Here is a 144,179-nt window from a genome sequence, read left to right as displayed (position 1 = left end):
CTTTCTAAGATCTGAAAAAAATAAATATGAACTCATGAGATTATGAACTATTGTAATTGTCAAGAGAATGAATGCTATTTATTTATTTATTTATTTATTTATTTATGTATTTATTTATTTATTTTTTTGCTGGTGATAAGAGGTACTTCAGCTAAAACTTTTCATCTCAGATCCAAATATAGCAGTCAAGAAATTAATATAAATCACATGATCCTGGTGTTAGAAAGAAAGGCCCAGTGAATATGATAAATGGGTATTTTGAAAGCTTTATGTTTACACTTCTAGTGAACTCCCTGCATCATAGTGTGCAGTCTATTTAAAATACTCCTTTCAACTATAGAAACGAATATTCTCCTTTGCTGCTTTAAAAACATTTTTTTAAAAATGTCTCAATAAAGTTTCAATGGGTCATAAAACTTCAATCTCAACCAGCATGACATGTGAGGCCATAATATTAGGATTCTATGTGATAAATGTTCAGGTGTTATCATGGTACAATTTCAAGTAGAGGACTGTATTTGAACCATATGGGAGAAACCTATACTTCTGGACATCATTTTCTACAAGCAAATGTGAACTAAAGCATTTTTTTCACATTAAAACAGTTTAAATATTTGGGTGATGTGGGGGAGATTACATGAATATATTTTCACAGAAATTTGTAAACATAAATTTAGACATGTGTTTAAGCATGTTACCCTTATTGACTTGCCAAACTATTAGGGTTTCTGAACACTTGATAGCTTCCCTTTACACTGATAAAAAATAAATGTGCCTATTCCTATGAAATTTCAGCACACATGTTAATTGTGTATATACAAATTGTGTATAAACTTTTTAAAAGTTTATTATATAAAGTAGAACTGAACATCTATAATGTGGTTTTAGGTCTACTGTAACTTTTGGTATAAATTTAAATTTTAAAATCCAGTCAAATCTAATGATTCCGATGTTCCATTCCTGCAGTGATGTACAGGAATTTCTCATTACACACCACTTCTCTGTATGTTTGAATAATTGATCCCAACTTTTCACTCTTCTTTCTCATATCCTTTGTCATGGGACTTTGTATTCCTTTCAGGAAATGGGGCAGAGTATATGTTCCTCCTGCTTGTCTTTAGGACCAGACATGCATTTTGTATTGGCCAATATTAGGAAACAGAAGTGACAAGTGTCAATTCCCTTAAGAGACCATGTGTATTTGCACTTGCTCCCCTGCATCCCTGTCACCACCATAAGGGGAGTTCTCCCTGATAGCGACTATTTCCTCAAGCTTGACCCTAGAAAAATTAGATAGAAGAGACATGACACTAAATCTCAGTGAGGAGAGAAGCCATGCTCAGAGAAATACATTGCTTGAAGCAAAGCTGTCCCCAGTTGAATGCAACCAAGATCAGCTTGCATCCACCAGTGAACTAATTAAATACTTATTGTTGTATGCCACTGAAAGTGTGTGGCAATACTATATGCAATATTACTCCTCTATGTACAAGTGATTATGTTTCATGATCTGAAATTATATGTATCCATCTATTCCACACTGGAACTATAACATTTGATTTGTATCTCATCAATTGAATCAGAAAATAGAACTTGTGGTAGCCGGTAAAACTGACACTGTTTCCTTTCTTCAAGCTGTACTGATGTTAAGACAATCTGGGTTTTAATAAAAAGGAAGTCTTTTGCCTATGTAACATCAAAGGAGCTTTGCACACAGCTCCTAGATGAGGGATGACTTTATAGCTGAAGGTGTGAAGTAATGGTAAATAAGTCATCTATTACTTGAAAGAGAAATTATGGTACCACCACAAATTAAATGTTTATATTTTAATTCAGGGCAACATTCTCTGTAAAATGTAACGTAAAACAGAATTCAGAATGACTAAAAAGTTCAAGTGATTTGTTTGTGTATGTGTGTGTACTGTTGTGGGGTAGGGAAGAAGATGAAAAATTGGGAAATAGCTTCTTTTGAATCTGAGCTTGCCCTTGAAATTCTATTCTTCTAGTACCACTCCAGTGCCAAAATCTGTATTAGGGTTCTCTGGAGAAATAAAACTAATAAAGTATATAAATAGATATATTGAAAGAGATTATGAGGGATTGGCTCACATGATTATGAAGGCTAAGAAGTACCACTATGTGCCTTCTGTAACCTGGAGGCTCAGGAAAGCCAGTGGTATAATTCTTGTCCAAAACTGAAAGGCCTGAGAACCAGGGAAGCCAATGCCTGAGGACAGGAGAAGACAGATGCCCAACTCAAGCAGAGAAAGCACATTTTCCCTTTCTGTGCTTTTTTGTTCTCTCCCCTGTCCTAGCTTTATCAAGATATAATTGACATATAAAATTGTATAACTTTAAGGCATATAATGTGAGAAAATTCAACATCTACTCTCTTAGCAAGCTTCATTAGTTTCCTTTGGTAGTGTCCTTCATTAATCACGATTCTTGTGGCTCTGTATTGGTGTGTATGCATTTGGGGAAGTAGGCACCTCTTCTAGTCTTTACAGATTGGATTTAGCAGCAAGAATCATTTAGCCACCAGCAGAAAGTGCTTACATTGCACACGGCCACTGACAACATTCTCTAATCAAATGGAAACATAGGCATAAAATAATGGAAAGAATCATATTTAGCAATCAAGATTTTCAGTAACAATTCAACTGAAAAAAGTCACATTTTGTACACTGAAAACAAGGATGAAGGTGACTAGGTTAGCAAATAACCCAAAAGATAAGAAGAAAGCTATTGCCAGGATATTCATGGGATTGTCATGGTTATTTTTCTCTTTCTAAGAAAGAATTAAATTTATGCGGTGGGGAATTTTGTCTCTAGAAAAGAACAATACTCTAAAATCATCACACTGATTTCAGAAAAATAGTCTTGGGACATATTTACTTAGACATATGTGCATTCTTCAGTAAATGATTTCAATTGTTTTATAGGAAAAACAATATCTACTTTATATATGCTAAGGCATGTAAATCTAAGACATGCAGTAAGCATTCAGTAAATAGTAATTGAATAAAACTATTAGTATTAATTGTGACAAATATAAAGGATATTAGTATGTGCGATGTTGAGTATGTGTTTCCAAACTGTGCTAGACTTGTGAAATGGTAATATAATGTGTGTATAAGGATTAATTGTTTTAAGCTCTAAAATAACATTTTTCATGCAATTAGAAATTACATGGTTTCAACAGTTTTAGCTACAGGAGTGAAGAGACTGTCTTTCAAAGAGCATTTATTAGCAATAAAGGAAAAAGCTTGTAAGATTGCATGAACAGCAAATTCTAGTATCAAAAGAATATCAACGTAATGGATGAATTTCTTTATTTTTGTACTTTGTATTTAAAATAGGGCTCCTTTTCACTTTCCTTTCTAACTCACACATGATTTCTGAAGAAGGGACCAGTAATCTTTTAGTCACAAGATAGAAACTGAGCTGGATACCCAGGGGTCTGGTGAAATAGAGAAAATTAGCTAGCTTCAAACTGACTGTTTTCTGATAGATTTCTGGATGGGAGAGGGTGTTGGGAATTGTGATACCATTTAGATAGGAGAAAATATGTTTACTGACTTGAAAATATTTTTTCAAAAAATGTAAGTATGTTTTCTGCCCAGATTTGGTCAAAATTTAACCTTAAGTGTACAAAACTATTGTGTTTGGGGGATTGTATTAAAGATAGAATAAAATAGCTATTAGATGCAGTTGTATTCTTGGAAATTATGGGTTGGGATTTATATCATTTTTGTTTTGATACATTTTAAATAAAGATCTAGTTAAGTTAGGAACTTTAATCATTAAACTGGAGAGAAAATTGAAAACTAAAAATTAAGTCTAATCAGATATATTCCAGAATAAAAGGAGTTATTTACTGGTGATGCTAATTTGAATGAAGAAAATGTTTTTCATAACTAAAATAATTATTGAAATTGAAATTTTCAAAATAATAATATTTGCACTTAAATAGTATAAGGAAATTTAAACAAGATGGTTACAATTAAAAGATTTATTTTTATCTAATCATCTTTTTCTACGAAAAAGTGTGATTTTGCTAAAGGCAATTAAATATTTATCGGAAAGATATTGTTGGGTATCTGATATGCTAAAATTTAAGTTGGCTGTGTTTTCTTTATTCAATCAGTAAAGAGGGTAATATAATATCTGTATCTCTGATGTTCTTATATAACGGTTTTTGTTTTTGTTTTTGTTTTTTTGTAGCTTGACTTTAGCTATCATTTGTGATCTGACTTTCAGTTCTGATGTGTAGTCTGAAGGATATACGGACTTGAAGAAAATAAGTTTTAGCTGTTTGGGTAAAAAAGATCCAACTTCAATTATCTTAATTGTTTCTTTTAAAATTTTAAATTATCTATCTACAAAATTAAGTTCAGAGATAGGACATTGATTAATGGAAATTTTATTATAAATTTGCTAAACATGCTAGACCTCTATTACTGGCTTTATCTAGGCTGCTTTATCATCTCACAAAAACAAGAACTCTGTTCTGAGGCTGTCATGACTGAGGGCATGCTTTTTGTACTACAGAACTACTGGGAAAAACCCTTTTTAATACAGGGGTAGGACCACAGGCTGAAATAGCCACAGCTAAACCCAGATTTGAAAAGGGGATTTTGAATGAGGCATGTTTAGAAGATGCTAGGATAAATGGAAATGAGAAAGAGGATAAATAGTGGGATTTCAATGAAGCAGTGGAACATTTTGGCTTATGTGGAAAGAGAAGTGCTGGTACAGAATTTTCAATATCCTAAAACAATTATCCCTGGTTTCCTCTTAAAAAATGATCTATACTAAATATATGGGGGCTTCAAGATACGATTATGTTGGGAGCTTTGTACGTGTTCCACAACAGCATTCCTCCACATTAAAAAAAAAAAAAAAAGATGTGTTTTCACTTGCTTTGTTAATTTTATTTTTCCTTTCTAGCCATCTATGTTTTTACATCTGTATAATGCTGTAGGCAGGATCACCAACCTTGAATACAATGCAGTCAATTTTTAAAATATATGTGCCAGGGTTAAAAGAAAAAAAAGAATATAAAATCACCATTCTATTCCAGTGCTTTTGAAATATTGTATACTTAATTTTTAGATAATTGTGAATCATTTTAGTCTTCTCTGAAGCCTACAATAGGCTGGTAAAAAAACATACAAGTTGGGAATTTTGTAGGTTTCTGATATAAAAAATATCAGACTTATGAGAGAAAAGAAGTATTTTTATATATGAAACCAAAATACTGAATCTCTTTCATGTGGCAGTTACCTCATTAATAAAAGTTACTAACTGAGTGAATGAATAAAGAATGAGGAATTGTTAAAGGAGAAAACCCAGAAGAATTGAAGGTGAATGACTCAAATATAAAACAACACAATGGATGACCATAAAACTCCTAGAAGAAAGCATAGGTGTAAGCTCCTTGACATTGGCCTTGGCAATGATTTTTTAGGTTTGATATCAAAAGCAAAGGTAACAGGGGCACCTGGGTGGCTCAGTCCATTGAGCTTCAGACTCTTGATGTCAGCTCAGGTCATGATCTCACCATTCATGAAATCGAGCCCCTGTCCCCCACTTGGGATTCTCTCTCCCTCTGTCTCTGCCCATCCTCTGCTCTCTCTCTCTCTCTCTCTCTCTTTCTCTCAATAAATAAACATTTTTAAAAAAGCAAAAATAAAAAAGTGGGATACATAAAACTAAAAAGCTTCTATATGGAAAAGGAAACCATAAACAAAATGAAAAGGCAACCTATGGAATGGGAGAAAATATTTACACAATGTAGATCTGATAAGGGGTTAATATCCAAAATATATAAGAATTCATAAAACCCAATAACAAACAAAAAAAACCTACACAAATCTGATTTAAAAATGGGCAGAAGATCTAAATAGATACTTTCCAAAGAAGATATTCAGATGGCTAATAGGTACAAGAAAAGCTTCTCAATATCACTAATTATCAGAGAAATGTAAATCAAAACCACAATGAGATATCACCTCCCACTTGTTTTAATGACTTTTATCAAAAAGACGAAAAATAGCAAGTGTTGGAGAGGATGTAGAAAAAAGGGAACCCTCGTGCACAGCTGGTGGGAATATGAATTGGTGCAGGTACTATGGAAAACAATATGAAGGTTTTTCAAAAAATTAAAAATAACTACCATATGATCCAGGAATTCCACTTCTGGTTATTTATACAAAGAAGTCAAAAATACTAATTTTAAAAAACATATGCACCTCATATTCTTTGCAGCAGTATTTACAATAGTCAAGACATAGAAACAAGCTAAGCGTCCACTGAATAAATGGACAAGGAAAATGTGGTATACACACAATGGAAAATTATTCTGCCATAAAAACAGAATGAAATCTTGTCACTTGCTATAATCTGGATAGACCTGAGGGCATTATGTTAAATGAAATAAGCCAGACAAAGACACAAACTGTATGATTTCACTTATATAGAGAGTTAAAAAAAAAAAAAAAGCCAAGGTCGCAGTTACAGAGAACAGATTGGTGGTTGCCAGAAGCAGTGTAGTGAGGGTGCGCATGGGGGGCAAAATGGGTGACAGGAGTCAAAAGGTACAAACTTCAAGTTATAAAATAAATAATAGGGATGCAAGGCACAGCATGGCGGTTATAGTTAATAATACTGTATTGCATATTTGAAAGTTGTTGAGAGTAAATCATAAAAGTTCTTACAATATGAAAAAAATTCTGTAACTATGTATGATGATGGATATTAACTAGGCATGCTGTGGTGATCCTTTCATAATATATACAAGTTTTGAATCATTACATATTATGCCTGAAATTAATATAATGTTGTATGTCAATTATACCTCAATTAAAAAAAAATAGGACAACGATTCAAAACAAACACAGTGAATTTTTTTTATTTTACCCCCCAGTTTTAGAAGAGGCGAATCCAATTTTCAGCTAAGGGCAAAATACTAAGTAATGAAATTGTTAAGCTGTATATTTACTAAAATAATTCTTTTTTAAAAGTTTGCTTATTTTGAGAGAGAGAGAAAGAAAGAGAACCCCAAGCAGGGTACACACTGTCAGTGCAGAGCCTGACAAAGGGCTTGACCCACAAACTGTGAGAGCATGACCTGAGCTGAAATCAAGAGTTGGATCCTTAACTGACTGAGATGCCCAGGCATCCCTTTACTAAAGTAATTCTAAATATATGACTTGGTTCTAACTTTATGTATGGTACAAGATGTTGAATAATGGTATTATTAAATTATAACTTTACCCTCAAAATCTAACTAGATGGTTTAGGTTTTTTACTTTTTTTGTGAATTTTCTATCATGACTAAAACATCAGGTCAAATACTGTCTGAACATGTTAGATATTGCTGTCTTCATTTTACACTGAGATTTACAAGTTACACCAAGTAACTTGTCTAAGATAATATCTCAGGTGAGTTTTAGGGCAAAAATTATGGATTACAGGAATCCAAAATTGGTGTTCCTCCTACTCTACAAACGTTTCAGTCAGGGAGGAGAGCTACACTTGAAATATGCACAGCACATTTATCTTATTAATGAACATGAGAATGGGGGGTATAGAAGTGAAATGGTTGGGTATTGTATTTGAGTGTGATAAGGGAGAGTCCTCTTGGATGATGTGATAATGTAAAGAGATATAAGGTAAGCAAACCTTCCCTGAATATGAAGAGAGTAAGAAGTGGAGCATTACAGGCAGAGAGAAGAAATATACGTGTCCTAAGGTGGAAGCTTGCATGGTATGCTCAAATACATCCAAGGAGCTCAATGTGGCTGGAGCTCAATTATCAAGTATCACTGCCTGTTTAAAAACCAAGTGGCAGTAGTTCAGGGCAAGGTTGGGACTGGGAAAATATTGCAAGATATCAACATATAAATAATATTCAAAGACAGTGGACAGGAGTAGATTACTAACAAAGTAAGGTAATTGACAAATGAGAACTTCCAAAAACTGCACTTTGGAGTGTTCCAAACTTTAAAAGTACACAATAAGAATAGGATCTGGAAAAAAGAGCCTGAATGGGAGTAAATGTAAAAAGTTACAAAGAAAAAAAAAATGCAGGAAGTGGGTTGTCCTGGAGGCCAAGAGGGAAAAATTTCAAAAAGGAGTGTGATAAGCTCTGTGAAATGCTGGTGTTCTAAGATGTTGAAAAATTATTGACCATTGAGTTTGGCAATACAGATCTCATGGTGATAGAATGAAATTTGAATAGATTAGTGGAGAGGAAAATCTGTTTAGAGTGGATTTAGAAGCAAAATGAGACGGTAGTAATACAGAGCAAAGGAAAGTCATTTTAGGTGATTTGTAGAAAAGGAGAGCAGGGGAAAATGTCATAGTTGCAGGAGAAATGTATCACCATGTCTGTATGATATAAATATATGTCATATATTTATACAAATATAATATAAATAAAATATATAAAATAAATAAAATATATATACAAATATATAAATATATAAATATATTTATATAAATATATGGCATGTATATTGGTACATAGTTATATATACTTAAATCCATAAGAGAAAAATTCTGATGAAATAAAAGGGGAAGATTCAGAAATATTCTGAGCAAAATCCTTAGGCAGGTTGAGAGGGCTGATAATCAATGCATGTGCATAGTTCTTTTAATTTGCTTTCTCCTTAAAGCAGAGCATGAGACAAAAACTTGGCTCTGTATAGTTTATTTAGATGTTTCTTGTAAGCAGGAGTAAGTCAGTAAACAGAACAGAGTGGGGAAAAAGGAAAAGCATTATGTCTGCATTACTGCAGACATGATCTCCAAAAAGGTGTCACAGAATATAGAATCCATGTATAATTTTCTATTTACTTTTGTCCACTGATTCCCAAATCCCACTATCTGAGGGTTGGATCCCCAGGGGCATTCATGATGATGTTGGTAATAATATTTTTATGCACAGGGTTGGACACAACCTAGGGACTCATAACTGACGGATTAATTTAATCACTGATATAAAATGAATTTTCCTTCCAAATGTCCTATACAATTACCGTGAAATTGGCAACTCCATCCAGTTGCTGAAAACATTGATCAGGGTAGAAGAAGAAGCATTTTTGTTTGGATGGAGGAGCCCACAGGGACTCTATATGTTTACTAAGAGAAACTTTTACCTCTGAGAAACTCTGTTGAAAATGACTTGGCAATAGGCTAGCCTGTCTCTAGGTATACTTTACAGGAAAGATAAAACGTATATATTTCTATATCTAATAGGAATCATTTCAAACTGTTAGTATAAGAAGGGTATTTATGGCCCTCTGTGGGACTCTTTAATAATGCCTATTATCTTTGGTAGATGCACACAGATATTGACTCATTCTGAATTAGTTAGCACCATTAGTCATAGAATCTCACATTATGTCTGTGGATTTGCTTTTGTCCTCACTTTTACTGAAGTACAAGAAGGTTAAGTGACTTGCCAATGAACATCAAACATGTTGGTAAAGAAGACAAGAATAGATCCTTAAGATCCTGACTCCAAGTTATTTATGTCACTGTATTTATTGACTTTACCTTCTGCTTAGTCATTTGTTGGGCACATTTACGATAAATATAATGAAAAGTGACACTCCAATGCTTTAAATAGAGGCTGTACTTTATACCCATGACAGGATGGAAACAGAGTAAGTCTGTGAGGCACATGCAGTGGATTTTTGATTGAAGTCTCATAATAGCCAATTAAGTCGTTCATGTAATTTTGTAGTGTCTCAGTTTCCACAGCTCTATATTGATGCAGTAGCTTGTTAAGTCCCTTTTAGTCTCACATTTTATTTTTCCAGGAAATGATAATTGAAGATTTGGTCATTTTAACTTCCTCTGTATGGTGAGTGACTTTACCACGTAGGGTTTCTTAGTTCCCCTGATCCATTATCAGGAATCCTTAAGTACAATTCTTAGAGATTTTGTTATCAGAAGGCTCCACTGAGAAATCCATAGTTAGCCATGTCTCTTTTCTTTAGAATGTTAGCCAATTTTGCTTCCTTAATGTAGAATAAAAATAGTACCTTCCCATTACTCCTGAAAAAAAAAACAAGAAAAAAAAAACATGCCTACTAGTTGACATATGCCTACCTAAACATCACATACTCTCTGAGAATTAAATCACATGAAAGATCCTATCTGTTTTGTTCCCTAATCTTTTTATCTCTAGTGACTGGAATAGTGTCTAGCACAGAGTAACTCAATAAAGACTTGTTTTATAAGTGAATGTATTAGATTTAAAAAGCTAGAAATCTGCTTCATACAGTCGTATGAAGCATGGGCATAATGCCCATGATAAAAGTACAAAAAAATAAAGTTATTAGATAACAACAATATTTCTTATCATCCCTCTTTCATGTCAATTCTCAATCCTCAGAAGTTATCTCCTTCGATTTTTTTCTTCTTTAGTTCCTATGGATGTTACAACAATTCTTTTTTCTTTTTTTTAATTTTTGTAATCTTTATTTATTTTTGAGCAAGAGACTGAGTATGAGCAGGAGAGGGGCAGAGAGAGAGGGAGACACAGAATCCGAAGCAGGCTCCAGGCCCTGAGCTGTCAGCACAGAGCCTGACGCGGGGCGCGAACCCACCAACCATGAGATCATGACCTGAGCCGAAGTCTGACGCTCAACCGACTGAGCCACCCAGGCTCCCCTGTTACAACAATTCTAATTAAAATGTATTCACTTCTATTTTTGATGTCAGTTTCTATGCTTTGAAAGATTGGAAAATCGGTTCACCTACACTAGTTTGTACACCTGTATACTTTTCAAAGTTTTGTTTTTTATGATACCAAAATTTTAATTTTTTTTTTCTGCTTATTTCCATTTATTCTTAAATCTTCATTTCTTGTTATTCCAAATTTAAAGTTTTTTTTTCCTTATCTTTGTTTCATAACATGAGGAAATTACTGCCCTTTGCCACTTCCTGTTCTGTACACTCAGACTTTTCTTTGCTATGTCACTCATTATACAATATAAGGGTATGCTGGTTTTTGGTTGTGACTCAGCTCCACTTCCACCTTCTGAATGTTTCTTTTTATTGCAATGAGATTCTCATTACTTTCTGCAAATGGAGGCAATTAATGGGAGGGGGAAGGGATAAGATCTACTTTTCTGCTTTTGGTGGTCTACAAGGTACATCACGTTTCAAACTTTTCCTTTTAATCCACCTGTGTTCTTATATTTAAAGCATATTTTCTAGTAGACAGCATGTGTTTGGCTCTTGTTTTTTATGAAGTCTGTTTTTGTCCTGTATTATATCATCTATTTTTATTTAATATAGTTGACATAATTGATATGTAATCTACCTACCACTTTCCCATTTATTTAATTTTTGTCCCATATATACTTGTTCCTCTTTTATTTGGATTAATTAATACTTTTTGGAATTTCATTCAGAATGTGTCACTTAATTTTTAGATATTTGGGGACTTCCCCATATCTTTTAGGTTCATTTTTTTTCAAATTTATTCCTACAAAGAACATATTTTGAATGATTTGAGTTTTTCTTTTTAACTGTTTGAAAACAGCAAATTCAATTGTTAGTGGATGACATGTCTTGTAAATATCAATCAGATCTATTTTCTTTTTATTATGCTTTAAGTCTTGTATAGCTTTATCAATTTTCTGTTTACTTGATCAATCAAAAATCAAGAGGAGTGTTGAAAACTCAAACTATGACTGCCCCTTCTATTTTCCTTCTAATATACCAAGTAACATATGCATTAGACCACTGATACTGTTGTAGTGGTCACGGGGGCCCTGTTCATTTTTATCCAGTCTTTTTTTCACTGTGCTTCATTGTGGATATTTTCTATTTCTACATCTTCATGTCTAGTGAGCTTCCATTCTTTGTTATCTAATCTCTGCCAAGTCCATTCAGTGAATTTTCACATGAAATATTGTAATTTCCATGTTTAGAAAGTCCATTTAGGTCTCTTTATACCTTTTGATTTTTACTCTGCTTGTTCATGTTTTTCTTCAAATACTTGTATGTAGCAATAGATATTTTAATGTCTTTGGGTGTCAGTTCTATTATCCTTCTCCTTTCTAGGTTTGTTTTTATTGACAGTTTTTTCCTTGTCATATTTTTCTGCTTCTTGTTATAGCTAGCATTCTTTTAAATTATATGCTGGAGATTGTGACTCTGGGAGTCTGGACTTTGTTTTCTTTTTTTAAAGAATTTTGGGCTTTAAATTTGTAAGCAATTAAATTACTAGTGACTCCACTTGCTACTTTTGAGACTTGCTTTTAATATTTATTTGGTAGCTCTTGGGTACCCTTTAATATGTAAACAATTTAGTCCTACTACTAAGGTGTGGTCTTTCTGTCTTCTCTAACTGAATATATCTAGTGGTCAATAAGGACTCTCATGTTGATTAGAATTTGAGTACTTACTTGTGTGGGCTCTGGTTCAGTTCCACAGCTCTCTGGTTGATCAACCTTATGGAGTTTCACCCCATGCATGTACATGTAAACAGTTGTGATGACTAGTTTGATATGTCAACAGGTTAAGCTATTGTTATCTAAGCAGACACCAATTTAAATTTTTCTCTGAAAGAATTTTGTAGATGTAGGTAATATCTACAAGCAGTTGACTTTAAGTAAAAGAAAGTGTAACTGGTAATGTGGGTGGGCCTCATCCATTTACTTATTTTTTTATTTTTTTAAAAAAATTTTTTTTTCAATGTTTTTTATTTATTTTTGGGACAGAGAGAGACAGAGCATGAACGGGGGAGGGGCAGAGAGAGAGGGAGACACAGAATCGGAAACAGGCTCCAGGCTCCGAGCCATCAGCCCAGAGCCCGACGCGGGGCTCGAACTCACGGACCGCGAGATCGTGACCTGGCTGAAGTCGGAGGCTTAACCGACTGCACCACCCAGGCGCCCCGAGCCTCATCCATTTAATTGGAGGCCTTAACAGCAAAAACTAAAGTCTTCTGGAAAAGAAGAAACTCTGCCTGAAGACTATAGCATCAATTTCTGCCATAGTTTCCAGCCCACAGCTTACACTATGGTTTTCAGACTTGCCAACCCCAAGAATCACATGAGCTAATTCCTTAAAATATCTATCTATCATCTATCTATCTATCTATCTATCTATCTATCTAATCTATCATCATTATCTATCATCATCATCTATCTATCCATCCATCCATCTATCATCATCTATTTCCTATTGGTTCCCCTTCTTTGGATACCCATGACTGAAAAGTAATAAAGACTCAAAGGAATGAGGCATGGGAATTTCTGGAACTTTTTTCCTATACATCTCTCTCTTTTCTGGAGTTCAGCACTGAAATTTACGGCTGCCTCAGCATCCATGAAATCCAACTTCTGGCTTTTCAATTAAACAACATAGCATGGTCTGCTGAGACACTCTCTGTTCCTCAGTGCATTCAGACAGAATTCTGGGGCAATCATAAAGTTCGTTTCATTTATTTCTCTTCTTTCAGTGATCATGGTCCTGCTCCACCAATATTCCAGTGACTGAAAGAAGATGTTTCACACATTTTGTCCATTTTTCAGGTTGTTTACAATAAGGAGGTTAAATCCAGTCCATGGTGGCCAGAGCTTCTCTCTTGATCTTCAATATTAGTAAGGCAAGAACTCAATTAATTAGGAATCTCCATTTAAAAATTATATTGGAAGAAATTTATATTCATAAGGAAATATATATTCATTGTTCTGTTTTCAGTAAACTAGAAATATAAAAGTTTCAGATATAGGCACTCTTCTTAGACCTTTGCAATTGCAATTTGTTATCACACTGAAGTGGTCTTCCATTTTGATCTCAGCAAGTGTATAATCAATCTTTTCCTTGTTTGAATACTGTCTTCATAGGGAGTCTGAATAAATCATGGGTCCACTGAAACGTCACAATTGGTTATTTGTTTAATATGTTACTTTATATTTGTCCAGAACCATGATCTTTGGGCATTCTTGACAGATGAAATAGACCTCTTTGCACTATGACTATGACTGGTCAGCTACCTCTTTTACAGATTTCTTTTATTGCTTGAGGGCATCAGATTGCCATACAAATGAAAAAAAAAATCCCTCTCTGAGCCTAACTCTGTAATTCCCATTCCTTCCTCTTCTTACCACTTTTCTGGGTTAATGAGTTTATTCATAACTTTTCCTCCTGTGTTCACATACTGCTGCTCCGTTTCTTCCTTTATTGATTCATTTCAGGTCTAGTATAACTGGAAAATTACTCCTTTCACAGCATTAAATTTTTGTATTATTTTTTCCATTTCAGCAAGAATATGATGGATATAAGACTTAGTTTCCTTTCTTATGTAATAATGATTGAGTTGCATATAATGGACAAATAGAAAATGTTTTATATAAAATGGCCTAGTGGAAGCACTTTTCCTTGTTTAAAAAACATAGTATCTTCCATTTTTATGTCTATTTGAAGCTATTTCTCAACTCTCAATTTAGCTTTCCCTGGTGGGAGTCATCATTACTTGCTCTTGGCAAGCAGAAAGATTGCAACAAAGTCATTTAGTTTTTCCCATTTCCTTTATCCTATATTTTTAAGTCGCCCCTATAATGAGATGGTTGTAAAGCTATTTCGTTTGCATTCTCCAGTGCTATTTTTTCCCCATTTTCTGAAGTGTTATCCTATGTACCTTGTACTCCTTTTGAATCTGAGGTTAAAACTGTGTGTGTGTGTGTGTGTGTGTGTGTGTGTGTGTGTGTTAGCCATATGTACTCTCTGTCAGTCATGACTAGAATAGTTATATTTTGACTAATATTTATGAATCTTGAATAATGTGTATATGACCCTAATCTGTATGACATTAACAACTTTGATTATGTTAATTATGTTTATATTCCTAAAATGTAAATAAATTAATCCATGGGATTGGATGTCATTACTGTCTAATATACTGTTTACTTTTAGTTTTGTGGTTATCTTATTTGAGAAAATAAATTAGCTGAGAAAACTCAAAGAACATTACTCAGAAAATGTTTACTTCATTTTGTTCCCTCAGCACCAAGGTCAGTGAAAGATAGTGACTATTCAGTAGGTAGTATTTTCAATCAATGAGATCATTTAAAGCATTTTAATAGTATGTTGGAAATTGTTGTAATTTTAGCATATCATCACATTAAGTAATAAATATTTTATAGTTAGAATTGTGCCATCCCCATATTTTTTGTCCTTTATAACAAAATATTTCACTTGGCTGACATTCTTTTTAATACAAAATCTGGGACCATTTCTCTCTGAAACTCATCAACATTAAATCTAGGACTTTTATATATATTGCCTAAAATAAATACCTCACTCTTACAGGTGAGTTCATTTTAAATAAGTGAGTTTCATTTTGGATGTTTTTGGTTTAAATCTTGCAGTCACTGTATCATTTCAATAATATTTCAAATTACTTGAATAAATAATTTATTTTGATATTATTTACATGTCATTATCTGAAGATACTGTTTAAACAGGCAAAATTCCATTTTTCTTCTTATTGCCGCTTTTATAAGCATTTTTATTCTGTGTTAAAAGAAAAACTTTCCTATAACCCATTCTTTGCTTGTTTCCCAAAGATAAAGAAAGCAAAGGTAGGTAACGAAATAAAATCTGAAGATAAAATATCTAAGAGAATGTTACATTAGTCAAAGTTTTAAATTTGCATATCATATTCCCCAACTTTTAAATATACAGAAATAAGGAAACTCCATTAGCTGTTGACATGCTATGATTTTTCCATACCTGTTGTCTCATTTCTTACTTCCCTAGTTTCCTATAAATCATACGTACTAAATATCAAGAGCAAATGCAGGTACCTATGGGCCTTTGGTATTGATTTTTTCATGACTGCTTTACAGTTAGATACCTAAGGTCATTACCTCCTTTTGCACATTCTTTTTTCCACACTTTCTGATCTACTTCTCTCTGAGGTTATTTCCATAGTTACATATATTGATCTTATTCCTAAGAGCTTGACAATGAAGTGTCACAATGTCTACATTTTCTAATGATGCTACTTATAGGGAAAAGTGTGCCTTCTTATAAATATCACATGTCTTTATTTAGAGGCAGGGTACTGTTGTTACTGTTAAATTTGTTTTTCACTTGTTAAGTCATTTGGGATGGAAACATGACAAGCACAATAAAAGAACTGGTTTACCCTGATTCTGCTACTATTTCTGTGAATATAAACAAGCCTTTAAACATTCCTGGTCTCTTTCATTGATAAAATAAATTGGTAGACTAGATTTCTTCTAAGATTTTCAGTTTTCAATTTCTAAGAATCTTGTTTTCTGTTTCATAAATCTAACTAAGTAGAAACTGTATGTAAGCAACTTTGGTCAGATGGAAAAGGATTCAATTAAGTTAGACAGATGATCACTAACATAGGGATAAAATGGAGCTCAATGTTGTAAACTAACTATAGAGCATGACTCTTCCATAATGGGTGGTTGTTATTATTCAATCCACCTGTGATTACACTTCATTTATATCCCAAGTTTGTTCATCATTTATGCTACATGATAGACATTGTCCAGCATGCTGGTCTTCTAGTTCTTTGGGACACTTTATTCAGATAGATTAGTTTTCCATTTCATCAACTTCTCCTATTGCTGTAGTCACACCACAGTTCTTAGAACTCTGGATCATGACAAACATTACTCTTCCCCCAACACCATCTCCAATATTTTGATTTTCCCTCTCAGTTATTACTACGCCAACAGTTCTCTTTATATTTTCTTTTCTACCATATTCTCTCATCAGGACTTTTCCCCTCCCATCTATATGGCTTTCTCTAGTGAAATCCAAACCCAGGAAGAATGTAATGTTGGCTTTCTGAATGCCTGTACTCAAATTGCTGAGCCTCAATGGATAAGCATCAGAATATCAGACAGAAAGATGAAATTAATCATTTAAAATCAGCAGCATCAATGACCCTTTTCACCACTTGTACAATCAATTAAATTACTTAAGGCATTTTTTCAGCTTGTGAAACTTCCCATTTCTCTAATCACTTGCTGTCCTCAGCAACTCAAACTTTCTCTTCAGAGAGAAAAGAGGAACTATCAGTAATGAACTATTTCAAATTCCTACTACAAATCTACAAACCAGTAGAAATACCACCCCTGCCTTTTCTATTCTTTCCTCCTTATCACAATATTGGAGAATTGTCACCTTTCCATTGTAAAACCCATTTTTAAATTGTCCTTTAGGTGATTTCATTCTTCTTCCTTTTACACCTAGAATCCTCAACTTTTCAACTGCACTATCCAAACCCATGGGCATTTATACATATCAAAAAAATTCCACTCCTATGGAAGTGCTGAGTACCCTGGGGAAGCCATTCCCTGCTGCCCAGGTATCCTCGAGGTTGACCTTGGTCACTGATGGGAGAGCTTCTTTATCAGAAAGTCTACTTTCCCATTCAGGGACATAGTTTTGGAGGCTTCAGAATACTTGGAATCTCCCCCGGCCTTCAGAAGAATGTTCATTTGTGATCTGGCTCATGAAACCATGAGGAAGCAGCTTGGGGGCCATCCCAGCAAAGTCAATGCTGGCTCCCTGTCTTGAATGGCTATCACCAGCAGCCAAGCTTTTGAATGCTCTGAATTCCTCAGAGTCCCTCCATGCCTCACCCCATCATAGACTAGGCAAGCTGAAGCAAGCAGAAGCAGTTAGGTTCTTTTAAATCAAAACAGCAAAATTCCGGGGCACCTGGATGGCACAATCGATTAAGCCTCTGACTTTAGCTCAGGTCATGATCTCACAGTTTATGAGTTTGAGCCCCACATCAGGATCTCTGCTGTCAGCACAGAGCCTGCTTCAGATCCTCTGTCCTCCTAACTCTCTTCCCCTCCCCCACTCATTCTCTCTCTCTCTCTCTCTCTCTCTCTCTCTCTCTCTCTCTCTTTCTCTCTGTCTGTCTTTCTCTCTCTCTCTCAAAATAAATAGTGGCACCTGAGTGGCTCAGTTGGTTGAGCGTCTGACTTTGGCTCAGGTCATGATCTCACAGCTTGTGAGTTCGAGCCCCATGTCAGGCTCTGTGCTGACAGCTCAGAGCCTGGAGCCTGCTTTGGATTCTGTGTCCCTCTCTCACTCTGCCCCTCCCTCGTTCATGTTCTCTCTCAGGAATAAATTTAAAAAAAGTTAAAAAAATTAAAAAAAAATATTTGTTTCTATTTCAGCATCTCTCATTTGCACACTTACAGTAAGGCTGAAACAACCCTGGCAGATGGTACCAATGACATCTAGATCACTCAAATCAGTGACCACTTTCTGCACAAGTGAAACTCATTAAAACAGTATCTTCTTTTCAAATTTCATCCTATTTCTCTAAGTATTTTTCCTCCTTTTTCAATTCCTTCCAATGATCTCTACAATTTTTAAATATTGGATTTCCTCATGCCTTCTTCCTCAACTCTACTTTCAACTTCTTGTCTCCATAGGTATTGCCATGGCTTGCCAGAAACTGAAAATAGATATTTCTAATACTCTTTTTTGAGCTTCAAATGTGTCTGTCTATGTAAGTATGTATGTATGTATGTATGTATGTATGTATGTATGTATGTATGTGTTATCTATCTATCTATCTATCTATCTATCTATCATCTATCATCTATCACACAATTTAAACTCAAAAAGGAAAATGTCTATCAAGCTGGGGCTACTTTCCTTTCCCTCAAGCTCCCAGATGCATGAAGTTCTTCAAAAATAGTACTCTTAATCTCCTTTTAACCTATCAATCACTCTTTGCCATAAAGAGAAGAAATTATCTGATGGATTTTTGGAAAAAGAGCAGAACATGGTTAGCTCAGTTTTTTCTTTCTTACATTGAGCCTATTCCTCCAGTATGCTGTCTTTGTATTTATTGTTTTGATACACTCAATAGTTTCAACAAGAAAGACAGAATTTGATGTTATCTTCTTTTTCTTCACACCTTTCATCCCCAACTAACTCTACTTCTCCAAACCATTTCTATTTCTGCCTTCCCATCTCTCTCTTTTGTCTACTATAATGGCATTCTGATTCACATTCCTCCATCACTTCTTGCATCCCATATAGCTCCAATTAATATTCGTAAAGGTATAGTAATTTATGTCACCACATCACTTTAAAAATCTTTCAATATGTATAGCTTTCTATAGAAAAAAAGTCCAAACTTCTTAATCTGGCTCAAAATTTATGTATGATTGGGTACCCTGTACTTATTGCCTACCCACAAGCTTGTTCTTGGAGAATTAGTAATAGGATCCTTCTATGAATTCTTCAACGTTACGCATTTTTACCAACTGTGGATTTTTATGTATCCTGTTCCTTCTCTTTGGAACAGTATCCATCTTGTCTATTTGTACCTATTCACCTAGATAATGTCCACTATTCTTTCAGATTTCATTGCTCAGGTTAACAGCCAATTCCTATGAAAGTTCTTTATCGATCACCAAAATAGGTTAGGTAAAACTGCTATATGCTCTACTGCGTTCTGTGTTTTTGATAGTACATAATGGAAATTATAACTCTAAATTACTTATTTGTTATAACTTGTGCAATGGTTGTCTTTCTAAATAGACCATAAGTCCATTAGGGTAGGGATTATTTTTTTCTGTTTTTCAGGGCCATATTCCAAGTCATACTCTCCAAGTCATTAGGTATTTGCTTCACAAATGAGTTGCCAACAAAGAAGCACAAATTTCTCAAAAAACCATGGCATAAGAAAGATGAGGGAGGAGACTATGGCAATAATATGGCTACTCTGCATTTGGTAGACAGTAAAACAGTAATTATGAATATCAAGGAGTCTTGATATCATCATGTTATTTCCTTTTTAGACTACTGAAATTATGAAATTGAATGTAACAAATAATATACTGTCCTACTGTATAGGACATCTGAAGTCCCATCTTTGACTCAACAGGATAACTATTACGTATGTAATATAAAGGTAAGTATTTGTAGTTGGGTCTGAAAATTACCTGAAACCTAAAGACGAACAAAATACAAATTAATGTACTCATTTTGTGTTTATTTTTGAAGCATTTATAATCTCAGTGTAAATATCAATTTCTGCCTTAGTTTGTATTGTTAATATATAAAAACATTGGTATATACCACTGTTGTGAAATGCAAGAGTGGAAATGCCTTTTACTTTGTTAATTCACTCAGGCAAAATATCTCAAAACAGATTAAAGTGGAACATTATGGCTATTTTCTCCACCTCGTTTTAGATTTATTTCTTTCCTTATATGTTCCTAATGTTTTCTTACCTTATGAATAACCATTTCTACTACTACTACTATTGCTACTGTTACTAATATTACATACCATTATTGAGCACTTATATCTCAGTGCATTTTTACAGAAACTTTAGGAAGTAAGTCGTGGGGTACTATTATCAATACCTTTTATATATGAGGGAAGTGAAAAAGAGGAGAGAGTATGTGATTTGACCAAAATCCTGCAGCCAGGAGAGGCAGTACTTGTTTACAAACAATAATATGGTTTACAAACAGTAATATGCTCTTTAGCACCATTTTGTAATTCTCATACCACTATAATTCTAACTATACTATCATCTGTTCCAGTCCCACTACCAGAGTCAGTCCTAATAAAGCTATCACAATGACTGTACTCTGTGCAAAAGCAAAAGCACTTGACTTGTATTCTAACAGGTCTAAGAGCAAAGTATATACCCGTCCTCCCCTCTATGTCTTCGGGAGACCAGTGGTGTTCTCTGATGCTTACTCTGCCCATCTGAGAAAATGAAACAATATCAGATCTACCTAGCTCATATCTTTACATTAAAGGAAGAATGAGATAATGAATATAAAATATAAAATTAATATAAAATCCCCATACAAATTTAAGTAATATTAAGGTATCTCATTTCCACTAGCATTTGCTGTTAAAAGTGCAGAGTAAGATCTGAGCTATCTGCTAGAGGCATAATTTGTAACCTTATGACTGCTAATTACCCCCTCAACCTCAATTTCATCACGTGTAAAATGGAAATAAAAATTACTAACTTTATAATTTAAAGTATTTTAGGTTTTTGTAAGATGGCATATGAATGGTGGGAGGCATGTGTTAATTCCTTAATAAATGTGAGTTCTCTAATGACTTTTCTCATTGCCTTAGGTAGAATTCAGTGACCCAAGACATGAATTTTGGCTTCCTTTTTCTGTTTGTTTAGTTTTTCCAATTATTTTCTATCCCTTAGTCCCTGGATCCTGGATACTTTTGGCCAAATTACAGTGTTGTCTTTTCCAATTTTGCCATAACTAAACTGGAGTGATCTTTTTAAATGGCCTTACTACTTTGGTCTTTCTGATTACATAGCCCTGCTTCATCAATTGTCTTTTGGGTTATGATTCAACCCTGAATCTTTTTGCCCACTTGCTAGGGGCTGTGCATTGTTCTTTTGTTTGAGTACATATGCCAATTTTAAACACATGTGTTTTTTTCTTTTTTTTTAGGACAAGAAGTTTATCTTATTTTTAACTTGTGCATAGTGCTGATGGAGAGCAATTATGCCATTACTCCCCCCTTACATGGTTTAAATATTTAAAGTACTCCCAAATCTCATTTGCCAAAACTACTACTGATCTGGCTTGTTTACTAATTTAGGTCTTTCAAATATGGCAAGAATTGGGATTCTTCCTTTTCCATTTATTCTTAAATCATTGCAACATTAGTTCCAGAAGAAGCAAACTTGGATGAAGATGTAACACTTCCTGGGAAAGAACAGCATGTTCCTCTTTGCACGCCCTTTTCACTCTGGGATAGCTTTATGATATTGATGTTGCAGAGCTTCTCCAGTACTTTACTGATGAAAACATTTTCTTTTTAGAGGAATACAATTTGTCATGTACCCAATTAATTATTTTGTTGTACTTGCCATAACATTTTTTTGTCCTCTTTGTTGACCAAGACTTGAAGTTTCTCATATTCCTTTGTACACTTTGTTAGGATGGCATAGGGTTTTAGGCAAGGGCAATTTGTGACTCTTTGCATGTTCCTGTTTGTCTCTCCAATTTGGGGGTGGGCAGCAATTTGCCCTATGATTTGAATCCTCTGATGGAACTAATAAGGCTTGTTGATTTTCACCTTGTTAAGCATTTTTTTCTTGTTGTGAGGATGGGCATAATGACTTCCAAGCTCCAAGCATTCCAGAAAGAGTTTGTTCCATTTTGTTGGTAACTAGAATTCTATGGCCTGGATATACCACATTTTGTTTAGCCATTCACCTGTTGAAGGACATCTGGGCTGTTTCTAGTTTGGGGATATTACAAAGGAACAGGCTATAAACATTTGTGCACAGGTTTTTGTGATTATAAATTTTCATTTCTCTTGGGTAAATGTCCAAGGAATGGGATTAAGGTATTCACATATTTAATATAAACAAAGACAACAACAACAAAAAAGCTGTAAATGTTTTTAAGAACAGCTGTGCCATTATACATTCTCATCAGCCGTGTATGAATGATCCAGTTTCTCCCCATCCTCACCAGTATTTGGTGTTTTCACCAATTTTCTTTTTAGCCATTGTGCAAGATGCTTCATGATAGCATAGTGTGGTTCTGATTTGCATTTTTCCTAATGGCTAATGATATAACATCTTTTAATCTGTTTATTTTCCATCTGCATAACTTCATCAGTGAAATGTTTCTTCATGTTTTTAGCCCATTTAGTCATTGTATTGTTTGTTTTTATATATATTTTTTATAAAGTATAAGAGAGTTCTTTATATGTTGTGGATATTTGTTCTTTGTTGAATATGTGTTTGCAAGTGTCCCAGTTTGAACCTGGTCTTTTCATCCTCTTGACAGAGTCTTTGCAGAGCAAAAACTTTTAATTTTAAGGAAGTCTAATTCATCAATTTTCTTCCAATGGAAGGTGTTTTTGGTGTCAGGTCTCCAAACTCTTTGCCTAGACATACATCCCCTAAATTTTCTATTTTTAAGTTCTCAATTTTTATATACTGATATGTATCTATTCCTCTGCTTCACTACAGTGACTTGATTACTTGAGCTATATAGTAAGACTTGGTATCAGGTAGAGTCATTCCTTCTACTTTATTCTTCTTTTGTAAAGATTGCTTATAATCTTTTTTTAAGTTATAAAAGTAATATATGAAGGCACACTTGTAAAATGTTTCAAATGACAGCAGATTTTAGTGTTTCTCAGGAGTATATTTTGGTAATTTTGGAGAAAACTCTTCCTTTTCTTTTTTTTTTTTTTTTTTTTTTTTTTTCAACATTTTTTATTTATTTTTGGGACAGAGAGAGACAGAGCATGAACGGGGGAGGGGCAGAGAGAGATGGAGACACAGAATTGGAAACAGGCTCCAGGCTCCGTGCCATCAGCTCAGAGCCTGACGCGGGGCTCGAACTCACGGACCGCGAGATCGTGACCTGGCTGAAGTCGGACGCTTAACCGACTGCGCCACCCAGGCGCCCCAAACTCTTCCTTTTCAATCACAGAGGAGGGTGTTGGTTTCTCAAATGTGCATCCTTCTGGATGGGCTTAAGACTAATGCTTTTAGCTATACATATGGCTCAAAGGTCTAATGCTTTACATCTTTTAGCAAAATATGGCCCTGGGTGGAATTCTTCTCATAGTGTAGTGGTAGCTATAGATAGCATCATGTTGCTTTGCTTTCATCACAGCAATTCAAGATGGCTGGAAGCCTAATCTTTTGTGTGGTATGATAGGGAGAAGCTTAGTGCAATTCTGAAAGAGCAGCCTTGTGTGCAGTGTTATTCCCAGATAGTTAGAGAGAGGATTAGCCTTATCCCCACATGTTTAGTTTCCCTGGTGTCAGAAAGGCTCATCTTAAGCTGATGTTGTCCACACAAATTTGGAGATAAAGTGATTAAGCAGAAATGTCCATGAGCTATTACGTCCACAACGACATCAAATTATTCTACTCAGGAAATTCCTGGTGCTAGGAAATACGGTGTCTGTCTTGAGCTGATTTCAAGCTGGAAGTGTGCCTTACTGCCTAAGGGGGATTAAAATGACCCTCTACTGATCCATATTAGGAACTCTTTGGCAAGAAGATTGTTTCATCAAGGGGTATTGCATCCTAGAGTAGGCAGCATTTTATATAGTGGATGTTGGAGGAAAGCGGCACCTTCTATGACAGTAATTTGGGAAGATTTTATGGACAAATATGGTTTCAATAAAAATCCAAATATATATTCTCTGCTACATCATTTGGCTTTACCAACAGCATATGCAAAGACAGGATGATATTTATTAGAGCAGAAAGTGATATAAAGGTAACATCAAGAGACTTAAATCTTAATTATTTCTGCTAAGTAGCTTGTAGACAGGAAGATGCTTGAGGAAGTTATGTTTGATCCACATTACTCAAAATGGATTAGTGGAAAAGATGCCACTAGAATATAATTCACTTTATCATTTTGTCACCCCAAATCCTGCTTTCTGTGCCTCTTGGACTTGAATACCTGTTTCCTTCCTCCAGATTTGGGAAGTTCTCCATGATAATTTGTTCAAATGAACCTACTGCCCCTTGTCCCTGCTCTTGTTCTTCTGGAACTCCTATGATATGGATATTATTGTACTTTATGGAATTACTGAGATCCCTATGTCTATACTCATCATATAGTTTTATTTCCCTCTTCTTTTTCACCTTCATTATTTTCCATAATTTTATCTTCTATATCACCTATACATTCCTCTGCTTCTTCCATCCTCATTGTGATTATGTTCAGTAGCTTTTGCATCTCAGTTATAGCATTTTTTTTTAATTTCAGCCTGACTAATTTTTAGGTATTTTATCTCTGCAGTAAGGGTTTCTCTGGCATTTTATATGCTTTTCTTTTTTTTCAAGCCAAGCTAGAATTCTTATGACTGTTCTAAATTCTTGTTCAGATATATTGCTTATATCTCTTCTAAGCAAAATCCTGGATGTGGTTTCTTGATCTTTCTTTTGGGGAGAATTCCTTCGTCTTGTAATTTTTACTAGGTTTCTGTCTTTTGTGTATAATGAAAGCTTGTAATGTTTCCTGCTCCTGAGAGTAATGCTATATTAAGAAGGGGTCATAGATTGTCCAAGGTCTGGCATTCAGGAAGTGTTTCTGGTGTGTGCTGTACACATTGTGCTGTTGTGGTTTGGCTACTCTTTTCCACAGGTCAGTCCTCTGCAGTTCTTCCTTGCTTTCAGGAGGACCTTTCAGGACCTTTAACTAAGTGTGCTTTGATTTGTTAGAATAAGCTTGATTAAAAAAATAAAAATAAAAATAAAAGCTTGATCCAAAAAAAGAGAAAAGGAACAAAACAAAAAAACTAAAAAGCTATAAACCTTACTCTAAAAGGAGAGAGAGAGAGAGAGAGAGAGAGAGAATTAAACAAAGCCTGGTCCTATTTCCACTAGAACTGAAGCTAACACTTCGGAGCACTCAATGATCAACAGACTTGGTGCATTCCAGGTAACTGTGTTGGTCCTTTGGGGGAGAGGCCCACTGTTTGCTATTCAGCTAGGCTCACAGCCAAACCTGCTCTGGTAAAGATGCCCCTAGAGGGTGCAGGGCAGGGGCAGGCGGGGTTTGGTGTATGTGGCTCCAGCCTCCTAGAGGGGTGGGGGAGGGGGAGGGTTCTTTGTTGCTCACTGAAGTACCACTGTGTTGGGCAGGAGGCTGGGGTGGGAATGGTTCATCCAGCTCTCTTATCTCTGGACAGGGAAGCTTGCCACAGTTCCTCTTCAGGAAAGCCTCAAAGCCAAGCAAACAGATTTCTCTCCTATGTCTCAGACTTTGTTCAGATCCTGCCCTCAACCTGTCTGTGCCCAGACTATCCACACACTGAGTGCCACAGCTCTCCTGTGTTTGATCTCTGGCATGCAGCTGGGATTCAAACCTCCAAATCTTAAAGGACAAGGCAAGGCACAGAGCTGCTCCCTCCTGCAGAGGAGAGCCTCACAGCACTGTGCCTGGCACCTTTCTGTCACATAAAAGCAGTTCAAAAGGCTGCAGGTGCATGGAGTTTATGGGGAAGCACGGAGAAAAGCTGCAACCAGGTTATGTGCCCTCTCTGTGAACTACTCTGCCCTGCTGTTGAACAGCTGCTCAAAGGTGACTGCCGGGTCTTTTATCCTTAGAGAGGCCATATACCTTCTTCCAAATGCACTTCAGGAAAGGGAACAGTTACTCTCAGTGAGACCCAAGGAATCCCCACACCACTCCCCTGTCTACTCCCGGGCTTCCCCTCCTCCCCAGGAACATTGCCACCTGCCTGTATTTACTCCAGAAAATGGTGTGGACTTCCAAAAACTCAGAATTTCAGCTCACTGTTTGCAAAAACTTGCAATAGTCAGTTCCTCCTGATTCCCCAGCCAATGGTTTTGGGGGAGAGTTTTCTTGCAGGAATCCAAGGTGCTGCTCTCTCTTCCCCTCTCTCTTTCTCTCTATGAAAGGGCTCCCTACCCTCAGTGGCACCTTGGCTTTCCTCTCCTCCAGTTCATGTCTCTGCACTTCATACCTTCCATGTTCCCTACCTTAAATTATGTAGATTGTTCTCTTAATCCTCAGTTTGATTTCCTAGGTGTTCAAAATGATTTGATATTTATCCAAGTGTATTCGAGGAAGGGGCCAACCCAGGGTCCCCCTACTACTCTGCCATCTTAACTCCTCTGAATTCCAGTTTATCAATTATTTCTTTCATGCATCATGTCTTTGGTGCTGTATCTAATAAGGTATCACCATATCCAAGGTCTTCCAAGTTTTCTCCTATATTATCTTCTAGTTTCATAGTTTTGCATTTTATATTTAGATCTATTATTTATTTTTAGTTAATTTCTGTGAAGAGTATAAAGTCTATGTCCATATCTTGGTAAGAAAAAAAAAAGTTGGGGCACCTGGGTAGCTCAGTCGGTTAAGCATCTGACTTTGGCTCAGGTCATGATCTCCCAGTTTGTGAGTTTGAGCCCAGTGTCAGGCTCTGTGCTGACAGCTCAGAGCCTGGAGCCTGCTTCAGATTCTGTGTCTCCCTCTCTCTCTGCCCCTCCCCCACCCATGAGCGCTCTCTCTCTCTCAATAATAAATAAACGTTAAAAATTTTTTTAAAAAAGTCTGTGTCCAGAATAATTTTTTGCATGTGGATATTCAGTTGTTCCAGCACCATTTTTTAAAGAAACTGTCTTTCCTCCATTACATTGCCTTTGCTTCTTTGTCAAAGAACAGTGAATTGATTATATTTATGGAGGTCAATATTTCTTGGATCTTTATTCTGTTCCATTAATCTGTTTCTCCATTCTTTCACCAACACTCCTGTGTCTTGATTACTGTAGCTTTATAGTCTTACACATTTTTTGGAATTGATTTGCTAATATTTTGTTGAGGATTTTAGCATCTATGTTCATAAGAGATATTGGTCTATAGTTTTCTTATAATGTCTGTTTAATTTTGGTATTAGGGTACTGCTGACCTCACAGAATGAGATAGGAAGTGCCCTCTGCTTATATCCTGTGAAAGAGACTGTAGAGAATTGGTATAATTTCCTCCTTAAATGTTTGGTAGAATTCACCATCGAACACATCTGAGCCTGATGTTTTCTGTTAGAAATAATTGATTCAATTTCTTTAGTAGATATAGGCTTATTTCGGACTATTTCTTCTCCTGTGAGTTCTGGAAGGTTATGTCTTTCAAGAAATTGGCCCATTTCATTTAGGTTATCAAATTTGTAGGCATAGAGTTATTCATAGTATTTCTTTTTACACTGTTAATTTCTATGGCATCTGTAGTGATGCCCTCTCTTTCATTTTTTATATTGGTAATTTATGTCCATTCTCTTTTTTTCTTAGTTAGCTTGACTAGAGGTTTATAAATTGTATTGATCTTTCAAAGATCAAGCTTTTGGTTTTATTGATTTTCTGTTTTTAATTCCATTGGTTTCTGTTAATTCCTATTATATCTTTTTTTAAATGTTTCATTGAATTTAATTTGCTGTTCCATTTCTAGTTTCCTAAAGTAGCTAAATTTTTTTTAATGTTTTTATTTATTTTTGAGACAGAGAGAGACAGAGCATGAGCAGGGGAGAGGTAGAGAGAGAGGGAGACACAGAATCTGGAGCAGGCTCCAGGCTCTGAGCTGTCAGCACAGAGCCCAATGCAGCGCTCGAACTCACAGAGTGTGAGATCATGACATGAGCTGAAGTCGGACATTTAACTGACTGAGCCACCCAGGTGCCCCTTCCTAAAGTAATCAGAGCAAACCAATTCATTGTGCCTGACATATTTTTTGGACTAAGATGAGGTAAGCATTAAAAGGGCAAGAAATTATTACAAAAGTAAAGGACAAGAGAGATGGCATACATGTATGTCCATATGTGTGTGTGTGTGTGTGTGTGTGTGTATATATATATATATATATATATATATATATATATATATATATACACACATTTAGCGAATATTGAAAAAACAAATTTCCATTTTGAAAACCTAACTATTATCACTTCTTGGCCTTTGGCTAAGATCCAGTGAAAACCAAACTATTTTCTGTTCTCCTTTGAAATGAGAATACTGGAAATTCATGGAAGCATTTTCAAAAAAGAAAAGAGCAGTGGGGATTTCTGGTTGCTTTCTTCAGTCCAGTCATCCTTGCTTCAAATTCCATCAAACCATACACTCTATTCTCTAGTTCTGGTTCTCTTCTAATAGATACATGTGGGAATTTTCAGATCTGTTCACCAAGTGCCACTTTCATCATTTTATACCTTAGTATTTAGCACTGTGCTTAAAAATAATGCCTACATTGGATCTCACAGCCATTTAATTCACTACTCAGGAGAGTAGTGTATGAAATTCACTTGATCTATCAGGATGATGATGATGATGAATAGTTTTGTTTTACTTTTCAAATTCTATAGGTTTCGCTTGATTATTTATATACTCTACATATCTTTAAAAATATCAATCAGGGGCGCCTGGGTGGCTCAGTTGGTTGAGCGTCCGACTTCAGCTCAGGTCACGATCTTGCGGTCCGTGAGTTCGAGCCCCGCGTCGGGCTCTGGGCTGACGGCTCAGAGCCTGGAGCCTGCTTCCGATTCTGTGTCTCCCTCTCTCTCTCTGCCCCTCCCCCGTTCATGCTCTGTCTCTCTCTGTCTCAAAAATAAATAAACGTTAAAAAAAAATTAAAAAAAATATCAATCATGCTTGCTCATTATACTGACTTTCCCCACATATTTGGTCATTTCTGTGAGTATACTTGCATTATTTACTCCAGTTCTGGTGTTTGAAAGAGCCAATCTCCACAAAGTACACTCTCATAGGCTTTAATTTAAAAACAAAAGATGTAGTAAAGTGAGTTAAAGAGAATGGCAGGTAGGTATAAGAGATCAAAGAGAAATTCCACAATGAGTCCCTTTCTTATACATGCTGCATGGACAATGCTGAGTCTCTGGCTTGAACTGCAAAGTCTTAGTTTAGGGAGTATTTCTCAAAAAGCTCTCAAAATCCCTTTAAATAATCAAACCACACTTGTCAAACAGGTTGGGCTTGTTGCAAACCAGCTGTCAAGAAACTGATCTTGTGGGCCACCAGGAAAGTTTCAGGCTTAAACATCACATCATAAATCTCACTGCTCTCATCTTTCCACAAGTCAAAATCTAGACATCCAGGAGTCCAATATATGAAGACTGAATTTTTTTCAGTCCAGTTGTTAATCAGCTGTAGTTACACATGACTAATATTTTATTTTGAAAGGCTTTATCCAGTGTATGCCTGCCATATAATTTTATGATAGACTGTCTCTAGATCGTGTGGAGGAAATGTGGAATGGACTACTGGACAGTGGGTTTCAGAGACTGTGTTCTGGATATAAGACTTCTAATTTGTTTTCTGTTCCTTGACATTCAGAGCACTGTTCAGCATCTTGTATCTACTAATCCACCTATATTATCTTGTTTGGAAGTAGACACCTCTGTGGTCAATATTTGTCTCAAGACACAGGGATGCAGGCTAGAGATGAGAGTAGCAGAGGTTGGGATGAAGTTTATCTACCTGGAAGATACTAGTGTGGTAACTTTATTGCTATGTTGTTCCTTTTGCTCCTGATGTACAGCACATCAATGTTCATCAACTTTATAACTTGAAGTTTTCCAACTTTGCATGAGCTCTTTGATGAAGAGATTTTACAATATATTTTTGGTCTCCAGATTTGTATGTGTCCACATCAAGAATTCCTTAGAATTTTGGTCCACCTAGAGTAACATTTTTGTTTGCCATTCTTTTTCCTACTTTCTTTTTTTTTACACAAATGTATATTTGGATTTCAAGAAGAAAAAAATGAAGGGAGAAAAAAAATAATTCAGGAATTTGCAACTGAAATTTTTCTGGAATTGTCTTTTTTTATTGGAGTATATTTGACATACAATGTTATATTAGGTTTAGGTGTGCAACAACATTTCTCTATACTCACCATAAGTGCAGTTACCATCTGTCACGATTACATGATTACATGATAGCATGATTACAATATTAGCATGATTACAATAGCATATTGTAGCTATTACATGATACATAGCATGATTACAATATTATTCATTATGTTCCATATGCTGCACTTTTCATTCCTATGACTTACTTATTTTATAATTGTAAATTTGTACCTCTTAATCCCCTTCACCAATTTTGCCTTTCCCTCTGATAATAACCAGTTCATTCTCTGTATTTACAGTTTTGTTTCTGTTTGCTGTTTCTTTTTAGATTCCACATATAAGTGAAATCATACAGTATTTGTCTTTCTGTGTTTTCCTTATTTCACTTAGCATAATACTGTCTAGGTCCATCCATGTTGTGACTGGCAAGATCTCATTTTTTTTTTTTTTTTTTTACTGCTGAGTAATATTCCATTGTATATATACTACATCTTCTTTATCCATTCATGGATACTTAAGTTGCTTCTGTATCTTGGCTATTGTAAGTAATGCTGCAATAAGCAAGGGTGCATATAGCTTTTTGAATTCATGTTCTAATTTTCTCTGGATAAATACCCAATAGTGGAATTATGGATTCATATGGTATTTCTATTTTTAAAATTTTTCTCTACCTCTTTTCCATCACTTGTTATTTCTTGTCTTTTTGATACTGACCATTCTGACAGGTGTGAGGTGTAATATATCCTTGTCATTTTGATTTGCATTTCCCTCATGATTAGTGACATTGAACAATTTTTTTCATGTGTCTGTTGGCCATCTGTATGTGTTCTTTGAAATACATATTTTGGAAAAAAGTCTATTCAAGGTTTTCTGCCCCTGTTAAAATCGAATTATTTATTGTTTTCATGTTGAATTGTGTATTGTAGAGGTTCTTCATATATTTTGGATATTATCCCCTTACAAATATACCATTTGCACATATCTTCTCCCATTCAGTAGTTGCCTTTTCATTTTGTTGATCATTTCCTTTGCTGTGCAAAGACTTTTTATTTTAGTGTAGTTCTTGCTTTGGAATTTTATATTTCTTATTATCTTTACTGTGAATACTTTCTCTACTTATCTTTTTAACCTAGCTACAGCCTTGTAATTATTTACATTCAAGGAAACATTCCCTCACTCATCACTCTATGTTAGCTTATCCTTGTATATTATTATACAGAACTTGAATTTGGCTTTCAGGGAGTTAATTTTATTATTATTATTCCTCTATAGGATTTGTAGAGGAATCTGTAATTCAATGTATTTTATCTGTTTTGGTAAATTCTCAAGTTATTACCTCAAATATAGCTTCTGTCCCTCTTTCATTTTGGAGAGATTCCAGTGGCACATATCATTTCACAGTTTTTCCAGTTGCCTCTTTCATTCTTTTTCTCTATTTTTCATCCCTTTTCTAATCTTCACTTCAATATTAATATTTCATACTTGCTTAAATTCCTGATTATCAATCTGTTTTTTCACTCTGTCCAGTATGCCATTGAGTTCACCTGTTAGATTCTTATTTTCAGCTATTGTATTATTTTAATAAATTTTATTTTATAATAGTTTCAGATTTACAAAGAAACTGCAAAAAAAAACCAGCTCTGAGAATTTGCATATATTCCATACTTAGTTTCTCCTTTTATTACCATCTAACTTAGTACACAGTACTTTTGCTAAAATTAATAAACCAGTATTGATAAATTAAAGTCTATAATTTAATCAAATTTATTTAGCTTTTATCTAATATCCTTTTTCTGTTCCAAGATCCCAATCATGACAGAACTTCACATTTAGTTGTCATATCTCCTTAGGCTATTCTTAACTGACAGCTTCTCAGACTTCCCTTGTTATTGATGATCTTGACAGTTTTGGGAAGTACTCATCAGATGTTTTCCAAATATCCTTTAATTGAGATATATCTGAGGATTTTCTTATGATTAGACTAAAGTTATGTGTTCTTAGGAATCAGACACAGAGTTAAAATGCCATTCTTATCACATTGTACCAAAGATACATACTATCAATATGACTTAGCACTGTTGATGATCTGGCTACAGTAGAGTTTGTCAGGTTCCTCTACTGTAAACTTAATCTCTTTTCCTCCTTTTCCATACTATATTCTTTGAAAGTAAATGGAGAGTTATGCATTACATCAGTGAGGGTATTTACATGAGTTATTTGGAATTCTTCTACATGACATATTTTTTCTGTTCTCCCCATTGATTTATATATTCATTTGTTTATGCATTCTAGTATTAACTCATGGATATTTATTTCATACATAGAGTCAAAACTCGGTAGTACATTATTTTGTTACTCAAAATGTCCTAGCAGTGGTTATCGTGAGCTCTTTCATTTGGTTCATGTATCTTAATGATTTACCCCATCACTGTATGTGTTTTTTTAAATGTTTCCTTACATTCTAGTATTCCATAATGCTCTAGACTCATCTTGTGTATATCCCGTATGAGTCCTACAAATGGCCATTTCTTCGAGTGTCCTTGTTCCTTTTACCGGATAATTGTTGTGTTAATCTTCAGTTCAATTTCCTATGTGTTCAAAATGACTTGGTGCCAATCATGCTGCGTTTCAGGGACAACACAAGCTCATGGAGTCTATGCTGCTCCGCCATCTTAACTCCAAACTCCTCCCATTGCTTATTTAAACCTTTAAAGTCAACAGTAAGAATTCTAGCTACCAACATATGCAACAATTTACTTAATTGTTCAATTCCAGTGTTCACGCATCCTGATTTCAGAATTGTTAACCACACCCCTGTGAAAAGTACTTTATCAACAATAGTATGGTGTTTATGCACCGTTTCTTTTGCTGTTATTCTTAAAATTCCACTCAAATTCAGATTTAGTCAGGACCTCATTTCCCCATCCCTTGAGAAAGTTTCTTTCATGAATTTATAGTGCACTTACATTCTTTATCACTTCCTGGATTTCATCTCCTGAGTCTTAAACATTGGATACATTTTCATACCTTAAGTTAACTCTTTTTGTTGTAAGCTTCTACGAGTTTTGACAAATGCTTAATTTGTAATTAACATTACATTATCATATACAATAGTTTGACCTTCCTAAAAACGTCTCCTGTGTTTCAGCTACTCAACATCACCCTCCCTGAACCCTTGCTTTGTTTTCTGTCGTTATATAACTTTGTCTTTTCCGGAATGTCATATAATTGCAACCATATAGTATGCAGTTATTTCTGACTGGCTTATTTCAATTAGCAATAGGCATTTAAGATTCATCTGTGTCTTTTTGTGGTTTGACATAGCTCATCTTTTTTTGTTCTTGCATTGTTGTGACTTTCAGTATAATGATGAATAAGATTGGTGAGAGAGAGCATCCTTGCCTTGTTCCTGACTTAAGGGGGAAGACATCTACTTTCTCACTATTAAGTATGATGCTTACTAAAGTTTTTTCATAGATGTTTTCATTCAAGTTGACAAAGTTTCTTTCTGTGCTTAGTTTTCTGAAAGTTTTTATCATCAATGAAGGTTTGATTTTGTCAAATGCTTTTTCCCCATCCGTTGATATCATCACATAATTTTTCCTTAGACTTTTGATATAGTTGATTGCATTTATTGGTTTTCAAGTGTTGAACCAGATTTGAATAACTGGAATAAACCCACTTGAACATGGAATCAGGGAATATAATTCTTTTTCTACATTGCTGAATTCAATTTGTTAATATTTTTGTTTTAAGATTTTTGCTACATCTTTATGAAAGATATGGGTCTGTAATTTTATTTTCCTATAAGGTCTTTATGTGGTTTTGATGTTAAGGTAATTCTGGACTCATAATAATTTAGGAAGTGTTCTGTCTGCTTCTATTTTTTGGATGCAATTGTGGAGCGCTGTGGCCATTTCTTTCTTACATGTCTGTCACAATTTACTAGTTAACTCATCTGGGCCTAGTAAGTTTTACTTGAAGTTTATTACTCAAATTCTTAAATATATGAACATTCTTTCCTATGATCTCATTCTCCTTATATGAGATTTGACAGTTTGTTTCTTTTAAGGAATCAGTCAATTTCATCTAAATTATCATATGGTGGGCATGTGGTGGACATGTGGCTGGTGATAGTGTTCTTTTATTATTATTTAATGCCCATGGTTTCGTAAGTAATGAACCTTTCTTCAATTCTGACATTTGCAATTTGTATTGTCTTTCCTGTTAGAAAGTTAGACTGGTAGAGTTTTATTAATTTGTTGATCTTTTCAAAGAACCAGGATTTGTTTCATTGATTTTTCTCTATTTTTCTTCAACTGGTTAACTTGTGCTATATATATTTTTAAAGTTTTATTTATTTAAGTAATCTCTACACTTAATGTGGGGCTGAAACTCACAACCTTGAGATCAACAGTCACATGCTTTTCTGACTGAGCCAACCAGGCAGCTCTCGTGCTGTAGTTTTATTTCTTTTCTTTTGTTTCTTTTAGGATAAAATTGTTCCTCTTTATATAGTTTCCTTAAGATATTGATTTCAGGATTTTTTTTCCTCTAATAGATGCATTTCAAGTTTACATTTCCCTCAAGTACTGTTTTTGCTGCATCCCCAAATTTTTGATAATTTGTATTTTCTTCCATCGAATTCACTACACACACACGCACACGCACACGCACGCGCACACACACACACACACACACACACACTTTACCATGGGATTTCTTTGATTCTAATGTTATTTAATGTTTGTTATTTTATTTCCACAATTTATGACTTTCCAGCTATCTTTTGTTGTCTGGTTTAATTGCATGTTGATCTAAGAACATATTTTGTATGATTTCTATTCTAAATTTAGTGAGATATGTTTCCTGGTTATAATGCAGTTGTCTGGGAGAATATTCCATGTGAGCTTGAGAAGAATGTTAATTCTGCTGTTGTGCGATAGAGTATTCTAAAAATGTCAATAACCCAGTTGATGGATAGTGCTGTTAAGGTCATGCATATTCTTACTGAGTTTTATTCTTGCTTGATCAATCAATTACTAAAGAAGGGAGTTAAATGTTCAACTGTATTATAGACTTGTTTACTTCTCAGTTATATCAGTTTTTACCTCATATATTTTGATGCTCAGTTGTGAAGTACATACATGTTTAGTATTATTATGTCTTACTGGAGAATTTTCATTTTAATAGTATGTAATGTCCTTCTATATCCCTGATAATTTTCCTGGCTTAGAAGTCTGTTTTGTTTGAAATTATTATAACTACTCACCTTTCTTGTGACTAATGTTAGAATGGGTGTCTTTCTACACCCTTTTACTTTTAATCTATTTGTCTTTATACATAAAATAAGCTTCTTAAAGACAACATATGTTGGGGTCTTTTTTTAAATCAACTCTGACAGTCTCACTTTGATTTGGTGCATTTAGACCATTCATATTTAATCATTATTGATACAGCTGGATTGAGATCTACAATGCTTGTAATTGTTGTCAATTCTTTGCATTCATTCTTTGAATATTTTCGTCTCTCTTTTTCTTCAGTCTATAGTTTTAACTGAGCATTTTATGATTCCATTTCCTTTCCTCTCTTAGTATCACAATTGTACTTCTGTTTTAAACATTTAAAAAAATTTTTATGTTTATTTATTTTTGAGAAAGAGAGAGACAGAGTGCGAGTGAGGGAGGGGCCAAGAGAGAGGGAGACACAGAATCTGAAGCAGGCTCCAGGCTCTGAGCTATCAGCACAGAGCAGACACGGGGCTCGAACTTGTGAACTGTGAGATCATAATCTGAGCCAAAGTCTGATGCTTAACCAACTGAGCAACCCAGGCACCCCTCTCTTAAAATTTATAATTGTTGCCCTAGAGTTTGCAATATACATTTACAACTAGTCCAAATACACCTTCAAATAACACTGCACTGCTGCATGCATAGTATAGTTACCTTTATAGCAGAGTATTCCCAATCTTATAAAATGTCTTTCTTTTTACTTACCTCTGTGCTGTAACAACTCAACACATCCTTTCTACTATTACTTTGAACAGCTATCTTTTATATTAAATAAGAGTAATAGCAATAAAATATTTTATTTAACCTTCATTTATTCCTAAAGGTGCTCCTTCTTTCCTTAAGTGGATCCACATTCTGGCCTATATCATTTTTCTTCTTCCTTTAAAATGTTTAAGATTTCTTGCATGGCAGGTGTTGATGACAATGAATTCATCAGTTATTGCTCATCTGAAAAGGTCTTTGTTCACTTTGGAAGTAAATTTTGGTGGGTATTTAATTCTAGTTTGATGTTTATTTTTTCCTTTCAACATTTTAGGTATCCACTATCTTCTTACATGAATGATTTCTCACAAGAAGTCTACTGTAATTCTTATTCTACTTCCCCTTATAGGTAAGATGATTACTTCCTTTGACTTCTTTCAAGATTTTGTCTTAATCTGTGTTTGTACATGACATGGCTAGATATATTTTTTTTTGTTGTTTTATGTTGTTTGAATATTTTCTTAACATTTGCTATTAACTTGGAAAGCTTTCAGTCATTATTGTTTCAAATATTTCTTCTGCTCTATTTTCTCATTGTTCTTCTTCAGGTATTCCAGTTACATTGAATTGTATCTTTTGTAATTATTCCACAGTTCTTGAAGGCCCTGTAGCTGTTGTTTGTTGTTGTTTCTTCTTTGTCATTGTATTTCATTTGGGAAGTTTCTACTGATCAATATTCAAGCTCAATCATTTCTTCCCCCCAGCATGTCCAGTCTATTAATGGGTCCATTTACTGCATTCTTTAATTAAAATGTTTTTGATTTCTAGCATTTCCATAGTTCCACTTACATCACCTCTTTTTTGCCTGTTGCCTACTTTCCCACTAGAGCCCTTAACATCTTAATCACAATTCCCTGCCTAAATTCCTAAATCTGTGGCATCATCTCAGTCTGGTTCTGAGGTTTGCTTTGTGTCTTCAGTCTTTTTTTTTTTTTTTTTCATTTTGTAAGTCTTGTCATTTTTTTGTTGAAAGCTGGACATGTTTTTCAGGTGATAAAATTGAAGTAAATAGGCCTTGTTGTGAGATTTTGCTAATGTGGCTAGGAGTTGGTCTGTGTTTAATATTTTCATAGCTGTTATTAATCAGCGGCTTCAGATTACTTTTGTGTCTTTGTTTCTGTATCCCCTTTGACTTTTGGTTTCTTTAAGTACTCCCCCTAGGAGAAAGTCTAAATTTTGTGAGTCTTTCAGCAGTAATCTGCTAATCTGTGGTTACTATAATGAAGCCCTACTGGTGTGGTAGGAAGTTGTGGAAAGGGGGAAGTATTCTATAATCTTTTGATTAAATCTCTGTATTTTCCTGAGCTTGTGACTCTGGGTTGTGACCTTAATAAGTGTTTCTCTAGTGGTATAGCTTTTTTATCTCCCTTAGATGAGATAGGAAAGTTAGAGGAGACTGGAGCCCGAGTAAATCACTTCCCCTAGCTAGAACAAGAGTCTGGTAAAAAAATTTTTTTTTCCTTTGGAGAATAGGCAGTACTTATAAAGAAAATTCTTGGTGTGTTTGACAATAATTACCCTTCCCCTTAAGAGGCACAACAGGATCTTTCGAAAATATTCACCTTGAAAACATAGTGGACTTGAAAAACATGGGACTCTTTCTAAGACTATAGTCACCAGGGTTTTCTTTTTGTCATGCTAGTCTACACTGAGCTTCCAGGGATTCATTCAAACCACCACATAAGTATTCCTACACATTTATGGTTCCTGTGGCTCCTGCTGTAAGCAAGCAGCTCTTGACTGTGACTTTCTTGATTTGCTTGTCTCTCTGAATTTCAGGGTAGCAATTTGCCCTGTAATCTCAGTTATCTGATGGATTCAATAAAAGCCATTGATTTTCTTTTTGTTCTGCTTTTTCTCGTTTTAAGGATGAGAATGGCAACTTTAAAGCTCTTCTATACATGTGACAGTTGAAACCAGAGGGTTGAGCCATTAGGTTTTTAACATCTAGAATGTTAAGTTGACTTCTTTTAAGAATTTGAGGTTTATACTAATATTCTCCATTTTTTTCTATTCTTTATTTTTAATTTTTGTAATGTTTATTTTTGAGAGAGAGAGAAAGAGAGAGTGAGAGCAGGGAAAGGGCAGAGAAAGAGGGAGACAGAATCTAAAACAGGGTCCAGTCTCCGAGCTGTCAGCACACAGCTCATCACTGGGCTTGAACCCACAAACCACAAAATCATGACCTGAGCTGAAGTCGGACACTTAACTGACTGAGCCACCCAGGCACCCTCATTTTTTTTCTATTCTTAACAACACATTAATCATATTCAGTGTAAAGTTACTATCTGATAATTGTGGTATCTAAATAATTTATTTTTGTCTTGGTTTTTGGTCATTGTTTTTGTGAAAGCATACCTCTTAATTTTTAATTCTATGCTAGATACTGTATATGAAAAATCAGAGAAGCTCTGAACGATGTTTTCTTCCTAGAAGGGGGTTAAACATTTTTCTGGAGGGCAAATAGAAGATAAGGTGATTTGCTTGCTCCCCTGGCAAATTCATTTTAGGCTGTTGTTTTCCTTCTTTTTCTTTTTTCTTTTTTTCTTTCAGGCAGAACATGTTCAACTTTGGCTTTACTTCTAGATCATAGCCCTTACCCCTAGGCTGCGCTCCTGTGAGGTCTTAACTATAACATAGCAATGTTTGCCAGTATCCTTCATCTTGGCAGGTCTTGAACTCCCACCTCTGTTTCCAGTATTGCACTGCTGATGAAATCTCTGAGCAGTTCTTTACCTTCTCAGCTGTTAATTTCTGTACAAATTGTTGCAGTATTTCTCTGAGCATGTCCATCTCAGAGGCTTACAAATATCTGAAGGGAATCTGCACACAGATACTTGGGTTCACTTCTTGTGGTTCTCTCTTCTCTGAGATTTTGTCCTACAAGCCCAAATACTGAAATTTACAGAATCTTATCTCTGAGTTATCATAAATGTCAAGTATATTAACTGGAGTCTTAAATATTCCCATTAGTTTTCATTATCCTAAACTATATATATCAGTATACATTTCTATTTGAAAATATATTCAATCAAACTGAATAATATTTGGGGGTCTTAAAAAAGCCTCATATGCAAGATACTGAAAGTATAAATCAGTCTACACAATAGTAATCAAGAGAAATGCTTGCTAATTTTAGTTTTTAACATTTTTACATTTAAAAATGAAATAATGGGTATGTTATCACTTAAAAATAAATCTAATATAAATAAATCCAATTATCTTGTATACTAATATTATATATTAATCTAATTAATATATAATTATATTAATTATGGTATACTTACATCCCTTGTTATTTTAGGAATTCTGCTTGTAAACTGAGAAAGTTATTATAAAAATGTTACATAGTAGCTATGAAATATAGATTATAAATAGAAAAATTTTAAAAGCTATTTTTGCTTTACCATTTTTCATGGAGATTATATCATTAAGTGTAGTGAAATGGCACACTTTATGAAGGAATACTTATAGTGCAACATTACTGATAATTGTGTAGTTACGTATTAAATGCATTTTCTTCCATTTAATTCCCTCAAGGAAAAAAAAAGCAGATCACATGACTCTATCTGTTTTATATTTGGTTAATATTACATATTAAGCTTCATTTAGAACCCAAATTAGATTGTTATAGTAGTAAGACAGATTTATTTTAGAATGAATACACTTATTATAATGGTTATGTAATTTATTGTAAAGATATGTGTAGAGAGGAACAGAGAGAAGGAGAGAGAGAGAGGGAAGGAGAAATAATGAATTGAGAAAACGTGACTTAGCCACAATGACATGGTTAAAAAAATTCTGTTTTGCTTAAAATAAATTCTTAGATTATATTTCCTCATGGAAAAAGTAAATTAAATCTCTTAGAATTCAGTGCTTGGCCCTTACTTTTCCTTAGTTTCAAGATTTTATCTGCAAAGGGTGTAATATTGTTTATACACCTTATGTCAGCATGAAAGTTTAACCAAATGACTCATTTAAAGCAAAGGAGTCTAGTAATCACACAGAAAAATGGTCTTATCTTATTATCTTATCTTATCTCACAATCCTGAGATCAAGACCTGAGCTGAGATTAAGAGTTGGATGCTTAAATGACTGAGCCACCCAGGCGCCCCCAGATACCTATTTTAAATGTCAGTCTAAATTTCTCATTTTACAGTTCTAAAATGATTAGCTATTCCAAAAACTGCTATAATTTATAATTGCATATTTACACACACACACACACGTACACACACATGCACAGACTTGAATTATTGCTTTTTTTGGGTAACTGGGACATTTTCTGAAACAAAGGCTAGTATTTTGCCATAATTAGACTTTGTGCACAGAAGTATTAGATTTTTTTTTTTGCAATTTTTCAGGAATTTTTTTTTTCTTCCCAAATGGTTAACTGGAGGTAACTGAAGAAAAAAAGAAGTGTCCTTTGTCAGTGTTAGGTGGATTACTACTTTATGGGAATGAAGCTATAATTAGGGCAACATAAAACCTGCAAAAGAACAATGGTAAAAAAACTAAAGAACATTCTTTAGGAGTTCAAAGTGTAGACTAAAATGGCTAGATATTAACATTATCTGCTGTGTTGTCAGAAAATATTCCTTATTCACTTTGACAATAACAAACTTAAAAAGAAGCTTAATTAAGGGCTTATCAGAGGTATTACCTCTCTTTTTTCATATAATTATTATTTTCCAAGTCTATTTTAATTACTAGATTTCAAACAATAAAATTTAGGAATAGAAAATTGATCTGAGGATAAGGGATTTTCACATAGACCTAAACTCACACACACATACACACAAAAAACCCATTTTTAGTCACTGACAAGAATCAATCATTTTATAATTATCATATTTGGTTTTTGTGATTTTTGCCTTGTTTTGTTTAAAAATATAAAACGTTCTATATGGTTAACTCTATTTAATAATATTTCCATTGAATATAATCTTAGGTACTATTATGACTCCTTACAGGCAATAGATATTATGAATTTAGCATATATGTTTTCAATCTATTTTTGTTACTTTTTTAATATGATAGATTAGGTTTGCATGTTACATTTGTGTAAATGTTATCAGAGTATATCATTCTTCAATTTATTATGTTATTAAACAATATGTGTTTGGGGTCTACATGTATTGAGAGAGAGAGTGAGAGAAGGAAAGAAAGAGATAGACGGATAGATAGAGGTATATCTAATCTATTCTTTTCTATGATCATATAGTTTCTACTCTTAGATGTATAACCTATATATATTATACTGTGTCCTATGGATACTGCTTTAACAGAATACAGATGGAATTTATTTAATTTTTTTTTTTTATTTTGGTTAGTGAGTGTATTCAGTTCATATGATTACTTATACCTTTTTTTAAAATTTCCTTGTTCTCTGAGTTTTGTTTACAACATATTTCCTTCTGTTCATTTTCTTATTCTAAGTATTTTTTAGTTTCTCTCTGTAGGTTAAGAGCTTATTTATTCTATGCTTTCTCATTAGAGGCCTAGGATGAAATATTTGATGTATATTTTATACTTGTGTATATGCATCTGTTTAAAATTAAATTAATTTATATTTTAGCCTCTTTCTGGACACTTCAGGGGTTTTACTGTTGCCTGAATTTCCTAAAAACTGCCTTCTACATTTTTATTAATCTCTTTTAGCCCTGTTAATTTCTAAATGCATTAAAAATGTTATTATTATGTGTAATCCTCTGGCTAAAATTATTTACCTACCTTTTTGCTCACTATTACAATCTTGTAATAGTGTAATTACACTATTACAAGAGTGTATTTACACTCTTTACATAATACATATTTACATATTTACATAATACATACTTTACATAATACATAATTACATATTTACATAATATTGTAATCAATATTACAAGAGTAACTATTGTAATCTCACTATTACAAGAATCCCAATTCTTTCCCTTAGTTACTTTTGTTTTTCCTGCCAAGGTCTTTATTTTTCCTGCATACTTAGAGTTTAGCTTGGTGGTGAATACTTGATTGGCAGTATTTTTAATATGTACTTTGAAGATATTGTTTTTTTTTTCTGTATTTTATGCTAAGAAATCTGCTTAATTTTGAATGGTGTAACTTTGGACACACTTAGATTTCTAATCTTATAGCTTTTAAATTCTCTTCTTAAATTTTGAGATTACAGTTTCATAAAAATATACTTAATATTTATTTTTAAATCTTTTTATTATCTCTTTAGTTCTGGGAAATTATCAGCTATCATTTCATGAAATATCTCCTCTTCCACATTCTTCCATTCCATTATTCTGCTATTCTTCTATTCACTATTCTGTGAATACAAATAGATTTATATTGGATTTTCTAAATCTATCGTGTAACATACCTCTGAAACTTTATCAAATCAATTTACTTATTTAGACTCATTCTATTATAATTTGAATTGTTTTGCACCTTTTCATTCATTTGGTTCTCTTAAAATCTGCTTTACTTGTTTCAAAATCTTTATCCTTTTCTGGATTCCATCTCTTATTTTATTTGTTTGAACATTTGGAACACACTACATACTTAATTTAAGTTTCTTTAAAATTTTTCCATTGTCTTTAGTGCCTTGGCTTATAATTTTCCTACTGTGGACCTGTCAACAGTCTCCCTTTCTTGGACCTCATTGTGTATCTTATATTCTAATTTCTTTTCTTAAAATTTTTTTTAACGTTTATTTATTTTTGAGACAGAAAGAGACAGACCATGAACGGGGGAGGGTCAGAGAGAGGGAGACACAGAATCTGAAACAGGCTCCAGGCTCTGAGCTGTCAGCACAGAGCCCGACGCGGGGCTCGAACTCACGGACGGACCGCGAGATCATGACCTGAGCCAGAGTTGGCGGCTCAACCGACTAAGCCACCCAGGCGCCCCTCTGATTTCTTAGACCACCCTCAATGAGATAAATCTGGACTCCTAAAAGTTCCAGGAATTTTAGACCATGCCATGAGACAGGTTTTTTGTACTTCTGCCTTGTACTTAAGAGATTTCATCAGTTTTGGACAAATCTTACAACAGGTTACAAGCTCAGGGTCCTTGCCCTGAATAGCTTGTGTAAATATAGCCTCAAAACTTTACCATATGCAACCTTGAATAAATTTCTGTCTGTTTCTGCTCAAAGTCTGGTGCAGACAGTTTAAGTCTTACAGTAATGCTAAGCAAGCAGGTGACTTTTAGATCTATACATGGGGTCCAGGGAGTTTGTCCTTGATTTTCAACCTTTTGTAGACAGCTCCTTTACACGAGGTACAAATTCTTCCAACATCAGTCCCATGATTTTACATGCCTTCAACATCCTTTTGGCACCAAAATTTATGGTTTGTTATCTTATCCAATAATTAATAACATATGTCAGAACTGAAAGGAAGAATCACCCATCAACTCAACCTGACAAACAGAAGTAAGGTTCATAAAAATTTACTTTTTATATTTTCATTCGAAATAAATCTTTACAGTCAAATAATTACTTGGGAAATATTCCTATTCACAATAAACATATGAATTTCAGTTATATTTCCAGTCTTTGTATATACTGCAGATGCAATTTCAGAAGGTATGTTGGTAAAGAAAACTTATTTCTCCTAGAAATTAATATAGTATGAAAATAAATGTGGAAAGGAACGCAATAAGAGGACCTATATTGAAAAACAAATTTACTTGTATTTACTTATGGCTTAGTATCTTAGATTTACTTCTAGAATAGATGAGATAAAAATGTTACTGTTATTTGAAAACTGTTCTTGAATTAATAAGCTCACTTAAACCATAAAGACTAAGTCTACTTGCTTCAAGGTCAGCTACATACATTATCTATCTTTTGAACCAAAAGAAATGCTGATTTTCCCATAGTAGTTATGAGAAAGAGCATAGTAATTTCATCCTTATCATGGAGCAGAGGTGAAATCAGAGAAATCTATTCATTATAGCTGTCCATAAATTAAATTTAGTTAATTTCCAACATACAAAAGTATATACGTATGTATATATATGTATATATATATACATACATATATACATATATATATGTATATATATATACATACATATATACATATATATATGTATATATATATACATACATATATACATATATATATGTTTATATATATACATACATATATATATATATGTATATATGTATGTATATATATAAACATATATATATGTTTATATGTATGTATATATATATTTGTGTGTGTGCCATGTGTTCATGCCACTTCTCAATGTAAATTTAACCAATAGATTTATAAGGTAAATTTAGTTAATTTTGTCTGTTCAACATCATATTGAAAACAGGATGAAATCAAATTTGGAACATAGTTTTGTTGTTAATATAGCTCACTTTGAACAGAGGCATTTTTGGATTTTCAAATATTAGTTTCATGATTCATGGCAATGACCTTAAGGCATTGGTTCTGAAATGAACTACATATCATTTCTCTTTTGTAATAGTTGGGCAATTAGCATGGCTTAAAGGTAAAAATAATCATGAAACATAATTCACACAGTAAGAATACAGAAAAGAAATGCATGAACTATATCCAAAACTTTAAATTTAACACTTCTAAAGAATGTGTGGTTTTATACTATGTAAACCTTATGCATTTAAAACTTTATATTTCCTCTTATGCATATTAAATAAGTGACAAGATACTAATTAGTTATTGTGAATTCCCTCAAATATTTAAGGATTGAACTAAAATTGCTAAACCAATCAATGTAGTTGACAATATTATTTGAGGAACTAGGATGTATGAGGCATGTATTATTTATTTTTTAAAATTTACTTATTTATTTTGACAGAGAGAGAGAGAGCACAAGTGGGAGAGGGACAGAGAGAGGGAGAGAGAGAGAGAGAGAGAGAGAGAATCCCAAGCAAGAGAGAGAGAGAGAGAGAGAGAGAGAGAATCCCAAGCAGGCCCAGCACTGTCAGCACAGAGCCCAATGCGGGGCTCAGTGTCATGAAATGTGAGATCATGACCTGAGCCAACAAGAGTCAGACACTGAACTGACTGAGCCACCCAGGCATCCAAAGGTATGTGTTATTAATTGGACATAAAAAGTTTTATCAGACATAATTTCTACCCTCAATGAGATTAAATCTGGAAAGGAGCTCTCTGAGGAAGTATTAATAAATACCTACACACAGTTAAAATAATTAATTGCTAGAATAAAATGAAGATATAAGAAAACAAATAATAATATGATATGGGAAAGGAGAATGAAATAATTTGGGAAATGAGAGTGTACAGGCCATATGGATTGAAAAGGGATGAAGAAAAGGGAGAGAAATGTTATGTAATTAAAAAAATGGGAAATGAAACTAAATAAATGAGAATTGAGACAAAGTAAGTATAGGAAAAAAATGAGCGAAATGTGAGCTGGGCTTCTGGAAAAGTGATTTATTCATTGAAATTTTTTATTTTATTTATAATCTGAGGATTTATTCCAACACGAAGATATCCTTGGCAAATTCATAAAGTACATTTTACTATTTTGGGACAAATAAATCATTATTATTTTGCAATGCAACAGTGTATTTAGCATTGACAATCTTTGATGTACTAAACTTTTATAGATGTAGAGCTCTTGACAAATAGTAGTATTTCCTTTATCTTTTATAATGATTTTAAATCCATAGTAACCTTGGCTCTTGTAAGTTGCAAGTAACCTAGGTATATCAAATAAAGCAATCCTTATATAAAAGCAGGAAAAAAATCCCAAAAAGTTAAGATATCTCAACAATCTGATATAGCTATGGGCTGCTTTATGTTTTTGTTTTTTTGAATCTGATAAAAATTATTAGTCATAATCTTTTATTTCCTTTGACAAAATAATATAGAACAATTTTCTCAATTCTCTCCCTGAAGACAATTTAACAAAAAGGAATGAAATATGTGATAGAAAGAGTTTAAAAAAAAATCTTAAAATATCCAAGAGTTATCAAGATAGTGAAAAAACTGAGCCAAAATTTAAGAGAGTATATACAAGACCACCGAGAAGTAGGCCCAGAACTCAAAATGCTTTCTATAAGGCATTAAGATTTCTGATTTTTTTTTACATACCATGTAAAACAAATAGTAAAAAATAAAAGCAAATAAAGAAAGGACTAAGATAGCAAACCAGGAGAGAATTAGAAATAGATCTACAACGACTTCAGTTTTAGATTTATTAGCTACAAAGTAAACACACACATATACACACACACATTTTACCAGTCTTGGAGATTAAAAAAAGACTTGAAGATTTAACAGGAAATGAGAAACTATAAAATGTGACATGGTAGATTTGTGTAAGAGCCAAATAGAAATCCTTGAAGAAAAAAAAAAAATATCTATACATTAACCAACGGTAGCAGCAAAAAAGAAGATATTGCTAAGTAGTTTTCAAAAGCAGATTTTCTATCTAAGAGCAGGTTAGAAATACCTGGAGAACTAGCCAACTGGAAAATAGATCTGAAAAAGCACTTAAAATACAGTACTGAGAGATAAGAAGACTCAAATTAGAGAGTAGGGGATAAGAAAACAGTAAATACAGTGAGACATTCTAAAATCCATATCACTGGAGTCTCAGAGGAAGTGGATAGAAGGAATAGTTCAAAAGCAATATTTGAAGATAATAGTTGAGCGTTTTTCAGAACTAATAAAGTCAAAAGTCCAGAGTGTCAAGAAGTCCAGTACGTTATTAGCATGAAAAATAAGATAAATACACTTGGAAAACTGTTTGGTATCTTCTCAAACTGAACATAAGCATATTCTATGGCCTAGTGATCTTGTTTCCAGTTTATACCATAAACATAAATGCATATGTACATAAAAATATGTGTAAAAAGACTCATAGCAGCTTTATTTATATTATCCCCAAGTTAGAAGCAACCCAAATGTCTATCACAGAATAGGATATGTACTGTGTATTTTTCAGTGAATGCAAAGTAGAAAATTACGCAGCAATGAAAAGGAACAAAAGATTATATCTTTCATATATATTCTTCTGTAAGAGAGGACAATCATAAGGGGTTCTACACTGCATGATTCCATTTCTATAAATTTAAAAAAAACAGGGGAAAGTAAAAACTGTCTTACAAGTCAGAATAATAATTATGTTTTTGGAGGGGGTTTGAGAGAGTATAAGAGAAGTTTCTAATGGGTGTAAAGTTTTGATCTGGCTTGTGATTAAATAGACAAACTGTACAAAATTTTATAGAGCTATATACTAAAGATTTGTGAATTTTATTACAAGTATGCCATATTACATAAAATAAAATCTTGTTATTAAAATTGGTAAAGCTATTGAAAAGAGGAAAAAGATAATACATAACATTTTCACAAAGAATGTGGATAGGGAAAGCTTTCTTAAGTAAGAAACATAGAGGGGTGTCTGAATGGCTCTGTTGGTTGAGCATCCAACTGGTTTTGGCTCCGGTCATGATCCCAGGGTACTGGGATTGAGCCCCATGTCAGGCTCTGTGCTGAGCATGGAGCCTACTTAATTTCTCTCTCATGCACGCTCATGCTGTCTCCCTAAAAAAATCAATAAAATAGAAAAATAGAAAACTTATGATACAGAAAGAAATTGACAAATTAATCTATGTCTAAGTCAGGAGCTTCTTTTTACCTGAAGTGATTCATGAGTAATCCATATCTAGAATATAGAAAACTTCTCCTTAATGAGGAAAAAAAAACTCCTGAAAACTCATGTCTTTAAAAAAATTTTAATGTTTTTATTTATTTTTGAGACAGAGAGACAGCATGAGCTGGGGAGGGGCAGAGAGAGATGGAGACACAGAGTACGAAGCAGGCTCCAGGCTCTGATCTGTTAGAACAAAATCCTAAGTGGGGTCTGAACTCAGAAATGAGATCATGACCTGAGCCAAAGTCAGCCAAACCAACTGAGCCACCCAGGCTCCCCTGAAAACTCATTTTAAAAATTGGCAAAATTCATGAATAAGGACTTCAGGGAAAAAATATAAATGGCAACAACAGCATCATATGGAAAGCTGGGCAACACCTTTAATAATCGTAGAGAAAATCTGGCAACTCCATGTGTTGGAAAACTTGTGGCATAATGGCAATTTTCATACACTACTGTTTTTTGTATACATTTTGATACCATTTTGAAAACCTGTTTTGAATTATCTGCTGCACCTAAAGATGTGCACATCCAATGAACAATTTCACTTTTGGAAGAAATGGCAAGAAGAGGCACATCAGGACTCATGCATAGAGATGCTGACAACAGCATTGTTCCTAATTGTCCTACACTAGAAGTGACTGGTCATCTCTATTAGACTAGATAAACTAATTGTGTTGTATTTATAAAATGTAACATTATCTAGCAAAGAAGCTAAACTAACTAAGCTAAATCCAACACCATTAGTGAATCTTAGAAAAAATTGAGCAAAATAAACACACTAAATAATATGTTCACTATGATTTTATTGCTGTAAAGTACATAAATAGGACAAACTCTGTTCCATTGTGATGCACACGTAGGAGGTAAAACTAGAAAGAAAATCATGGAGTTGATTACCATAAAAGTCAAGATAATATTAACCTCAAGTGGGGAGAGAGGAAATGTAATTGTCCAGAGACACATGGAGTTGACAGGAATGTTCTCTATATTAACCTAAATTCTGGTTACATTTATGGTCACTTTATAATTATTCATTCATTCATACTGTATATTTATGTTGTCTTGGCATATATGACATGTTTATATTTTATAATGAAATACAAAGACCATTGATGCATATATATAAGTTGAGTGCAAATAATATCTGATGAACATTAGCACTAATTAATAAACTAAATTCAATGGGCAAAAAGCTCAGTTCTGTGTCATTATAACAACTGTCTCAACTTGACTAAAGCAGTAAATCTGATTGTTGTTAAGCCAGAAACTTTCCCATTCTAAAATCATTTGACAAAAACACAAGCTGATTCAAATTTTTTTTTGGTAAGGTTTCAAAGGACAGGCATAAAGAGCCAGAAATCCTTTTAATGTAATTAGGTAAAGATTGCAATTCTTGTGCTAAATATAAATGCATACATCATATTTGAAAAAAAAAAGCGAGACACATAGAGAAGAATTAATTCAGAGGGAAAATACTTATTTCAGTCCCAAGTTTTCCCTAAATTAATTTATTTCTTTGAAACTCTGTTTCTAATTTTTTTAAAATTACCCAAATGCAATCACTAGGGTTACATTAGAAAAACATTCATCATTTGAAATATCAAGTATATCCTCAGTATACACTCTACCCTGAATATGTCCACTATGAACACATAGTGTTGACACTGTCAGTCTTCTGAAGGAGTTTGGGGGAAAACCTGAGGGTCAGTCATTCAACCACATTTTGATAACCACCATAGTATAGTAATAGCTATCTTTAATATCTTCAATCTCCTCTCATATTTATATTCCTCGAGCAATAAAGAAGGTTCAAAATGGGGAAATATGAGGGAAATTTTTAGAATGATAGGAATGTTCTAAAACTGAATTATGGTGATGATTCCACAATCGTAAATTTACTAAAATTCACTGAATTAAAAACATACTTGGTGAATGTTACAGAATGTAGATTATGCCTTAATGAACCTATAAAAATGGTGGAATATAATCTCATCTTTCCTTTGTAAAATCTTCATGTAGTGTTCCTGCTTTGCGATTTTACATTTATTATAACTTGTGACTTATTTGAAACTTTGATTTTAGAAGAGGTGGAACAGTGTAAGAAACCCAGACTCTTGCTTGACCTTGAATTCATGGATTTAATTCCAAATACCTCTCTAGCTACTGTATAAGACTGTGTTTATTAAAAAAAAAAAAAAAAAAAAAAAAAAAAAAAAAAAAAAAAAAAAAAAAAAGCGGAGGGACAACTGGGTGGCTCAGTCAGTCAAGTCTCTGACTTCGGCTCAGGTCATGATCTCACGGTTCATGAGTTCAAGCCCCACTTTGTGCTCTGTGCTGACAGCTCAGAGCCTGGAGCCTGTTTCAGATTCATCTCCTTCTCTCTCTGCCCCTTCCCTGCTCACGTTCTGCCTCGCTCCCTCTGAAAAAAAAAAAAAAAAAGATTGTGTTTGCTTCCTCTTCTGTAAAAAGGAGAAAATTATAGCACCTAACCTAATGACTTACTCTAAGTATTAACTGAGTTAATGTGTCTAGATGTGCTTAGAGTAGTGTCATTTCTTGGTAAGCACTATGTAAGCGTTAGCTATTTCCATATGCTGAATTAAAGAGTCAGTTAAATGTTGAAATTGAAGATACAAAAGCAAAATAATTTATAGAGAAAGATATGAGAGAAGGGAAATAAAAGGGAATGTGTTAATCTTCTTACAGTTAATAAATCTTATCCTTGAGGTAAGACATCAATAAGCAATAACTAAAATTAATTCAGGTTTATTTGTAAGTGATGCATTGATGAATGATAATGTTAGTAATTAGCAAGAAGAAGGAAATTCAATTATTTTGGCTATTTCTGTTACTGTTCTACAATAGGTAAAATCATTTGAAAAAAACAAAAATATCACCTGAAGTAATAAGGGTTGGAGAGTTGAGATTATTAATGACTTGCCATGGCAGTTGATGAGAAGTGAAGAGAGATGCTAAATAGGAATACATAACAGGAAAACCAAATGGTAACTGGAATCCAGCTGAAGTTGTAGACTATAATTTGTTTTCAAAAATTTTTAAGATTTTATTTTTAAGTAAGATCTACACCCAATGTGAGGCTTGAACTTATAACCTCAATATCAAGAGTCATATGTTCTGCCAGCCAGGTGCCCCTAATTATTTTTCAGTGTTAATGGAAGTATATTCCTTTGACAATCTCAATAGGCAATATGACATATTTTACTAAAATTGATCCTCTTACTAATTATTAAAACAAGTTTTAACAGTGTACAACAGCCATTATGATTGTCTGTCATCTATTCCTTGTGAAATAATTATTCTAAGTCATTCATGATAATTTCCTCAACTTTGCCAGTGTTTAACTTAGAGATAGCCGAGTTTAATGTTAGGCAATGAAATGCAACCGAATGTTCGCTTTGGACTTTTAAGGAAGTGAATTCAGCCTTTGACAGCGGATGTGAAAAAAGATGCTTATTATTCCAGTTTCTGTTAGCAGACACTTCATGTTTATGAGAGACTCATCCTCAGGATGAATCTAGTTTGTGGTAGTAGAAATAACCTTGGGTTTTCATAAAATCCTATAAAAACCAAATCAAACATTACAGAAGATTGGCCTAAATCTAGACTGCTTATTATGTAAGTTCATATATTTTCTCATTTCTAAATACAATTTAAGTTGTGGTTTCCATTACAGTGAAATAATTCAACCCCATACAAAATAGGTATCTGGAAATATTCTTCAGACATTCATTATAAAGAAAAAAATAAATAAAGAAGAAAAATATTTTATTTAAGATAGGATTAATATTATAATTACATATGTAGTTGAATTTACATTTAATCATCATTATGTAATCACTTTATCTGCAAAGTATGGGTTCCTCCCTAGGAATATCCTAAAGTAGCTACAAGAATGATTGGAATTCAAAGCATCTGAGCAAAATTTAATTGTGCAAATTCACGTTTGACTAAAAGTAGTTTTTAGTGTGCATATAGATCATAAAAATGATGTCATTGAAACAATCTTATAAATAAAAGAATAAAAATTTCAGAAAATATATCCAATAATGTGGTAAGAAACTAGTATTTGCTTCTGTCCTATTTCTGGCATTGCTATCTAATAGAAATTCACCAAATAAAGTGTTTGATGTGACTGTATTCATTTGAATCATTGCAATGACTCTGGATTATAAATGGCTTACAAATTACAGGAGAAGGTTTACATTCTCCTAACTGCATTTTACTTTTTTTTTGTCTTGACTTATAGGCAATCTTCTTAGCATACCTCATTACATTATTCTCAGCGTACATTAATCTCACCACTTTTAAAAATAAACACATGCCAGACCTTTCACATTGATTGTACCTGAAGCAACTCTTCTGAAATTGTCCCTTTAAACATCTTTTATTCTTGGGTATAATTAGAAGAAAGAAAAAGTGAACATAAAGCTAAATTCAGTTCTTATATTTTAATACAACAACATCCAAGTACTCTAACAGAAATGTCCTATAATTTCTTCTTAAATAAATGATAAGAAGTATACTAGAACATGTCATTTGTGAGCCTAATCTTTCATACACTCTAAATATGTGCATGGGCTAGAAACACATTGAGTTCAGAACTCATCATAGTGTTATTCCCTCAGAGAATGGAAAGGTGAAGTCTCACTCAGCACAGTTTTACCAAGCCAAAAAAAAAAAAAAAAAAAAAAAAAAAAAATCAGCATTAAATGCAATTTCTTCCAAAATCATATGAGGCTCTTTCATTCTAGGAAATCACTCAGGCTTGACAGCAAGAAAACACTTTTAAATTGGAAAAGCCTTTAGTTTTCAAACTTTTCCTCTGGTTCTTATTTCCCTTTTACATTCTGAGGTCAGTAATGTTCCACTCAACTACACTCCTCAGAGGTTTTGCGCACCGTATTTCCCACTTGAGTGCCATCTAGAAGGAAATGTTAATCTATCTCTACTTTAAGAAAATTATCGCTCTCTGATTGATGTAAATTATTAGATGGAACTACAGGCAATTATCAACATTCGGCCGTTTTACTTCACAAAATCAGTATTTTCGGATGGATCAAACTAACATCAAAATGTTGAGAATTTTTTTTCATCTCAGAAAAAGGTGATCTAATACAGTCAACAATAGAAGTTCATTTTCTTCTTAATTTGTAATGTTTCTGAGATTTTAACTTCCCTAGCTTTAGCCTTCTCTGCTATGTAGTATGGATAGTCATTACTTTGCCCTAATATTATTTTCCTCTTTGCTAATCTCAGGGACTATTTTAAATCTCAGTTTGGTTATGAAAATAGTATTATTGGAATAAGCAGTTTTAATAAGGGGATTTAAGCTTATATATTTCTGGCAGAAACTGGGGAAGTAAAAAGGTAAATTTAGAGCCGAAGGACTGGAAAAAGAGTTATCAATGATGTTGGCTGAAGCATAGGCTGAAGAGGATGGGAAAGAAGCCACAGACCATAGGGACTTTTGACAAGCTTTCTTCTGTTTTCCCCAGAACTGCAAGTCAGAAAGGTGCTAAGACATTATGTCTGAGTACCTAAGTGACTATCCCTCCACTTCTACTTTCCTAATTTCACTCAATTTCCTTTTAATGAGAAACACTGACTTGTGTTAATACAGGGAAGGAGATTCCACTGAAAGCATGTCTTAGTCTTAGAAAGCAGTCATGGTAATTCCAAGAGGACTAATTCTAAGGTGACTAATGACAATTTGCCACAGACACAGAAGCCTCAGATTCATGTAAGCATAAGCAACCACTCAGAGATTTTCATCTCCAGGGGACTAATGCTTTTCCCAGAAAACTTAATAAAGTAAATTTATCACTGAGATACACCATACCCAATCTCTCTCTCTCTTTTCCTCCGTCTCTCTCTCTCTCTCTCTCTCTCTCTCTCTCTGTCTCTCTCTCACACACACACACACACACACACAGGACTCAAAGATCTTGCCAATAAACTAAGTGGAAATGATTTCCTTAGATCTTTAGAACATATTGACCCCTTTTGGCCCACAGCCATAATTAGTAAAGTAATCGATAGGAATTAAAGTGTATGGCAGGCTTAATGACAGAACATCTCTCTTTGCGCTCTGAAAGAAAGTTGGTCTACCTTATCAGTCTTTATATGAATAATAATACATCTGTTCATTTCTGAGCCCCTCTATTCCTTTTTCTTTCTTAGAATTTATTTAAATTCAAGTGAGTTAACATATAGTGTACTACTGTTCAGAAGCAGAATTTAGTGATTCATCACGTAAGTATAACACTCAGTGCTCACCACAGCAAGTGCCCTCCTTAATATCTGTCACCTATTTAGCCCAGCCCCCCCTCCCTTCTAGCAACCCACAGTTTGTTCTCTAGAGTTAAGACTCTATGGTTTGTGAGGCCCAATATTCTTATTAGAGGATTAGTTATGTATCCATGCATTAAAGCCACACCCCATTAGGTCTCCAAGTCACCTAGTAACTAATAATGTAATCAAATACAAATGACTATGGAATTACAAAAAAAAAAAAAAAAAAATTCCCATGTAAGAGTTCTTTCCAAAGAGACAAGATCTTGTTTACAAAATATTGGGTTATAATTATTACACCAAATAGTTCTTTTTTTTTTTTTTTTTTAAATTTTTTTTTCAACGTTTTTTATTTATTTTTGGGACAGAGAGAGACAGAGCATGAATGGGGGAGGGGCAGAGAGAGAGGGAGACACAGAATCGGAAACAGGCTCCAGGCTCCGAGCCATCAGCCCAGAGCCTGACGCGGGGCTCGAACTCACGGGCCGCGAGATCGTGACCTGGCTGAAGTCGGACGCTTAACCGACTGCGCCACCCAGGCGCCCCAGCACCAAATAGTTCTTATCATTTGGAGAAAACTGGTTCTTTGGGAAATGCATGAGAAATATGTGAAAATAAGGTGTTCCTTATTGTGACTTTATTTTAAAGTAATTTAATACATTATTTCTTTAGAATTTTATTTAAAAATAAGTTTGTCACCAATTTTTACATACCGAATTATCATTTTCCTAGAGGATATCTTTTTCTTTCTTTCTTTTTTTTTTTTTAACAACCTTCAGAAATAAATGTATCTGACTGTAATCTAAGTTAAAGTGAAAGGACATCTTGTGAATCTTGTAAATGTATTGTCATTTAAAAAACAGGAAGCCACAAAACAGTGGAGACCTAACAGTGTCCATGAATGTAGTACTCATCTTAAGATTACTGCAATATTACATAAAGAGCATGAGAAGTGGGATTCCAAAGAAGAGCAATTATCACTAGACTGGGAGGCCTGAGAATGATATTCAGACAGACAACAGAGATAGGGAAGATAGGAACATCGTGTCAGAGGTGAAGGAAAGATCTTAGAGCTTAGAAAATTGGCAAAATAAAATACAACGTTCTAGCTACTGAAGAATGAAATGAGTTGATGGTTTTGAGGAAAAGAGAGTCAAAGGAAAAGATGAAAGCTTACTTTTGCAATTGTACCCCAAAGACATTTTCATGTTTTTCCTGGCAACCTTTATTTGCTAACTATGGGAAAAGCATAAAGACAATAATACTTTGTCTATTTTTTTTCTCATGTGAGACAGCTTGTTGGCTTCCTTGAAATGTAAATTAATAAAATTTATTACTTAATTACTAGTTTTGATTTTATAACTTTAACCAGAGATCAGTGTCCTTACAATATGGAATTTCATCAGTTCCTAATATGAGAATATAAAATTTTTCATTTTTGAAGAGTCTTACTTTAAAATGTCTCAAGGCGTTTCGATTGAAATGTTGGTGATTTCTATTAGTATTGAAATACAGAATTAGGTAGGTTACACTGTATTTAATTGAAGTTAGAAATATCTGTACTTGAATATTTTCATTTTAGAATAGATTTAGATTTACAGAAAAGTTGCAGAGACAGTAACAAGTTACTGTATTTTCCACACAAAGCTTCTTTTATTATACATTCATATGTTATATTTGTCAAAATTGATAAACTGATGTTGATACATTATTTAACTGAAGTCTAGACTTTATATGTACTTTATTTCTATAGTGTTGACCTAATCTCCTTTTTCTTTTCAAGGATCCCATCTAAAATACTATATGATGTTGAGTTGTCATGCCTACTTAGGCCCTCGCCTGTCACAGTTTCTTAGATGTTGTTTTTGAAGACCTTGATAGTTTTAAAGATTACTGAACAGGTATTTTGTAGAATTCCTTCATTTGGATTTGTCTGATGTTTTTCTCATGGTAAGACTTGGGTAATATATACTTAAATATTATTGATCAAGAAATTTTAATTTATTTTATTTTTTTAATGTTTATTTTAATTTTTGAGTGAGAGAGAGAGAGAGAGAGAGAGAGAAAGAGAAAGAGAGTCAGGGAGGGGCAGAGAGGGAGACAGAATCTGAAGCAGGCTCCAGGCTCCAAGCTGACTGTCAGCCCAGAGCCCAATGCAGGGTTTGAACCCATGAGCCATGAGATCATGACCTGAGCCAAAGTCAGACGCTCTACAGACTGAGCCACCCAGACACCCCTAGATTAAGACAATTTTACAATTATCACTCAAAAATTATAATCTAGGAAACAAATGCACATTTGTAGAGAATGGAATGGAAATATATATATTTATATATTATATAATACATATCTCATATCAATATATAGAATCCAAAGGGCAGATTTTCAACCTTTTTGAAACTTCAATACATATGCATATACTTTCCATTGTGCCTCAGTAAACATACACACGTACAAAACTAAAAAAAATCATATAGTCTATTTTAAAAAATTGTAATCCAGTAAATTCATTTTACAATCCATTAATATAGCATGATTTGCAGTTTTAATAGACTGAGGAAACCAAATACAGCCTTGTCTTCCTTCTCTCTCCTTCATAGCTTTGGAGAGCACGTGACTGAATAAAGACAGAAGGAAAAAAAGGAGAAAAAAATATTGGAGAGATGATATACTATCCAATAATATAAAGTTCCCTAAAGAATTTCTTTACATATGTTGGAAACACAAAAGACTAAGTGAGAAGAAAATAAATACATGTTTTGGTGATTTTCATAATGGTCATTACAGTTAAATTAGGTGAATCAAGAATAAAGAAGTTAATTGCATGGATAAAGGTTGTACAGTAAGTCAGCAGTAAAGAGGGATATAAAAACCAGGCATCTGTCCCCTGCAGTCACTATGACACACTTCCTACAAATAGTTGATTTAACAGTAAATTGCATTGTCTTTAATACTTATTACATAGGTCCGCATTTTCACTATAAAAAAAGAAAATGAGTATAGGGAATTCACAGCTATGTACAAATGATTTTGGTTCTCAATTTCATTTCTCTATTGTATATGAAAAAATTGCAAGAATCATGTAAAAATGCCCTTTGTTTCAAGTGACTTGCACTATAGCAGTCCCCACGGCACATTCCCACACTTGAGCTAAAAGGTAATATTACAGGGATCATTTCCAAATGGAGAGAAAAATAAGAGAAGACTCTTCCATCCTGAGTCCCATTAGGAAGTGAGGCTCAGAAGCATGTTTTCTTAACACTTCGTTTGCATAAAGAGGTGGACACACACCTAGGGAACATTTTCAAAATGGGCGAAGGTGGCAGGGGTGTATCAAGTGAATGGAGTATGGTCTAGGCATGTGAGGAGTTCTAATACAGGCACTTGGGGAATCTTATGAATTCAGTTCTTGTTTAGGAGTCAAAAGAGTAGCTCATTAGTAACATTTTTGAATGCCAGAAGAGAGATGTGGGTTCGGTTCCCAGTGTCAGTAGCTACTTCTTCAGGCTATTTGGCACACATTATGCAGCAGGAGTTGTCTGGGAAAAAAAAAAAGCTGGAGGCCAGGAAGTATGACATGTTGCTCATCGACAATTCTGTTAGCCAAGAAATGATCTGCATGTTGATGGGCCCTCTGATTAGCTATTCATGATGAGATACACTGTTAACAGTGCATGTATATGCATAAAGCAAGAGGGGTAAAGTTAAATGTAGGAAATAGATGGCACAAATGCCCTTTGTACTTGGCCATTTCAAGGTAAAACTAAGGGTGATTTATCTTGTCTAAGTGCAGGTAAGAAACAATTACAGCTATTCAAGCCACTAAATTATCTATTCTTTATTCATATAAATAAAATAAAGTCCTAATAAAAAAACAAACTGGTATATTGACTTCTTCTTGGCTAATTTTTAAAAGTGTTCTTTGGATTAGTTACTATATTATAAATTTTCAGTGTCGGTAGCTTTATATGTGACTTAGTATTCCTTCTAATGCTGATGACTTCAAATTTTTAAAAACATTTTGATGGTGTTTTTCCATATTAAAACAAGCTTGCTAGAACAAAGTACTAGAATCTTTAAACGAGCCTTTATTATATTTATAAACAACATAACCGCAAAGAGAGAAAATGGAACAAAAGAATAAAAGGAAATTTTCAATAAGGCATGACAGCATTCTGACCCATGACTAAAAGTGTGCTGAAGTCAGTTGTTTATGATCTTTATTTAATTAATCCTTAAAGGAGACCTAAAGTTAAGTGCAAAACTTTGAGTAAATATGTCTTTGTGCTTTTTTTTTCATGAAGTAAAGGTGCATACTTTTCATAGCATTTTTAAAGCAATGTTAAGTGGATCCATGGCCAAATGTTGCCAAAATTCCCTTATCCCTCCGAAAATATCAAGTTCATATGAGTTTTGCCAAACATTTTTTTTTAATTTATTTTGAGAGACAGAGAGAGAGAGAGCGAGAGAGAGAGCATAAGTAAGGTAGGGGGAGAGAGAGAGAGAGAGAGAGAGAGAGAGAGAGAGAGAGAGACAAAGAATCCCAAGCAGGTTTCACACTGTTAATGCAGAGCCTGAGGAGGGGCTCAAACTCACAAATCATGAGATCATGACCTGAGCTGAAGTCAGATGATTAACAGACTGAGCTGAAGTCAGATGCTTAACAGACTGCTTAACACCCAGGTGCCCCAAGTTTTGCCAAGTTTTTTAAAAACTAGATCCTCTATACCTTATGCAAATTGTTTCAGAAAATGAAAGTGAAGGAAATATATCTGACTTATTTAGGGTGCCAGTTTAAACATGAGCCTATAAGTAAATAAAGGGAGTGTAAAAAAAGATAATTACAGACTAGTATTTCTTCAGATTCAATATCTAAAACAAAACATTTCTGCCTACATTTCAATAGTATAAAATTAATGTAAGACTAGCTTCTGTAATAGATAAAACTCCAAATCGCTGTTGTTTAATACATGGAGTTTTATTTATTTTTACTCAGATAAAGGTAGTGGTAGGGATAGATGGTGAGGTACTCTGCATAAGCAGTCATTAAAGAACCCAGATTCTGCCATCTTCAACAGGTAGCTTCTTCTAAAGTCCTGGTGGGTATGATTGACTTCCAGCCAACAGATGGTGAAAAAGAGAGATTATAACTCAGGGGGCAGAGAAGGGAGAAATTATTCAATGAATGATGTTGCAAAAATTGTTTATCAATATCAAAAAATGAAGTTAAATCCTTACATAATACCTAAAGCAAAATCAATTACTATGAGAATATTGGATTACTTTATTTATTAAAAAAAATTTTTTTTACATTTATTTTTTTGAGAGACATAGAAAGACAGAGCACAAGTTGGGTAGGGGCAGAGAGAAGGAGACACAGAATCCGAAGCAGGCTCCAGGCTCCAAGCTGTCAGCACAGAGCCCGATGCAGGGCGTGAACTCACAAACTGAGATCATGACCTGAGCTGAAGTCGGACATTCAACCAACTGAGCCACCCAGACGCCCCGGATTACTTTTAAATTAGATCCCAGTTGCTTAAGACCCAGGTCAGGAAACTGAATGCAAACCAATTCCACTGTATTCTACTGGTCAAGCGATCACAGACACCAGGTTCAAAAGGAAGGAACATAGACCACTCACCTAGATGAGAAAAATGCCAAAGAATTTTGGTCCATATTTGAAAACTGCTACAAGTGTTTCCTGATTTGGGGGCCTACATTTTACTGTTTACAAGGAGGAACAGTGCTTAAATGAGAGGAGATAGAAGAAAGCAACAAATGAGTAAAGACAAGGGTGCAATATATAAAACATGCATATCTCATAATAATGACTGTCTTTATCAAAATGTTTTTTAAAACTGTTTCCATATTTTACCTTTGAGAAAAATCTGAAATATTAGTCATATATAAAACACAGTTATTAGCAAAACAGTCTAATGTACTTTGATAGAATAATTTCTCACTTCTAATTGCTATTTGTTGTTTTAAATAAGTCACTTTGGCAAAATTTCCACCAGGATGCATCCATAACAATATTTTTACCATTATAAATTAAATAAACAGATAACAAATTATTTTACATTTCAAACATAAAGTATATTAAACAGAGGAGAATGTACATTTTGTTACCCTGGGCAACATATACCCTTTGCTTGATTATTTATTTAAGTTTGACAGCTACTTCAAATCAGAAATTTGAGGATACACATAGAAGACAAAATATAGAGGAAAGCTATTTCCTTGTTTACCATTCTATGCATGCTAGAATAAGCATTAAAAAATTTTAAAAAATAATAAAAAAAAAGAACCAAACAAGAGAGCAGGCCTCCCTTTGGTAAAACCTTCTGAGCTGAAGAGATTGTCAATTTCATGCTTTATCATAATGTACTATAAAAATCCAAGGAATATGTACACTGTAGCTTGCATATAAAAAATAAACAATATGTTCTATTTTCTAATAGAAAAGGGCATCAAAAGACATTTCTTTTCAAAAAAAATTTTTTTAACGTTTATTTATTTTTGAGACAGAGAGAGACAGAGCATGAACAGGGGAGGAGCAGAGAGAGAGGGAGACACAGAATCTGAAACAGGCTCCAGGCTCTGAGCTGTCAGCACAGAGCCCGACGCAGGGCTCGAACCCACGGACCGTGAGATCATGACCTGAGCCGAAGTCGGACGCTTAACCGACCAAGCCATCCAGGCGCCCCCGAGAGACATTTCATTAATGACAATATTAAAAGAGACTTAGGCACTATTTTCCCCCCTCTGAGAGGTCATCTGAATTTTGTCTGTGTTACATAGGTACTATTTTTATTTGGTTTTATCATCTATTCTATAACTTATATAATCATTTATTAGATTTATAAGTTATTTGTTGAAAGTTTATGTGAGCTACATAAATGATCTCCCAATCATTTTGCTATATGTTGGAATAGTTTGTGTAACGGTGGCATTTTTTTTGTTTAAATTTTGGTGAAATTTTCCAGTGATGCCATCTGGTCATAAAGTGAACATTGTGGAGATTGTTTTAATTATTGATTAAGATACTTTAATAATATAAATGTTTTGAAATGTTGAAGTTTTCTATGAATTTGCCCATTTCACTTCGATCTTCAGATTTATTGAAATAAAGTTGGTGTAATACCCTCTTAGTTAGTTTTTTAATGCTTATAAAGAGGAATGTCTAAATGCAGCATTCATTTATGATATTGAATATCTGTGCTTTATATCTCTTTTTATTTCTTAATCAACCTCAACAGATGTTTACCACGATTCATCAGAGAACCACCTTCTGACAATTTTTACACTCTCAATCTTAAATTTCTCAGTCACAAAGCAGAGAAAAGGGGTCAAGATAAGTGTCTCTTTCAAGACTCAAAGTCTCTAAAAAGTATGTTAAATTTGGGGTAGGTTTATGTTAATCGAGTTCCATATTTTGTAGTTAGATGAAATTTCTTCAAGAGTTTTGTCCTCAATTGTTTTCTGCACATCTATTTTATTGCACATTATTGTAGGAGATTTTCACGATTTTGTTGGTTTCATTTTTCCAGAGCTGCGTGAATCTGCCTTCTAACTGTTTTCCAAATGCCTTTTTAAGACAAAGCTTAAGCATTTTTTTTCTCACACGAGTAATACGGGTTGAGTGGCAGAATATGGTATCCAGAGAATATGTGACAAAAGATAGGTACAGGTAAGTAGTTGATATCGGGGACTTTACAAGAGGGGTATCAGTATATCACCGAAAGTCAGGACAGTGGAGCATGGCAAGGAACAATTTAGGAGCTGTCACTACTTAGAGATCCAGATAAATAAGCTAAAACAAAAACAAACAAACAAACAAACAGCAGGAAATGGCAGGGTGACAAACATTAGGTGACTAATTGCAGTCTCCAGAAGATGGGACTATAGGAATTGACAAGGGAGAAAAGCAGGGTTCAGACTTGAGGGACTGGAGAAGTTCTAAGACAGGCAATTTAAGGCGGAACATTGGCACAGGAAACCGGGTACAATTACCTATTAAAGACCCATTTCCAGAAACAAAGCAGAAGCATAATTTCTTGGTTTGGCTTGTATGGTCAAAGCCAGACTGGTAGCAATGACAACTTGTTGCTGACCATCTGGCAGTGAATTAAGTCCTTGCTGGCAAGGGAGAGTTATGGGTTTAGAAGCAAGGGCAGGGTTGAGCTTAATGCCAGAAAGTCTGGCAAAAGGGAGGTAGCCAGATCCTGATGCTGTGGACATTGGGCCCCTTTCATATGCATTTCTTTTATTTGTTTTTAATTATGTTTTAAATTAGGGACATTGGAAATTTCTCGTAATAGATCTTCTATTATTAAGAAGAACATATTATATGTAAAATACTCTGTTCCTTACCAAGCATTATTAACAGTAAATTAAACCTAAGACAATTTTTTTTAAGAAATGTTAATGTTTATTCATTTTTGAGAGGGAGAGGCACAGAGCATCAACAGAGGAGGGGCAGAGAGAGAAGGAGACACAGAATCCGAAGTAAGGTCCCGGCTCTGAGCTGTCAGCACAGAGCCCAATGGGGGCTTGAACTCATAAGCTGTGAGATCATTACCTGAGCCAAAGTGGGACACTCAACCATCTCAGCCACCCAGGTTCCCCAAACTTAAGACAATTTGATTTTTCAAAGCTTACAATGTCTACTTCACAGGAAGTTAACTCTTAAAATGTTTATCCCATCCATTTCAAATTGAGGGTCACATCTTCCAAATCAAGAAATACAATCTTTAAACTTGAAATATTGCCGTTACTCAAACGTCATATTTAAAATGCTCATTTTAAAGGGGAAAAAACCTGTCAAAAATTGTTCAATAATACTTTCAAGAAATATATTTTTTCACTCTTTTACAGAGACTTTATTATTAAATCAGTCTGCCAAAGCATATTTTTACCTATTTTATTGTCTATTCACAAATTGGTACCGATATTGATGTCAACCCTTTCTTATACAACACTACTTTTTGGAAAATTTTGGTAGATTATTTTATAAATTTTTTTTTACAATCTAGAATGCAAAGCAGAGTGTTGGATAGGGTGGGGTAGTGACTAGAATATCATTTTTATTTCTATTCCTCAAAGCTCCTATTCCAAATAAGATGCTGTTAGTCTCTTTCAGTTTTTGCACGAGCCTGTTGACTCTGCAATCTGAAAGCTCTTGATCTTTAATGATCTGTAACACATTTGTATGCATAATACTGTCTTCCAAACTCCTCAACAATACAAAAACATTAGGCACGTATCATGGAGCTCTTTTAATACATTTTCCATGCAACAGTGCTTTTCCAAAATGCAACCCATTTTTGCATAAAAAATAAGATTTTACTGTGTGAGAATAATCACGTAGTTATGCTGAACTAATGAGCTTTTTCTCTTTCTGACAGTCTTCAGACACAGTAATTGGGGAATTTAGCCATTCCTTAGATGCAGGAATGATGAGTTTTCTACCTTTAGTCATCATGAAAGATTTCCTTACAGTAGAATATGCTGGCCAGGCAAGCTCATTAACAAGCAACACTCCAATTCATTGATTGCATTATATGAAATAATAGGTTGTCTGCCTATTCATTCATATAAAATCATTCGTTAAGACTGAGCCACTCTGCATGTAATGTAAATGGATTGTGCCTACTTGCCACTGTTATTTTTATTACATAATGAATCTGAAAAGATACATTATTTTTCTTCTTTTTATAGGAAGCAAAATTTAAAAATTAAAAAAAAAAGATCACAGGGAAGTGATAATATACTAGGCTGGGAAAACTTGGTTTTATTTCTTTAGAGGAAATATGTTTACTATAATTTGGAACCTGGTTTTAAGAATCCTATTGTCATAATTTTTAGACATTCCATCTCTCTGTTTATCTCACGTCCTGTGTTCCAGAATTTCATCTTGATGCTTCATAATCATACAAATCCCTTTTCTGCATTCTGAAAGGAATATTCAATTCAAAAAGGGAGAGGAAGGATTTGTGAAATTCATTTAAACTAAGAGCATATTTATTTAGCACCAAAGGGCAACATTCTTATTATGAAAATATGTTTTATTTTTTCCCCCAATACGACAAACAAGCTAGTGAGAAGGTGGCAAATCTTCCACCTTTGGCTATTTTTCTCTGAAGCTCTGGCTTATTTCTTACACTACTGTGGAAACAGCCATCGGTTTCCCATTTCTTTCCCTCTGTCAATTTTGCTTCTTTCCATAGTTCTCTATATTCATGATCAAAGAAATGAAAGCTTGAGGGTTTCCTGTGTGTACCCAACATCAGAAATGCAAGTAAATGACTAATTTTTAAGGAGACTCTAAGCCTTACCATCCAAACTATGTTTATGAGATTTAAAACTAATTATTTTTAAGTAATTCTGATTCTTATAGAGGTATACTTGGACAATAAAACAAAAACAAAAAACAAACAAACACAAAAACGAAAACAACCACAGCAAAAAAACAAAACAAAAACCCAGCTGTGCCTTGTTTTTTTTTTTCTCTTCATTGTCTGGCTTGTTTGGAGCTCCCAGAAAATAAGATTAAATTGATAAAAAGCTTGAGAGGAAGCATAATTAACGGAAAAAATTAACAAATGAAAACAATGATGTGCCTGTTTAGCAACAGCCAACAAAACAACTGCAATAACAAGAAAGAGGAAAGAAAGAGAGAAAGAAAGAAAGGAAGAAAGAAAGAAAGAAAGAAAGGAAGGAAGGAAGGAAGAGAAGGAGGGAGGAAGGAAGAAAGAAAGGAAGAGGTGTATCGAAAACATGTTTTCTGCAAGCTAAGTGTGCAAAAGGTTGGCTTTTTAACAGCTATTGAATTCACTCTGGGACTGAAGCATTAAATCATTCTAACCCCATCTGTCAGACAATCAGGAAATCTTTACATTTTAGCTGGGTCTTTAACACAGGGACCTAGGTACTCACAAGTTGCTTTCTTATAGTATAAAGTTTAACGCACTGTATAGCACATCGGTGAAAACTGGCCACGACTGACATGGAATTGGCAGACACTTTCTGGGGCTCCCGGTGCCAACAAGATGTCTTTGCTAGGTGAAAACAAATAAGAACCAATTCTTTTTCCAGCCTGCAGAGATAAAAGTTTCCTGGGAATTGCTGAGTGTTACATTGCTGTCCTAAAACCCTTCATTTTGTGCTCTTGTTCTGAGTTGTGTTTTTGTTGTAATTGGCTCCCTGCCTAGGAACTTGCTGTGTGCTGCTGGGTTAACCATGATGGGCAAGTGGTGTGAGGAACCACCAGTTGATTTGGCAGTAGCCCAGTGGAGCTGGGGATTACCTTTACCACAAAAGGGTGGTACACATATTTGGAAGGCAAGGTGGTATTTTATCCCCGGCCCCTCTCACCACTTCACTCCCCTGTTAAATTGGTCTCTGTTTTCTCAGCCTTCCACTTCTCACCTTTCTCTAGATACACATCCAACTGCCATTCCGTAAGCTTACGCTTTATCAGCTCCAACCGTGTAAAAAACAATCAATGCAACCATCTTGGGGAGAGGGGGTATTCAACAGAATCAAAGTCTTTATTGACCGTCTGGCACACATTTAGAAAATGTCTCCTTAAATCCCATAGATAAGACTATGGAATGTTTTAGCATTAGCATTCAAGACCTATGAAATAAAAGGAAAAGGGGTTAGCTGAAGGTTTCTATTCATTCACAAATATATGTCATTAACACTGTCAGAATACTCTTATTTTATTCATAAATATTTCATTGAGGAGATTTTTATTGAACCTCCACTGTATTCCAAGCACTAAGGATATAGGAGTGGACCAGAGACAAAGACTTGTTCTCATGGAGCTTATCGATGAGTGGGAAAGGCAAAAAGGCAAAAAAAAAAAAAAAAACAACGATGAGTGGGAAAGGCAGATATATATGTCATGTAATGATAAGTGTTAAGAAGGAATATAAATCTGGTTAAAGAGATATTCAGGGAAAAGGGTGGTGCTATTTAGACCAAGGTGGTTAAGTAATGCTCATCTGAATCAAATACAGAAGTGAGTTTGTGCAAATTGAATGGTATTTATCCATTCATTCAGCATGTATTTATTGACTGCCTAGAATAATGCAGAGCAAGTATTGTATTTAGTGTTTAAGCTATGCTATGTACATTCTTCAGGCATTAGTTGTTGCCACTCTGGCATAACATAGAGATTAAGATCTTAGGTTTTGATATCACGCATCCATGTTTGCAGCTCACTGTAGTATGATGTGTAATTTAATGAGAAATTAATTTCTTTAAATCTGTTCTCTCAAGGGCACCTGGGTGGCTCAGTCAGTTAAGCGTCCGACTTTGGCACAGGTCATGATATCACAGTTTGTGAGTTTGAGCCCTGCGTCGGGCTCTGTGCTGACAGCTAGAAGCCTGGGGCCTGTCTTCGAATTCTGTGTCTCCCTCCCTCTCTCTCTCTCTGCCCCTCCCTGCTTGTGCTGTCTCTCTCTCTTTCTCTCAAAAATAAATAAAACATTAAAAAAATTAAAAAAATCTGTTCTCTCATATATAAAATAACATCTATCCCATTGACTTGTATAATTGAAACAACAAATGAGAAGCACGTAGCATAATTCTTAGAGCACAGCTTATAATTATTGAATATTAGTTATTCAAAGTGTTAAAATCAATGTACACCCAAATCTGTCAAATCAAAAATATCAGTCACATAACCATGGGAGCACTGTTTTTAATGTTATTAAAGCCTTCTGCTTATTTTACTGGTAGCATTTTTAAAGTGAATAGTTACAAAGTATGATATGAAAAAAATGACAGAAGCTGTTACTTTCCTACAAATGAAAACAAGTTAATTATAAGGCCTCATTTTCAAGATATTAGTTCAAAGTAACTCAACTACTTTCAGAATTCTCTATACCTTTTTCTCTGGGTGTTCTATGTTTAAGAGCAGGGGCAGAATGTCCTAGATCATCCTGCCACAAGGAAGGAGAATAGAGTCTATATTTTTTTGCTGAAATATCTACACATTCTGCCAATCTTTGGTCATCAAGGTCTTCAGACTGAGTCCTTGTCACAACCTCAGATCCTGTTGACACTTTTGACCCCATCTTAAGGTAGATAGAGCCCTCAACTGCTTTCCTTGCACTACCCAGGACACTTAACCTGCTGTTAGCCCCTGACTTCATGCTGGACAGAACATGGGTAAAAGGTTTACACTCTTCCTAGATTACAGACTCAGAAGGGAGACCGAAGTCCATACCCAGGGCTTTTCCTATACTCTCAGGGTGTTTATATTGAGTACTTCCAGACTTATGCAGGATTTGGGCCTCTAGATAGGGCAGGTGTGATGACTCCTTCTCAAACAACTCTCTCTAAATCATTCCTATCCTAAAATCACTTTTAACTTAGGCCAGTGGTTCTCAAGCATGCATTAGCCATAGATTGCAGAGCTCTACCCCTGGAGTTTCTGATTGAGAAGGTCCTGACAGAGCCTGATAACTTGAATTTCTAGTAAGTTTCCAGGTGATGTTGATACTGCTGGTCCAGGACTGTACTTGGGAAACCAGTGACCCAGATGAATCCCTACCTTCTTTTGGGCTGGAACATCATTATCATGTTGAATTTGCCATTCTTTATATTTTATAATATAAACTGTATTTCTCAGTCTTTCAAAATTGACTTTTAACATTTGAAGCTGAACTCTTGGAATTCTAGAAAAACATTTTCTCTCTCACCAAAGTACAGTTCTTACAAATCAAAAGTACTTTGTCTTTCAGGACAATGGTTTCCTCTTTTCCCCTTACTATATTTTGTATCTATTTCAAACTAAGATTAATGAAATGAAATACCAGGAGGAAGATGAGGTGTTTTTTTTTTTTCTAATTTCAAATGTACTTTTTGGTTTAGAAAAAAACAATACATCTGCATGTATTTTAAAAAGTATCTACTGTTTAAGTATTCTTTATTTTAGCCTTCTGATTGCTAAATATGACTGAGTCACATAACAGTCTTCCAAACTCTGGAGGTATCATACTGTTACACAATTATGTTCTGTTAAATAACGCTTATGCAGATTACAAGTACTTAGCTAAGTTAATATGAGCAACCATTTACAATCTGTTATATTTTGCTTATGGTAATTTTTAAGAGATTATGTTGGATGCACAAATAAGCTAGCTGAACCTGCTAAATGAAAGTGCATGCACTTAATCCTTTTTCTCTTACTGCATTTAAATTAGACCATAAGAACTGCTTTCTTTTTAAAGCATATCCCTGAGTTGAAATGAACACCTTGGCCATTGCATGCCTAATATATGCATACAAATATATACATATGTATACACCCACATATTTCGGTAAAGTGTGATGAGACAAAACTAGATATAGCACACATGCACAAGAACTAGGTAATATAATCTTAATAAAACAATGTATTATTCAAACTTTCAATTTTTATGGCTTCAAGCAGACTAGACAATTTACTTGCTCTAAATTTTTAATCATCTTCTTTTGAGTAAATTAACTGGGTTTTAATTATAAAGTCTCTATTTCAATTATTTGTATTAGGTATGGGATTAGGTGTGTGGGATTAGGTGTGTTGTGTGTGTGTGTGTGTGTCTCTGTGTGTGTGTGTGTTTGGTTGTTTTTCAGACAGGCTCACTATTCAAAATCCATGGGGTGTGTATCCTACATGGATATGCTCCTCAACCTGTAACGGCCCTGGGTTTTAATATGGCATTTACACCTTATATGGTATATAAACATAGTTAACACACTTTAATATATGAAACTGACTATGGTAGTGGAATATGAAGCTAAAAGGGCCAATACATTTTCTGAGGAAGACATTTTGAAAGCTGTCCTTTGCTTAGCAGGTGAGGTTGCTACTTTCAAGCATGCCTTTGTGTTTGGAGCTCTACCTTTGTTTATTAGTCTCTATAATATAGATCTGTAGAGACTTTTTTTTTCTCAAAATGGTATCAGTCTGTATCTGATTCCTCCCTGCCAGCTGCCTGTTCCTATTTTTGTTTATTTCAAGCAATCAACAACTCTCTTACATTTCTACAGGCTGTGTTTCTGTGGTCCAGTCTTTCTTTTGGCTGGAAAATATACTAGCTTCATTTGACAGCAGGTCTAGCAAGCATGCTTATAATACCAATTGATGCATTCTGGTCCAGGATTTTGATAATTTCGACTCCATTTTGCTAATTGAAGACAACATTAACATAATGCTTGCCAATAAATCCTAGCCAAATACTGAATAAAGGGAGTGATAGTGTTCAAGGACTCTCTAAGCTTTGTGCATACATTATTATTCTTAGACTCTCTGTTAAACTTCATTGTTTCCCATGGGTACCATTTATGCTGGAGAGCTATTATTTTGCCTGCCCAACAAACACTGCCTTTTCATTTGGTAAAGGCACCTTGCCTTTGTTTTAGAAGATAAGTCTTTTCACAATCTTAATCCATTGATTTGAGGGAGGCTGATTCAATCTTGAACTTCAGCAATATATGTGACCCATATGTGGCCATTTATGGCACTTTAATTTCTTCGCTAAACTCAATATCTCAGCTGGAACAGTGAGACCCTTACATGTGGATTTTACTGTCAATAGAAAAAGGAAGTATATTTATTTGTTTTCAAATAGGTATCTAAAGTGATACAATATCATCTTAGTGTCACCGGTTATCACTTGGCATTATTTGTGACTGAGTATAGCTGCCTAGAATAAACTCAACAAATATAAAAGCAAAACAGTAGTGAAGAGTTACCTTTACAGAACTCTTTTCGAATAGCACATTTGAACATCTATCAACCCATACCTAAAACTGCTTCTACTCTTAGACTTCTCTGTTATGTCAGCCAAACACTCCATTTTTTGCTTGCATCAACTTGTACTGGGTTTGGCCACCCACAACTAAACCATATCATAAAGTTAACTGATGAAAACATTAACCCTAATTCCAAACACTGGCATTGATAACAAAAACAAAAAAACATTATAGAACCATAAAATTTAGGATAAAGCCAATGAATTACCTTATGAAAATTAGTAAATATTTGCCTTATTAGCATTAACACCTAACATTTCATTTGTAGGACTACTAAGAAGCCATTAGATGTGATATGCATGTGCACGCAAATATGAGCTTATTTTTCCCCATTTTCTTTTCATTTTTGGTTGTCTCCTTCATTTGATATCTAAGTATCATGAGGTTACTTTGGTTTTATAATATTTAGTGATACTTCCTCTTGTATTAAGCCAGCCTCTTTAAAAGGGATGTGGTATATAAAGATAAGACACTGTAGTGGAGGCTGATGATGAGCTATGGAGGGAACAGAATACAATGACAGCTCTGAGTCCTGTAGATCAGGAGGGAGTTGCTGTCAGGTGTAGGATTTATCCAGCAACTCCTTGGTTTTCAGGATGGTTATCATTTCATTGTATTACATTAAGCCCTTATACAATCCATAATTTAAAAAAAATAGTGTTTGTTTATTTTGAGAGAGGAAAAGAGAGAGAGAGAGAGAGAGAGAGAGAGAGAGAGAGAGAGCATGCAAGCGGGGAAGGGGCAGAGAAAGAATCCCAAGCAGGCTCCATGCGTCAGTCCAGAGCCTGATGAGGGGCTCAAACTAAATAACGTTGAGATCATGACCTGAACCAAAATCAAGAGTTGGAGGTTTAACCAACTGAGCCACCCAGGAGCCCCAAACAATCCGTAAGTTACTGCATGTCTTCTTGAATGTGTGCTTCCAGTAGAGAGTTAGAGATGTAGAGACTTTCCCAAACAACTTTATAAAGGTCTTCTGTGTATGCCTGTGAAGCCCAAGAGAAGAGTTTCCTTTAATGTACAAACTCCAGATCCCAGGCTTTTGTTTCATAACTGATCGGTGTGGAAGATGAGGGATGGAAAGAGTCATGTTTACCTCCATGCCTTTGGCTTGGTTAATGAACTCCAGAATGGATACTTTTGCTGACTAGAATATTTTCCCAATATGTGGAGAAAGTTTTTAAGATCTCAGAGTCCTCCGAATGATGATAAACATAATTCTAACTCTGGCTCCTGTGCTTACTATCTGGGAGTCCTTGGGATTTAGGTTCCTCTCATGTATGCCAGAATAATCTTAATAGACTATTTTATTGGGTAGTAGTCATTATTAAATTAGATGATGATTAGTCTGCAAAATGTGATTTATTAGTATTGGTGTAAGTGTTACAGTCCAATGTAAAAATAATAAAAAATTAGTCCATTTCTCAAGCAAATTATTTTAGTAGTAATTTCTAAGATGTGTGATTCATTAAAAAAAAAGTGTTCTCTGACTCAAACATTCTATATCATGAAATTATTTGCCTGAAGTTGCCACTTGATTTATATGTTCTATCTGACCTCCCCACTATTTTTCCTATGTGAATACATCACAAGCAAATTACTGGCCATATGTTTCTACTTGTACTCAGTGCCCAGAGTGTGCACATACATAAAATGGTTCCCACGAGGGAAGGAAAATAAAGACCCTTGAGATGAATGAATCTCCTAGAGCAAAGGAAAGATGCTCTTCTCTGGAATTCAACATAGTCATGGAATCAGAGCACACAAGAAGTGATCTATCAGTACAGCCTCAAGGTCACAATTTCCAATTCAGAGAATCACCCAAGGGAGAGTTTCAGAATTAGTAAGTGCTTCTGGGACTGCGGCAGAAAGCAGTGCGGGAAGAAATACCATTTATAAAAGTGAAGAAGCTACAGTGAATACTAAATTTTTTTTCTCCTTTCTGGGCAAATGACAGCACAGACTACCACAGAAAATGAGAAGTGATAGTAATTATGACTTAGTGGAAGTGTTTAAAATCATTACTGTTGGTGATGATGATAATCAAACAGAGTTGTCCAGGACAGGAGGGATAAAGGGACAGTTAAACAAAAGAAAAATTCTAAAAGAACATAAAAAAAAGAGATCCAAGGCAATAGAATTTTTTCTTAAAGAAAAAGAAGGAGAAAAATTAATGAGACCTGGATGAGATAAAAGATTAAAATTTTAGTATTCAAGAGTTTGGAAGATCAAACCAGTCAACTTCAATAAAAACATATTTAGGCATTCTTTCTAAAACAAACATTTCTATTTATTTGGAACATAAATTTTGTTTATAAATAAATAACATTAAACTTACAATAATGTAATTAATGATCTATTGCCTTTATATATGGTTTCTATTTTTTTTTAATAAACTCTTAATGCCATGGTATTAGTCAGTCTGAGAGAGAATAAGAGGCTTGTTAAGACAACAAAGTAAATGGGTTAGAATTGGGGCAAGAATTTCTATTTTCTAAATGCTTAATCAAAGCTTCTCCTGTTATATTACATACTCTCAAATAGGTTTTTACCAATTTCACAAACATTTAATATGGAGACTTAAGTAGGCCTTATTGATAAATGTAGTTCTAGCAATTTCCTAAATTCAGGGTATATTCCATGAAATCCAACTAGCAATAATGTTGGTTACTAATTATCTCCTTAGGGACAAACTGATATGGAATGTGTTCTAAGAATACTTTCTTTTTCTTTCTTTCTTTCTTTCTTTCTTTCTTTCTTTCTTTCTTTCTTTCAATAATTGTTTATTTATTTATTTATTTAAGTTTATTTTTGAGAGAGAGAGAAAGAGACAGAGCATGAGTGGGGGAGGGGCACAGAGAGAGGGAGACACGGAATCCTAAGCAGGCTCCGGGCTCTGGCTGCCAGCAAAAAGCCTGACACGGGCTTGAACTCATGAACTGGGAGATTGTGACCTGAGCCAAAGTCCCGGTACTTAACCAACTGAGCCACCCACGTGCCCCAAAGACATGTTTTTGTTTTTGTTTTTAATGTTTATTTATTTTGAGAGAGAGTGTGAGCAGGGGAGAGGGGCAGAGGGAGAGAGAGAGACTCCAAAACACACCCTGTGCTGAGCCCAACATGGTGCTTGATTTCAAGATCATGACCTGAGCTGAAATCAAGAGTCAAACCCAACTAACTGAACCACCCAGTGGCCTGTAAGAATACTTCTTTATTACTGTTACTTAGCAATGAAAAAATTTATATGATTAGAAATAGCATGGCTTAATTTATGGTAACAGTGTGTGATATACCTGGGATATTAAAACTCTGTTTTGGGGTGCCTGGGTGGCTCAGTTGGTTAAGAGTCTGACTCTTGATTTTGGCTCAGGTCATGATCTTACAACTCACAAGATAGAGCCCCACATCGGCTCTGAGCAAATAGTGCCAAGCCTGCTTGGGATTCTCTTTGTCTCCCTCTCTCTCTTTGCCCATGCCCCACTTGTGCACACATGTACACCCTCTCTTTGTCAAAAATAAATAAACTTATGGGCACCTGGGTGGCTCAGTCAGTTGGGTGTCTGACTTCAGCTCAGGTCATGATCTCACAGTTTGTGAGTTTGGGCCCCATGTCGGGCTCTGTGCTAACAGCTCAGAGCCTGGAGCCTGCTTCAGATGATGTGTCTCCTCCTCTCTTTGCTCTGTCTCTGTCTCTCAATAAGAAAAAAATGTTAAAAAAATTAAAATAAATAAATAAATAAATAAACTTAAAAAAATAAAATTCTGTTTCATTTAGTCAAAAGTCAGCTGTGGATCTTTGGTTTGATAAGGTTCACTGAATCTTAGGTGCAAAGCAAGAGTTGCCATGTTGCTTGGTGGTTGAGACTTAGAAAAGTTCTAAGAGTGTGATCAGGTAGGCAACTTTGAGATGGACAATTGAAATTGATCTGTGCAAGGAATTCAATATTTTAAACACAAAACTAACAGCTACCTCCATGCTAGTTAAACTTGCCAGCTTTTAGTACTCTGACCTGAAAGGGGCTAACTTTATAAATCCCCATTATACTTATAGATAGAATTTTATTGTCTGGCTAAGTGGTATTATAACTTTTCTCTACTTTTCAGTTGTTCAACTTGGGAAACTTAAAATACAATTACCCTTCACCATTGTACCACTGTTCTGTTTATCAACAAATACACTAAAGTAGGGTTCTCCATAATTACTTCATATGTATCTTATTAGTTTATTTTTTATACCGTGTATTATTCTTCAAATGCATTATTATACCAGTCTTTCCATTAAAACTCATCTCTTTCTCATTTGAATAATTTCCCCAGCTGTCCAGATCCATCTGTATTTTTGATCAAGCTGATTTATTATCTCTAGCTTCTAGCATTTTATTATTACAGATTTGGATGTGTGCTCATTTACATTTTCCACTGACTGCTTAATGAATACGTTGAATAATACCAATGCATATTTTGATCCCCAGGGACCTTCCTTGATACTTCTATCCTTCAATGAGGCATAAAATGAGTAAAGTTTTCTATATGCTGAGCTAATTTGTATATTGTTATTGTACCATTATTTGCATGCAATAAAACCTTAAGTAATGAAACTCTCAATTAACTAGATTTTTTTTTCAAGTTAACTTTAAAAAATATTTTTTAATGTTTATTTATTTTTGAGAGAGACAGAGAGCGCGCGCGCATGAGTGGGGGAGGGGCAGAGAGAGAGGGAGACACAGAATGTGAAGCAGGCTCCAAGCTCCGAGCTGTCAGCACAGAGCCCAACCTGGGGCTCGAACTCACAAACCGTGAGATCATGACTTGAGCGGAAGCCCGGCGCTTAACTGGCAGAGCCACCCAGGAGCCTCATCAAGTTAACTTTTAGAATAAAGAAAAATAAATAATGGCGAAATAGTAGCTAGCAGGTATTGAGTTTACAAAATTACCACTTTGCAGAGTCCTGGCTCAATTTTGCTTTAGTTCAGTTCCCTCTATCTTCCACAGCTAAAATGAGAAAGTTTTAAATAATTAAGACTTGGGTACAGCAATATCCTCAGGCAATTTGTTAGGAAAATATGCCACAGACCCTACAGTAAACTGAAGAGAATTGGACTTTCTGGCTTCACGTGGAGAATGCTATCTCAGATAATATCCCACCCTCCACACACATGATCAGATAAGGTGAGCTTTCTTGCTTAAGATAAGCTGACTATCTCTGGCTCATAAATTTCAAGTTTTGAATACAAATTTGTGCACTCATTTCTGCCTGTGTATCACAATATACACGGATACACAGTCCCTTTTATCCTACATTTTAACATTAATTTTTTAAATGTTTACTTACTTTTGAAAAAGAGAGAGAGACAGAGAGACAGAGAGACAGAGCATGAGTGGGGGAGGGGCAGAGAGAGAGGGAGGCACAGAATCCGAAACAGGCTCCAGGCTCCCAGCTGTTAGCACAGAGTTCAACATGGGGCTTGAACTCACAAACTGTTGAGATCATCACCTGAGCCAAAGTTTGAGGCTTAACCGACTGAGCCACCCAGGCGCCCCTTATCTTATATTTTAAAAAGTTCTACCTCAGTCAACTTCATGACAGTATAGGCGTGAATAATTCTAAAGCTATCTTTTCTTGAGAATATAGGACTTAGGTAAAAATCAGTCTTTAACATTGTCATGGTCAAACTCAGTATTACACTGGGGTCTTCCCTTCTCTCCTGTGGTATAGTAGTTGCTGCTTCCTATGTACCACTTTACTCTGCTAAGAAAACATCAAGGCAGTACCCCTAATTCGCAGACTCTGATCTTGGGCCTTCACTTTACTGCCTATTCCCACACAAGCTTTAAATCCTAGCTGTGATTAAGAAACTTGGTCAATCAGATTCTCAAGGAACTTTATCAAGCAGGACGTGTTTGGAATGATCCTAGAATAAGTCCAGGGTAAGATATATGTATGTATGTATGTATGTATATATATATACATATAAAACCTAATATAAAACATCAAGTGTGATTTTCATTGTAATAAGCATAAACATGAGATGGTAGTGATGATGATTTCCTAAATGGAGAAAACAGCATGAAAAAATAAAAGGAAACTAATACATATTGGCCAACTTATATGGAATTAAAAGTTAGAATAAGAAGGGGAGATGTTAAAAAGATACCTAAAATTTCAATTATAACATACCAGCTCTACTATAGATTATCTTGGTTGAATCATATAACAAAATCAATTTCCTGCTGCATCATTTTAAAAATGGCAATATGGGGCGCCTGGGTGGCTCCGTCGGTTGAGCATCCAACTTTGGCTCAGGTCATAACCTCGCGGTTCGTGGGTTCAAGTCCCATATCAGGCTCTGTGATGACAGCTTGGAGCCTGGAGCCTGATTCAGATTCTGTGTCTTTCTTTCTCTGCCTCTCCTCTGCTCTCTTTCTCTTTCAAAAATAAATAAACGTTAAAAAATTTTTAAAAATGGCAATATAAATCTTGATTGTTCCTAGGGTTTAAATGCTAAAGTAGATATAATGTCCCTATCAAAGTGGCTTGTTCATAATAGATTAGTGCCCATAAATTTTAGCTACATACTCCTTTCTGTTTCAGGGCAGTACTTAGTGGCTATTTACCCAAATATTTAAATAAATTGAAGCATGTTATGAGGAAAGCATGATGAGGGGACAAAGTGACATAGATTCCAAAGAAATAGGAACACAATGGTTAAGTCCAAAATCACCAGAGAGAAAATCTATAGTATGCTAATTAATTGCATCAGTGAACCTTGCATTAGTGTAGTAGAAATATGGTAACAGATATCCAACAAAACCATTTTTGCCACTAATAGCTATAATACTAGCCAATATAGGTTGCTACAGGGTTACCTCACTTTATTTGAGAAGCAGCTATTTATTTATTTATTTATTTATTTATTTATTTATAATGTAAGTTCTTTGAAATGTTGATATATCTTAAAATTGTCATAGGCCAAGCAGTAGAAGATTGCCTGGAATTGGGGAATCCTGACTGTTATTTCTGGTGCCATGACTGGACAACCATTGTCCCTCCATTTTCAAATCAACAGGGTATTTCAGAACCTCTTGTTAAGAAAATATGATTTCTCATTGTTACCTAAAAAATATTCTGTGCATTCTTCTGGAAAGTTCAATAGAGAAACAAAATCAGTCTGCAGACCTTAAATAAGTGGTATGGAAAAATATCTCGGAGATAAAAGTTAAGAACTTTTTAGAGGAATCTAAAAGTGTATCACTGATACTTCTGATGTCACAGGGGATGTTATTCTGAGGCAAAATACAGAGACTGACAATTCTGAGGTTCAAAAGAGCCAGACTCTGAAAGGAAATTTTTTAGGAATATCCTATTCAAGTTATTTACCCCAAATTTTTCTCTTGTATTTACTTTTTAATGTATACACAAGTGATATATGAAATAAAAGTCTAAATTAAGTCAAAAAGATATTTTCCATAAGGACAAAATTTAAAAAATTTTAATCGGCCATGTTCTTTTATAGTTCTTTTTTTTTTAAATTTTTTAAAATGTTTATTTATTTTTGAGACAGAGAGAGACAGAGCATGAACGGGGGAGGGTCAGAGAGAGAGGGAGACACAGAATCCGAAACAGGCTCCAGGCTCTGAGCTGTCAGCACAGGGCCTGACGCGGGGCTCGAACTCACGGACCGCAAGATCATGACCTGAGCTGAAGTCGACCGCTTAACTGACTGAGCCACCCAGGCACCCCTATAGTTCTTTCTTTCTTTTTTTTTTTTTTATTTTTTTTTTTTAACGTTTATTCATTTTTGAGACAGAGAGAGAGCATGAACAGGGGAGGAGCAGAGAGAGAGGGAGACACAGAATCTGAAACAGGCTCCAGGCTCTGAGCTGTCAGCACAGAGCCCGACGCGGGGCTCGAACTCCCGGACCGTGAGATCATGACCTGAGCCGAAGTCGGACGCTCAACCGACCAAGCCACCCAGGCGCCCCCCTATAGTTCTTTCTTAATGGTAATTAATGTAATAGTATATCATACAATTGACTATGTCTTAGATTTAATAAAATACAGTAGCTGCTCAGATACTATAAAGTACTGACCTAAAATGTATCATCAAATGAGCGTATTTATGGAAATATCAGAGTGTTTCCTCACTAGTTTAGGTATAGCAGCCAAAAGAATCACCACCCTGAATGCAAGAGAGTAACAAGTTTTACATTTTTGACCATGATAGCATAGGAGAGTAAACAGAGAACACATTAAAAAAAATAAGAGGTGATGTAAAGGGACTCATCTCTTTCAATTGGGATTTAGATTATTTAGATTATCATAGAAGAGTAATTGTGGGATTATACAGATTCATTTGCTTGTATGCTTGTGATATTTGATGGCCAAATCCCATGTAGTGTTCTGCTCGGTGGAAAGCAAGCCTGGTTTAGCTTTACTTGTACAAATAAAAATGTACAAGGGTACTCTTTTTGTAGTCTGGGGAAATGCAAAGTAACCTCAAAGATGAGGATATTTTTATTCTATAAAATACAATGTAGTAATCTCACTTCTAAAAACTTTTAAAGTAATACAAAAGAAGCCTGCTAGGCAAAGAGAAAGCTGAAAAAAATCAGAAGAAAATGATTTATATGGCCAAGCATATAAATTAAATGAAAATACAGAGATACTTAAGTCCAAATTTTCTCAATTGCGGCCTCCATTTTGCACCTGCAGTGTGTGGGCACAATTCAAACCAGATAACATCTGGCATAGTGTAAATGCAGTAATCAACAATTGCAGAAGCATTTAAATTGTGGCTGCACTTATAGGGAAGAGAGAAAAGGCAATTAAGAAGATGTGAGTCTAAGATAGGTTTAAACTCACAATTTCCACATAACTCATTCTTCAGACGAAAGACCAGAACCAAGGCTGTACAAGATCTCAGAGGGAACATGAGGTCATGCAGCTACAAGGTTCAGTCGTGGAGGAGTGGAGGGAGGGTGGGCTTGGAGATGATCAGATGTGTTTCCACATTCTGACCTCAGCACTTCCCAGGTCAGGGAGCTGAAACAATTACTTAAACTCTGCATCACATGTCTCTCAGACGTAAAGTGAAAATAATAGAATGGCAAGAGTGTGGGGTTTATAGTGAGAATTATAGTAGAAGGTTGTAAAGTAGGAGGCATCATGAATGGTAGTTTCCTTTCTCAGCCTTCTTTCACTTATTTCTGTCCCTGTATTTGACATATGAGAATAATTTTTACGTATTTAACTTGACTGTGTTTCAATTTGACTTATAAATTCACCTACTTCATACCCTGAAGAATCGCGAAACATTTATTTATTCTAAACCATGTATCAATAGCCTCTTATGTGCAAATTAATACACTAGGTGCTGGAATTGCAATTATGAGCATGAAGGGGAAGGGCCATTGTTTCATAGAATCTACTGAGATGGACATTAATCAGATGTACATAAAAAATAAAGTGACATTATAAATGTGATAATCGCCATGTAACATGGTGATTCCTTGTAACATGAAAGGGTACAGAAGTCAAGAGAGGTAAATACTTAGTGAACTGAAGGAGGAAGAGAAAATATCTAAGCAAGTGAATAACATGCCAGCATCAACAACAAAACAGCAACAACAACAACATGAGAAAGGCTTTTTTTGGCAAAAAGGAGTACTGTATATGAAGATGAGAGAATGTGTTTGGTATTCAATTGACAATGTGAATGAAATATTAAAGACATGAAAAATTTATAGAGGTCTTTAACGGGTTATGTGGAAAGAATAGTAGTAGGGTTTTCTACATAGGGTTCAAGCCAGGAGTTATGCTCAAAATGTGTTTGCAATATTATAGCAATAGAAATATTCCTTAAAATGAGCAAACTGTGCCAATAAGGGACTTTTTGAGGGCAATCGCATAAATTTAATTCATAATGACATCTCTTTGAAGTCCAAGGTCTAAATTTGGGAGAGATATAAAACACAAAGCAGGGTGGGATCACTAGAATTTGGTACAACAGATGTTCACACATATACTCTTCACCCTCTTGATCATTCCTACTTTTCTCTGTTTTTAGCTCCATTGCTGCCAGAGAGCAGGAAAAAAGAAGAGTTCCATTTCTAAGCTGGATTGAACTATCATTTCTGAGGGACTGTGCACAAAGACAGTAGTACACTTTACGTGTGTGTGTGTGTGTGTGTGTGTGTGTGTGTGTGTGTGTGTGTATGTTTGTGTATGTGTGTGTATAAAGTACGGATGTAGGAGAAATAACAGCTATTGAGAAGCAGTCCAAACTCTGAGTTACAGTATGGATATCTCACAAGGTTACAAATTGTAAGGGAAGTATAAAATGCGGTTATACCTTATGGATGAATACCATAAATTTGTATCCTTCATTTAATCACATATATTTATCCTTTCACTTATCTGTTCATTCTATTTGCCATAAAATTGTTGATAGCATATCATGCATGAGGAAGTTTGTCAGGCATGGAGATGCATTAATACACAAAGTAATCATGACCTCAGACCTCATAAAGTATATAGTTTTTCAGGGAATATAGACAATTACACACATAATTACCACAGTTAATGTAGGAGACACAGAATGCAAGGAGATCACAAAGTAGGGCGAAATAATCTAGGGCTGTGGGGAGAAAGGCAGTGAAAAAAACATCTCAGAAGAAATAATTTTAAGCCAACTAGTTATCTAGGAATGTGAAAGAGCCAAAATTTGGAGGATAGGTAGAACATTGCATGCAAAGGAATGGCATGTAGAGAGGCAGCCTGTAGGCTAGAAGAAGAAGCTCAATATGGATGGAATATAAAAGTACAAGATGGAGTGTAAAAAGGTGTGAGGATAGTGAGGAAAGTAACAGCTAGAAGGTGGAGATTTTCATGCAGCATGTTAAGAAGTCGGAATTCTTATAAAAGCAAAAGTTTGTTTTGTAATTGAGAAATGGTTAAGCAAGGGAGTATCATGAACAGAGTTGCATTTTTGTTTGTATATTTTAAAGCTCCTTTTACAGAGATTTTATATGGATACAATTTTAGGAAAAAAAAAGAAACACTGGGCATAGAGATATCAATCAGATTTGGTGGTATTGGAGAAAACAAAATAATTAGGCGATATGTTTAAGCCATTGTCTGCAAGTCATCTTCATTGACTTGGTATGGAGTAGGAAAGGATGATTCCAGAGTTTTTGACTGTAGTAACCAGGGGCATTGTGGTAACAATTATGGAGTAAGGGAACAATTATAGAAGAGATAATTAGGAGAGGACATAATAGGCTCTGCTCAGGTCGAGTTTGATGTGTCTACCAGACATCAAATAGAAATTTCTAGTGAATATTTAAGTACAGGGATCTGGAACTGAGGATAAAAATCTAGTATGGAGTTAAAATATAAGAGAAAAAAAGTCGTTTTTGAGATAGTGTTCCTCTGCAAGATGCAGCTTTAACATGGCTTCTTAATTCTGAATCGCAGAATTAGATCAATCCTGCCTATGGAAAGCGTTGTAGATTGGCTCAGTGAGCTTCTCTTCCTCTAACCTAGAGGATGGAAATGTAAAATTTCATTTTTCACATTCTTGAAGCTACGTTTCTAAAACTGAAAATATTCCACCAAGTAGGTTCCCACATAATACTTGGAAGGCAGAACTAAAATTATAGGGCAGAAGCCATGTGGCCTCTCTGGCAAGCAAAATCAGAAAAAAACAATTCCCTTTTCCTTCTCTCTTTCCAATTTTCCTTTCTCCTTTCTGCTCCTCCTCCTCCCTTTCCTTCTCCTTTTCTTTCTCTTTGCCTTCATCTTCTTCTTGTTTAATAGAAACTATATAAGGATCTGTGCTCTCCACCTATGCTGGATTTCCAATGGGACATCTCTGTTGTGTGGCTGGATAGGTTTCCTACTTACATTGCCCCTGGAAGTTCAGCATATAAATTTAGTGTCTAAATAACAATATCTTTAAATATATTATTATTTTCTTTTATTCTAGTTAGGAGTAGATGGTATTGTCATCCATTAGTTCCTAATTAGAATTAGTTTTTGCTGGATTCATTATTGGTTACACATTTTGTAGAGCCCAGTGCAAAGTAAAAAGGTGGGACACTTTGTTCAAAAAATATTAATGTCAAGATGGCAACCACAGAGCACTAAATCAAACAGTCTGAGTTTCTAAGCCCATAACCTTGTGCACCTGCATAGTTCACACACCTGTGAGGTCAATCCCAGCTAGAGTGTTAAAAAAACAGATGGGTTGATTTGGGCAGAAGGCTTGTTCGAGATGTGTCTGGGTGGCTCAGTTGGTTAAGTGTCTGACCTCGACTCAGGTCATGATCTCACAGTTTGTGGGTTCAAGCCCCGCATCTGGCTCTGTGCTGACAGTGTGCGGCCTGCTTGGGATTCTCTTCCTCTCCCTCTCTCTCTGCCCCTTCTCCACTTGTGCTTTCTCTCTAAATAAATAAATAAATAAATAAATAAATAAATAAATAAAACTTAGAAAGAAAAAAAAAAGAAGGTTCCTGGATGCAGGTATTTTCAGGTTCCACCGCCCTATAGCTTTACTATCTAACAGTTGTTAATTGCTGGGTCAACAAAAAAGAGCTAAGATAATCATTCATAGCTCATGACTGGAAAATCTATATGTGTTACATGCTATCCACCTTATAGGCCATTGGTCTAAACTGGCACAGGCTCCCTCCTACCTCAAAGAGTGCTGGAAAATATCAGGCAGCAATTTTAAGGTCACTATGGTAAGCTTTATAGTATTTGCTACAAATCCCAATGTACATCTGCACAAGACACAGGAAGTCCTGGAAAGGACTCTTAATGCCAGACTAGAGGCTTCACTATTAAGATATCACAAGAATATGCTTTCTGCAGTCAGAAAAATACAAAAGATGAAGACAGGCAGAAAAGAGGTAAGCCAAGTAAGCCTTGCTCTCCTTCCCTAACTCAACAATCTAATCATTCATTCCTTCTTTAAAGGACTGAGGCCTGGCGTATTATTCAATGGGAAACCCATTCATTCGGAAATTAAATGCCATTGGAAATGAGAATGATTGCCAACATCTCCTTCTCCTCCCTGATCCTTATATTCACACTAGTCACGGAGGTATCAAGTACAACATGGATGATAAGGATATCATATTGTCTTAAAGCAGTAACATTTGTAGGTGAATCTGATGTCCAGCTTTCTTCAGTAAAATACCTTGTGCTTAGACCCTGAACTTTCCCGAAGAGGAAGAGAAGGGGGCTACCTAATATGTATTGGTATCTTAAATACTTTTATTTCCGAATCCCCTTTCCATAAGAAGCCTTGCAAAACTGGTTTTTGTTTGCTTGTTTTCTGTAAAGAGTTGCTGGCAGGGAGAGGGCTGGAATTTATCAAGTACTGTTGATTTTAATTTTGCAGCTATTTTACATCCTGCTTATATAATCTAAACTCATTCTAACAGTAGTTAAAATAAGTTTAATAACATAAAACTTGCAATGTGTATTGCAATGTGTAACAATACCACAGAAAATTCACTTACTATTTTTTGATGTTTTGGAACACCAAATCCCTCTCTTCATTTAAGCCCCCCAAATGCTGTCTTTTATGAAAACACAAGTATTAGAATGTGACATAGCTCCACATCTGGGTGGTATCTTAGGGTGGTAGTAATAGCACTTGACATGATTTCAGGAGATTTATTGGGTTTATTTATTGGGAGATTCAGGGTTTATTTGGTTCAGTCTCTAGATGTGTAACCTTTAAAAGTCACATAACGTCCCATCAAATTGTTCTAATATTTTATACAGGATCACTTTATTCATGACTTGATTTACTTTACGTGGTTGGTTGTGCCAGCACAGATTATAGACTTGCAAAGATTTTGTCTTTCTCTCTTTTACTCCCACTCTTAGTTACATGTAGAGATTTCACTGCAAACTCCTTGAAAAGTTTTGAATTCCCTAATACTGTTTCATGCTAATATGCTATCTAAATTAAAAAAAAAATGGGTGGAGGGGATGGGCGAAATGGGTGATGGGCATTCAGGAGGGCACTTCTTGGGATGAGCACTGGGCGTCATATGTGATTGATCAATCACTAAGCTCTACTCCTGAAACCACTATTACACTGTTTGCTAAATAACTTGCATTTGAATAAAATTAAAACAAATTGTAAAACTAAGTGTTGTGTATTAGATTACCTATTATACTTGCCATAAATTGGATTTAATTCTTATTTATCCAGGTTTCTTTTAAGAATATTAATATAAATATATTTTAATAGAGGGAGTAGGAAAGCAGGAATTCAACACAAGGAACAGATAAAGAGCGTACTGTACGATTCAGTTGCTACTAGAAGAAGCTGGAACATTTTACTTACAAGATATCCAACCATGGAGTAATAACTTTTTGTCTCAGTATGCTATATATTTAAAAACATTATTAATTGAAACTGCTAAAATAGGCTTTACTTTAAAATTATGATAGAAAAATCCAATATAAACATATACCTGGAAATATTAGAAAAATAAAAAGTATTACTTGGTTATCATATTATCTTACATATAGTGAATTATTCATATTACCGATTATGTCTAAAGTTTAAAAAGTTTCTGTAATTTTAATTTTGCTAATTTTACTAACAACACAGTTGGTAATTCTCTAACTGAAAGTTTTTTTTTCCTTTAAATATTTTGTGCTTTAAGAAATGGTAAATTATTTTTTTCAATTTTCTTTTTTGTACCGATTCACAGAAGTCAAAATAGAAGATGCTTTTACCCAGAAAGAGATCAGGTAACTGATATATCAAAAGTCATGTCAGAGCACTTACCAGTGTAAGTTAAACACTCAAAACACAAACACTAAAAATTCAGCTAGTAAGAACCATGTCCATAGTCATTCTGTTTATGTAAAATTACAACAAAGAGAATAGGAGGACTAAATCAACAGATCCAAAATACAGAATGCTGAACAGTTGTTATAGTTCAAAAACACTTTTTAAAATAACAATCCTGTTTACATATAATTATCTCATCATCCAGCTCTATACAGTTTTAACAAATGAGCATAGGAGGAATAAGATCTATCAGCAAAATATTAAAATTAAAAAAAAAACCCTAATGATGGAAATGCAATATCCTTATTCTATCAGTACCATCAAAGAATATATAGTGTTAGCCTGAGATCCTTATAGACAGGAATCTAAGCCCCAGAAAAGATGCACCCCAAACGTAGATGTCTTTTGTTGAAAGTAGCAAAGCAGCAGTGTGCAAATGAGAGAAAAAGTAGAAATATATAAAATTATCCAAATGAAGCTTACTTATTTCACACTGACTAATCCACAAATGTTTACACTTGTAATAGTTGCCAGTATATGATTAAAGTCTTGATTCCTGGGGCACCAGGGTGGCTCTGTCGGTTGAGTGCCCAACTTAGGCTCAGGTCATGACTGCTCCTGGGTTGGAGCCCCGCGTGGGGCTCTGTGCTGACAGCTCAGAGCCTGGAGCCTGCTTCAGATTCTGTGTCTCCCTCTCTCTGCTCCTCCCCCCCTCACACTCTGTCTCTCAAAAATAAATAAACATAAAAAAATAAAAAGTCTTGATTCCTAGGATATCCAAGAAAGTGCAGAAAGGGCTATTCTGTTCTCCCTTCCTGCTGCAGTGACAACAGACTATTTCTACATGACTCAGTTTTTGGAAGTAGTTATAATAACTTTAAAAGCTAGTAGTTTCTCTGATATTTTAATCCTAAAAATATATTCACCGACCAAGCACACTTTGTGATAAACTACCATTTAAATACATATATTTTGTAGTGTGGCAACTTCTTAGATGTATATTCTTCCAAACTGTCATTAAAACTTGGATGACTTTTTACCTCTATCAAATATTTCTTTGTATACTTTAATATTACTGCATTTTTAATGAACCATAAAGCTTAAACTCTGTCTTTTTTGAGGTTTTGTCAATTTTTTCCCACTAAAGTGAATTTATTTTGACTGGATTTCTTGTGATAATATATGTTTATAATGTTGGTTCTAAATAACATTTCTGCCTCCTATATTTAGGGTCAGTTTGGGGTTGATATTTTCATTCATTTGAGAAATATTGACTTGATATGCTTATCTTTAAAACAAATTAGGTGAATGGGCAGGATAGCAATATTAAGGGATTCCTTCTTCAATCAGCTGCTTGCCTTGTCTAGATAATGTGTTATGTCATTTCAAACTGACCAGTGACCTGTCTAAAACTTGAGCAGCTGTTAATCATTCATAGTTACCTTCCAGGGGTGGCTACTGTCACCATTCCCCTAATAGTTCTGGAATATGTGATACTTAGTAAGGTGACAGAACTTTATTCCAAGTAGATTGCTTGCCATAAGGAATAATAGTCGGGTTCTATAACATCAACATGGAAAATGTCTGTACGAGAAAGAAGGCCTACTGTGTGTTTTCTAAGGCTCCCATTCAAAGCTCTTACCAGCTGTTAAGAGAGATTATTAACCTCATCTTACAGATGTGAAAACTGAAGTTGAGAGGTTGAGAAAATCATTGCCTATCAAAGACAAACCAATAGTCAGGCACTCTCATCTGCCTGATTCCGGGTCAAAATCAAAGGCGATGGGGAGATGTAGAGTCTTTTAAGTAAACATTGGGAAGAGAGAACAACAACAACAAAAAGTGTCATCTTCACATTTCCGGGTAATAAAAATCAAACCAATGCTTTCTCAACTTATCCTTAAGTATTTTAGTAAAAGATTTACTCATGATTCTCAAGCAATTTCAATGAAAGCCCAACTGGGGCTTTTGAAAATTTTTATCTCAGCACTAAATAACAAAAGTCCTAAAAAACAATTTTAGAATCACTTTGATATGTAATGGCATCATTATGTTTACAGGCTGATAGGGTCTGAAACTAGGTATTTTTATAGATAGCAATACTTTCACCAATAGCATGAAACTAATCATCAGGTGTTAAGTTAATCTGAAAACCCATCCAGACATCTGCCATGTAAAAAGAAAAAAGGCACAAATCAAGGGAAAATTGGGGATGAGTTAGTAACAGATTTATCTTTGAATTGTCTAATTTGGTTGAGTTACACCTTCACCATACTTTTCAGCAATATAGCTTTTTGAAGTGAATTTCTTCTTTGGCCCAGAAGAAATAAATGAGTAGATGAATAAACGAAAAATGAGGTACGGGAAATAAATGAAAACTTTCTCATATATCTTCCATCTACCAGGAATTGCATAGTTACTTATGTAGTTAACTATTCTCCCAATCCTTAAAGCCATGGCAGGATTTATTGTTGAACACTGAGTATGAAATAATACTTGGCGTCACGCAAAGTATCATATATTGCAGGTATCAAATTACTGTCATTTAAATAAATTGTAAATCAGCCTTCTTGTTCCTCAGACAGAGATTTAACTGCTGTAAATCACTAGGATCTTCCGGCTTTTCCACTGAACCATTATTGTCTTTTATATTCTAACAATTATCATGTGACTCCTCTTCAAAATAATAAAGAACAGGGAATCACTGTTGCAGAGAAAGTCCTTCGGGGAGTTCTCACAGGAGCAGTATTTCTACTTTTCCTTTCTAAGGCCACCTAATGATTCCTCATAGCACAAGTCAGCAAACTTTCCTTAAACAGCTAGGTAGTGAATATTTTAGGATTTTGCCAGCCATAGGGGCTCTGTCACAACCATAAAACTTTACTATTGTAGCTGGATTGCAGCTACAAACAATAACTAAACAAATGGTGTGGCTGGAATCCAATAAAATTTTATATGCAAAAACAGAATGGAACTTACCCGTTGATTCCAGTTTGCTGACTTCTGTCACATAGAGTAGCCACATCATACCTTCCACTTGGTCAGAGTACCCCGCTGGAGGTTTTTGTTACTAACTTCAAATTTGCCGGCTGCCAATAATCTGCCTATGTCCTTCCTTGCCTTTTGGTATGAAATTCTCTTCATACTTATATCCCAGCCATTCTTCAAATCCCATCTCAAATCTACCTCATCAGAGGCCTCCAGTAAGTATGATATTATGTGTATTAGAATATCATCAACTATCCATCCATTAGGCAATCTTTTCTCTTGGTGACATAATAGCATTCATTATTTTTGCACATGGAATCCTTTTTTCTTTTTGAAGAATTAAAGAAAAAAACAACAGTCTGAATTTTAAAAATGGGCAAAGATATTTTTCCAAAGAAGATATACAAATAGCCAATAGGTACATGAAAAGATGCTCACTATCACTAATAATCAGGGAAATGCAAATCAAAGCCACAATAAGATATCACCTCACCCCTGTTAGCATGGCTATTATCAAAAAGATAAAAACAAGTGTTGGTGGGTCTTTGGGAAAAAAGAGAACCCTTGTGCACTGTTGACAGAAATGTAAATTGGTGCAGCCATTATGGAAAACAGTATGGAGGGGCCTCAAAAACAAAACAAAAACCCAAAAAACTACCATATTACCCAGTAATTCCATTTCTGTGTATATATCCAAAGAAAATGAAATCACTGTCTCAGAGAGCTATCTGCACTCATGTTCATTACAGCATTATTCACAATAGCCAAGAGGTGGAAACAACCTAAGTGCCTGTCAATAGATTAATGGATAAAGATAATATTGTGTATATATATAATATATATATTTATTATATATATATTTATATATTATATATATTTATAAATATTTTAGAAGGAAAATAATAATAAAAGAAGGAAATTCAGACATAATAAAAGAAGGAAATTCTGCCTTTTGTGACAACATAGGTGAACTTTGAGGGAATTATGCTAAGTGAAATAAGTCAGATAGAGAAAGGCAAATACTGTATGTTCTCACTTATCTGGGGAATCTAAAAAACGAAACTCATAGGAATAGTAAAATGAGACCGAGGGGGTGGAAGAAATGGGAAGATGTTGGTCAAAAGGATATAAACTCGTGGCCACAGGATAAATAAGATCTAAGGATCTAACACACAGCATGGTTACTATAATTAACAGTACTATCTTATATACTTGAAAGCTGTTAAGGGAGTATATCTTATCATCGTCATACATAGACAAAAATTTTAATTATGCGAGGGGATCAGGTGTTAACTAATCTTATTGTCATAATCATTTTGCAATATATACATATCTAATAATCATATTGTATACCTTCAACTTATATATGTTACATGTTATATATAAAGAATAATATTTTCACATAAATAAAGTTTGGGGAGGTAAAAAATTAAAAGAAACCCAATCACATGGTATGATTTCTTCTTTGGGAAACATAAAACAAGAAAGGCTAATAATTTTCCATGATCAAATGAGGAAAAGGAAAGGCAATAGTAAAGCACTGCCCTCTTAAATCCTACTTTAATGATCCTTATTAAGGCTGTAAAAATCTTACTATTACATTAGAATTCCTAAGATGATATAACTCAACATTCCATCAAGTACAAAAATTCCCTCCATCAGTTCACTAGCAATTAATATCAATTTTCAATATTTCCAATCATAGGGAAATAACTACTGACATGCTTCTACTTAAAAATAACTTAGTTATTTTTGTGAGTATATTTCTTATTAAACCAAAACGATACACTTAAATTCTTTGCTAATGTATGCTGAGTTGATGAAATGGTGATCTGGTGAGAGTCTTTGTTCTTATTAATAAAAATTGTGAGTAGAAAGTCAAATGAGAAGCTTCATTACTTCCTATGGAGATATGTCTATAGCTGAGCAGGTCAAATTGTGATTTCTCATGTTGAGAAAAACCATCCTCACTGTAATATTTACTCATTTGCTTTTGCTCTACAGATTTAGTTTCATGGAATCTTATTTCATTTTTACATGACAAATATTTATATATTTGAGAAATGTTGTCATGCATCCTCTAAGAATATTTTTTCAGATAAAACAGCACCCAAAACACCATTATTTATCCATAGGATACAACGGACACTTCTAACAACTCACATGAATGCATGTCATTCTTAAAACTTGCCACTGTGGAAAGCACAGAGGCAAGTGGTCTGACCAGCACAGAATACAGTAAGCCTCTTTTCTTCCATGATTTGTAAACTGGAATTCTCACAACACAGATTGGCTGCATTACAGATACACTCTTTTGTGTAATCTGTTAGTAGTTTGCATATATTGTCTACCCTTTAGGTAGATTTCAGTAAGTTAAAATCAGAAATAGCTCAGTTATATTTCAACAAATTCCCACATAAACGATTTCATCTATTTCCTGGTCAGTTGTGCATTCAACAGATCCTTGCAATTCATACTATAAGGTGGAAGTCTAAGTTGTAGGATTTAACCCCACATGCTGTCACTGGTAATGCCACAAGGTTGGAGGTCTTTGGCTTAATTTCTTAGATCAGTGGACTGCTCTTCAATAAAGCAGAAATTATTTTATGAGTATTAACGTCCCTGGAAAAGAAAGTTCAACGACAAATGTTCTTTTTGAAGGCTTAACAGTAATGTCAAAAACATGACAAGGCACTGTGCATTTAGATTTATATTTCATGTGCTTTTGCTAAGATAAGCATTCTCTGGAAGGAACTCTAAGAGTGCTTAAGGTCGAAGCTGCTCTGTGCTTGTTTTTACACAGTCATTGGCTACATCTCACCATTTGTGATCTAAAGTCCTGAGAACCAGTCTCCAAGGCTGATGATCAGCAACGAAAGACAGTTTAAATATATCAGTATTCTCTGAGCTCCATCTAATTTATTACATATAAAGTCAGTATTTTTTTGAGTTTAGTCTATTTCATCTATTTTAGCTAGATTCCTCTTTATAAATATTATCTTAAAAATATCATTTTGAGAGAACAAAAGAGGAAAATTATGTGTGACAGGTAGATGTTTAGGCAAAACCTAAACAATACAAAAAAAAAAAAAAACAACAACACAAAAAACCAGAAGAACATGGGAAAAGTATCTGATTCTATCAATGCCACAAGACTTTCTTACCAAGCTATTTTGCTGGTGATCTGAAAATGAGCATGGAGTTTTCTAAGCCTTCTAAATTAGTGTGATGTAGCCTAGAGCTGCCACATCAAGACTCTTATCTTTGGGACAAGCAGATTAAACTCATTTGCATGTGTCAACTCTGCTTTCTATTCTCATCTTGAGTGGTTTATTAACTTGTTTTGAGTAGTAGAACCCAGGTATCAATGAGCTGGCTAAAGTCTCCCAGCATGAACTTAGATTTCAAAATGGGTGTGACTAAAGGAGTGGTTGTCATTTTCATACAGCAGAAATTCCATAATTTGGAATTCTGAAATTGGATTATACTTTAGTCGTCTACCTCTTTACAACAGAGACTGCAGGCTGGCCTATCCAGTGAAAAGTGGGGAGAGGAGGAGTGAGACCTCACAAGAAGTGGCAGGAGGTGATCATGTAAGGGACACATTCTCACTCCATGGTGGCTTAAGAAAATATCCTCAGTTTGGGTTTGAGGGACAAAAGTTTATATACTATTATGTAAATATGGCTGTTTGAAGTATTATATATTTCAATGGACAATTGTTTGGAGTCCAGAAAAAAAAAAAGATGTTAATAATCTACATGGTATCACTGAAAACACACACACACACACACACACACACACACACACACACACACACTCTCACTCCAACTATAGAAAGACCTGTAAATAAAAATTTAATAAAAAATATTGAAACATAAATCTAAGACCTAAACCTTGTCTTTTTCTGTGTATATAGAGACAGTATATTAAAGATATTATAAGGTATCTATATATATGTATGTGTGTGTGCACACGCACATATGTAGACATACACATTTTAATGTTAACTGAAATAACCAACTATCTTTTTAGATTTAAATAAAATTTTATTGAAACCCAGGGTGTGTTGATTTTAAACAACTCTACAAATTCTTTGACATTGCTCTTTGCCTTGAATATTGGCTGGTCTTAATAACTCATTATGATCAATTTTATGTGTCAATTTGGGCAGGTTCCCTGTGCAAACACTAATATAGGTATTTTGCAAATTAGATTAAAGTCCAAATGTAGTTTACTTTAAGAAAAGGAGATTATCCTAGATAAACTGGGCAAATCTGACTCAATCCTTTGAAAAGTCTAAGAGCACACAGCTGAGGATTCTTAAAGAAGTTCTGCCTGTATACAACCGCTTCAGTAATGTCCAAGAGTTTCAGCTTGTTTTTGCTGATGGCCTGCCTTTTCATTTTCAAACTTGCCTATCTAGTCCCTAAAATTATGTAAGGCAATTTCTTTCAAAAAATCGTTCAATATGTATCTCCTACTCTTGGTTTCTCTGGTTGAACACCGACTAATACATTCACTTTGTGGTAGAAGTGGCTGTGCATGATTTTCAAGGTTATGTCCCAAAAGGTTAAAGCTTCTGTCTGACTTTCTTCCAGATACTAGCCTTAAAAACCAATGATGTGGCTTGATGAAATCCAGGTAAAAGTTGTGTTCCACCCCACAGTAACGGATGAGAATCAGATGACTGACATTCTCTGCCAGTCATTTAAGGAAGAAAGCCTTTGAAATGACTCTAGACCTACCACTCATTGACCACAACCACATGAGAAACTAAGAACGAGAACAACACAGCCAAGCCCAGTCAACCTACAGAATTGTGAAAAATAATAATAATTGAACGGTGTTGTTTTACACTACTGTTTGGGATGGCTATATATATATATATATATATATATATATATATATATATATAGTAGATAATAGGTACAGACCTTGGTGGCTTTGCATTGTGTTAAAACTCTAAATTAGAACCTTTTCAAGCCTGGCTAGAGGCTTATATATTTTCTTGATCTTTTCGAAGAAGTGGCCTTTGGTTTTGTTGATTTTCTGTTGATTTCCTGTTTTCAATGTCATCAAGATCATCGATTTCTGCCTTGATTGTTATTTCTTATGCTTCCTTTTGGATTAAATGATTTTCTCTAGTTTCATAAGATGGAAGCTTACATTATTAAGTTAGAAAGACTTCAGATATTCTTTATTTTTAAATATATATGTATTTCATATTATAAATTTGCCGCTAAGCACTGTTATTACTGCACCTCAAATTTTTTGATACTGTCATTTTTAGTTCGATATATTTTAAAATTTATCTAGAGATATCTTCTTGACCTACGTGTAACTTAGAAGTGTGTTGTTTAATCTGCAAGTGAATTTACCAGCCATTTCCACCCAGTTATTCATTTTTAGTTTAATTCCATTATAGTCTAAGAACATACTTTGCATGATTTCTATTCTCTATATTTGCGCAAGTGTACTGATCTTGGTGAATACTCCATATAAGCTTGAGAAGAATGTGTACTTTGCAGTTGTTGAATGAAGTATTCTATAAATGTCAATTAGATCCGATTGATGAATGGTGCTGCTGTTCAGTTTAACTCTATCCTTGCTGATTTTCTACCTGAAGAATCTATCAATTTCTAAAAGAGGTGTGTTGAGTTCTCCAACTATAAAGTCACAGAGCATTTTTACATTAAACTTGATAGGAGCTGGGATATGTTCACTGTTTACTGTAGATGTAGGAGCCACAGGTTTACAACTGATTTAGTGTCATTATTTTTCATCTCCCCTGTTTTCCTTGGGTCTAAGAACTCCTTAAAGTCAGTCTTATCTTGTCAGTCTTGTCAGCAATTCTAGTTATAATTCACTGCTGATGTAGTGGTAAGGTGTTGAGTGTCACATTATTAATTATTAATCAGTCTTTTAGAGGGCCTGAGTCCCTGGGCTTTTACCTCCACAAATGTTTCTTACCTCTTTTTTCACCACTTGGATAAAACAGGAAGGTTACAGAGGGCTGAAGTTGAGTAATTTCTTCTTACCCAGATCAAGCAATGATCTGGTTAAGGCTTTATCCTTTGGAGAAAGAATTTGCTCCAAGCAAATTTCGAAATACCTCCTTTTGCCAAACCCATGGAAGGGGGGTTTTCTCCTCACTGTGAGAAACACTCAGGGTTCCTAGAGGTAAGGCCACAAAAGTTTAGGGACCCTCCTAAAACTGTATCTCCCAGAGAATTCTCACTTCTATGCTAACCCCTCCTCAGCTTCCAATAATTTGTCAAAATTGTGCCTCAGGTAAGCAAGTGTCTACTGCGATTCTCTATATTTGCCTACTTGTCTTTCAAAATTTCAGTATAGTGATTTGCCTTATGACCACAATACACTGATAGGTCCGTGAAAATCTTTGATTTTCTGTTTGTTCATTTTTGTTTGCTTGTTTTTTAATCCTTCTCATAAGGATGAGAATGATGACTTCCAAGCTCTTTACATTTTGGAAGTGAAATTAGAAGGTCCCAAGTGCTACATCCACGTGAAAGTCAGTTGGAGACAGTGGCACAGTGTTCAGTTATCATTAAAACAACCAGCATAAATTTATTATTATTTGCACCTTTACATAAAACTATGAAAACTTAAGTGGGATATGTACAAATGTTTTGATCAGAGTTCTATTATTTTTAATGAGTTACCAGATTCTAAATATTTGATTATATAAAGCTAAAAAAATGGATACTTCTTGCAATTTCTACCTAGGCTTTACACTATGAACAGGAAATGCAAACGGATCGTGAAATAGGTAATCTGACCATATTTGGAATTTTTGCAGGATGCTCCATGTATTCTTAGAGTCAGATAACAGGATGAATGCTTGCCATGAACACCATAGTGACTGACCCAGACTCTCATTTTGTGTCCCTGCTTCTATTCTTGCCAACCTAAAAAAAGAATTATGAACCAGTAAATGACAAAGAAGACCATTGTAATGATTTTTTTGTCCTGAAAGGCCTTACCTTTCTTCCTATACTCATTGCAGTGTGGCCTAAAAAAATAGCTGAATTGTTTTGGGCATCTGTTTGAAAGTTAGGTTTAAAAGTATAGTGTGCCTTTTCTTAACAATAACAATTAGAGTTTTCTTTCTCAACTAACCTTCCAAACACGATGGTTCACAACTGGCATGCTGTGACCTAGTTTCAGTTGGTTTTATAAGAATATTCACTATAATAATGTAGTCACCAAAACTCAGCATGCTGAGCAGCTAGAAACCAATCTCTGGGTCTTCAACAATCCCATCTATCTATTTGAGGGATTTGTTGTTCTGCAGGTACTCAAATATGTGTAGATATTCTTAAACTCTATTATAATTATATTTTTCTTTGTTCCCCTGCTCCTTATGAAGAGAGAGTTCCAAAATAAAGTCTGGTGTAAAATTCAAGTGCTTATTAGCTGAGAATATATTTTCCAAACTAGTCTTTTCTAGGGACATGGGGAAAAATCCTAAAGAAATAACAATTTATTTTCCATGTATTTTCAATCACTGATAATGTTAAAATTCTGTGGTTCTCTAAAGGGTGGATAAGTAAAAAGAATACTTCCCAGACAGTCAAGGATTGCGTATCATAAATTCAATGTAATACTAGTTTTGTTATCAGAAATATTTTACCCTAGTTTATGCTTTCTTAATTTGTTTTTTTTCAAGTTTTTAAATGTTTTATTTATTTTTAAGACAGAGAGAGACAGAGCATGAGTGGGGATGGGGCAGAGAGAGAGGGAGACACAGAATCTGAAGCAGGCTCCAGGCTCTGAGCTGTCAGCACAGAGCCCAACACGGGGCTCAAACTCACGAACTGTGAGATCATGACCTGAGCCGAAGTTGGATGCTTAACCAACTTAGCCACCCAGGTGCCTCTCTTAATTTGTTAAAGAAGCAAATAGTGCAGACTTCTTTGGGACAAGATATTAAAATATAGGTTATTATATGCAACATTTCAATATCCTTGTTGCATTGTTTCTATATCCTGAAATTTCATCAAAGTTATCTGAAACTATATGCCTGCTTTCTCTCCCTACCCCCTGCCAACACAAACACACATCCTGTTCATTTAGCTTTGTTTTTCCAATTCTCTAATTACAAAATGAGCTTCTCTATACCTAACTGGACACCAAAATGTCTATTTTTGCTGTTTTAATAATGCAGAACTTTCAACTAGAAAGAGGTTATGCTTTTTCCTGCTCTCTTAATAAATGAAAAAGTCTATTTCCTATAAACTGAGATGTTTCTCATGACTAATACAGACACCATGTAACCAAGAACTATTTTTGAACTGAATAAAGAATACTAGATGCCAACCATTCTGAGAAATGCTGTGGTGATCAATGAGCTTGAAGGATTACTGAGTAAGGTGGCTGTTTTTGTTTTTGTTTTTAACAAATACACTGGAACATTTCTTTTTACAGATAGTGTTTTATTTCAGTATATCATCGAAACATTTATTCTGAAGGTACTTACACTGATGGCAAAAGTGATGGAATGCTTCTTTTGAAATTGTCCTTGGAAACAATGTTTTGTTCATTAATGTTATGGCTTCATTCAGTGCTAGACACCATTGTGAGGTTCAGGAGAATAATTCTAGAAGATATGTAGCTTACATTTTCCTTTTCTTGGCTTTTGAGTCTTGATATAAGTCAGTTTTGACCCAGGCAGCATGGCCTCCTTTAATGTATCATATAGTTATTCTAAAGAATCTATGACATAAAACTACAGAGAGAATTAAAGCTATGAGGAATAGTCTCCTGATGAAGCAGTTAAACGTTTTTGAAGACCAACAGAAATATATTTCTTCCTTTTTTTAAAAAAACACCTTTTTAAAATTTTAAATCATCTCATACTACTCTAGATAAACTGGTTACATGCTAGAATGCTCTAGAAAACAGAAAAAAATCAATGTGGATGGTATCGTTTTTTTTTTTTTAGCTTTAACTTAACATTCATACATATATGGAAAAATTGCTATGTAATTATTCAAGCATTCAACAAATATTCAGTGAAAGCCTACAATGCACTAGTCACAGAGACTTACGCTAGATTATCTAGACAGAATAGTAGTTCCATAAGGGTAGCCTGTTTTTTTTTTATGAAGTCTATTCAGTACTTCTATGACGCATAACATTTTTCTCAGTGTTGTAGATAAAGAGGGGTCAAAATAGATAGTTGCAGAAAATGTAAATATCATAGTAAGATCAGTAAGGAATAACCAGAAATATCATACAGGTGTGACCAGGTGGAAAGAGGACCCGGCACTGGTTTCAAGATAACATAGGGGTCATAGCACCATAATTGAATTAATATCCTAGACCTGATACTACCAAGCCTACCATGGGGGAAAAGAATGATATATGTGGAATTAGAATAATTTTAATATGATACATTAAGTATTATCACACTCCTGAAATGAATGGTAAAACTGAGATCATGCCCTGGACTTGACAGATGTGGCAGAAAAGAAGGCAGATAGCAGGAGAGGAAGAGGTAGAGGCCTTTATGCCAGATGTGCCCTTGTATCTTTGACTGTCAACCAGAATAAGAACAGCCTTGGGAGGAAAGAAGTCTCCCAGAAAGAAGTCTCTGGTACATGTTTTCTGAACTGTTACTGAAAACAGCCCCTTCCTTGCTTCCTTTACCAAATATCCGTTAAGCATTTCCCATATGACAAGATATTAGCCCATGTTCTGGGATATAGCAGACCATCCTCACAGAACTTAAATTCTATTGGGCAGAATTTGATTAGGACCTATTAATTTGGAATGGGAATCTTATACATATTTGGTTTGTGATTACTGACTCAGTTGCAAGTCTGAGAGTCTATAATGAACTATTCTAAAACTAAAGTTATTTATTTTTATAATTTGTACTGCAGACTGCAATGCATCAGAACAAGTTAACTCATTTTGTTTACCATGTATATAATGGGAACAAATGATTTAAATTGGTTCTGCAGGAAGTTACTTTGCTCAAGGATGAACATTTTCTCTTTTTTTGGCAAAAGTCAATTAGATAATACTGACTATAAAAATATTACTCAATAAAAACAATATTTATATAGGGTAGAGCTCTGTTGTTTTAATTTTTATGTACATTTAAAAGTATATATATATTCATTAAAAGTATATTTAGTAAAAGTATATTCTATTAAAAGTATATATATGTATATATATGTGTGTGTGTATATATATGTGTATACACACACACACACACACACACACACATATATATACATACACACACACACACACACACACATATATTTCTGATGCACCTGAGTGGCTCAGTCAGTTGAGCATTCGACTCTTGATTTTGGCTTAGGTCATGATCCCAGGGTCGTGGGATCTAGCCCCCTCCTGTCCAGCTCTGCGTGGAGTGTGCTTGAGATTCTGTCCTTTCTCTCTCTCTTTCCCTCTTCTCCTTTTCCCTACTCACACACACACACTCTCTCTCTCTCTCTCTCAAAGAAAGTATAACATTTCTTTAAAACATTCATATGTGTATAATGCATATATGAATGTAATAAAATGTGGTGTAACTTAATACATGATAAAATGCCACTAGGTCATTATACTAAAACTGAGTTCATGAAAGCATAGCAAATTTGGTACATAAAATACAAAAAAGATTTAGATGACTCTAGCTCAAATATTTTAAAAAGGCATTTATTTTTTAAAAATCATTGTTTTGTGAATCTAGACAAAAATGTGTTATTTATCTTGATATTTCCCCTCCACTCTGTGTAAAAGCAAAATTTAGGCTAATGTCTGATATAAATAGTGAGTGAACCTGGGTTTGAAATGGACTGAGTATATCTGATGCTATAAGTATCTCTAATCCTGATGGAAATATGCTGTTGATAAATTCTATAATATATGTAAGGTGAAACTTCTTTCTCAGCAGGGAAAAAATAAATATGAAATAAGGTTATGTAAGCTGGTCTAATTTTCCACTCTGCGCCACATGTTGATGGCCCTCATAATTCATACCAGAGGGAAAGTACAAGCAAGGCAGAAGATGTCTGGAACCAGATAAGCCTTACTGTATTAGGAAAAGTGGCAATTAGAGAACATATTATCAACAAGAAATCATGAGTGCATTAGTGCAGAGTTGAGAAGGAAAATAATTTGGCTTAAGAGGATTAGAAATCCCCAGTTCCTAGTTACAAGTAATTCAACCACAGAGCAAAATAAACAAATTCAATAATATCTGAAGTTCATGAACAAAGATAGTCAGAAGGGGAGAAATGACAACATGATGATACATGCAAGGCTTTGTTCTTATTGCTTCTCAAAAATTCGTTTCAGAAAAGTCTCACTGGGAGGAGAAAAACAAAGCTTTTTGTTAAATCTTTGGGGCAAAACTGCTGTTTTTCAGTGACTTTTCTATGTGTTCCTTTTCGCTAATGGCACATTATTTATTAAAATTGTGACATCCCAATAATTGATACACAGTTAAAATGTTCTAAGAAATAAACTTTGCAAGAATTGCAACTCATATCTCTCGAATTTCACTGGTTTTATGTGGGGTATTTATGCATTGATGTTAATACAGCTTAATTTACTTTATGTCCATGTGTTATTCATAAAGTGTGTTAAGTTTCACCAATGACAACAAATCTATTAAGACAAAAATAGAAAGTTACTTTTCCTTTCCTGATGATGTGGCCTTTCCCAATTTCCCCCATGCAAAAATAGAGAAAATAATTTATCTATATTTCAAAGAAATGTTCTGAAAGTGAATAATTTAGAAACAATTCAAGTGAAAATGCTTTAACATTATTAAGCACTATGCAAAAATCCATTAGATTGTTATTAATATAATATTTATCAATAATAATGCCTTTTTTGTACATCTAAAAATGAAATAGGGCAATTATAGGTAATTATGAGAAATGTTGGAGAAAAGGTTAAAGCAATCACATGAAAGTAAATTAAACCTGTGTCAAATTTCAGTCTCAAAAAAATATATAGATTTTGCTCAAGGGTCATTACTAGCCTTTAATACACACAAAGCAGCAAAGAGTAGGACGACATTCTCAATTAAACCCCCACCCTTCTATTCCCTCACTGTAACTTTCATTTCTCAGGACTGTGGAATGTGACTTTGACTCATATATTAATTGATGTTGCTGCCACAAACCTGCAAATACGGATGCACTCTAACATTTCTCTGCCCCTCCCCAACTCCAACAGAGGAAAAAGGAACTAGCATGCAGGTGTGAGGCAGTAGAGAAGATAAAGAACAGTTTCAAAATTCAGTGTTTTTCTGACCAGTAAGCAATAAAATTCAGAGTTAAGAATCAGATGATCCTCATAGTTGCATAGGATGTTCCCAGGTGGATTCTAAGTAGAAAAGGACAGAGAATAGACATTTGGTTTGGATAAACAAACCAAAATTTCACCATTTTAAGTTAATTGTCTATTTTGAGAAAGAGAGAGATAGAGGGAGAGAGAGAAAGAATCCTAAGAAGGCTCTGTGCTGTCAGTGCATAGCTGGACTTGGGGCTCCATCAATTCCATGAACGGTGAGATCATGACCTGAATCATAATCAGTAATCAGATGCTTAACCAACTGTGCCACCCAGGTGCCCCATCATTTTAAAATTATTGGATATCAAATGAGCTTCTCAAACACATTGGCCCTGAAAATAGGCAAAATATTTCATATACTGCAGGTATAAAGTTGATAGCAAGTAATCATAGTAGGGATGATGATGATGATAGACATCAAATATATCCCAAAAGTCAGTATCACAGTTATCTATAATTTGGAATTATTTATCCTCCAACATAAGTCTTTTGAATTGATAGAATATCTTTCCTTCATTTTGAAAAACTTGGGAGTTTATGGGGTGCCTGGGTGGCTCAGTTAGAGCCATGACTTTGGCTCTGGTCATGATCTCACGGTTCGTGGGTTCGAACCCCGCATTGGGCTCTGTACTGACACCTGAGAGCCTGGAGCCTGCTTCGAATTCTATGTCTCCCTCTCTCTCTGCTCCTCCCCCGTTCATGTTGTCTCTGTCTCTCTGCCTCTCTCTCTCTCTCCTTCAAAAACAAAAACACATTGAAAAACTTGGGAGTTTATCAGAGTGAAGATCCTGATAGTAGACTTACTGAGAAAAAGTAAAACAGCACCTTCAAACCAGAGTTTAATAAATCAAGCATTTTCTTTCTTCTGTGAATTAGTGAATATTTGCATACTGCATGTTTACCAGTTTGAATATTGACTATTCACATAAATGCAGTAGAAATGAATGAACATGCACTTAATTGTGTCAATTAATTTTGTACTAAGACCAGATTATATTCAGGATGTTTAAAATAAATTTCTGCTAATAGCTTATTTTTGCTATTTGCAAATTACTCCTAACATTAAAATGTACGAAAATTGTTATGAATATAATTGATTATTCTGACCATTACTTGCTCATTATTTCATTAATCTGATAATAATATTATCATCAATAATACTCTTGCTTCAGTGTTTTTTTTCTATAATTACTTATTAAATCTTAAAATTATAACGTGGCAACATGTAGTATTTTTCTGTTGGCCCCTGGAAAGTGAAAAAATAAAAAAAAAACTATTTTGGCTAAATTTTCAATTTTTTTCACATTTCTCATACACTTAATAGTTACTTACATATATGGGTGAGCTGGGTTAACACAGAAATATTTACATCTGTAATATAATATAAATCTTTTGTGGCTGTCCTTTATTGATGCATCTTTCTAGTTCATGAAGAATGTGTTGCATTTTATGACTTTAACACTGCAAAACAATGACTTTCTCAAAGTCAGAAATTTAAATATATCATTTTTTAATTTTAATATATATCATTTAAAAATATATCATTTTTTAATATGTTGTAATAGCATTGGCTAAACAAAACTTGGGGTCTCTCTCACCTTGACTTAATTTACTTAATTCAATCAGAAGTACGGAATTTAACAGAGTTTCTGCTACATTTATACTGTTCAATGAAGATGATTTTTATTCTATCTCTGTCCTAGGCTGCCTTGCTTTAACTTTTTAGACCCTTTCTTCAATTAGACATTCTCTTTACCTCATGTTAAAAATCATGCTTACATGGCAGGTTTTCTAAGTCCCTCTCTAACTGAATAATCTTATTTGGATTAATACTTTTCTATGATTTATCCTAGCTCTATGTAGTTAATGTATACTTTAAACATTCATACATTCTCTCATGGTTTGGCACAGTTCATGTTGTTTACTTACCCCATTGATGTTGCTCTATTATTCAGATGCCCTAAAGGTAAAAATACAACCCTACACTATAAATATTGCTCATTATATATTAGTTTAGTAGTTGAAATTTGCATTAAGTGTGCATTTACTTTTTAGACTAAATAAAATTGACATTTTCATTATGTTATTAGTAATGTTGATGTTAGCCAGTCATTTCAGCTAAAATTGTTTTCAGATAAAAAAAAAAAGCAATGGCATGTCATTTTAAATTGTTTATATTTGTAAAGCAGATATCTTGACATAATTATTATACTCTAATGAGGGATTAAAATCAGATAAGTACTTAAGCTCCATGGGTTAATCCACTGATACAAATTTATGTAAACCAAAGTACTCAGAATTTATGCTACTTAAAGATATTATAATGTGAAGAGCTAAAATTTCTGATAAAAAGGGGGGGCGGGGGGAGTTTCTCTCAGTCCTGCCAATTGGCTTATCTATATTTGCTCCTCTCTCTGCTCAATGTTTTTATCTGTGATCCGTGACAGACACTTCCCTTGCTGTCTTGAAAGTGCCATTTTTCATGAGTAATCTATTTGAGAAGCTCTTTGGTCTTCTTGTTTTGCAAGTGGAGGGAGGACAAGTGGGATATGACTGAAGGAAAGAAAGTGCAAGTAGATAGGGCCTGAATTCAACAAAAAGAGTTAAAGTCTTAGATAGCTCCAGAAAAACAGCTTCTGTTAAGTAATAAAAAATAAAAGTAAAAAAAAAAAACCCACCACAACAAACAACAACAATAAAAAAGCAGCCAGAAAAAAGCATATTGTGCAAAATGGATATTTAATTTAATTTAATTTTAGAGAGAGAGCACCTATAAGCAGGGGGAGGGGCAGAGAGTGACAGAGACACACACACACACACACACACACACACACAGAGAGAGAGAGAGAGAGAGAGAGAGAGAGAGAGAGAGAGGGAGAGGGAGAGGGAGAATCTTAAGCAGGTCCCATGACCCTGGGATCATGACCCAAGCTGAACTCAAGAATCTGGCTCTCAACCTACTAAGCCACCCAAGCCACCTTGGACTTTTAATTTACCACTATATTAAATATTTAAAAATAGCCTTATTATCAAATTATTTCATTTTATACAATATATCTTTTGGCTACCAAATCCCATAAACTTTGTGTCAGGTGAACAGTGCCATTAGAGTACCAATTACTTTTTATGTGGTTTCAGATTTTATTTGGTATAAGTCCCTCACCAAGAATACCTGGGAGAATTAACTCAATGCTTTTATTCTCTAAGAATTAGATATGAGACAATTAAAATGGTGCCTTGATTCCTCCTCTTTCCCCCATCTCTCAAAATCTTAACCGACTTTCACAGTCTAGTGTAGGTTCCACTTCCATCATGAATATTTATCTAAACATTTCAACACATATGATCTATTTCTCCAAATCCATAAGGCATTTATTTCTTGCATTATACAGTTTGGTATTAATCACTACTTCATAACAGTTATGCAATGTTTTAAGATTATGTATTGATATTTCCCATCCCTAATCCCTCAAAGTATTATATGTTCTTATAGTTCAAAGACTGTGATTCACACTGCACTGTTATGTGCCTGAGTACTAGTATAACTATAAACATGACAGGACTTATTTTTTGAGCTGTGACTTTTAGCGTCAGAAATTTGACTTCATTGCTTACTAGCTACATGACCTTGAGCAAGTCAATTTATATTTCCAAACCGTATTTTTATTATGCATAAGATATTCTAATAATTTTGAATTCATAGGGTTATAAGAATAAAATGAAATACTGCATGGAAAATAGTACTAGAACCATAAAATCAAAAAAAGAAATCTGTTACTGTAACAAAAATTATGTCTAAATGGACAAAAGAGTGCTTATCTCTGAGGTAACTTACTTAGGAATGGGTACGAGGGAATTCTAAGGAGACAGAGTATACTTTAATAAATAACATCCATCTCAATTGTTTTCCACACCTAAATTTTAAAAAGTCATCAATTCTGTAGCCTCCAGCACCTTTCTTGTTAAAGGTGTTCTGTTTCTGTTTCCCATAGAGACATGACAGTTTAGTCTTTCTCCATTTTTCAGGAAAAGATGTAAAACCAGGATACTACATTTAACCTGGAATACAAATGTGCTAATTTCTTACACTTTTAAGAATCTAGACTTCATGCCCAACAACTCATAATCCAAGCTTCTCTCAGTAATGCTTTTACTATTATTACTTTAGTAAATTATCTAGTGAATTGCAGCTTATTTATTGTATTACATATTTATCATAGTTGATATACAATAAACTGAAGATTGCTGGGAAAGATAGCTGCATACAAGGTCCAAGGCAATTCTGCTAGAGAAGAACTTGTAACATAGTGAAATTTCCTTTTATTTAATTTAGGGAAGGGAGATGGCAGCTTCTCTCTCTCCACACCTTAGATGTCTCCTTGGTAACATAATAGGCCCAAACTTTTGATTTTAAAATATAAGGTTGTGGGCTTTCTATTTCTTGGAACTTGAAACACATACCTCTAAAAGTTCACTCAGGAGTCTCTCACAAGGGGTCCAGGAGATTAATACAAGGTGCAATCATTTGTTTCTCATGGAGATAACTGAAGTTTTAGTTGTTCTTTATTCTATTTTCTTTATAAACTTATGTGGATTTTTGTCTATACTTTGCACTTTCCTGGAGTGCATATAATGATATACATACAAAATAATCAATAAAGATACAATTTTTTTTGTTTCCTCTTTGGGGAGAGGGACATGGTTTTCTATTTCTCCAACAGAACTAATAGAGTTTCAAAGTTTTTGCAGTCAAGAAAATTCTAATCAAGATTCTAATCAAGAAAGAAGGAACAAGGACAACCTGTAAGTAGGAAGAAATGGGTAGGAATAAGTTGGTTCTACACTATTTCTGGGTGTTTCCAAGCTACTGTACCTAAAAAATTATTGCTAGTTTCAAGATGAATACTTTTTGAGATGGAGAGTGTGCACTTGACCAGGCAGATCTGCACAGGTATATACAAAAAACAAACAAATCTTAATATTGATATTAAAGTTCAAGTTTAGCCAATAACCATCTTAAGCTTAGAATTAACTGCCTGAAACAGCTTCGCTGTTGCTGACAGCCTGACCTTGACACATCACAATCTGTGAGAAGCAGAGATCCTTCATGGTAATAAGAGAGAGCTTAGTAGCCTGACCTTAAGCCGAGCCCCAGTGACTGGTCAGTAATCTGGAGAGCAAAGTCTAGTATTTCAGCTATGTGCTGAAATCTAGATCAGCTAATGTGCTTTCTGATCATCGGACATGGTGGAGGACCAGAATTGGAATACTAAATATAGGACTTTTGCCAAAATAGGAAGCCCTATTTCATATACTTTTTATCAAATTCTAATCAATTAAATATAACAATTCAGTTGAAAATTTCCTATTTTTAAAGAAAATTTTTTTAAATTTGTTAATTAAAATGTTAGAGAATATGTATTCTTCATGTTAATTCATAACTTAACTAAATAATGAGGTAATGAAGAATTTGCTACTATAAAACTCAATTAAATATAAATTTCTTTAAAGCTATAAAGTGAATTATCACTTAATATCTTCTTTTTTTGTAGAAAGCATATCATTTAATTAATTAATTTATTTTTAATGTTTATTTATTTATTTTGAGGGGGAGAGAGAATCCACAGCAGCCCAGAGCCCTATGCAGGCAGGGTTCAATGTCACTAACCATGAGATCGTGACCTGAGCTGAAACCAAGAGTCGGACCCTTAACCGACTGAACGACCCACACACCCCAACCATGACATTTTAGTGTATGGAATAAGTACAGAGAAGAGAAAAATATTGTGAATTATTAAAATATAATTTAAATATTAACAAATTGCATAGTAACAGACGCACATTTATAAACAAATTTCTCTAGCACATTATTTTCACGGATTTTTTTTTGTTCCTTATAACGGTACAAGGGGATATTGAAAATGAGTTCTGAAATGGAGTCCAGCTTGCAAAAGCAAGAATCACTAGGTGAGTTTTCATTCACTAACAGATGTATTTGAAGCTGGATTTTAAAATAAAGCCTTAAACTCACAAGCTCCGTCATGAATAAAATTAAAAGGCTTTATTGCCTTCATTAGTTTTCTTCAACCCAAATCTCAAGAATTTGCTTTCGATATCATCCATCAGAATCATCTGTGGAGGAAAGGTCACAGATCTAATTCTTCATTCAGGCACAGAGGACATTAACATCTAATACACAATGTGAGATATCATATATAATAATTAGGATGTAATTATGTTCATATATTTCCTCATAGATGTCTTTAGGCACTAGCTGTTCTTCCACTTCAAGAAATCACAGTGGACGCTGTTCCTATGGTTACCAGGAGGGGTGCATTTATGAAGATAGCTCAAGACTATTAAAACGAGTGAGAAACTAGGCTGGAATTGCTGGCCAGTCTGATGAAGTCACTCTGCCCATCACTATTTCTCAGTCATTGTGATGCTAAGATTGTGTTCTTTACTAGGAACAAAGCAAAAAATGAATCATTGTACATGAATAAGCCAACTTAATTAATTTTGGTCTACTTTAATCCATTCATTGCTGCAGCTCTAGATTCCTGACACAATTTATAAAAAAACAAATTTTTTTTTTGCTTTCAAAATGTCATTTTGAAGGAACGGTTTCCTCAAATGTTGCCGAAGTGATCACTGGAATAGTCAACTAGTATTGAAAATAACAATCCATGGGAAATAACCATGTTCTGTGTACAATTGTAGGTTTATTTAACTGAATATGAGCCTAATCTTTCTTGTTATTTTTGTTTTGTTCTTATAATGATTGGTCTGAAATAAAACTTCTCTATTTTGACAAGATATTTGCTGAAAGAGAAAGAGATATAAGTAAATTATAGCATCACATGCTCTAAAGGGGAAGTCAAGTAGAATTAGAGTGAAATGAAGGTGGTAGTAAATTATTAATCTTCTTCAGAGGAAACTATTTTTAGTGAGAAATCTTTGATCCATCCATTTGCATAACAAAGATATGATTAGGTAAGGCATCTAAATATTCTTACTAATTTTAAGAAAAATTTATTGTGCTAAAGTTTGCAGAATATAGATATTTATACCTATGCATATACACTTATAAAAACTTAGCATTCTATCCCTTATCTAACCAAAGGTAAAATATTTAATCGTTTTTATTTAGTTCATGACACTATTTGTTTTTAAAATCCAGGTTGCAAAAAAAAAAAAAAAATTTAGGTTGAAGCCCATGAAAAGTGCTAAAGTTTTTCCAACTCCATAGTTTTGCATGTTTCTGGTATTAAATATCTTAGAGAAAGCAGTATTCATCAATCCAGCAAGCCTGCCTCTCTGACTGCCAGAGCTGAGAAAGACCAAAAAAAAAAAAAAAAGGCAATTTATGCAAGTTTTCTAATTAAGCAAAAGGAATCCAAAGGCATTTACTTGAACCTATCACTGAACATCCTGACATATTTTTAAACTGAATAGGATATAATTATTTGTGTATGTCAGCAAAAACCCAGTGGCATATCTGAGAGCAACATCTATTAAAGAGCAGACACCCCCGTTTTCCTGGGAAGATTCTGAAATAATTAAGTTAGTAAATCATCACCTAGTCAGGACATCAAGCTCCCACAGCTACTCTCCTTGATCTTCACCTTAATTATGTATCTGTCTTGATCCCTGACTATAAAATGTACTGACATGCATGTGCCTTTGCTCTATTCTGGAGATAGTTTACAAGCTATTCATGATTTAATGTTTTTATTCTAACTCCCTATGTTTCTTTGACATATGTATCCAAAGAGTGGTGTCTGCCACAGCCTGCAAACTCTATGGTTACGGTAAGCGACTTACAATCAATTTTCATTGTTCAGTAGCCACCAGAGTGGCATTTACAATCAGACAGTTCATCAATGCCTAATGTCATGATGAGGATGATTATCATAAGTCTTTATTTTGATTGAAGTATAAATATATTATATATAGAGAAGACAGAGTTAATAACATCTGTTTAAAATGTATACATACACCCTCCCACAAATAAGGTAAAACATATTATTAAAGACCTTCCTTATCTCCAAAACCTATCAAGATCACAATTATGCTTTGAATAATTAATGAAAAGAGAACGTAATAATGTAAATTACTACCACCAACAAAAGGAATGTAATACTGTTGATTAACTATTACAGTGGTACAGTGGTATAGTTGTATTTTGAAAATATACTTTAGTTTTATTTCTTCTGTATGCTATTTTGGCTTTTCAGTATTATTAATATATATGTATATTTACATATCTGTTTGGTTTTTCATTAGAAAAAATAAAACATAATGTGTCTATTATTCAGTAACATGACAGATAAGATGAAAATTAGAACTCAATATTCTGACAGAAGTATTACATTTTCTATATAACACCTACAATATTCAGGGAAGTGATACTATTGTAGAACCAAGAAACAACAAGTTAATGAGAAAATAACTATTACTAGAGTCCTTATTATTGGATTTCCTTAAGGAATAATCAGAGGGATGGAACATAATACCACATCAACCGAGTCTGTAGAGTGAATGGATGAGGACATTATGCAAGTAAGAAATAAATGGCTTCCTAATCCTTGTACCATACTCATCCTTGAAAGAAGTGGCCTGTGTCCTTAAGGCTTGTTTTATGAAGACATCAACATTTTGAAAAATACAAAGATAGAAGATAGCAAGAAAAAAAAATAAGCCTTAAACCTTGACTAGTGATTGAATTTTTCCACCTGCTATCTATTACTATTTAATCTATCCATGGGGGAAAAATCAGCTGAGCTGTCCAGAAACATCTGGATGTTATGGCACCCAACAAGTATAATAGCCACAGCTAATGAACCTAAAGATAGGAAGAGCATTACCTGGTTGCTATTTCAGCCTTCAGCCAATGAATATAAATAGGTTTTCGTTGATCTTTTGTCCTACTAAAATGTAATCCAGTTTATTGAACTGGTGAATTACATTAACCATTTTGACATTATTTCTTTATAAATCTACCATGATGTCCTTGTTCTGTTCTTCTTCTGTCTGTATCAGAGAAACCATAATAAAATGATATGATCTGTTTAAGCTCAGTGATTCTAATGATTGAAAAATAACTTGTATAGGAATTGCTAAAAATATATATATGACCCTATATATATATATATATATATAGTCATGCAAGAAGAAAAAAAAAGTAGGACTTCAACTTTCATGCCTATAGTTATTTCTTCATACAAAATGGTCTTTCTCAGCTTTGTCCCTGTATAATGAGAATGATGATGGCATCTACATAGAGTTCTGTAAAGATGAAATTAAGTAATGTATATAAAGTGCTCAACGCAGAGCAAGTGCTGAGAAAATATATTCATTGATATTATTGTTTCTGTGGCTATTAGCATTTTATCAGAGCATCAAATGTATAGATAGGTTTTATGATGGCAAATTCATCCACAGTTAGGAGAGAAAGGCTGTATTGAGATTGGAAAGTGTGCCCAGGCTAAGTAAAGAGTTTATGAAGGTAATGTAAAAAAGCTTGTTCCTGTAGTCTGTCATTCAATGCTAGGCTTTCTCCTGAGGAGAAATATCTCCAATAAGTACCGTGACTATTCCCCTGCCTCAACTGGAAGTCATTACATTATCTATTATCATAGATTCAAAGGCTATGCTCTGTGATTTCAGTTGCATTTTTTCCCTTGGGCATAATATAATATACAACTATATCCACTATGTACTTTATTAGTGGTCAATTCTCTTACATCTTTAACTCTTGTGCTTCCATTGATTTAAAGATGGGGAAAACAGGACTAGAGGGGTTCAAAAATTGTTTTGGGCTACTTGGAAATATTCAGAATCGGTACCAGGCTTCTAACATGGGAAACTAGAAGTATTAATAAAAACACATTTTTAGGATGCAGAATTGATGATGGACACAAGACTGTAGTTTTCATTTAGGGGCATTACAACAAAACACAATATATGAGTTTTATCATTTAAACACCACTGTCATAAAAATGGTTTTACATAACCTTCACAACCAGTGAGTGATCTAGCTAAAAAAATATTTTCTCCATTTTACAGACGAAAAAATTAATTTTGAGAGGTAAAATGACATATCATATCTCATACAAATGTAAGCAATAGACTTAATGTGGAAAGCAATATCTTTTCTTTCTAAACAAAATTTCTTAGTATTGCAACTCAACATGAAAGTTCAAATATCAAGGAGGCAGTCTGATTACACAAGTTTGGAGCTCAAGGGATCTAGAAGAAGCTGTAAATGGCTGTGTCATCAACATACAAAAGTGGATGCATGAATCCACTGAGGTGTGGTTTGGATAGAAATGACAGTTTGGTCTTGAAACCCTCTAACTGGGGTTTAGAAACTGGGTGGGAAAGAGAAGCCAGCAAAAGAGAATAAGGGAAGACTGGATGGCAAGAGGAAAATCTTTAGATAATGTGACTGTAAGCAAGAGAAGAGAGTGTTTAAAATATGCTGAATTCTTAAAAAAAAGTCATGAAAAAAGTGGTATTTGAGACTGGTTTTCATTTTTGGAGCAATTTCTATTAGTTAAGAGTTTGAGCTGAAAAACAGAAGCAATAAATAATTTACTTTTGAAATTTGATTGTAAACAATTGTGGGAATTCATGCCATCCCTGTGTGGAGCTCTTGCAGGAAGTCAGCAGATTGACTGACACTCATGTGAAATGGGGAAATGTGCAAAAACTAAAATATCCATGAATGAATGGACTGAGAATAGAATAAAATTGATATCAGTCTTCCATTGCCTCCAAGCCTCCAGTTTCAATGGTGCAGACCCCTTTAGGAATAGCTAGTGATTTTGTCAATGAGCTAAGAGTGCAAAAGGAGGCAGTAGAGTTGCTGTGGGCCAGCTGTGCCCATCCCAACCATGTAAGCCACCAGATAAAGTACAACCTGCTTGAGCTACAGCAGCACCTCATTCCAGCCTCTGTCCTTCCCAGAGCAAAAAAGAACATGATTTAACTTCCATTGTCTAAATCTTACTCACAATGTCTCTTGTAACTCATGCAAAATGGAATGAGGCATGGAAGGGAATTCAGGGAAACTACTTCCAGTTTAGATTTTGACAAAGTACAAATTCTTCTGAGGGCTGAAGAGTAAATAGGAGGTGAGTAAACATTTACAGTTCTTTCATGGGTTTTGCTGAAACAGACAATTAAGACGCAAATGTTTTTACACAGACTTTGGTTTTTGATTATTTTTATTTTACAAAATGGTTGATGATGGAGTAAGATGATAGATAATGGAAACTCAATCAGCAGAAAAGACAGATTAATGCTCCAGGGAGAGAGAATAAGGACAGAAGTAATAAAACTGAGAAGGTGAGATGAACACTTGCTGTTAACACTCTAGGTCTAGGGTATTTCTTCTCATGCTTTCTTTTCACTGTGTATTTCTAATGGAATTTAGTAGTTCACAGCATGGACTCTGGGATAGAGTGTCTGGCTTTAAATCTGGACCATTACTAAATAGTTGGGTGGCAGAGGGCAAGAATTTCTTTGTCTCAGATTCTTCTTTTTAAAATGGTAATACAATTAGTAGCAACTCATAGGGTCACTGGGGGATAAAATAATAATGGTATCCACTCATAGGTCATTGTAAATATTCAGTTAAGTTAATATTTGGAAATCATGGAGGATATTATGTGTAATTAATAAGTGCTCTGTTATTATTTAAATATTTAAGTGCCTAAAGAATATAAGTAAAAAAAATCTTTTTGGTTAACATTCTAATGTTATGATTCTATTATTTAAATTTTTTACAAATATTATTTTAGTATCCCATAATATCCTAGCATATACAGCGTATTAAAATGTATATAACTTTTTATTTTTCCATGACAGACATTCAGGACAACCAATTGTACTTTCAGAAAGCTTCTAATTTCAACAAATACTGTTTTTTCTTTGCTGTACATAATTTTGCGGCGAACATCTTTGAGCATAAAGATATATCAATTCAGATTATTTCTGTAGAATAAACTACTAGAAATAGATTTAATGAGTCAGTAATTCTCAGCATTCTTCATGTTCTTCTTTTGAGTAATAAAGAAAAATAAATCTAAAACTGAAGTTTTAACTTTCTTCTTTTAAAACATTATCTTAAGAATTAATAAAATTTAAGAAAGTTCATTAAATGACTAAATGGTAGAGTAATAAAAGTTTATTAAAATTAAATATTTTAGCAATAAATGTCCATCATTTATTTCAAAATCCATGGTAAACTCTATTAAAACTAGAGAACTATAACTTTTCTTCAGCTGCACCTCTGTTGAACACTGAGTATTCCATAGAAAAAAACGCTTTCGGGGCGCCTGGGTGGCTCAGTCGGTTAAGCGGCCGACTTCGGCTCAGGTCATGATCTCGCGGTCCGTGAGTTCGAGCTCCGCGTCGGGCTCTGTGCTGACTGCTCAGAGCCTGGAGCCTGTTTCAGATTCTGTGTCTCCCTCTCTCTGACCCTCCCCCCGTTCATGCTCTGTCTCTCTCTGTCTCAAAAATAAATAACGTTAAAAAATTAAAAAAAAAAAAAAAAAAAAAAAAGAAAAAAACGCTTTCTTGTAGACATTTAAATTATAGTAACTACAATAGTTTTTTTTTATATTCTCTTACTATTTGCTCTTCTTTTGTACCTGATGTTTACAATTATAGATTTTTATCATGAAACTTAAAAATGCACTACAGTGAGATAATATACATTGCTCCTGCACTTCACAGATTGTCAATTACCATTTTGATAGTATCATTCGTTACATTTGACAATTAAAACATATGGATGATTCCTCTGTACAGCAATTGTATTTGCTATGTTAATAACTAGTGGCAAAATTTCTAAGATAATATTCCCACCCGTCTCTAGAAATCTAAGAGTCTTCTTTACATTACCAATCTGACCAAAGTTGATCTCCAATGTGGCTCACCTACTGTTAGTATATTTGTTAACAACCATAACTATGTCTTTATTTCAAGTGTTAATCATGATTTTATAATGTACAGTTATGACAAATGTCCTTAAACATGTTCTACCCACGATTTGCAAACATTCCCTTAGTGGTTGAAAATATTATATTGTGAATAAGGTAGAATATATGCCTATACAAAGGATGAGAGAATTTTGTCCTATGTAAGAATACTCACTAATAATGCCATAATCACTTTCATTAGGAGCTACCTCCTTTTCTTTGCAATCGTTTGTCTTTGGAGTGCAAAGATAACCTGTTCCTGAGAGACAGAGGCTAAATAAAACACATCCCATTTTTCTTTCTATCATCAATCTGGTGTTAATATCCATAAGAAACTGGAAAAGTGCATTTTCTAAATAGTGCACTCTCATGGTTTCCTTAACACTGCATTTTCCTTATACCTCTCTAGCAATAAGCAAACATTTTTGATATTTGTTTTTATGGTTTATAGATTCTGTGTAATCTTCAGAAAAGCCTATTCCGGCTGAAGTCATGGAAGAAAAATTGTATTTCTCTCAGCACTTTTTTAAAATTCACTTCTAATTTTTGTTTCACTTTTACATTTTTAAATGGGATCCTTATGAGATTAATTTTGTAGTAGAGTATGCAATAGGAATCAAGATGAACTAAAATAGCTAATCAATTTCCCTACCGTCATCTTTTTACTAATCCATGTTTTCACCATTGATTTTGATAGATTAGATCAACTACTGTTTGGAGACTTATTTCTGGATTTGCTATTATATTCCATTGATCTACCAGGTGACTCATGAACCCATAATTTATTTTATTAATGAGAGCTTTATTATTTGATATCCATCTGAAATATTTCCTTTGCCACTATCCTAATTCTCCTTTTTTACATAAATTTCCAGTCATTCTTGGATATTTCCCTTTTTATTATCAACTTTAGAAACAGTTTCCCTAGTTCAAAAAATAAAGCTATATTATTTGGAATATTAATTTAGGAAAATGGCATCTAAAATATTTAATCCTCATATTCAAGAACATATTATGCATTTCCATCTATTCTAAGAGTTATTTCAAAGAATTTTTTGTATTCTTCATATTCTGAAAAAGTTCATTATTGGGCATTTCATATATTTGCATTGTCAATTATTAATTTTAATTAATGTATTTCCTACTTATCACTAGTATAGAGTGCATTTCTACATGTTTGTCTAACTAGTTTAAAATCAAACATATTACTGACTTTGCTTATTACCTATTAATTTTTCACATCTATTTCCACCCTTTATTTTCTAAACATATAATTATACTTTATGGAAGAAAGATAGTGTGCCTTGTCTTTTCCAGCTGTATACCACTTAATTCTTTATCTTTTATCATTTCATAGGTTAGTGTGGAGACACACTTTTTGGGGTATCTAGTATCCTATACTCCATTCTCATCACTCTCCCCTCCCTTAATATTTATACAGTCTCTGCTCCTTAGAAAATGCTTGAGCCATCAATAAGGGAATGAACAAAAATCACTGGCATCTGATCTATAATTGTTGCTAGCACAACTGTATCATTATGGCCTATCTTTCTGGGACCACAGGGGTCCTTGAAAATGCACTGAACAATTAATTGGAGGAATAAATTGGTAATACACAATTACATTGTTATATTAAGAGTCATAGGGAGGAAGACAGTTTGTTAATATATGTTATTCTGCACTTGTCTGTATTGTGTCAAGGGGAACAAAAAGACAGTTGGTGAGAAAAACTCTTCTGAGGAAAAGCACAACATTAGATTTATTTCTTCCAAGTGCTTAGAATGTGGCATTGAGCTAACTCGTTTATTCGTTCATATAATTGTTCAACTACATGCAGACGTTGCTCTAGGCACTAGAGATATGATAAAAAAAAATAAAGTTCATGTGCTTATAGAACTTTCATTATAGTGTAAGGAAAGAGAATAAAAAATGTTGTTGGGATTAGATAATGCATAAACGATATTTAAAGTCATGGGACTAAATGAGAAACTTGGGATTTAATGTACATATGAAAGCCCCAAGATGGATCCCTGAGATATACCAATATTGGAAGACTGGTGAAATTAAGAACAGTAAGAATATTGGTCTAAAAATAGACAGAAATGTAGCAAAAAAATCAAAAGATATGTATTCTGAACTTCATGTAAAGAGTGTGTTTTAAGATAGATAGTGTTCAACTGCCCATAGGTTGAAGAGAATGGCGATCTGGAATTGATCACTGGATTTGGTAATTTGTAAATCATTGTTCACCTTACATGGTTTGTTTTTTCAGAGTGAAAGGGACTATATCAAGATTGGAATAAGTTCAAGTTAGACTGTGACAAGGAAGTAGAGAGTGGACTGGTACAGTTTTTCAATGTTGTTTTGAAACCACATATAGAGTCTAGGGAGTTTTGCCGATTGTGTGTGTGTTATTTTTCTGCCAGGTAGGAAATGTTTATCATGTTTGATCTGGTGTAGAGAGAATATTTATAATTCATAAAAGAGAGGACCACTAAAAAGCAAAATTGTAATACTCCAGAGATAATGAGAACAAGTGCGAGGTAGAAGAGTTGGCCATTGAGAAATATACAGGTAATTCATTCATAGCAATGGGAGAAAAGATGCTGTACATAGTCACCAATTAAGGATGTTCGGTGGAAGTAATGGTGCACTAATATGGGAATTCCCTTCTAATGTCTCGAATGAGTAAATAATAAGATCATAAGCAGAGAGTAAGGGGAACAGAGAAAATTAGATGTTGATTAACTGAGAGCCAATAAAAAAGGTATAAAATAGTTTTTTTTTTTTTTTTTTTTTTTTTTTTTTTTTTTTGAGAATGATATGTGAGTTAAAAGGCAACACTGTCAGGAAGCATTAAGGTCTCACTTAAGTTTAACTGCTATGAAATTAAAATAAGTGTCAGAGTAGTCAAGTGCCTTGCTGCAGTAGGTGAGATTCTGAATAAAATTGAGGCACAGCAGGGAAGGGAGTGGAGACAGTGTGCAAAGGGAATAGTATATTTATTAGCTATAAACTTTAATTGGTTCTAATGATATAATTGGATCTAATGTAGAGGATAAAATGTGAAAGAAGGATGTGGGAGATGTTGATGCAGAATGAAAAAGACAGCAGTTGTACACATAATTCTACCATCTTATTTTAATGGAAAAACAAAACATAAAAATTATTTGCAAAAGTTTTAGTAAATGTGGGAGATGGGAAACAATAGCCACCCTCTGTACATGTGGTACAGAGAAAGAAACTACAGTGACTAGAACAAAAACAAATATCAGAAATACTTCCCAGTCTAAAATATTACTGAACTAAGTAGACTGAAAAGCCTTTATAACATTTTAGGGAAATCCAATGTAAAGCTATTAAAAAAAAAAAAGAAAAGCAAATAAAAAAGAAAAGAAAGAAAAAAACTATGAAGGAAAACAATGTTAAAAGACATTTTGGCTGAAAAAAATTCTATCTTTAAAAAAAAAAAAATTAGATTTGCCTCAGATTTCCCACTGCAATGTCAAAACCAGAGGACAATTCTCCTGGAAAATTTAATCAGAGACTCTAAAATAGCAATCTATAGTCTAATATCCAATATAGCATCTACTGCAATCAATGTCTAACAACCCCGTACCTCTCACTTTAAGATATTAAAGTAAATAAAGAGGTATTCATTAAATAACTTGTTTCATCAAGGGAATGGATCTTGTGGTACATGAAAACTCCGCCTTTAGATATTATGAAGCTTATTTCTCCATATAGGTTTCATTTGTGATTTCAGAAGAAGAAAATAGATGTGAGGAGCACTCTTTTACCTCCCTTTGAAGTTCATGTTATAATTCATTATGGCATCTCTTCCTTAGGATGTCTTCTAGTTTTAAATGATTTTCAATTTAACCATATAGACTATCATGAGAATCTTTGAAAGGAAGGTGGCAATGATTTCACCATAGCTACTGGACTTAGACTGAATACATAACACTGCCGTAATAAATGCATAAATGCAGGATAATAACATTTTTGGTAAATTTGATAATTATGTGTATAAGTTAATCTTTGGATTCTATGCTACTTACATTGAAATTTTCACACAAAATTAATAAGCACAATTCTTATTTTATTTTCACCTGTATATACATTTAAAGAATCACAGATAAAAGAGTTAAAAAAGAATCAGTAAGAATTGAAGAATACATGGGCACCTGGGTGGCTCAGTTGATTAAGTGTTTGACTTTGGCTCAGGTCATGATCTCGTAGTCTGTGGGTTGGAGTCCCCCATCAGGCTCTGTGTTGACAGCTCAGAGCCTGAAGTCAGCTTCTGATTCTTTGTTTCCCTCTCTCTGCCCCTCCTCTGCTCGCACTGTCTCTGTCTCTGTCTCTCTCTCAAAAATACATAATTAAAGAAAAAGAAAAAAAATGAGGAATATAATAGATGAGATTGGAAAAAGGCCTGATGCAATGAATAGCAGACTGCTAGAAGCAGATGAATGAAATAATGATACATAAGACAACATAATAAAAAAATATAATGGAGCTAAACAAAAGAGAGAAAGAAGAATTATAGAACATGAGAATAGACTTAGGGAAATCAGTGACTCCATCAAACAATAACATTTGCATTATATGAGTGCTAGAAGAGAGAGAAAAGAGAGCAGAAAATTTATTTCGAGCAATAATAGCAGAAAACTTCTTTATTCTGGGGAAGAAAACAGACATTCAGGTCCAGGAGGCACAGAAAACTCCCATTTAAAAAAAAATCATTCAAAAAAACAAAAAAACAAAAACAAAACAAAAACAAAAACACAGGCCAACACCAAGATATATTGTAATTGAACTTGCAAAAGCACCAGTGATAAAGAAAATATCTTAAAAGCAGCAAGACAAAAAGCAGTCCTTAACTTATAAGGGAAAACCCATAATGCTAGCTGGAGATTTCTCAAAAGAAATATGGCAAGCCAGAAGGGAGAAGTTTGATATATTTAAAGTGCTGAATGGGAAAAATCTGCAGCCAAGAATAATGCTCTATTCAGCAAGGCTATCATTCAGAATAGAAAGAGCCAAAAACTAAAGGAGTTCCTGACCACTAAACCAGCACTGCAAGAAATGTGAAAGAGGACACTTTAAGTGCAAGGGAAAGACCAAAGTGACAAAGACAAGAAAGGATCAGAGAAAATCTCCAGAATTAATGATAACACACATAATAAAATGGCAATAAATATGTATCTATCAATAATTACTTTGAATATAAATGGACTAAATGCTCCAATCAAAAGACATAGAGTGTCAGAATGGATTAAAAAAAAAAAAAAGGACCAAAAGTGAGGGCATGGAAAACATTCATCACAAAAATAGATGTCAAAAGAAAGCTGAAGTGACAGTACTTATATCAGACAAACTATAATGTAAAACAAAGACTGTAAAGACTGTAAAGAGACAAAGAAGGGCATTATATAGTCATAAAGGGGACAATCCAACAAAAATGTTGTAAATACTTATGCACCCAACATAAAAGCACCTAAATATATAACATAATTAATAATAAACATACAGGAACCAATTGATATTAGCACAATAATAGTAGGGGACTTGAACACCCACTTACATCAATGGATAGATCATCTAAACAGAAAATAAACACAGAAACAATGGCTTTGAATGACACACTGGACTAGATGGACTTAATAGATATATTCTGAACATTCCATCCTAAAACAGCAGAATACACATTCTTTTCAAGTGGACATGGAACAGTCTCCAGAATAGATCACAAATTAGGTCCCAAACCAAACAGGCTTCAACAATACAAAAAGATTTAAATCATATTATATACTTTTTCTGACCACAACACTATGAACCTTGAAATCAGCCACACGAAAAAATTTAGAAAGGCCACAAATACATGGAGGTTAAGCATGGTACTAAACAATGACTGGATCAGCCAGGAAACCAAAGAAGAAATAAAAAAAAAAAACATAAAAACATATAAAAATGAAAACACAATGGTCCAAAACCTTTGGGATATAGCAAAAGCAGTCCTAAGAAGGAAGAGTATAGCAACACATGCCTACATCAAGAAAAAAATCTCAAATGAACTACCTAAACTTATACCTAAAGGAACCAGGAGAGGAGAGGAGAGCAGAGGAGAGGAGAGGAGAGGAGAGAATAGAATAACCCAGAAATGAACCTACAACTATATGGTCAATTAATGTTTGACAAAGCAGGAAAGAATCTCTGATGGGAAAAAGACAGTCTCTTCAACAAACGGTGTTGGGAAAGCTGGACAGCAACATGCAAGAGAATGAAACTGTATCCCTTTTTCACACCACACACAAAAATAAATTCAAAATGGATTAAACACATAAATGTGAGACTTGAAACCATAAAAAATAATACTGGAGACCACAGGCAGCAGCCTGTTTCACAGTGGGTGTAGCAAAGAAAGCAAAAATCATCTATTGGGACATCATCAAAATAAAAAGCTTCTGCACAGCAAAGGAAACAATCAACAAAACTAAAAGGCAACCTATGGAATGGGAGAAGATACTTGCAAACGACATATCTGATAAAGGGTTAGTATCAAAAAAATAAAGAAATTATAAAAGTCATCACTCAAAAATGAATAATCCAATTAAAAATGATCAGAAGATATGAAGGCATTTTTCCAAAGATGGCATCAAGATGGCCAATAGACACATGAAAAGATGCTCAACATCACTAATCATCAAATGCAAATAAAAACTATAAGGAGATATTACCTCACACTTGTCAGAATGGCTAAAATCAACAATACAAGAAACAACATGTGCTGGCAAGGATGTGGAGAAGGGGAACACTCTTGAACTGTTGGTGCAGCCACTCTGGAAAACAGTATGGAGTTTTCTCAAAAAGGTAAAAATGGAACCACCCTACGATCCAGCAATTGCACTACTAGGTATTTACCCAAAGAATTAAAAAGTACTAATTCAAAGGGATACCTGTACCCTGATGTTTACAGTACCATTATCTACAATAGACAAATTATGAAAACAGCCCAAGTTTCCATCTACTGATGAATGGATAAAGAAAAGTGGAATATTACTTACCATAAAAAAATGAAATCTTGCCATTGCCAATGACATGGAAGGAGCTAGAGAGTATGATGCTAAGCAAAATAAGTCAGAGAAAAAAATAGCATATGATTTCACTCATATGTGTACTTTAAGAAAAAAAAAAAGTTAACCATTGGAAAATAAAGGAGGTAAACCAAGAAACACACTCTTAACTATAGAGAACAAACCAATGGTTACCAGAGAGGATATGGGTGGAGAGATGGCTAAAATACATGATGGGAATTAAGGAGTGCCCTTCTGGGATAAGCACCAGGTGATGTATGGAAGTACTGAATCACTATATTATACCCCTTAAACTAATATTACACTGTATGTTAACTGGAATTTAAATAAAAACTTAGAAATGTAAGAACAAAATGACTAGAATGACTTTGTCATGATTTTGATCCCAGCTGATTTCAAGTCTGTTTTGAATTCTGCTTACTTCATAATTAGTACCCTGGTGACATTGTGACTCAACTGCCTTTAAATATCTCTTATTCTGGCCTGTTTCCATGACACCTTTCTAATTTGTCTTCAATTGCCTTTCCTCACTTTTTTGTATGAAGATTAGAACCATAATTCTCCCATTTCTAGAAGCTATTGGTTTTCATTAGTAAAGATACTTGACATTTAATTGAATTCAGAAATTCCCACTTAAGTAAAAGTACTTTTATTGTAATCTTTAAAATATTTTTGTAGAATCTATAGTATTATTTATATTTTATACATAGATTGATTTAAGAATGTTTTGTTAAAAATGTTTTGTTAGGAGTTACATGACAAGTTTATTAGAAACTTATGTCAATTAACTTAATTTTGAACATTTTAGAAACACACCATCTACTGAATAGTACAGCCATTGTTTACTTAAAGTGTTCTCTGTAATTAGTGATTTGCTAAATAATATATTACACATTACAACAACCAAAAAAAGAATAAAAACAGTAATATAAATACTATGTGTGAGTGTTTGTGTTTCCCTATCAATTTACATATTGGAATCCTCATAGTATGATTGTTCTAGGAGGTGGGGCCTTTGGGAGGCAATTAGCTCAGGAGGGTGGGGCCCTCTAAAGAGATTCTAAGAGCTCCTTAGCCCTTTCCAGCATGTGAGGATACAGGGACAAGTCTGTGACTGGGAAGAGGGCTCTTACTTGACCATGCTGGCACCCTGATCTTGGATTTCCAGCCTCCAGAACTATGATAAATAAATGTTTATTGTTTACAAGGTACCCAGACCATGGTATTTTGTTATAACAACCTGAACAGACTAAAACAGGTTAACAATTTTGATCCTTGATTTATTCAAGGTATTATACCTGGTGCTGTAGGTAGTATTCACTTACTATCTCCTAGAAAATAGATGAGATATAGCCTAATAGTATCTCTCAAGATAGGGAAACTTAGTCTTACAATGTGTATGTGTCTTGTCCAAGGTCAAGGTGCTGAGGTTGGAATTTAAAATTAAGAAATCTGAAGATAAGATTCAATTCATAACTATTAAGGCAAAAAAGTTGTTATACACAAAGTAACAATCTATAAAAAATACTGGTCAATATTGTCATGGAATTTCTTTTCTTTCTTTTTTTTTTTTTTTTGAAACTTGCCAGACCTCTCTAGATGACATTTGTGCAACATGAAAATTTCAAAGGAAGATCTACATCTAAAATGCATGACTATTCCTATCAGCAGTTTGCAAGAACCATATTAGTAAATCATCTGGGAAAGATGGCGTATTAATGGCTATCTATCATGAGTCACTTTCATCTTTCACATCAATGAGAGATATGAACTTTAATTTACAATGGTGGCTATGTGGACTACCACTAGGTAATGAGGAAAAAAAAGACAAATGAAAGAAGGAAAGAAATCCTAGAAATAGAGCAAACGTACAATATATATTGACGTACGGCTATATATAGGGTCTGTATCTTTTAAAATCTCTTCTTCAGACTATATGTTTTTCCCCTGTATCTCACTTGACATCCTTTATGGATATATATTTTTTAAGGACTTACAACAATGCTGACTAATATGACATAAAATTATTCACTTTGACTTTGAATGGAAATTTTGAAATATTGATTTTCAAGTTCTGCTAACTAATGCTTTTATAAACACCAAATAGCTCAGCTTCTTTTAATTTTCTTGGATGGCAACCATGATTTTGGAGACTTTTGGAAACTTCAATTCCATTTTTGCTTTCTTGTAGAATAGAAAAATAATTTACCAAAATGTGATGAGTTTACAAAATTCCACCTAAAATTAAAATAAATGAAAAGCAAAGAAACAAAAACAGCTGTATGTTTTGACAGCTGTCTTTGCCAATTGCCACCTTTGCCAGTGACTTGAGAATAGGAAACTAAAGAACACGTTAAAAATGTATAGGGAATACATCTGGTATACTTGAAATCAAATAATTAGCCAGCACTTGTTATTCTAACCTCTATTTAATGCCATTTTTTATAGAAGATGAGGGATTTACGCAGTAGGTGTAAATGTAACAATAATGATAACACTAAAAAGGATTCAATAAATTATCTTTTGAGAACTGTTTGTGTAATTGTTGAAGGGTTATTAGAAGATTGTTTTTTCCCTTCATATTTTATAACTTACTTACACCTGAAGATTCATGGAGGGAGAAAATGAATCACTCAGAACACTTAAAAAGCAACGTGGAGTTTAGTGAAATAGCACAGCATGGAATTAGCTATGTAAACTGTCAAAATCAAGAACAATTATTTCATATTTTTATATATAAAATGAAAATCAAACAAATTCAATATAAATTATCTCTCCATGTGTATTTTACGTGTGTTTGTGTGTGTATAAAATACACGTAAGTTGAACCTGAACCACAAAATCTGAAACTTCAGAATGAGAGAACATTTGTGACCATTTGATCACCATCCTAACTGAAGCCTCAAACATGGACTCTTTCTCCCCATTTCACAGAAGATTAAAACGAAGATTCATAGGATCTAAGTATTTGCCCAAAGTCATCTTATACCTAGTAAGTGGCAGAGATCTTGCTCTCCAGTATCCAAGCTTAGTGTTCCTTCCCCAAACAGGAAGTAAATAACTAGCAGAAAATGCTGAAGGGAGTTGACAGGATAATAATAAAATACAAAGTATATAAATAGTTAACTTAGCATTATTGTGCTATTTAACTTTGTAGTTTGGTTTCACACCACTATGTAGAAATAATTTATGTATTTCTTTAAATGAGCAATAATTTGAGTTCTGAATAATTCTGGATTGAAATAAAGGTGGATAAACTTTACCTCTAATTTAGCATAGAACAATTTACTTATTTTATTTCTCTTTTCCTTCTTATGTTATTAGTCTCCTTTTTTCACCTCTTCTATCCCTCTTTCCCCTGCCCCACACAAAGTTTTTATGCAAATAGACATGGTATATTTATCTTTATGTTTTATTTAAATGTGGACAAATATTTGTAGATATAAGTTAAAAGCCTGTAAAAATGTCATAGACCTTTGTAACGTAACTTTAATGATAAGAACACAGGCACAGAAAAAGTGTTTAACTAGGTATTTGAAGCTATTTTAAAAATAGAAATAAAAATGTATAGCTTCATGTGCTCTAAAAAAGAGTTTGTCCTTTTAAGTCAGCTTGATAAGGGTATAACTTATATACAATAAAATGAACAGATATAAAGTGTACAGTTCAATGAATTTTCACAAATACATATTCCCGTGGAGCTACCACCTCAATGATCCTATTATCCCAAAACATTCTATCATATTCCTTAGTAGTCAATCTTCCCATTCCCTCACCCCCCCAGAAAATCACTGATCCGCTTTCTGTTGCCATTGAGTGTTTTGCATATTTGAGGATTTCCTATAAATCTTTTGCATTTATTTAGTCTTTTGCATCTGATTTCTTCTGTTCAACATGTTTTTGAGATTATTCATATTATGTATTTCTTACATTAATGAGTAGTATTCTAATGTATGAATACTTTTATGAAGAAAGTTATTAAATTCTTTTACATATAGGCATTTTTAGACAAGTGTTTTCAATTACTTCAGGTAAATACCTAGTAAAGAAATTGCTGGGCCATATGGTAAGTGTATATTTGACTTTTTAAGAAGTTGCTAAAGAGTTTTCCAAAGTGTTTGCCCATTTAAATTCTCCTTGGCAGTAAAAGACCTTTTCAGTTGTTCCATGTCCTATTCCACATATGGTTTTGTCAACCTTTTAAACTTAGCTATCTTAGTGGGTGAGGAGTGGTATCTCATTGTGATTTTATTTTCCTTTCCTGAAGATTAATGATGGTGAGTATCTCTTCATGTCCTTACTGACCATTTGAATATCTTTTTGGTGAAGTGTCCAATTTTTTTGTCCATTTTTAAAATTGGATTTTTGTCCTAAGAGACTTTTATATTCTAGCTAAAAGACTTCTGTCACATATACTTAAAGCAAATCATTTTTCACAATTTGTGGCTTGCCTTTTCATTTTCTTAGCAATGTCTCTAAAAGAACATAATTTTTTATTTATGAAATCTCATTTGTTAGTTATCTATTGTTATATAACAGACTTCTCCCGATTTAGCAGCTTAAATCAACCACACTTAACCATCTTACATAGTTGCAAGGATCAATGATCTAAGAGTGGATAGACAGATGGTTCTGGCTCAGGATCTCTCATGAGATTACAGTAAAGCTGTTGGGTTTGACTGCATCTGGAGAATGTATTCTCAACCTAACTCTCATGGTTACTGTCTCCAATTCCTCCTACATGGGTTCTTTCACAGGGCTGCTTATGGCAAGGCAGCTCCATTTCCTGAAGGGAGGGAGCAGGACAGAGAGAGAACAAGAGCAGGAAATGAAGAGAGCAAGAAACTATGAGATGGAGATGGAAACTATAATATCTGATATAACTTAATCCCAGAAAATGGCATTTGATCACCTCTCTCTATTGGTCCAATATACCAACCCGAGTACAATGTGAAAGGTATTACATAAGGGTGTGACTACCAGGAAGTACCAGAGATGACCAGAACCCTCTTGGAGACTGGCTACCACATATCTATTAATATTATTATATTTTCTTTAATGGTATTGCTTCTTAGTAGTGAATGTTATCTAATTTAACATCATATGAATTATCTGCTTTGTTTCTGTACATAAATTTTAGGTTTTTAGCATTTCTCTTCAGGATGAATACTCATTTTGAGCTAAGTGTTCTGTATGGTATGATACAAGGGTTTATTCCTTAGGGATTTTTAGTGATTCTAGCAAAATATAATTTCCCCATATTGTAACAGGATTCTCGCATAGAGAGTCGTGACACAGAGGCTTTTCTTTCCAGGAAGCAACTTTATTTGTGCTGACACTGCTCAGCTGGGTTTGTACCAAAGAACTGAGCCCTGAATGCCACGTGGAATAGATTTTCTACTTCTTTGTCTCCCATATACGGTAACACACAAACATGTAGTCTGACTAAGTGGTCTCATGTTACAAGGTCATGAGAGATGTTGTCACACATGTGTATAGCCAGGTTGTCTTGAGTTTTTCTTTTTTTTTTTTTCTTCCCTTTCCGTACAGAGGGGACCCTACCACAATGTTAATTACACTAGCACAAGTTTGAAAAATTATTTGACAAGATTTCTATTTTCAGTAAAACTAAATAAGCACCCACTATTTCATGTCTTCCCACAGATAACTACAGTCTTTGGAGAAAATGAAAATGACCTGTAGGCACTGGTGCGTACATCAGAATAGAAAGATTCTGAAAGGAGAGTCAAAACATGGAAGGTATCAGATGAATTTCCTTTTTAACAGCTTTTAGCAGGAAGGTAGATTGAACTCACTTCCAAGCTGTGTGGTTGAAACCTAAAGAATTTAAGGGAATATAAGACAATGTATAACCTATGTTTAAGAGGAGTAGTGCAAGGTAGAAAGAAAATGAATAGAAAATATATTTCAGTATATGAAAATATAAAAGCCAAAAGTTTTTCCAAAAATACAGACATAAATGTATTGGTTCAAGAAGCTCAGTGAACTATGAACAAGATGCACTGAAGAAAATCACATTATGCACAAAATAATCAATATAAGGAGACGATCTTAAAAGCAGCCAGACAAAAATGACAGATTGCATACAGAGGAACAATCACTTGAATGACTGCTGACCTCTCATCAGAAAATATGGAGGCCAAGAACATTTTAAAATACTGAGAGAAAAATAACCAACTACTTTATATTTTGTGAAAACACTCTTTAAGAATAAAAGCAAAATAAAGACATTTTCAGACAAAATAAAGATAACAGAAGTGGTCATTAGCACACTTGCACCACAAGGGATATTGAAGGAGGTTCTCAAGACTGAAGAGAGATGATAATAGAAGTGACCTGACCCACCAGGAAAGAAAAACAAAACAAAACTAAACAAAACAAAAACAAAAAAAACCCATCAAAAATGGTAATGCTAGGGGCGCCTGGATGGCTCAGTTGGTTAAGCATCCGACTTCAGCTCAGGTCATGATGTCACGGTTCGTGAGTTCCGGCCCTGCGTCGGGCTCTGTGCTGACAGCTCAGAGTCTGGAGCCTGCTTCAGTTTCTGTGTCTTCCTCTCTCTCTCTGCCCCTTCCCTGCTTGTGCTCTGTCTCTCTCTCTCTCTGTCTGTCTCTCTTCCTCTCTCTCTCTCAAAAATAAATAAACATAAAAAAAATTAAAAAAAAAATGGTAATGCTCATTAAACAGTCAACTCACCAGGAAGACACAGTAACTGTAAATGAATGTGTAAGTATGTACTTGAAGCTGAATTTGAAAGAACTAAAGGGAAAATAAACAATTTTACAATCATAGTTATAGGCATTTAAACCCATCTTTCAGGATTTAATAGAACAAGTAGATTTTAAAAGTTGGTAACAACATAAATTATCCAGAAAACACTATCAACATATTGACTTAACTGATATTTATACAACACTAGGTACTACAATTGCAGCATGAAAATCGTCAAATCCACACAGTGTGTTAACCAAGACAGACCATATGCCAACCCATAAAATGAATCTCAACACATTTCAAAGGACGGAAATAACTTCTAAGTAATACATAAGTGGAAAAGAAAAATCCTTAGGGAACACAGAAAATATTTCAAACTTCATAAAAATAAAAGCAACATATCCAAATACACAGATGTTTGGAAATTCTTCAGGCATTTAAAGCCTAAGTAGGTCAATTTTAAATAATCCACAGGTCAAAGAAGAAATCAAAAGTGATCTTAGAAAATATTCTGAAGTTAAAACAAAAAGACTTACCAAAAACTGTGGTAGCCGTTAAAGTAATTATGTAAATAGGCTAAGGTGGCTTTAACGTCTTAGTAGCCTTGGTAAGCAAACAGAAGTAAGCCAGAGTAAAGTGCTTTAAACACACTCCTATCCGAAAACACAAAACTTTAAGAACAAATCACAAATGGCCAACTATTCTTTCCTAAACAATCCAACCACTGAAGCTATAGCCCACCAAATAACTTCCTTGCTTTAATTCTGCATCTGCTCTATAAAAGCTTTTCCCCAGGGGCGCCTGGGTGGCTCAGTCTGTTGGGTGGCGGACTTGGGCCCAGTTCATGATCTCAAGGGTTGTGAGTCCGCGTGGGGCTCTGTGCTGACAGCTCAGAGCCTGGAGCCTGCTTGAGTTCTGTGTCTCCCTCTCACTCTGCACCTCCCCCACTCTCTCTCTCTCTCTCAAAAATACTTAACGTTAAAAAAAATTTAAAAAATAAAATAAAATAGCGTTTCCCCAGCTCCTGCCCAAGGAATGTGTCTAACCACTTTTGGTTTGGTGCAGCCTTAATGGAATAGACATTCCATCAAATGAACTCTTGAAAATTTTAATGTGCCTCAGTTTATCTTTTAACATAGCTAAAGCAGTACTTGTTTTTTTTATAGCACTAAATGTGTAGATAAGAAATGAAGAAAGGTCTCAAATGACTAGCTGCCACATTAAGAAATAAGCCAAAGATCAAATTAAAACCAAAGGAATTAGAATAAGTTAAATAATAAAGACTAGAGTGAAAATCAATGAAACAGGAAACAAAAACAGAAGAAATGAAATCAAATGGTGGATCTTAGAATCATCAATACAATTGATAAAATCCAGCCAGAATGATCAAGAAAGAAAGAAAAAAAAAAAAAAAGACACAAATTAGCACCTGGGAATGAGAGGGGTTACACTGCTCTAGATTCTACAGATATTAAAAGGATGATAAAGGGGATATTAGTGTTTTCAGCCAATACATTCAACAATTTAGATTAAATAAATTACTTTAAAGACACAACTACCACAGCTCACTGTAGAAGTTGCAGAAAATGTGAATGGCCCTATGTCTTTTAAAGAAATTGAATTTGTAGTGAACATATTAGCCCTCAAAGAAAACTCCCTGACTAGTTTGCTAAGTATCAAATTCTATCAAATATTTGCAGAAGAATTAATGGCAATTCTACACAAACTCTTATAGATAATTTAGGAGGAGGGAATACTTCCCAATTTATATAATGGGGCCAGAATTATCTTCACATCAAAATCAGTCAAATGCATTTCAATCAAATTCCAGAAAAATATCCTTCATGAACATAGATGCAAAACTACATACAAACTTTTAGCAAATTAATTCCAACAATATAAATAATAAATTATCAAATTGGTTTTACCCCAGAAATACAAGGTTTATTTAACATTCATAAGTCAATTGATATAATTCACCATATAACAAAGTAAAAATGAAACAAAAAAATTAGTTTAATAAACAGAAAAACTTTTGACAATATCTAAGAAACATTCCTGATAAAAACTTTCAAACCAGGAATAGAAGAATACTTAACCTGATAAAGAGCATTCAGTCTTAGTTTTTCTCATTCGTCTTTTGTTATTTTCTACGTATAGGTATTTTACATGTATATTTAATCATTCATATTTCCTATTTTGATGCTTTAACAATCTTGGAAACTTACGAGACCCAGAACCTTTCTAAGAATTTCAATAAACCCCAGGAACCTTTCCAGGGCTCCAGCACCTTTCTGGGAGCAAGATGTACGTGCAGTTTTAAATACAGTTTGTTTCGATCTGAGCGCCGCAGGCACGCGAGCCCTCAGTCCTCAGTGACTTACCCGGAGCCCTCGGTAAGTGCTAGAACCGGGAACTCAAAAGGGTTCAGCCGCGGGTGTTTCTCCTGTAAGCTCCTCCCCCAGTTAGCAGGAAGCCTTGGATCCCACTCCTCGTGGTCAAAAACTTAAAAAAAAAAAAAGAAAGGAAGGAAGGAAGATTAAAGAAGACAATTTCAGCGATAAAAGCCAAACAAATCTTATCTAACACTTCACTAAGCAGATAGTCTTCTTTCAGAGACCCGCAATATGGGGCGGAAGGCAAGAAGCTTTTCTGTCACAAAGAATAAGGAACAAGGAAGAAAAAAAAATACCTGAGGGATTGGGGCTCCACCGTCTCTTGTTTGGGGTGAGAGGGACCGGAGTTGGCTTGGCGTGGGGCGTCTGCGGATTGGCTGACTGGATATCCTGCCCTTGGGGTCAAGTGGGGGCATTTGCATCACTGAGTTCCGGTTTGTTGAGGTCGAACGCGGGACAAGAATGGCTCTACCTTGGGCGAAGAAATTTATTTCAGTATTTCAGGATAAGGTGTGCCTGCAGCCCTGGAGGTGAGAAAGAAATCTGCTGGCTTTCCTGGACCACAGGTGCTGCCGCATCGCCAGGTAAGGAGAAAGCAAGGGCGCGATGCAGGGGCAGGAGTGTGGGTGTGCTGAGAAAGGGGGGCACCTGTGCGGAGGTCTAGATCAGGTGACAACACAGAGTCTGCGGGGCCTGACACTCCAAAATTAGCTGCCAAATGAATAATTTGTAATAATAAATGTACAGTACTTGATTTATTCCATAAATGTTTATGGAGATTATATTTTCCCCTCTGTCTAGACACTAGAACGCGATCTGGGAAAATACCAGCTTTCTATCGAGTTTAGATTCTTGTAAGGAAACAGGCCAAAGCCACATAAATTTTAGTTAAAATAAGCACATTAGATGTTGGTAATCTTATGAGAGAAAGAGGGTCAAGAGAAGTGGCGTTGCTGTTTCAAATAGGTTGATTTAGGAGGCATAACTAAAAAGTAGACATTTTAATAAAAATCTGAGCCTGAGTGGCCCAATCCCTTAAGCATCAGAACCTTGATTTCAGCCCAGGTCTGGATCTCACCTCAGGTCTCGATCTCACAGTTTGTGGGATCCAGTCCAGAGCGGGTCTCTGAGCTGACAGTGCTGAGCCTGCTTGGGGTTCTTTCCCTCTCTCCGCTTATCTCTTTGCCCCTCCCCCACTTGTGCTCTATGTCTCAAAAGAAATAAATAAACTTAAAAATATGTATTAAAAAGTCCCCGAAAACAGGGAGAATGCAAAGCCATTCATGTGTCTAAGGAAAGATATCTCCAGGCTGAATAAACTTTTGTTCATATTTGGACGTCTAGCCAAGCGTGTTCAAGGATTAGGAGTGACGCTAGTGTTTCTAGAGCAGTCTGCAAGGTGGTGAATGAGATGGTCAGAGACGTTGGGAAGAGGGCTGTATATAGCATTATGGACCATATGTAAATAACGTGGACTTTACTCTGAATGGAGTAGAAAGCCACTGGAAAGTTTTAGGCAGATAAGCGACAAGATGTGATTTTTGTTCTAGAAGGATAGCTCTAACTGCTATGTTAGCATTGGACCTATGTGGTATGGAAGTAAGAACAAGGTCAGGGAATCAAAGGATGGCTTGATAGATGCAATGAACACAAATGGAAACAGTTGTTGGGACAAAGGAGGCTAACAACAGAAATGGTGAAACATGGCCAGATTCTGGGTACATTTTTAATGTAAAAACAATTAGGCTTACTATTGTATTGGATGTGGGGCATGAGGAATTAAAAATAACTTCAAAGTTTTTGGTCTGAGCAACTGAAAGAATGATGATGTAATTTATTGAGATTGAAAAGATTAGGCGAGGCAAATTAAGGTAGAAAGGATGCATGTGTTTTATTTTTCTCCTCAAGTACAGTTTAATAATTCGTAGATAATTATAGTGTTCAAAGACATCTTTTAATTTTTAATATATTCTTAAAATTAATATGCCATCACACTTGAAGTAGAATTTTTATCTCTGAATCTTCCCCTTTATATGTTTGATGTTTTAGAGTTCATATATTGATACATTCTATATTGTCACTCCTATGCCATGTTTTGTGTGCAAGTTTGCACTTTTGTACCTTGGTTATGCTGTCAGGGAGCTAAGATTTCCACTATTGCAGTGTCATCATTTTTCTCTATGTAACAGTGTTTGTGATTTGTGCAATTAGCTGGATATTTTATTGAATTTTCCCGTATTTTATATAAATTACTGGAAAATGGAAAAATAAAAGTGCTGATACTAGACATAAAAAAAGATGTGTCATAAAAATAATGCAATTGTGACAAAGATGGAATTCATTAAGGATGCTGAATGAAGCAACTCTAGTTTCAGTTCTATGATCCTTAGACTTAATCTGATTTTTTTTTCGTGTGAACCGTGAAGGGGAAAAGAACAAAATTAAAGAACATGTGTGAGGTGGCTAGAAAATGTTGTGGTACTTAAGACCTCCATAACAGAACACAATTGATGCAATGACAGTCTGTTGTTCAACTTTAAAAAGTAATATTTAGCTTTCATAGTTGTTTTTTATAAGCATTTGTTATATTTAAGAGGAAACTATTTGTAATGATATCCAATCCATATGTTATGTGTTATGTATCACATTCTGTAGAATTTTATTAATAACTGAACTGTGATTTTTATAATAAACAAACAGATCTCATGTGCTTGTTACCAGCATAGTCATAGATTTATCTGTACCAAAAAAAAAAAAAGTTGTATCAGTTTAACCAGCTAGTCAAATAATAATCAATGGAAAATTTATTAGCCAGGTTATTGGGAGAACTGATAGAATTAATATGGTCAAGTTGTTTATACACATATTAAGGACATACTTGCAAAATTACAAAATTGTTCTATAATTAGTGGAAAGAAAGGAAGTTACTCATATTACCATACCATCAATTAATTGACAGGAGACTAAGTTATTATTGTCATAGTGTAAAAACTGTATGTCCTCAAAAACTTCTTTGCTGAAATCTTGACTTACCAACAATTGGTATATTTCTACCTATCATTTACTTCACTGTTAATGTCTAAATATTCCTATATCTACTCCAAGTTTATTTTGTAAATGATGTAAAATTTGGAAGAATTTTATTTTCATTTGGATGATTTTTTCTCATCTCACACCATACATAAAAATAAATTCACAAAGGCTTTAATCTTTGGATACAAAAATTAAAAAAAATTTTTTTTAATTCCCAGTAGCAAACATACGAGAAAAGCAGAAGATACAACAGCATAAGACTGGTTACGTGGACATGGATCCTAAATTATGGGGAAATTTTTTTTTTAAGTTATAGGCCAATAATTTGGAAGTTCTACAAAGCAGTTAAAGGATACTAAATGTATAAGGGATTCTTGAAATCAATAAGATAAAGATGACATGCTTGGTGTGAAAATGGGCAAAATTTAAAAAACAAATTTAACAAAATATAATATAGAAATCAGGCTTTAATGTGGACACAATCTCCACGACCACTGTCAGATAGAATAGATAAAGAACATATAGTATATACATACAATGGAAATCTATTGGGTCTTCAAAAGGATGGAAATTCTGCACTATGTGACACATAGATGAACCTTGAGGCCATTGTGCTTAGTCAAATAAGACAGTCACAGAAAGACAAATATCGCATGGTTCCACTTATATGAAGTATCTAAATTAGTCAAATTTATAGAATCCAGGAGTGGAATAGTATTTGCCAGTGGCTGGGGAAACAGGAAGTGGGGTTACTAATCAACCAGCATAGTGTTTCAGTCAAGCAAGGTGATTAAACTCTAGGAAACTGTTTATTAACTGGTACCTATAGTCAACAGTAGTATTTAGTACCCTTAAAATTTTGTTAAGAAGATAGATCTCATGTTAAGTGTTCTTTCCACAATAAAATTTTTTAAAAAATCAAGTTTTACCCTAATAATCAAATAACAGGAACATTTCGTTTAGAACATCAGATAACCATAGATTGACATCAGTCATAATGTTCTGTGATGATAAGGGTTCAGAGAAGTGTCTCAGTAACCCATCCCAAATATCTGGTTTTAAAATTTAATTGAAAAATTTACTTTGTTTTCAATTTTTTAACAATGAGGCTATATTAAATGTGTAAACAGGAAGAGAATTATGAATTTTTTTTTAAATTATGAAAAATTTAAACTTTTTAAGCAATTGGCAAATTGGAGAAAATAGGAGAGAACATAAAGTATAAATTGGCCCAAAATTTCTGGAGGAGCAATGTATTAATACATACCAAGTCCTTTTTTTCCCCACATCATTTAGCCCAAAAATCATAAAGAGAGAAAGAAAGAGAAAAGAAAAGAAAGAAAAGAAGAAAGAAAAGCAAATAGAAATTTTTTAGCTGTGGTCATTATAGCATAGTTTATAATATTTAAAAATAAATTGTCTAAAAATAAATTTAATTACAGTAAAATAACTGTGTTATAACCATTTAATTTGTTGCTACATAACATTTAAAAATACCTTTTAGATACATATTTATTGATGTAAAAATCATTTGTTATAATGCATAAAATCATGGGACACAACTAAATATAAAAGGCCATTTTGTTTACAAAATTATAGATATACAGATATTTTATATATACTACATATACTGTATGTTTTATAAATTATAGATATTCTGTAGATTGAAAGCCCTTCCCATGTGCCAGATCTCAAACACAATCCTCAAAAAACAAACACAATCCTTCCTTTTTAGGATTATTTTTTCACTATCTAATTACGCATCTCTAGACAACATAGTTTAATACTACCCTATTTTCTAAAAATTTGGTGTGTCTCTCAAGCCTTTTAATTTACAGGTGCAAACTCTGTCTTCTTGTCCTTGCAACATATCAAGTTGAAAAACATAAGCCATTTAAATAGCAAATTTCCCATGTTTAGATTTGCTGATTATATGCTCATTTTGCAAGTCATATATCCCACTGCTCTCTGTATTTTTTGCGACTTGGAAGAAAGTAGAGTTAGGTTAGATTTTTTTGGAAAGATCACACATGATTTTGGTTATTTCTAATTTGTCTCTCTTTTTATGCTTAATGCCTACATCCATTAATTCATTGATAACTGAATCTTAACATTTCTTTTTTAGTTATTGCCAGGGGTACTTATATAAAATTTTATTTTTCCTCATCTGTTAAGAATTAATAGTGTTTTTATTTGTTGTATTAATAAAATATTAATTAATATTCTCATTTTACTTATCAGTTAATAATAAAGTATTAATGAAATTAGTACTTTATGTGGAAAAAAACAAGACAAATGCTCAGTTTTTTATATTATGTATTTTCAGATATTTAATTTGTTCTTCCTCATCCCCTGAAAGTAAGTTATTATTAGATTGTTGTCAAAGTATCATTAGAAACTCATGTATCTAATGTATACTCATGTATACTCATGTATACTCATGTATACTCATAGAAACTCATGTATAAGCACATTTGATGGGTTTCAGTCTTTTAGTATAAATTCAATCCATTTGAAACTCAAATTGTTCTGTCTAGTTATAGCCGTCTTCACATTGAATCGTATCTCATTCTAATGTGATTTTAACGGTCTTTGTAGGGACAAGTTATTCCAGGTTCATTTTGTGCATTTCCAGCCTCAGACCTGGAATCAGTCATTTCTCCAAGAAGCTCTCATTGTCTTTAGTGGGAAAATATCTTTTCAGTTTATAATCTGAATTCTGGCAGTGTTCTTTTTACCTGATTTTTTAAATATAATTTTGTGGCTGCAACTTAGAAGAAAGTAAACACTAATAGAACAACTAAATGATCAATAGATGGATCAAATGCCTAATGAGTTCATTCTGATTTCCAATTCAACTTGAGGCCTGCAGGACTATTTAACCTCTTTTACTTTATGTGTATACTTCTTTTCTTTCACCTTCAGAATTCTGTATTCAGTTAGAAAAGCAGGTGATAAAATTACCTATTCATTTGACTTGTCCCATGTCACACCCAGGTTAGTTTCCTTGTAACAATGCAAATACTCCCAAAATTGAAAGATTTGCAAGCACATTATTATTTGTCCTCAGTTCTAACTTTACTATATCTACTTTGTCCTAGCATATAGCAAATATATTCTTTTCAAATTTTTAATTTAAATTTTAGCTAGTTAACATATAATGCAATATTAGTTTCAGAGATGGAATTCAGTGATTCATCCTTTACATATAACACCCAGTACTCATCACAATTAGTGGCCTCTTTAATATCCATCACCCATCTAACCCATTTCCCACCTTCCTCCTTCCATAAACCCTCAATTTGTTCTCTATGGTCAAGAGTCTCTTGTTGTTTGTTTCCCTCTCTCCTCTTCTCTCTGCCTGATATATTCATCTGTTTTGCTTCTTGAATTCCACATCCGAGTGAAATCATTTGGTGTTTGTATTTCTCTGATTGACTTATTTTGCTTAGTATAATGCATTCTGGTTCTATCCACAACATTGCAAATGGCAAGATTTCATTATTTTTGATGGCTGAGTAATATTCCATTGTGTTTATGTAGACACACACACACACCCACACACACCACATCTTCTTTATCCATTCATCAGTCGATGAACATTTGGGCTCTCTCCATAGTTTGTCTATTGTTGATAATGCTGCTATAAATATTGTGGTGCCTCTACCCCTTCAAATCTGTTTTTGTCTCTTTTGTGTAAATACCTAATAATGCAATTGCTGGATTGTAGGGTAGTTTCAGTTTTCATTTTTTGAGGAACCTCTATACTGTTCTCCAGAGTGGCTGCACCAGTTTGCATTCCCATCAATAGTGTAAGAGGTTTCCCCTTTTTCCACATCCTCACCAACATCTTCTGTTGTTTCTTATGTTGTTGCTTTTAGCCATTCTGACAGGTGTGAGGTGGTATCTCATCATGGTTTTGATTTGTATTCCCCTGATGATGAGTGATGTAGAGCATCTTTACATGTGTCTGTTAGCTATCTGGACATCTTTGGAAAAAAATCTATTCATGTATTCTGCCCACTTCTTCACTGGGTTATTTGTTTTTGTTTTTGAGTATTGAGTTTGATAAGTTCTTTAAATTTTGGACATATCCTTTATCAGATATTTCATGTGCAAATATCTTCTCCCATTCTATAGGTTGTCTTTCAGTTTTGTTGATTGTTTGCTTTGCAGAAGCTTTTTATTTTGATGAAGTCACAACAGTCCATTTTTGCTTTTGTTTCCCTTGTCTCTGATGAGGTGTCTAGTAAGAAGTTGCCACAGACAGGTCAAAGAGGCTGCTACATGTGTTCTCCTTTAGGATTTTGATGGTTTCCTGTCTCGCATTTAGGTCTTCCATCCATTGTGAATTTATTTGTGTGTATGGTGTAAGAAAGTGGTCCAGTTTCATTCTTCTGCAGGTTGCCATACAGTTTTCCCAACACCATTTATTGAAGAGACTGTCTTTTTTCCATTGGATATTCTTTCCTGCTTTGTGAAAGATTAGTTGACCTTATAGTGGTGGGTTCATTTCTGGGTTCTCTGTTCTGTTCCATTGATCTATGTGTCTGCTCTTGTGCCATACCGTATGTTTTGATGACTACAGCTATATTTATAATATAGCTTGAAGTCCGGAATCGTAATACCTCCAGTTTTGTTTTTCTTTTTCAGAATTGCTTTGGCTATTCTGGGTCTTTTGTAGTTCCATACATATTTTTGTATTGTTTATTCTAGTTCTGTGAAAAATGTTGGTGGTATTTTGATAGGGATTGCATTAAATGTGTAGATTGCTTTGGTAGTATAGACATTCTAACAATGTTTGTTCTTCCAATCCATGGGCATGGAATGCTTTTCCATTTCTTTGCGTCCTTTTAAATTCCTTTCATAAGTGTCCTATGATTTTCAGAGTACAGATCTTTTACCTCTGTAGTTACATTTATTCTTAGGTATCTTATTGTTTTTGGTGCAATTGCAAATGGGATCGATTCCTTGATTTCTTTTTCTTGTTCTTCATTATTGGTGTATAGAAATGCAACAGATACCTGCACATTGGTTTTATATCCTGCCACTTTGCTGAATTCATGTATTAGTTCTAGTTATGTTTCGGTGGAGTCTTTTGGGATTTCTACATAGAGTATGATGTCATCTGTAAATAATGGAGGTTTGACTTCTTCCTTGCCTATTTGGATGCCTTTTATTTCTCTTTGTTGTCGATTAACAATCATATTCTATATTCTTTCTTCATTTAATCTTAGTTCTATATAGATAGTTATACATCCAAGGCTGATTTTCATATGAAAATCTGAATTTTTACAAGTTTTCTGAATTTTTGGAAGTAAGCTTGTTTCAGAATAGGTTTTCTAACTTCACAGAGCTCTCACATCTGTTTTTTTTCAATTAATATTTAAAACTATGAGATTCTTCTGATTCAGTTCCCCCTCCCTCTTTTATCTAGACTTTTTCTTTTTTTCATATATATTCCCATTGTCCTGATAAGTTTTAATTCAGTAATTCAAATCTTAGTAAGTTTTGTTTTGTTTTGTTTTGTTTTTTTCCTCTCTTAGTGTGAAACTGTAAGAGACAAATTCCAAGGAAGGGAACCATGCTTATTCAGTTTCAAGAATTAAGAGGGGCTGTACTCTATCTGCTTCAGACCTTCGTACAGACCTTTGCATGGACTACTTGTGGATTAGGCAAAACACCTCCTAGTTTTAGCTGTTTTCAAATTGGCCCCTGGTGAATAGCCTGTCCTCAAATCTTAAGACATCTGATTTGTCCTATGCTCCACTGGTACAAAGACAGACAACACGGGGCTTATAGCTATCATGTTTTCTCCCCTCTCATTGTATTTTGGGTTTGCAGAAATATCTTGTAACATAATTTTGTCGTAAATGCAGTCCATCCATTTTGCTTTACTATTTAATTGTTCCATCTGCTTTTATAAGGATGTTTGAAGAGATTAAATATGATGCTACTGTCTCTTTTTCCCAGAATCCCCTGTTCTTATATTGAAACCAATTTTGCATGATGGAGGAATATGTCCTTATATAAAAAATAACTTCCCTCTCCTTTCAATGTTCATATTTCATGGCATTAGAAGTCTAATAACTGCATTTTGTGTATAAAATAGAACAATTTTTGGCAGCACCTATGCCAACCATTTAAATTAAAGTAAATGCATAAACCAGAACTCAGTACAGCAGAAATTGTGTTAACATCAGGCAACTATCTTTGGGCTCTTTCCACAAAAATGTGCACTGTAGACAAATTGCAATAAACGGGACTGACAGTTATTCAGTATTGGTCTGTTTAACTTCATTTGAAGGGCCAAACCCTGTGATTTCTCTTCAGCAACAAAATTAGTTAAAATAGTCAAATCCTTTTTTGTTTAATGCAGTTTTGTATCAATTATCTTTTTAAAATTACTCAATGTTAGTTGAGAAATCAGTCTGCAATTATCCCTGCCATCCATCCCCTTTGGCTTCACTATTTCTATCAGAGAGCTTTGCCTTTGGCGATATAAACATATGGTGTATTTTGCAAAAATTTATTCCAGTGCTTATAAAGTCATAGTGTATTAGACTATGGTTACATTTATTTAGCACTGGAGTTATTGCATAAGAAGACCAAGCCATACATAACTTTGTATATGCTACAATTTTATGACAATAATTATTTGGGGGCAAATATGCTAGGAAAAGTCAGCTCATTTGTAAAATGGTGGGGAAAAGTGTTTTAATGCTCTACTTTGAAATTTTCAACTCTTAAGCAGTTTAAAATTTTTCAGGAGTACAAAACTATTTCTGTGTGCATTTGATAAGCTTTCTAGGAAATCCTGATTAGAATAACAAAGAGTTTCTTCAGTTTTTACACACGCCTAAAAATGCATCATTGTCTTTTAGATTTGAGTATTTGAATACAATGCAGTTAAAGAGAATATACTGCTCAGATTAACACCTGGGTTTAGAGGACCACAGACCTAAATCCTTAGGCCGCTTTGCTATATGCTGGATGCATGACTTTGAAGAATTACTTCTCTGTACCCTAGCTTCTTCCTCTAAAAATCGAGAACAATAATAATTCTAAATTTATGGGATTGTTATGAAAATTAAATGATATAATAAACACAAACCAACTTTTACTCCGGTATATAGTCATAAAAACTTCGAATATAAAAAACATCACAAATTTTACATGTCCAAATCAGAACACTTTTTTCCCCCATCCAATAATCCTCCCACAATTTTTGACATGACTCACTCCCATTCTTCCTTCAGTTCTTTGTTCAAAGATTATAATGAATAGTATATGGTAAGGATGTAGTTCATTTACTAATGGTGCCATGGCAGAATAAACTCATTCTTCAGTACTCTGTAGAAGTTTTAAACAACTTTATGTCTGAAAAGGTGGATGCTAATTATTAAATCTGAGTTTTTTTTAAAGATTAGCAGTCTTAAAAACAAGTATCTTTGATTTTAGATTAGGGCCTTATTTATTTTATTTTATTTTATTTTATTTTATTTTATTTTATTTTATTTTCTTATTTTTTAATGTTTATTTATCTTGGAGAGAGAGAGCATACGTGTGCATGTGCACAAGTGAAGGAGGGGCAGAGAGTGAGGGAGACCAAATCTGAAGCAGGCTCCAGGCTCTGAGCTGTTAGCACAGAGTCAAATGGGGGCTCAAACTCAGGAACTGTGAGATCATGACCTGAGCCGAATTTCTAGGCTTAACTATGTGAGCCACCCAGGCACCCCAGTTTATTTTATTTTTTTAAAGTTTATTTATTTTGAGAGAGAGAAAGAACATGTGTGCAAGTGGGGGAGGGGCAGAGAGAGAGGGAGAGAGAGAATCCCAAGCAGGCTCATTGTTGTCAGCATGGACAGGGCTGATCCCAGGAACTGAAATTGTAATTCCCCCGATTTCGAATCTGAGAGACCACCAAGGAGCCGATACCGATGCAAACACACGAGGGTTTATTTGCAAGCTCGAGCTTGGGCCCAAGTATACCCGACACAGCGGAGCAGGGACTTGGACCCCTAGGTTAAGAGGCGTAGCAGCTTAATAGAGGCCAGTGGCCAATGAGATTGTAACACACACAGAAAGTTGCATAGTCATGCCAGTCCACACGCAGGTGGCCAATTGAATTACAATTTACCCTATAGTAACAGTTTGAACTAGCCTATCACTCTGGTCAGAATTGGAGCGCAAGTTTGGGGGGCAAAAGGCGGGGCTTACATTCTTTGGCGGTTAGGGCTTCTGCATTCCTATTTGAGCTGGTTTCCAGTAAGGGTGTGCTCAGCGCCTTGACTAGGGTGGGGGAGTGTCTTAAGCAATAAGCAGGTCATGTGGGGGTTATACATGAAATGGTGGGTGTAGCACAAAATGGAGTTAGTCTTGCTCTGCTTGTCCAGGGGTAGGGGATTTTGGTTAAATTCCTTGGGTGCCACAAAATCATGACCTGAGTCAAAATCCAGAGTCTGATGCTTAACCAAGAGTCACCTGCATGCCCCGTAGGGTCTCAATTTATAATAACAACTGTCTTATTTTCAAAATGTTCTCTTTTTTTAATGTAAGCATGCAAATATATAGATTAAAGTATTTAATCAACATTTGAAAATACCTCTTTTACAACATTTCCTATTTCTACTTATTCAGGTTTTCTAATGAATAAAGTGTGAATTTAGGGAACGATTTCTTTGTATTTGATGCATTTCCTATATTTAATAAAAATAATTGTGGAGTACTTTATGCTTAAGTTAGTGGAATGAATCCAATTATTTACTTTAATAAGGCTTGTCATTTATACATTTTTGAATATAAACTGGAAAACACTGGCTTTTGCTAAGGTCACTTTCATTCATGGTGACAGATAAAAGAGCTTTAGTCCTATTTGTATTAAACACTTTGGTGTACTTTAAGAAATAAAAGAAGGTCAATGTGCTTGAAGCATAGAAAGTAAGAGGAGAATAATAAGTAATGAAAAGATGTTAGTACTCCATGAAAGATTTCATATTTTACTTATATAAATATTTTTGAATATGTTAAAGTTTGTATGTGTGTATAAGTTTTAATGGCTATAATATAACAAGAAAGGATTAGGATTACTTTTAATATTAGCATTGCCCCACTTTTGCAATTTCCAAAAAAGATGTTTAGGCTTGTGATCTCCTTAGTTACACTTTTTTTTTGTTCAAAGTTTCAATATTTAAATTTTAGGGCCTAAAGCAAACTATGCCTTCACCACATCTCTCCTCCTAGCATTTGCTTTACAAAGGCCTGAGCATACTGAGAGAAGAGGAAAAAAGAGTGCTTTTAGTGGTAGTGTTAATAGTCACATTTATTTCCATTTTATTTTTATAAATAATGGGATATTTCTTAAACATTAAGGTAGTACAGTAATATTCATACCTTAAGGTAACTTAAAACATGACTTTAAAATACAATGAAAAGCTATTAAGAGTTTTATGCAGGTAAGTTACATCACCTAAAACTGTTTCTAAAAGACTCTTCAAGAACATTTTAAATCTTTATAGGAAAAGAATTAAAGAGGCTGGTTAAAAGATTATTGCAGTAAAAACAACAAAGGATAAATGTATATATTTGTTATATTTAAAATATATTTTTGAACTACGATAGAGGAGAGGAATGTCCAAACTGGCTTCCATGTTTATATCTAGAGAGACTGTGTGGAGATGGTGCCACTAGCCAGGACAGGAAGGTCATGAAAGAGTAGTGTTGGTGAAACGTCTTGTGGCAGGTATTACACGGAAAGCTGTTACATGGGCATTTGGACATATAAGTGAAGAGCTCAGAAATATATCCTAGATGGGAAATAATTATGCCATTCATCAATGGAATCATCATGTTTAAAAGTTGGCTGTACAAAATAAAAGACACAGTTGGTGTATTGGTCACTATTTAGGATACAAGGATTAATTATGAATTTTCACTAAAATATGCTAAGAGATAGATATCATTAGCTTTTCTATGGTTTTCCTTTCATATGTGATGTCAACAAAAAGGATATTCTAGATATTCAAGGGCTTTGAAAAAAATCACCTCCATGACTCTTCACTGAAAATTTAATCAAGATGTAATTTAAGTGACCAGGAGATGGATTGAAATAAATCCTGATTTGGAAACCATGGTGTAATGGAACAGACAATGAAAAATGACACCAGTAAAACATGAAGTTAAAAGCAGCAAAGGCATGCACATAAATAACTAAAATAAAATGTAGAAAGTAGTATGTCCCCTGAGAGATGACGTACAAATAAAGTTCAATTTGGTATAGGAAATTGGAAAATTTTTTGAGAGCAAATATCAGGGATATCTGAGGCAGGAGATGACTGTAGAATTGGGCCTTTCGGGTAATGAGGATTTGAACAAGGAGGCATAGGAGAGAAATGATTAAGTGCTTCAAAAACCAGCAAGAACTGGTTACATATGTAAACTCCTCCCTATGACACATAAGTTCCTCCCTGTGAGAGGAGCAGGTGTCCCAAGTGGAGCACTGGGTGACTCAGCAGGACAGCTAGTTTAGACCAAACTGAGTGAGGCTTTCAGTTTATGTATCATTTAACTATCTCCCATCAAATGGACAATCATTACTTCCAGGTGCAACCCAATAATTTTAAATTATCCTAGTAGAAATAAATGAAATCTTGCTTTAAATTTTATCTTTAAGAATTCAGTTGTAACTGTCTGACATTCAAAATAAATTGTTCATTTTAAAGTAGGATTTCTTAAGTATTAGATCTGATGTTTATGCAATATCCTGTAAGGAAAAATACAGACACATAGGAAAATTAACAAAATAAGAAGGAAACAAATATTTCCAATTTAAATTTTCTCAATATAAAGAGAATGGTCATTTAAAAACATGATTATAAGGCATGAGTGGCAAGTCACTGCTAATTAACAATAAAGGAACTGTATAATTAAAGAGAATTCTTAAACTACTCATGTACTTAGAAGATGTAAAAATTTACCAAAGGAGCTTCAGTTTGGTCAACAGAGTGTAGTTTTAACAAATAGATTAGCTTTAAAATGTATTATTCTTCAAAATAAAATTTGATGATTATGGGGTGCCTGGGTGGCTCAGTTGGTTAGGCTACTGATTTCGGCTCAGGTCATGATGTCACAGTTTGTGAGTTCAAGCCCCGCATCGGGCTCTGTGCTGACAGCTTGGAGCCTGGAGCCTGCTTTCGATTTTGTGTCTCCCCCTTTCTTTGTCCCCCTCCCCTGCTCACACTCTGTGTCTCTCTGTCTCTCAAAAATAAATAAACATTAAAAAAATTGATATGTAAATTCCTAGACACAAAGTTGTTCTACATATTTGCAGTATGATATATGCTGCATGTGAATGTGAAACTCCAGGACATATACTTTTATAGATCTTTTACTTATTTCAGGGTCATGGTTGTACCAGTGTTAATATTAAATTTTTAAAATATTAAATACAGAAAACAAGTAATTTAATAAATATTTGACATAGGAGAGTTAAAATTTTCTGTTTTTAATCCATCAT

At 34.3% G+C, this 144,179-nt stretch overlaps 1 long non-coding RNA gene across 1 annotated transcript; it reads right to left on the bottom strand.

Moving 5' to 3' along the window:
• Window positions 1-60,107: 60,107 nt before the first annotated feature.
• On the bottom strand, window positions 60,108-130,002 carry LOC122223682. The gene is made up of 3 exons (XR_006204391.1): window positions 129,928-130,002; window positions 129,620-129,740; window positions 60,108-60,189 (listed from the first exon to the last, which is right to left on the bottom strand). It is a non-coding gene; the product is annotated as an uncharacterized LOC122223682 (long non-coding RNA).
• Window positions 130,003-144,179: the final 14,177 nt, after the last annotated feature.

Source organism: Panthera leo, chromosome B4 (genome assembly GCF_018350215.1).
Source record: "Panthera leo isolate Ple1 chromosome B4, P.leo_Ple1_pat1.1, whole genome shotgun sequence".
Classification (NCBI taxonomy): Eukaryota; Metazoa; Chordata; class Mammalia; order Carnivora; family Felidae; genus Panthera; species Panthera leo.
This window is presented reverse-complemented; position numbering and strand designations above follow the sequence as displayed.